Source organism: Helianthus annuus, chromosome 9 (genome assembly GCF_002127325.2).
Source record: "Helianthus annuus cultivar XRQ/B chromosome 9, HanXRQr2.0-SUNRISE, whole genome shotgun sequence".
Lineage (NCBI taxonomy): Eukaryota > Viridiplantae > Streptophyta > Magnoliopsida > Asterales > Asteraceae > Helianthus > Helianthus annuus.
In genome coordinates, this window is record NC_035441.2 from 120,512,906 (window position 1) to 120,657,084 (window position 144,179).

The 144,179-nt window shown below is 38.4% G+C and overlaps 9 protein-coding genes and 3 long non-coding RNA genes across 35 annotated transcripts; 6 read left to right on the forward strand and 6 right to left on the reverse strand.

Moving 5' to 3' along the window:
• Positions 1–22,813: 22,813 nt before the first annotated feature.
• LOC110878409 (TLC domain-containing protein At5g14285) lies at positions 22,814–23,896 on the reverse strand. Its single transcript, XM_022126706.2, has one exon. It carries the CDS (start codon positions 23,701–23,703, stop codon positions 22,948–22,950), a length of 756 nt encoding a protein of 251 aa, XP_021982398.1. The 5' UTR covers positions 23,704–23,896; the 3' UTR covers positions 22,814–22,947.
• Positions 23,897–24,946: 1,050 nt separating this feature from the next.
• LOC110878410 (transcription factor GTE9) lies at positions 24,947–30,965 on the reverse strand. Of its 3 annotated transcripts, none has more exons than XM_022126710.2 (11): positions 29,852–30,965; positions 28,959–29,782; positions 28,815–28,863; positions 28,586–28,702; positions 27,537–27,607; positions 27,290–27,356; positions 27,115–27,198; positions 26,923–27,041; positions 25,684–25,750; positions 25,458–25,588; positions 24,947–25,390 (listed from the first exon to the last, which is right to left on the reverse strand). In XM_022126710.2, exons 1-11 carry the CDS (start codon positions 30,216–30,218, stop codon positions 25,094–25,096), a joined length of 2,193 nt encoding a protein of 730 aa, XP_021982402.1. In that variant the 5' UTR covers positions 30,219–30,965; the 3' UTR covers positions 24,947–25,093. The 3 variants fall into 3 exon arrangements, with proteins under 3 accessions (XP_021982402.1, XP_021982401.1, XP_021982400.1); XM_022126709.2 differs by having other exon boundaries at positions 28,959–30,253; positions 30,588–30,944; XM_022126708.2 differs by having other exon boundaries at positions 24,956–25,390; positions 28,959–30,337; positions 30,588–30,965.
• Positions 30,966–56,862: 25,897 nt separating this feature from the next.
• LOC110878411 (cytochrome c1-2, heme protein, mitochondrial) lies at positions 56,863–61,570 on the reverse strand. 2 transcript variants are annotated; one of them, XM_022126711.2, is made up of 8 exons: positions 61,424–61,570; positions 61,045–61,123; positions 59,423–59,634; positions 59,052–59,331; positions 58,890–58,961; positions 57,499–57,615; positions 57,340–57,405; positions 56,863–57,236 (listed from the first exon to the last, which is right to left on the reverse strand). In XM_022126711.2, exons 2-8 carry the CDS (start codon positions 61,108–61,110, stop codon positions 57,120–57,122), a joined length of 930 nt encoding a protein of 309 aa, XP_021982403.1. In that variant the 5' UTR covers positions 61,111–61,123; positions 61,424–61,570; the 3' UTR covers positions 56,863–57,119. The 2 variants fall into 2 exon arrangements, with proteins under 2 accessions (XP_021982403.1, XP_021982404.1); XM_022126712.2 differs by having other exon boundaries at positions 61,278–61,558.
• Positions 61,571–63,263: 1,693 nt separating this feature from the next.
• Positions 63,264–67,030, forward strand: LOC110878412 (kelch repeat-containing protein At3g27220). Its single transcript, XM_022126713.2, has 6 exons — positions 63,264–63,569; positions 64,747–64,935; positions 65,025–65,428; positions 65,522–65,627; positions 66,428–66,634; positions 66,730–67,030. The coding sequence occupies exons 1-6, from the start codon at positions 63,369–63,371 to the stop codon at positions 66,892–66,894; spliced, it is 1,272 nt and encodes a 423-aa protein (XP_021982405.1). The 5' UTR covers positions 63,264–63,368; the 3' UTR covers positions 66,895–67,030.
• A 1,492-nt stretch (positions 67,031–68,522) lies between these two features.
• On the forward strand, positions 68,523–70,882 carry LOC110878413 (kelch repeat-containing protein At3g27220). The gene is made up of 6 exons (XM_022126714.2): positions 68,523–68,752; positions 69,233–69,421; positions 69,500–69,903; positions 69,986–70,091; positions 70,304–70,510; positions 70,597–70,882. The coding sequence occupies exons 1-6, from the start codon at positions 68,555–68,557 to the stop codon at positions 70,759–70,761; spliced, it is 1,269 nt and encodes a 422-aa protein (XP_021982406.1). The 5' UTR covers positions 68,523–68,554; the 3' UTR covers positions 70,762–70,882.
• Positions 70,883–74,672: 3,790 nt separating this feature from the next.
• On the reverse strand, positions 74,673–79,443 carry LOC110878414. 18 transcript variants are annotated; one of them, XR_002557923.2, is made up of 14 exons: positions 79,284–79,443; positions 79,092–79,201; positions 78,942–78,996; positions 78,424–78,493; positions 77,920–78,060; positions 77,667–77,721; positions 77,508–77,582; positions 76,918–77,431; positions 76,709–76,779; positions 76,543–76,600; positions 76,150–76,432; positions 75,485–75,613; positions 75,345–75,401; positions 74,673–75,138 (listed from the first exon to the last, which is right to left on the reverse strand). It is a non-coding gene; the product is annotated as an uncharacterized LOC110878414 (long non-coding RNA). The 18 variants fall into 18 exon arrangements; XR_002557921.2 differs by having other exon boundaries at positions 76,918–77,025; positions 77,508–77,587; XR_002557918.2 differs by having other exon boundaries at positions 76,918–77,089; positions 77,508–77,587.
• A 540-nt stretch (positions 79,444–79,983) lies between these two features.
• Positions 79,984–81,616, forward strand: LOC110874604. The gene is made up of 3 exons (XR_002556081.2): positions 79,984–80,092; positions 80,402–80,485; positions 80,763–81,616. It is a non-coding gene; the product is annotated as an uncharacterized LOC110874604 (long non-coding RNA).
• A 5,819-nt stretch (positions 81,617–87,435) lies between these two features.
• Positions 87,436–95,057, forward strand: LOC110876221 (tryptophan N-monooxygenase CYP79A68-like). Its single transcript, XM_022124396.1, has 2 exons — positions 87,436–87,616; positions 94,762–95,057. Exons 1-2 carry the CDS (start codon positions 87,436–87,438, stop codon positions 95,055–95,057), a joined length of 477 nt encoding a protein of 158 aa, XP_021980088.1.
• A 257-nt stretch (positions 95,058–95,314) lies between these two features.
• LOC110876223 (phenylalanine N-monooxygenase CYP79D16) lies at positions 95,315–103,114 on the forward strand. Its single transcript, XM_035977017.1, has 3 exons — positions 95,315–95,494; positions 95,862–96,149; positions 102,896–103,114. The coding sequence occupies exons 1-3, from the start codon at positions 95,315–95,317 to the stop codon at positions 103,112–103,114; spliced, it is 687 nt and encodes a 228-aa protein (XP_035832910.1).
• A 1,565-nt stretch (positions 103,115–104,679) lies between these two features.
• Positions 104,680–109,293, reverse strand: LOC110878416 (ribulose-1,5 bisphosphate carboxylase/oxygenase large subunit N-methyltransferase, chloroplastic). The gene is made up of 12 exons (XM_022126716.2): positions 108,730–109,293; positions 108,558–108,633; positions 108,203–108,408; positions 107,971–108,057; positions 107,733–107,825; positions 106,046–106,200; positions 105,875–105,959; positions 105,696–105,782; positions 105,479–105,598; positions 105,284–105,385; positions 104,957–105,187; positions 104,680–104,881 (listed from the first exon to the last, which is right to left on the reverse strand). Exons 1-11 carry the CDS (start codon positions 109,096–109,098, stop codon positions 105,020–105,022), a joined length of 1,548 nt encoding a protein of 515 aa, XP_021982408.1. The 5' UTR covers positions 109,099–109,293; the 3' UTR covers positions 104,680–104,881; positions 104,957–105,019.
• An 898-nt stretch (positions 109,294–110,191) lies between these two features.
• Positions 110,192–114,453, reverse strand: LOC110878417 (sister chromatid cohesion 1 protein 2). 3 transcript variants are annotated; one of them, XM_022126718.2, is made up of 13 exons: positions 114,050–114,448; positions 112,756–113,134; positions 112,637–112,674; positions 112,511–112,554; positions 112,387–112,424; positions 111,953–112,302; positions 111,772–111,883; positions 111,558–111,679; positions 111,183–111,472; positions 110,995–111,049; positions 110,866–110,899; positions 110,647–110,779; positions 110,192–110,545 (listed from the first exon to the last, which is right to left on the reverse strand). In XM_022126718.2, the coding sequence occupies exons 1-13, from the start codon at positions 114,180–114,182 to the stop codon at positions 110,432–110,434; spliced, it is 1,842 nt and encodes a 613-aa protein (XP_021982410.1). In that variant the 5' UTR covers positions 114,183–114,448; the 3' UTR covers positions 110,192–110,431. The 3 variants fall into 3 exon arrangements, with proteins under 3 accessions (XP_021982410.1, XP_021982409.1, XP_021982411.1); XM_022126717.2 differs by having other exon boundaries at positions 111,183–111,481; XM_022126719.2 differs by having other exon boundaries at positions 110,196–110,545; positions 111,013–111,049; positions 111,183–111,481; positions 114,050–114,453.
• A 6,352-nt stretch (positions 114,454–120,805) lies between these two features.
• Positions 120,806–122,487, forward strand: LOC110878418. 2 transcript variants are annotated; one of them, XR_002557928.2, is made up of 2 exons: positions 120,806–121,110; positions 121,876–122,487. It is a non-coding gene; the product is annotated as an uncharacterized LOC110878418 (long non-coding RNA). The 2 variants fall into 2 exon arrangements; XR_004867076.1 differs by having other exon boundaries at positions 120,806–121,001.
• The last annotated feature ends 21,692 nt before the right edge of the window (positions 122,488–144,179 follow it).

Sequence of the window (144,179 nt, forward strand, 5' to 3'; positions counted from 1 at the left end):
TCACAAGTAGGAGACGCGGTAACTTCAGATGTTACCGCACGTAGCGATGCGGCTTGCACCGCATCCTATGTACTCAAGCAAGTGGTACTGACACCACAGTGCAAGTGGCACCAATGACAGTTACCTGTCAGAGCTACGTAAGCAATGGACTGACGTGGCGTAACCTCCATAACCGACGAGCCTGACACACCTGAAAAGGGCAGCACGTCGTCAGTCCATCCATCATCATCCTCCTCCACTCCTCGGCTATAAATACCAACCCCAAACCAGGTTTGAGGTATCTTCTCACAACTCTCTCACTACTACTACTATCTTACTTTGCTTCCCAAGCAAACTACTGATTCTCACGCCGGAGAGTGGTAACAAGGAGCACCCCCCACCCCATCCTCCTTGTTACGAGTCACGGCTTGTTTCCTTGTGCAGGAGATCGACTACCGGTGATCCAGCCAGCGATCCTCGAGAGGAAGGGATTAATCCTTCTTGACGAGACCAGTGAGTTAACCCCGCCCGGTTAACCATTGTTTCATCATTGGCGCCCACCGCTACTCTTAGCATTTTCTAATCCATCCCTTTTTCCTCTCTCACGATCATGACTGATCACCAAAACAACACTGCGGATAACCAAAATCCTCCAATCCCAATCCCGGTAGGGGTCAATGCCTCGACCTCCCAACCCGGACACATTGGCACGTCCACACAAAGGAGCCCCTCCTTTATGTTCGGACATGACTTATCACAGTTCCCATCTGTGATCCCACCAGGCACGACCATTCATGCCTGGTACGAGCAGCAGGCAGCTACGCTGACTGCAGCATACAACCGCGCTTGCACTGAAGCGAATATACGAGCTGGGCTTCCCCCAGCACCGCACACCCCTGTTGAGCGTATTTTACAATACGACGGCAGGATCCATTCACGCCCGGCTTCAAGAAGCCGGCGTGAAGAAAGGGGATCGTCTTACTGTTCGGTCCACACCCTCAACGAGGATGATTCCTCATACGGGTCCCACACCAGAGGACCGGTACACACCCGCCTTGGCCCCCATGGCGAGGACAAGAGGCGATCAACCTCCAGACGCGGCCCCGGCATTCAGAGCCGATTGGGCCCATAACCATACACCGAAGGGTACGGTCATACCGACCCTGACGACCATAGCTACCGCGGTGATTCGCATGACACCAGTAGCAGACCAGGAGGACGCAACTATGTTCCTCCCAATCACCCCCGCAACACATACCTTAGGGCGGCAAAGCGCCCTGCGAACGAACCATACAGGCCAAAGGCAGCGGCCGAAAATTCCAAGTTCGGCACGCGGATTGCCAACGCCCATGTCACCACGACAAAGTTCCCATTCAACGTTGGGAAATACAATGGTTCGACCGACCCGGACGACCACATGAACGTCTTCATGGGCGCGGGCATCAACGGCCAGTGGGATGAACCCACTTGGTGCAATTTTTTCCCCCAGACCCTTACGGGCCTGGCCAGGGCATGGTTCGATTCTTTGCCAGTGGGATCACTGGATTCATTCGAGGACTTGCGTACCAAGTTCCTCGCACATTTTTGCCAACAGCGACGCCACGAGCGAGATTCGTGTGACGTCATGAACATCTGGCGAAGGAACGACGAATCGCTCGAAGCATTCGTCGTCCGTTATAATAAAGAGTGCCTGGAGATAGGTGACGTGGCAGACCAGATGGCACGAAACCACTTCATCCGGGCCGTCAAAGACAGAGAGATGATCATGACCATCTCTGGCAAGGAGGGCTTGCCCAAAAAATGGGAAGATGTCATGACTGCGGTCAAGAAATACGCCCAGACGCAGCGGTCACTCGAACCGCATGTGGCAAAGGCAAAACCCCAAGCCGAAACATCCCAACAAGGGTCCAAGCGTAACAATAAACGCAACCGGGACGCTGGAAATCGCGATATTTCCAAACCATACTTCCCGCAAACCAACACGTTCGACCCAAAGAACTACAACCCCGCCCGAGAAAGTCGGGCGCCCAAGAAAGAATCTCGGGACCGCAACTGGACCGAGATCACCATGTCGCCAAGTGAGGTCCTCCTTGCGGACCCACAGTTCTTGCGACCGGCCCAACCAATGAAGTCCAAGAAAAATCAGGACCTCACACTCTACTGTGAGTACCACAAGGACTCGGGCCACACCACCAACAGCTGCATCAGTCTCCGACTGGAGATTGAGCGCGCCTTAAAGGAGGGGAAACTGCAACATCTTTTGCCAGGTGGGCAAAAACCCACCAAGCGCATTACCCCTCACGGCGAAGGTACCTCCTCCGGGAAGCGAACCATGCACGTGGCTTCCACCCACATGATCCACGGAGGCAAGGGCAGGCCGCGGAAAAGCGGCAAGAAGGCCGGAATGTGACTGGAAGGACGAGCAAGTTGTCTTTCCAAAAGTCCGAGGCGGACCGCGCGATAGGCGCGCCGTCGTCATTTCAGGCCAACTGGCACACTACTGCACCGAGCGTCTATTCATCGACCCGGGCAGTACATCTGATATAATCTACGAACAATGCTTCAACCAGTTCGACCAGGAGGACAAAGATCGGTTGCAAGCAGTAGATTACCCGTTAACCGGGTTCGCAGGGGAAACTGTCTTTCCCCTAGGCCAGATTACTTTTCCTGTGCGTCTTTCCAGCGGAAACCGCACAAGGACAGAAGAGGTAAACTTCATGGTTTTACCTCACACCTCCAGATATGACGTACTCCTCGGAGAGAATCCCAAGGAGATTTCAATATGATTACGTCGGTCCCCCACTCTGCGGTTGGTTTCCCAACCGAATCGGGGGTCGCGATAATCTATGCCCGCAGGGACGTCATGATGTCGGACGAAGCACGTCCGACCAAGGTCGCAAGGCCCACCCCCAATGACCAGCCAGAAAAATGGGTTCTCAACGCGAGATACCCAGAACAAAAGGTCACATTGGGTCACGCCTTGTCCCCGACCACCAAAGCGCAACTGAAGCAGCTCCTCTTCAGGAACCAAGACATCTTCGCGTGGACACCCGCAGACATGACCGGGGTCCCACGTGATATTGCGCAACATCACTTGAATACCATGCCAGGTATCAAGCCAGTGATCCAAGGCCAACGCCACCTTGGGTCAGCTAAAAATCAGGCGATGCAAGAGCAGATCGAAGAACTGCTCTCCGCAGGCATCCTGCGGGAAGTTAAATACCAGACTTGGTTGTCCAACCCAGTCATGGTAGAAAAAACCGTCCGGGGGCTGGCGCATGTGCGTCGATTACAAAGACCTTAACAAAGCCTGCCCCAAGGATTGTTACGCGCTTCCAGAAATCGACGAAAAGGTCGATAATCTCGCACCATTCAGGTGGAAGTGTTTCCTCGATTGCTACAAAGGATACCATCAAGTACAAATGGCAATCGAGGATGAAGACAAAACGGCATTCCGGACTCCCACCGGAAATTACTGCTATACAAAAATGCCGTTTGGGTTGCGCAACGCGGGCTCAACCTACCAAAAGTTGATGAACGACACTTTTCCGCGGCCAAATAAGCAAAAGTGTCGAAATCTACATGGACGACCTGGTCGTCATGAGCATGGAAGAAGATACCATGCTCACAGATATTGAAAGAACATTCCAAACTCTGCGAAGCGTTAACATAAAGCTCAATCCAGGGAAATGCTCGTTTGGAATGGAAGAAGGCAAATTCCTTGGGTTCATCGTGACTAAAGATGGATTCAAGGTAAACCCGGAGAAAGTCCAGGCGATCGAGCGCATGCCATCGCCTTCATCGATGAAGGATATGCAACGGCTAGCCGGCAGGCTAGCGGCACTCAACAGATTCTTAGCCAACCACGCAGCTAAGTCTTATCCGTTCATCAAGACCCTGCGGAGCTGTTCAAAGAAAGAACAATTCCAGTGGACCGCAGAGGCTGAACAGGCCTTCCGGGAAATGAAGGAGTGTTTGATACAACTCCCAACTTTAACCGCACCACGCAAGGATGAGCCACTCATACTATACCTATCCGCCGCGGACAACGCGGTGGGTGCGGTACTAATTGTGGAGCGAAAGGGGGTTCAAACACCCATCTACTACATCAGCAAGATGCTCAACGACCCAGAGACGAGGTACTCAATAATGGAGAAATTGGTGCTAGCATTAGTGCACGCTTCAAGACGGTTGCGACGCTACTTCGTAAACCACGTCATCACAGTGCTAACCAATTACAGGATCGGCCCGATCCTCTCCAAACCCGACATCTCTGGGCGATTAGCGAAATGGGCCATCGAGCTGGGCGCGCACACGATACATTATAAACCGCGCCCCGCGATTAAAGGCCAGATCTTAGCTGATTTCGCCGCCGAAGTACCGGTGAATCGCATCCAAGAATGCGAAGAAGCACAAACTCCTGCACCAACGCCACCCTCCTCAGAGACATGGGCACTCTTCACAGATGGTGCCTCCAACGACGAAGGGGCGGGTGCAGGTCTGCGACTCGTCAGCCCTGACGGCCAAGAACTTACATATGCAATCCGCCTCGAATTCAAAAGCACAAACAACGAGGCAGAATATGAGGCTCTGTTAGCGGGGCTACGTTTAGCAGTCAAAATCGGCGTGCAACATCTGGAAGCCCACGTCGACTCTTTGTTAGTTGCAGGCCAAGTACGCGGCGACTATGCCGCAAAGGGGGATATCATGATCCTCTACCTCGAGCAAGTCCTGCAACTAAAATCCAAATTCGCTTCGTTTAATATTCGCCATATTAATCGAAGCGAAAACAAGTCCGCAGATGCACTATCAAAACTTGCATCTACCAGCTTCCAACACTTGGCAAAGGAGATACGCATCGAAATCCTGCAAAATCCTTCGGTACCCCTGCGCCAAGTCAACGTCATTCAATACGGTTCAACATCATGGATGACACCCATTATCGCATATCTACAATCCGGTGTGACTCCCGAAAGCAAATCAGAAGCACGCAAACTACAATACAAAGCGTGCCATTATCAGATGGGAGACGGTATCTTATACCGCAAATCATACCTCGGGCCACTACTACGATGCGCCAACCCCCAGGATGCCACATACCTCATTCGAGAGATACACGAGGGCATATGTGGCATACACGCTGGACCACGCATGGTAGTGGCCAAAATCATGAATGCCGGGTATTACTGGCCCGGCATGCACCTGGACGCCGTCAAAGAGTTGCGCAAGTGCATCGACTGTCAACGTCATGCTCCAAAAACCTTGCGGCCAAAAAACAACTTAGTCCCCGTCACAACCGCATGGCCCTTTCAGAAATGGGCAATTGACGTTGTGGGACCTTTCCCTGACGCTCCAGGTGCGGTTAAATTTATCATAGTGGCGGTTGATTACTTCACCAAATGGGTAGAAGCAAAACCACTCGCCTCAACCACGGCTATGATAACAAGAAAGTTCATTTGGGAACACATCATCTGCCGTTTCGGATTACCAATGTGCATTGTCACCGATAACGGCACCAACTTCGCTGCCGACGAATTTCAAAAATGGCTAGAAGAACTACATATTGAGCACATATTCTCATCAGTCGCACACCCGCAAGGGAACGGCCAAGTCGAGAGTATCAATAAAAGCCTAGTCGAAGGGATCAAGGCACGGTTGGGAACGGCCAGGCGTGGCTGGGTCGATGAACTCCCAAGTATCTTATGGGCTCACCGTACAAGCCCAAAAACAAGCAATGGGGAAACACCCTTCAGCCTAGTCTACGGTTCAGAAGCAGTCATCCCCGCAGAAGTAGGTCTCACCTCTCCTAGAATGTTGGCTATTGCAAAACTAGACAACAACATGGAACGCAGGATCGATTTGGACCTCTTAGAAGAAAGGCGCGAAAACGCTGCCATCAATGAGGCCAAATATAAATCCAAACTTGAAAAGTACTACAACGCGCGCGTCCGCGTTTGTACTTTCAACCCAGGAGACTACGTCCTACGCGACAATGAGGCATCTAATGCCGAGCGCCCAGGCAAACTCGCCCCCAAGTGGGAAGGACCCTACCTCATCAAAGAGGTCTTAGGGAAAGGCGCGTACAGATTGCAAACACTAGAAGGCGAACCTATCGCACGCACATGGAATGCACAACAGCTTCGACGCTGTTATATGTAAGCCATGTTCTTACATTTCTCTATGTAACCTATCGGGCCGCAGGCCATTTGCAAATAAATAAATAAGCAATTTTATACATTATTGTTTGTTATTACTATTACAAATGCGTGTTCCACTTTGCGGTATCCCAAAAACAGATTGGCAAAATCTTCATTCGAGATACCCATACAAAGTGGTAACCACACACAAATATTGTAATAGGCCAGCAAAAGGCAAAAAGACTTGCATGTTCATCCGGCCGGATAAACAAGTTTTTGTTAAACACTTGACACAATTCCTGAGCCCAAAAAGGCAAACAATGGAATTGACGCGGACTCATACGACAAAGGTATGGAGTACACTCGACCCCATTCACAAATGGGTAGAGTTCCGGATATATAAGCTTTTACAAAGCTTAAGCAATTCTAAAACCCTCACCCGGTAAATAACAGAATTGATGCATACTCATACAACAAAAGTATGGAGTATACTTGACCCCGTTCATAAATGGGTAAAGTTATGCATACATACGTTCAGACATGCAAGAATTAAAAACACTTGTACAAACTGAACAAAGAAACTTTATATCCAAAAAATTCAAGTATCCACATGATGCTTAGTGAATTTACATAAAGTTCCTATTCTATACAAGAGGAATACAAAAAGGAGGCACACTCGCCAACCTAAACCCTATTTTGTACCACTGGTCCCCGCATCTCCCCCGGCACCACCAGCGGGTTCTTCCTCTTCCACATCCGGATAAAGCATCCGCAAGCGGTCAACATAATCCGCAACCTCCAAACAATCGTCCAGCTCCCCTACACAGGCAAGGGGCGTATCATAAAAGGAGGCTACGGCCGCTTTCAGACGACCTTCGGTATCCACATCACGGAACCCGGATGCCTGATCAGTATAACCGCCTGCGGATAAAACATTGATATGCCCAATGCAGCGGTTATAACCAGCCTTGAAGCCAGCATCGCGCGCACGTTCCTTAACCAGGTCCAAACCAGATGCGGTCTCAGGGGCATTCATGATAGCCTCGACAATCTGCAATAAAAGGATCATAAGTCTTGAATACTAATCCAAGCAAATGTAAAGGCAACGGATACTTACACGCGCGATGCCGTGAGTCCGCAACCACTCACGGTCAGCTTCCAGCTGGTTAAAAGAGGACACCAAGGCATCCTTGGCCTCAGCAGCAGCGTCAGCCCGCTTCTCCGCAGCAGACACGCAGGCAGTAAGGTCCGTAACCGCGACCTCCCAGGCCTGAACATCAGCCTGTCAAAAAATAGTAAACAGTTTACACGATAAACATTTACGAAACACGAAAGGAAATATACAACAGAGGTAAAAGAACATACCTGCAGGCTGGCAACAACTTTGTCCAAACGAATGCGCTCCGCATTCGCCTCTTCAAGAGCCTTAGAAGCACGGCTCTCCTTCTCTGCGGCCTCTTCAAGGGCCTTTGAGGCACGAGCCCCGGCTTCTTTGGCCTCTCCAAGCGCCTTCAGGGCGTCGGCCTTCGCCTGCAGTGCTTTAACAGAAATGGCCTCAGCCGCAGCCTTCTCCTGGCTCAAGGTAGCGTTCGCTGCCTTGGCATTTGTCAGCTCCTGCCGAGCATGAAACAGAATGTCATTCTGCTTAGCCCACGATGCATTCCACTTCTTGCGCTCATTGGACATTTTTTCATTCCAACTCTTGCGCTCATCAGCAAGAAGTTTAGCAAGGGTACGCACCTGTTTCAGCTGGGCAGCGGCAGCCCATTCAGAAGTCTGTTTCTGCTGCTCAAAAGCAGCCTTGTCCTTCTCGAGCTGCTCCGCACCCGCACGAGCAGCCTCAACCAACTTCTCCGCCTCGGCCCGCATGCGAGCAGTTTCTTCCTCGCGGCGACCCAGCACCTTATAATCTTCCAAAATGGCATTTGCCACAATGGAAGTCCCTACCAGCATTGATGAAAGCTGGTTAATACGCAGCTCTCGGGGCGCGGCACGGGCACGCTCGACTTCAAAAGGGGTGCCTAGACCACCCAGAATCTCCTTGCATGCCGACGGGTCATTGGAAATATCATCCCCCTGCATAACAGTCTAGGGGGGTCGGTGATACACAGTACTACAACCCTGGGTATAGGTGCGGTAGTAGTACTCCAACTCAGACTCCCCAGGCTGAATTGGAGGCCCATCGTACCCCGCACCACCGGCAGACGAGCTGGTACCCTTATCAACAGGAGACTTCTGCGGCTCAGCATCATGCTGCCGCATTTCAGCGCCAGTTTTCTCCGGTTCGGCATCAGACCGTTGCTTCCCGGTATCAGGAAACCGCACACTCACATTGTCTCCCTCATTGGGAGAAATCAGATTGTTGGACGAGTCAACAGTGTCAAAAATCTGGGTCGCAGCATTCTCTGCGGTACCCTCTGTCCGCACCGTCGACTCCGACACCACCTTGGCAGGGGGTGTCGATGGCACTTCAGTTGCACCCGCATCCGTGGCACGCGGGGGCGACTCCGGAGCATCAAAGATAGAAAAATCTTCATCTTGAGGCTCTGCAAAAAACAACGTCAAATAGCTATCAAAACAAGTTACACATAACAGTTAAGACAAGCTAGCATACACTTACCAATAACAACCGCAGGTTTTTTCTGCGTCGGAGCAGACCTTTTGGTTACCAGTCTCCGACGTTTGGTTTCAACACCACCAGCAGCTTTCGGCTCTGGCTTTCTCTTCTCACCAATCACAGGGGGACCCGCAGCTGTCCCTCCCGCGGCCGTCTCCTCTGCCTGCTTCTTCGCAGCACCAGAACGCGACCCCGCGGCTGTACCCAAACCCTCAAGGGTATCAGATACTATCACATAATCCTTGTGTCGACGAAAAGAGGATTGAGAGATACCTGCCACCTGCGGCACCAGATGAGGCACAGTTGTGACCTCCTTTATCTTCTTTTGGCGAAAGCGCACGCCCTTCACAGTTTGCCTCTTTGGCACACCTTTCGCATCGGGGTCCCCTAAGGCCCCAAGATCACCTGCATAGAATCAATCCAAAGGGTGAATCAATAAACCAACATTATCATCACAAGTGAAAAACCTTCCAAATTATACCTTTGCCTGGCGGCAACTCAACTGCCAGTGCGGCCTCAGTAGGCACCCGGAAGTTACTACGGATGACAGCATTATGATCCTCCTCACCATCCGCACAAACTACGGTCTCAACCGTACCAAGAAAATCCGGGGCAAACATCCTCCATGCGGGAGCATCCTCTGATAACAAACATAAAGTCAGTACCGCAAAAAAGAATAGGGAACTCAAACACATGAAAAGTACGTACCACCGCTTTTCTCCCGCACCACGGGCCTCGAGTTTTTGTTCCTCCTCGTCAACATCATACGCAACAACCACAGTTGCGTGTTGGTCAGCTTCACAGACTCAATAGTCTGAAGCTGCGAAAACCACTGTACTGATTTCAAACTGGGCATCGCAATGGTCTCCCCTATGATCGTCTCGGTCACGTTCCGAAACGTCATGTCTGCAACAATGGCAGCAGCCTTGACATAGAAGAATTTCTTTTTCCACATCGTCATCCCCTTGGGAGGAGTCATCAGCTTGGGGCTACCGTCTCGTTGACGGAAAGAAAAGAAACCCAATGACACAGTCATCTGATAAAACCGTCGGAAATCTCCGACGGTAGGCTCTATACCAAGAGCACGGAAGGTGAACTCAAAATTACGAATCCGAATCATACCAAACGGACTCATTTGAGAAATGTGGACCTTGTACCACTCCAAGACATCCACAACGAACACCGTCAACGGTAACCGGAGATTACAGTCACCAAAAAAGTCGGCCCACATGGTCACATAACCAGCCGGAGCGTCAGCACCAGTATCACCCTCCGATGTATACTGAGCCCCATACTCAGGGGGCATTTGGACGTCAAGCATAAGACGATCAAAGGTTTTTCTGGTCCACTTTAACGCCGGTAATCCACCACCGGCAGCCCCCTCCTCTTCTTCTTCAACCACTACCGGTTGTTCAGGGTTTTCACCCTCCACATTGTGTGGATTAGATGGTTCAGCCATCAAGAATATCAAAGAAACAGAAGATGGTGAACAGAAAAACCAAAACCCTCACTGGAACTTCAAGGAATTTCGTCGGAGAAGACAAAGAACAAGTTTCTCTCACCGGCAAATTTTTGAAAATTTCAAACAAGTGAGGGGAAACCACGAACGGTTTCCCCTTATATACCCATCGCAATTAATGCGGAGGGAGAAAACAAATGATCACGTTCAAAAAGGGCGAATCGTATGACACCACGTGTCGAGCGCCGTTTCCGCTGACGGTTATCACGCGCGCGTGGCCGCCCACGCGCCTGACACAAGAGACGTTTACACTCTTCGCTACAGTGCATTTAATGCCTCGGGCAGTGCAAACGTCCTTTCATTTCAGCACATGCCAGGAAGATCTCACCAACTTCCACCAACTCACACGTGCGTCCAGCCACGTATGCAACAAAAAGCGACTACATTATCCAATTATAAGCGGCATGCGGTTTCTCTGGTATACCGCACCATAACCCATACCGCATGTCGTTTTTTAACATACCCCTAAAAATAGGTAAAAACATATATCTCTACACTATAAGGGGGTATAATACCTATCCGCACTACCCACGAGCACACGTGGAATATGCGGACATGCCACACACGAGCCCGTTCAGGTGTGTCAGATGCTCAGAACCAGCGCTGGCCGTTGGACTGAACCGCATCTCAGACACAGGGGAACCGCATTGCCTTCATTCTCTTCAAGCTTCAAATCCCTCCTGTCCGGTTCTCAACCGCAGAGGGTACATGAACACCTTCTTTAATAAAAGGAAGGAAGGGAATGCACGCGAACGCACATCAGCAACCCTGTCTCCTGAACCTTCAAGAGCTACATCCGAGCCACACCCGCTTTGAGCAAATGTGGTAATGCAAAACCACAGACACTCACGAGGAGCTACGGACATAACCATAACTTCCGCAGAGTGGTTGCTACGGAAGAGCCAAGCTCACTCCACATCACCGAACAATGCTACTGCAAAGCAAACTCGGTATTGGAGCGGGAAGGTAAGTGGCTCCAAAACGAACGCAGAACAGCGCTCTAAATAAACCCTCGTCGAACAACAAGCGTCCGAACCGCGGTAACAAGTCTGCTTATGACTTTGTTAGCCCGACTATGGGCCGCATAGAATAAACAATGGTGGGCATACCCTTGCCTATGACCATGTTTATTTACCCATAGTACGAATATACATTGTTCGACCAAACATGGCCAACAATGACGCAACGAGGTAACCGCAAAGAACGTGCGGTTACTAGAGAGCTATGACGATAAACACGAAAACCCAACAAAAAAGGGATCGTCGTCTCATAACTCGATGCTGAACATAGAGCTTGAGCAAAGCACTTGCAAGCATCAACAACTTTTGATCCCAGTCTCAAAGATTGGTCCAAAAGTTTCTTTTCTTCTTCATGCACCAATTCAACAATTGGTATGAAGAAAAGACCACCTTTAAAGGATGGGAAACCTCCACATACCTTCGAACCACCATCTCAGAGGTTGGTTCGAAGTTTGTGCAGCATTACTAACAAGGTCTCCAAGAGACCTTCGGCACAACAACAGGTAGCAGGCCACCTGGTGACATAAATCGGCTGAGAATCTGGCATCAGACGAGATTCCTTCACCGATACGGAAGAGGCGTCAGATGACCCTTCCGGACCTCCAGCTTCATTTACATACAGAAAAGACCACACATGGTCTAGGATCTTCTCCAGACTCCAAACTACCTTCCAAACACCATAGTCCAGTACTCCTCCCACATACACCTTGTATGTGGCAGCAACACTAGACTGGGGGGACTTGAAGGGGTATGGTCCCAGATCTCGCGTCAGCATGGACCGCGAGTGACCATTACCCTTATCAAAACCCCCACTAACTAACAACCTACTTGTGCCCATGCGGGAACGCGTCGACACAAGGGTTGATCCAATCTATCTAGTAACAAAGAAGGACTTACATGGAACATGAGAACGGTAGAGTGATGCGACATAGCATCACATCTGGTGTATGAAAACGGAAGTATTCACAGCGATGCGGCATCGCACCGCATCCAGTGAACACTTCTATCAATACAGGAAAGCCTTACCTTAGGCATAGAAGAAGATGAACGTAGCGGTACGGCTGACACCGCACCATACGGACATTTTCGTCACGACAAGGGATGCAGGCAAGACGACGATGCGGCTAGCACCGCATCTCGCGTATTCCTTGATCACAAGTAGGAGACGCGGTAACTTCAGATGTTACCGCGCGTAGCGATGCGGCTTGCACCGCATCCTATGTACTCAAGCAAGTGGTACTGACACCACAGTGCAAGTGGCACCAATGGCAGTTACCTGTCAGAGCTACGTAAGCAATGGACTGACGTGGCGTAACCTCCATAACCGACGAGCCTGACACACCTGAAAGGGTGCAGCACGTCGTCAGTCCATCCATCATCATCCTCCTTCACTCCTCGGCTATAAATACCAACCCCAAACCAGGTTTGAGGTATCTTCTCACAACTCTCTCACTACTACTACTATCTTACTTTGCTTCCCAAGCAAACTACTGATTCTCACGCCGGAGAGTGGTAACAAGGAGCACCCCCCACCCCATCCTCCTTGTTACGAGTCACGGCTTGTTTCCTTGTGCAGGAGATCAACCACCGGTGATCCAGCCAGCGATCCTCGAGAGGAAGGGATTAACCCTTCTTGACGAGACCAGTGTGTTAACCCTGCCCGGTTAACCATTGTTTCATCAAAGTGTAAGAAATAATCTTGGAATGACAAGTGTCCCTCCTCTTAATTAATTCAAAAGGGTAGATTAGTAATTGTATTTTTTTGTCATTTAATTGATTTACAATATAACTGAAAAAAAAACTGACTATGAGAATGTTTAGGGATTGATCACAGTTCACGTTCGTCTTCTCCGAACTCCGATTCAGATCATCTTCTCCGATTTGAACAAAATATATTTAGGGAGTCCAGCGATGCAGGTTAATGTGTATCATAGTGTTTTATTCTGGTGTTCTATTAAGTTGTATGGTGTTATATTCATAGAAGGTTGCTGGGGATTCCAGATAAAACACCATGACTTGAATCATGGCGTGGTGTTTTATCTGGTGACATTGTTCATGGCATAGTGTTTTAAACATCTAGAGACAAAACACCACGCCATGAACAATGTCTCCAGATAAAACACCACGGCATGAATAATGTCTCCAGATAAAACACCACACCATGAACAATGTCTCCAGATAAAACACCACGCTATGAACAATGTCTCCAGATAAAACACCACGCCATGAATAATGTCTCCTGATAAAACACCATGACTTGAATCATAGATGTTTAAAACACCACACTATGAACAAGGTCTCCTGATAAAACACCATGACTTGAATCTGGGAATGTTTTGTATTTTATAAAACACTACGCCATGAACAATGTCTCCAGATAAAACACCACGCCATCAACAATGTCTCCAGATAAAACACCATGACTTGAATCTGCGATTACGTTTTAAAAATCTGGGAATGTTTTAAAGTATGAAGAAATTCGCTGATTTTTTTTTTGGAGATTGATGGCGGTTACATATAATTCGCTGATCTTTAGGAGTTTGATGGGTGGTTTTGAAACGGTTACCATATTTGAAATGTTGGAAAAGTCACTATTGCCCTTCAATTTTACAAAAGCCCCTTCTAATTAAAACACAATTTACACTTTAATACCCTATTGATCTCAACCATTAGATCAAAGATCCAATGGCTTAAAACACTTCTTACACTTCTTACACTTTGGACACTTTTTACCATATCCCTACCCTATATATATATATATATATATATATATATATATATATATATATATAGGGTGGAGTTCGGCTACAAAGTCTATTTTTCCTACAAAGTGTACAAAGTCAATAAAACACCACTATTTCAGCCATAAAACACACTCAAAAGCCACAAATAAGAGAGTGAATACCACTAAAACACAATATCCAAACCCTAACAGTCCGTAAAAACTTCAAACACACCATCGTAAAAATATGAATATAAAACACAACATGATAATCAACATAAAACACACTAATGTTAGTCATTCGATAATCAAAGTCTTATCATCCAAAACACAACACAAAACCCACAAATATGGCGTTATAGTGATCTTGACTCTCTTATTTGTGAGTTTTGAGTGTGTTTTATGGTTAAAATTGTGGTGTTTTAAGACTTTGTACACTTTGTAGGAAAAATAGACTTTGACTTTGTACACTTTGTAGGAAAAATAGACTTTGTAGCCAACTCCCACCCTATATATATATATATATATATATATATATATATATAGGGTTAGGATCATGTGAGAAGCACTAGGCTAATTGAGAAACTTGAGAAGCATTCTGGACCACACATTTTCCCAAAGCTTTTCGTAATATACATATATGTATAGTTTAAAACTGACTATATACATATGTGTATAAGTCAATATACATATATGTATATAGTCAAGTTTAAACTATACATATGCGTATATTACGAATAGCTTAGGGAAATGTGTGGTCCAGATTGTTTCTCAAGTTTCTCAAATAGGGTGGACTTCTCTTAGGATCCCTATATATATATATATATATATATATATATATATATATATATATATATATATATATATATATATATATATATATATAGGGTAGGGCTAGATAGAAAACCCTATCTATATAAAAAACCCTAGAAAACCCAACCTCCCGACATTTTTTTTTTTTTTGAAAAAAATAACACATGTAATATACATGTTTTTAAGAGTTTTGGGCCAAAAAAATCAAAAAAGCGCCGAAGGGATAATTTAAAAAAAAAATTTCAGCAACTTTCAGCATTTTTATCTAACACATGTTAGGCACTGAATTTTGTTTATTTTTTTTAAAAAAATCCCTTCGGCGCTTTTTTGTTTTTTTTTTGCCTAAAACACTCTAAAACATGTATATTACATGTGTAATTTTTTTCAAAAAAAAAAATGTCGGGAGGTTGGGTAAAAATGGGGGGAGATTTGGGTTTCCAGAGTTTTCTAAGAATTTTAGGGTTTTTTGTCTAGCATTACCCTATATATATATATATATATATATATATATATATATATAGAAAATAAAACTGGCGACAACACCAGTAAGAATAAGGGTGGGGGGTATGGTTAATCACTCTAGGGTGATTGGGTGATATTCTACCCAATAATATTATGTCATATCAACTCCCCATTCCACTCCCCATTTTGCACTCAATCACTAGGTATGGTTAATCACTCTAGGGTGTTTGAGTTATATATTTTTTTATTTTCTAGAAATTATAAACTATGCATAAATAAATAAAACATATTTTAAACTAAATAAAAGTACTTTTAATTAAAAAAAACGCATTACGTTTAAAACTAAAAAATTAAACCATAATGTTGTGTTTCGGAGACAACCTCTAAATCTTGGTCTTCATCGTAGATAGGAAGTGGCGCTCGACATTCTCTCTTGGTGATTGAATTGGTGGGGTCCTAAATGCAAATGGATCGAACTCGGTTGTGAAGCTTGGGCGTGAAAATATTTGTGGTGGAAAATTAGGTTGGGTGCTAAAAAAAGTTGGTTGTGAAGTTTGGGGGTAAAAAAATTGAGGTTGAGAGGTAGGTGAGTATCTGTAGGAGGTTTGAACCGGTGCACTTGGACCTCTAAAATCACCTTGTCTCGTTTGCGAAACCTTTTTTCTTGAATCCGATCCTCGGCTAGCGGAACCTTTTTTCTTGGGTTCACCTTTGTTTTGTTTATCCATGGTGTTTGTGGGTGTAGAAAGAGAGATGTTTTGAAAGAGTTGTGTGTTTTAAATTGATTGGAAATTGTGGGTTTTATATAAAATATGGAACGGTAAAAAAATAACGGTCAAAAAATAAGAAACGGTCAAAAAAAAAAATTGCAACGGTCAAAAATGGGCACACCTTTCTCATCAATCACATTCGGTGACTACACACCGATTTTGCTCACCGAATACCCACTCACCGAAACCATTCCTCACCCCGGTGTGGTCACCGATCGGTGACACCCACTCACCGATTGACTCCCCGATAATCATACCGCCCACCCTAAAGAAGAGCTCAAATGATCATAAAACATGCATCTCAATATTGGTGACGGCGAGCTCAGCAAATAATGCACTCAACATTTGAATGTGTTTGTAGTCTTGACACATGATAAATGCAAATACAATTTGTGGGTTTATCTTACACAAAATACCTCTAACGAACATTTGAATGTGTTTGTAGTCTTGACTCTATATGTGTGACGCTTTTTGAAACAGGAATGCCAAACCCTCTCCTGTTTCAAATTTTCCATGTTGAACCTAACATGGTTGAAATTTCTACACTATAAACAAAAATATATTGAACATATTATAGTCTTTCACAAGATTACATATTTCTACACTTGTTCAATATAAAACTTACAGCAGATAAAGACTTGAACAACTCCAAATAACTATAAGCAACTAAAATTCTTAGATTTATCATCTTAACATGATTCTATATGCGCTCTCTTTTTTACTTTTGTTTTGATAACGGTGAGTTGTGTATATGTGACAGTACGGAAAGGGAGAGCTAGAGCCATCGATGAATGGCTTCTGGTTACCACAACACGGAATGCAAAATGGTGGTATTCAGCCTTCCACAATGTTATTGTCATGTCATGGTTGGACCTGGTGTGCTCAGAGAGGCGGACCTACCTTGTAACAAGGGGTAACCCCCGCTCCCCCTTGACGCTCCGGCGATAGTGGGAACCTAAACAGTAAACACCATCCATACGTTTTTTAAATATCATACAGTTTTTAAAATTAATATCATGTTTAGGTCTAACCATCAACACATGCAATATCTTTTATATAGTGAGCTCAACAATTGCACAACTTTGGCAACCTAAACAGTAAACACCATCCATACGTTTGTTTCCATAGAAAAAGTAACAGTTTGGTTATGTTTTTGTTTTAAAAACCAATGTTGGGAAAATATTTTCTAAGATACATTTTTAGCCTTTATAAAATAATACGAATGGAATTTGACAAAATTGATTTCTCTCACATGAGGATGTTTGAACCTTATTGTCTATAAATGGGTGCAATGCACCCTTTCCCACGCACCCCGTGATCCTGTGTGTAATGTAGCGTTTGATGACCCACTTTGCACTTTAAACACATCACCGTAGGTGTAATGTAGCGTTTGATGGCTCACATTGCACTTCAAACACATCACCGTGAGCGCCTTTGTGTTTTTGAAGGGCCGTTCAGCGTTGGTACAGACTTAAATCGATGGTTGGCTTATCAGTAGGAACTTGGTTGTTACCGATGGATAATTCGGTGGTCGGCACGAAATTGATTCCTACCAAAGGTACAATTGTTGCTTGCTGACGGAGGCTTGGGTAGACAGGCACAAACATAGCGACTGCTACTGATGGCTGACTCTGTCCTTAGGAACTCAGTTCCTGCTGACGGGTCTAGTTGGTACCAATCGCTCAGGCGACTTGGTTACCGTCAAGTGGTTATAGTTATTTCTGTTGACGGTTAACAAACAAACGGGTCATCGAATTCAGGTTTAAAAACATTGACTGAAAATGACGGTCTCCCGTTGATTCAAAGGTTGACACTATTAGCAGAATTTTCCAATCATCCACTTCTGTCCAGATCCAAGTTTTTCCAACTTCAGTCTGCATTATGATTGCTCAATATATGCTTTTTTACGACAAATTTCTTTTTATTTCTGTCGTCTGTGGGACTTGAACCCAAGACCTCCCATTCCCAAAGTATTTAAAAGTTTTACCCTTGCCAATAGACCACCACCCATTGGTTAAATATATGTTTTTTAATGTTTCATTTTGACACTATCAAAAAATGTATGTTCGTTGAAATTTTTCTCCATATAAAACTTTAAGCAGATGAAGACAGTTGAACAACTCAAAACAATTATGTACAAAGCCACACCCTCACAATCATAGCTTATCCTGTTAGCAACATGACTCCGTATGTGTTTTTCTTTCTAATTTTTTTTGTGTTTGATTTTTGGTTTTAATGATGATGAGTCCTATACATGACAGAACGGAAAGGGCGAGAGACATTGATAATTAGCTTCCAATTACGTCGTCACGGAATGCAAAAGGGTGGTCTTTGGCCTTCCACAATGTTACTGCCATGGTTGGAGCTGGGATTCTTGGCCTTCCTTATGCCATGTCCGAAATTGGTTGGTCAGTCCCTTCGATCTTTCAATCTTAAACTTCTCAATTAAGCAAATGTTAGTAATATCATGGGTTATATCCTTATACACATTATGGCAAATGGTCCAAATGCACGAAATAGTGCCTGGAAAACAATTTGACCAATACCACGAGCTAGGTCAATATGCTTTTGGTGAAAAGCTCGGTCTTTACATAGTGTTCCCACAACAGCTCACTCTTGCAGTCAGGATCAACATCGTGTACTTGGTCATTAGAGGAAAATCTTTACAAAGGATCTACGAAATGGTTTGCAATGATAACTGCAGATTCATAAGACTCACATACTTCATTGTGATCGTTGCTTCAGTCAATTTCGTGCTCTCCCATCTCCCTAGTTTCAATTCCATATCTGTACTCTCTTTGGCTGCAACAGTCGCTTCCATCAGGTACTCCGCAAAATATATATACACGACTAGGGATGAGCTTTAAATCCCAAATACCTGTACCAGTACCATACCTGTACCCGTACCGATTTAGGTATTCGGTACATGTATTGGTACCCAATTTTATTGACTTCAGTATTTGGTATATTCGGTACGGGTAAAAAAGGGTATTGGTACCGAATGTTATATAGAACTTTAAAAGTTTTTCTATATTATGTTTTATTTTGTATTATGATATTTAAGGTGCTCGGATCGATTTTACCTATTTTGGTACCCGTACTTACTGTATTGGTACGCGTACTGATTGTACTTATTTGGTACCCGTACGATACTGGTATCGATTTTACCTATTTTGGTACCCGTACTTACTGTATTGGTACTCGTACCGATTGTACTTATTTGGTACCCATACAAGTGCTAAACAATAAATAAATAAAGTGGTACCAAAACGGGTACCATACTGAAAATCCCTGTATCGTACCAATATATTCAATAAGGTATTTGGTACCTTGTATTGTTCAAATTTTGTACGGGTACTGTACCGATCCCTATCCTGGACAAAACATTAACAAGAAAAGATTATATTATTATTACAATCATATTGTTTTGTAATCATTTAATAACATTTGTTTGGTAAAAGAAAAATAAAAAATTGGACCTGTTCATAGTTGTCAATAGCAATGTAGCGATCGCTATAGTGCGCTACGTAGCGTATAGGTCTAGTGTCGCTATTAGGGTTGTAGCAATGGATAGTGAGAAAGCGACACTTATAATTATTAAATGGCAATTAAATATAGCTATAGCTAGATTTTAGGTTTTTGTTAAATCTACATGTAAAATAATATATATACCAGGGTATTATGATATATTATACATATAAAATATTTTAATTTTTTTTTTCTAGTGTATCGTTATTTATAAAAATGCCACCCGCTATTTATCGCTATTCGCTATGTAGCATATAGGTAGGTACCTTATCGCTATTTGTCGCTATTCGCCATTAACAACCATGGACTAGTTACTCTATTATTGTGTGGTTGTTATCCGTGGCAAGGGGTGTGCAACCAAACGTAGAATACGGGGATATACCAAGTATCACAGCAAACAAAGTGTTTAGTTTCTTTAGTGCATTGGGTGACGTGGCTTTTGCATACGCCGGCAACAATGTTGCGTTGGAAATTCAAGCCACGGTTCCTTGCAACACCTGAGAAGCCCTCAAAGGGTCCCATGTGGAAAGGACTGGTGGTTGCATATATTGTTGTTGCCGTTTGCTATTTCCAGGTTGCCATTATAGGATACTGGATGTTTGCGAACAAGGTTTCTGATAATATTCTCATCAGTTTACATGATGCTACGTGGCTCATTATCATGGCTAATGTGTTTTGTTGTTCTTCATGTTATTGGAGGTCATCAGGTTCAAAAGCCATCTCTATGCTTTACCAACAAACTTAATGTAATAAAAGATAATCTTAAGTTTATATGTTTGTTTTGTAGATGTATGCAATGCCGGTATTTGATATGATCGAAAGTGTACTTGTCAAGAAATTTAATTTCGCCCCTAGTTTTAAGTTGCGGTTTATCACCAGAAATCTCTATGTTGGTATGTGTACTGCTTTGAACAAGTCTAGACTCTAGACACGGGAAAATGAGCGGTATGGGTAACGAATAAAAATGAGTATTGGTCAAAAACTCCAAATGAGTACTTATTCCAGTACGGGTATCAGGGTATGGTTGGGTTGACCCGCAACCATCTTTCGTCTATTTTTTCTTTTAATAGTTCTGTTATAAACATTCATGCTTAAATACAATTGCGAAAGTCAAAAATTAAATCATTAAAACTAAATACAACTTTGTTAGTAGAGGGAAATATGAGATTATATGGATTAAAAAAATATGCTTGGAAGACTGCCACAGTATGAGTATAATAGTGTAGGGGGGAAGGGTGTAAGCGGGTAGCCCCCACCCGCACCCAAACACCTCCGCTGGTGGTGCGGGTAGGGCCCGATGGGTAGGGGTGGGTTTGGGTATAACCCGTATGTTTGTGTGTGTGGGTATGAGAGAGATAGAGAGAGTTGTGTGTATGGAAAGAGAGTGTGGGGTAAAATGGTGGGGTCCATGTTTTAGGGTAGTGGTGCCGGAAAATCGAGTAGGACCGTAGGGGAGTGGATGGTCTAAGTGACATGGCGCGACAGGATTGGTGGAAGTTAGGGTAAAGGGGTTAAGTGCCAATCCCACCTTAACAGAGGACTGGACTGAGAGTCTTTGGTTGTAAATAATGCGTCTTTTAATTTTAGGAGTTAATTTACAAGTATTTTCCAGGTAGCGGAAACATAGTGTACGTGAGGCTAGGACTCCGGGGTTACTTCTTGACGCCTTTATTGCTTTGTTAAATGTTAACTGATATTCGACTGTTTTTCCTTTGGTGACAGCATTAACAATGTTCATTGCCATCTGCTTCCCTTTCTTTGGTGAACTTCTGAATTTCTTTGGTGGATTTACGTTCGCCCCAACGACACATTTCGTAAGAAACATTAATGCTTTCCTAGTTTTCTTTAATGGGGGTCGCTAGATATCATGATATTTATGTTTTTTATTTATTATCTTGTGTTCTTGATGGTTTAGTTACCTTGCATAATGTGGCTTGCAATCTATAAACCAAACAGGTGGAGTTTATCTTGGATTACTAATTGATCTCTCTCTCTCTCTCTATATATATATATATACACACACACACACAGATATAATATATGTGTGTGTATTTCAGGTGTGTATCATACTTGGAGTTTCTTTGATGAACGTAGCACCTATTGGGGGTTCAAGGCAGATCATTGTTGAAGGCAAAATATACAACTTCTTCTACTAAAAAAACTATGTGTTCCGAACTTCTTACACATAAAAAAACTATGTGTTTCAAACACCAGGAGAAACTGTGTGATGGTGTTATAAATAATTTGCACTGGAGAAATCCCTTTAAGCTATCTAAAGTAAATATATATGTTGAAAGATTGTTTAAAAGGAGAACGATTGAGTCAAGAAACTTACTTGCAAAAGTTCCAAACTTCAATTCATTTTCACCGCCAACTTGTCCGCATATCTGTAAAAATAGTATTTAAACATGCATTTCTAGAGTAGATACATGTAGCTGGGATAAAGGAAGAAAAAAGGTAGATACATAATACCTGCATTTTAGTCTTTGTGAGCTGCTGCTCATTATATAAATCATGTGAAACTGCTTGTAATTCTATCGTGGAAAAAATGCAAAAAATGCAAAAAAAGCAAAAATGATAGTGTGCTGTTTTCCACGCCACTGACTTGGTTGAGGCTTTGACTATTTCTAAAGTAAAATAAACATAGTTCTCACACACTCATGTTGAAGCAACGACAAGCATATATCAACATATATGCATATGTTAAGTGCAAGATCTGTGGACATAATTTTGACAACGTACAAGAAAGAGAGCTTTCCTGTAAGTTCTACTTCTACCAGAAACAAAATTTCACAAAGAAAACTGTAACCAAGCAATGCATGAAACATAATAAAACGGGGTGAATCATCATCGAAATCTGAGATATGTAAATAGCTAAGAACAGTTTTGAATACGTACAAACTTGTCAAATTGCAGAAATTAGGTCTGAATATCAAGAAGCAGGTCAAATTGCAAAATTTGAATTACAGTGATGCTTGTCAGATTGTGAAATCTTCAGCATCACTCAAACACACTTCCGCTTTAAGGTTACATCGTTAAATACTTAAATTACAGCATGGGACGACAAATGAAAGAATATTATCTTAGATTATTATTTTCCCTCGATCCTCATTATCATCAACAGCATAAAAGTACAAGCGGTGGCAATTATAGTATTGGCTTTGTTGGCAATATTTACGGAACAAAATACATAAAATAGCTAAAAAGACTAATGTCAATATGTCATGATACATTTAACTCTACAAACAAGATATAAAGCATCACTTGCATGATTTTATTATACTATTTAGAAAGCTAACACAGTTACATGTTTTCGTTTGAGATAAATGGACAATTCATACACAGAACGTAATCCAAATCCCAAGTATTTCCCTAACCCCCCTATATAACCTTCTTCTCCTTGTCAATCACATCTATTCTCTCCCTATACAAATCAACCCACCTGTTCCAAATCCAAACTATACTAACCAAAATCGCCGAAACCACAACGGAAACCCACGAAACCCATACCCACCGAGGAATAACCCCATCCGCCTCCCCACTCAAATAAAAACCAACCATTCTATAAACAAACACAGGCCCCAAAAACCCCCTAACAACAGAATACAAAGCATAAAATGGAGGAGACAATACATCGAACACCTGGGCTGCAACTTTCGACTCCGCCCGCAACGCATTCGAAAGCGTCCAAACGTTCTGAAAAAAGCTCGTGACCTCCGCTAGAACAAGCAGAACCAAAACCCCATAAGCCCCATGACCCACAAGGTACCTACATGTTACAAAAACGAAAAGGGTTGCTAAATGGTGGCCTATGAAGAGGATATCTTTAGGGTTGAAGATGAGATAGTGACAAAGGTCCATTAAGAAGTATGCAATGCTGTATTCTAATACGGTGTTTTGGGAATCTGTGTTGGGTGAGGAGAAAGTGTGGGTGGGGTTGGAGATGAGGGCGTTTGAGGCTAGGAGAACTGCAGGGGTGCCATGTGCGAGTGAGATTAAGCAGCTGGAAGCTTCGGGTCGGAGTTTAGGGGTCCAGGTGCGGAAGATGAGGAAGTGTGCAGTGAAGTAGATTGTGAGGAACATGGAGAAGAAGAGGGGGAGGTGTGGGATTGATGAAATTGAGATGGGGGAATTCATTATAGGAGAATATGGGGTTGGGTGGAACAAACCCTAAATTGGTGGTGTTGATGAATGGAAGGTATAGATACAGATGAGATGTGTGTGTATGTATGTATGTATGTGAGAATTGTTGTTGTTACAGATGGTAACGTGGTTTCCGAGAGGTTGAGAAAAAGGGAAAACAAGTGGCAGCTTCTCGAAATGTCAACCCCCTTCCTCAATTATTGAATTTTTAGTTAGGTATCCTACCGGTCTTGCTAATCTCTTTCGTTAAACTATGAATTTAATAGTTACGGCATTCTCAAATAACCTTCTAATGCATTGGTACCCTCATGACTTTCTGATACGGAGGTATAGGTTCGAGTTGGAGCAAAATTGCTTAGGGTTGAGCGAGTGAGGTCACCAGCATCAAGGCTGTCCTCGAAAATTCTAAAAATAATTTGAACCCTTAACGAGTAGTGGAAATCAGCCCCTTAAATATGAAAAAGCTTAAAATATTTAATAGAAATTTAAGAAGTATATATATAGATCATTTTTAACCCCCCCCCCCCCTCAAAGCTTTGGGCCTCAGACGGTCGCCCAACCCCAAAATCGGTTCTGACCAGCACCGTCTGCATTTGCGGGTGTGAGTGAATTTTTGCCATTGGGTTTACCTAGGTGATCCGCTTTTGTTGATTGTTCAAAAAAAAAGTTATAGCATTGCGTAATATTCGATTTAAAAAAAAAAGTTATAGCATTGCGTAATATTTGGTTTTAAGATGCTTTGAAGAGAGAGTGAATGATGTGGAGAAGAGTGAGCACAATGTGGTGAGGAGAGGACTTGGTGGGCGTTATTGTGAAAAAAAAAACATTCAAGAACACGTTTTGTGAGGGAAAAGGGATAAAGGAGACGTCAGTAGCTTTTAGTTTGTAGAGCCATTTCTATATAGAGGCAAAACGCAAACGCATATATGATGGAAAGGACCACTGGACCTTACATGAAACTCATTTTAAAGCCCTTTATGGATGGTCTTAGTTCTTAAAATTGTAATAGGGTCGTTCTAAGTTCTAACCATTAAACGTTAAAGAAACGTGTTCAATCCATATAAAAATGAACATTAGATTTATAATTTTGCTTACCATTATGTTACATAATTATTATTTAATACAATTTGTAGGACTATGTGAAGATAACAAATAATACTAATTTGACACTTTTAGTTTTACAATCGTTTTGGTCAGTTTCGTGTGAGATGAAAATTCGGTAGGTAAAATGAACACATTTTTAAGATGAAAACAAAGGTTTCTTCATTGCTTCATTTAACTTTTACTTTAGAGAACCTCATCATCATCACAACATCATGTATACAACAAACATCATTCCAAAATTCTCCCTAACCTCCAATAATTTATAAGACCACACCAGCACTCACTTGATTTCACCTTCTTCCACATCATTATTTACCACCTCAGGCCGATTGGCAGGCTCTAACTCGATTTCTTCTTCATCTTCATCTTCATGGTCATCCCTTTTCATGTATAACCCCAGTTGTTCCAATGGATTGCTGGACCCGAAATTGAAACTGCCTAACCCATCTTGAGACTCATGTTCAGGGCTTATCTCATCTAAGCAACTTGGCAACAGTTGTTCCGGGTCAGCAGTCCTTAGCATTTCCAAGTCTTTCAGGAACCGAGATGTCTCGTCAATCTCAACCGTCTTTTCCATCTATATCAACACAAAATCATATTTATTATTCATTCTCATCCTCATAATCAGAAAGAGTTTAAAATACCTTTAACAATGCCTGTCGAGCTGCTTCACGTTCAAGGTCTCTTTTCCGTTTTGCTTCTGCAGCAGCTTCAGCCTCGACTCTCCTTCGAGCATTTTCTGCTGCTTTGGCTTCTGCTTGAATTCTAGCTTTTTCTGATGAATTCATAAAATTCAAATGTAATTAATTCACCCTCACAAACTCCAAAGTCAAAACTGTGTTTTATCAACAATGTCAAACTCTGTCTAACCTTTCCTTTTTTGATTTTCAAGTTGTTCCTTCTCACGACGTAATTTCTCCGGGTCAGCCTTTTCATCCTGAAAATTATACATGTAACAATTCTAGGAACATTAGCTACAATAGCTAATTTGACTTTTAGGAGTCTTTTTTTGTCCTTTTGTGTTCCTCACCCCCTTAATTTTCCGCATTGACACTTCCCCTCAACTGACTAAAACTTGGTAAAATGTCATTTTGACCCCCCTTTGAGTTTCTAAAAACTTATTTTTATGTATGTGTCAGTATAAATTCAAGTTGGTTTACGTTTTGACGTAAATTTTTTTTTTTTTTTTTTTGGAAATGAGTTAGGTCAAATATAACATGTTTTGTGCTTATACGTTTTCATTTGGTTTAAGTTTTGACGTAAACTTTGTTCGGAAATGAGTCAAGTCAAATACAATACATTTTCATTATTAAACGGTATGAATTCGAGTTATTTTACGATTTGACGCCGTTGCAACGCGGGACGGGTAAAATTACTAGTTAAAAATAACACCCGGTAAGAACCCGTTAGGTATATTGCGGGATTATCGTAACTGATTTTTTTGGTGACTGTAAGAACCCGTTAGGGAAAACTCACGGTCCCCACCAATATGTTGTTAACCAGTAAAATTACGTTGGGCCACTGTTATCAAAAGCGATCGCCTAGGCGACCATTACCTTTTCCCACTTCTCCCTCCTAGGTAAAAAAAGCCACAACATTTTTCTTTTGAAATTTTATCTTGTATATATTTTAAAAAAAAAGTTAAGAGATATTATACATGTCTTTTTATTTAACAATTCTGCTATATCTAACGACCTCTTATAGAAAACAATTTTCATACTCTTCTGATTCTGTTTTTTTCCGGCAAAACATATTCTTCTGATTCTGATAAAAGGATTCTGCATTATATCAATTGCTTCATATAAATTTTACTATTTTTTACATTTTAAACTTTAATTGTTTTAAAAAAATGCTATTGGGATATTTTGGTGATTTAAAATGATTGTGGTACTTTATTATAAGGATTATTAAAAAGGATTTACGTATGTTTTGAAGAGTGTTTTTTTAATATATTATTTTTATGTTTTTATTTACTTTCGCTTTTTTTTGCGCTTCTCGCCTAGGCCACAGGCGAGGCTTTTGCGCCTTGAGTGCGCCTAGCGCATTTGATAACTTTGTGCTGGGCATATGGTTTTTCAAGGGATTAAGGCAACTGATTATGTTACCAACCTGGTTGAATGTTTTTTCTCGAGCTTTTAAAATCGTATCAGCAAATCGGTTTTTTAAGAGAGCAGCTCGGTAGAGTTTATCAGGTGAAACCTGACTTTCACTTGGAGGAGCACTATCCCCTGCATTTTGAAGATTAGATGATGTTAACAAAAGACCTACAAACAGGAAAATGCTTTGTGTTGCAATGCTTACCATCATCTTTCTGGATATCTAATTCAATGGAGTTTGGCTTCTGCTGTGAATTTTGCTCAGCATGGTCCAATGCACTAGCCGGCCCTAAATATCATGTGTACAAAGAAACTATAAGAAAACTTGTAAATGATTCAAAAAATTGTTTCTCAATGTTTATTATACAGCTAAAACTCACTATTTTCAACTGGATAGGTCATGCCTGTCTTCTGACCCAAATCTGCTTCAGCCACAGTGGTTTCCTCCTATATATATATATATATATATATATATATATATATATATATATATAGATAGATAGAATGATAGATATTAGGTACACAAGAGAAAGAGTTTACCCAACAAAAGCTACATAATGGTGTCTGGTGTCTCGTAAAGACGTAAATATCATATAGACATAACGAACTTAGAAATTCAGGATATACCTTTGCTCCACTAAACGAACTAGAAGCTTTAACATCTTTTAGTTCATTTTCTGAAGAGCTAGAATCAGAATCTGAAATAAACCATATAAAAAAACTATCATACTAGACAAGCATTAATAATAAACCAAAGTAGCCAATGAACAGCCAAGCAGCCTATTATTTCATATTCGAAAAAACCCTAAGATAAATATAACCATCAGGTTAAACATGAAGGGTTTGAGTTTGACTAGCAATTGCATAGGATCATAAGGCCTTAAATAGGTTATGCCTCAATCAACTACAAGAGATATGGTACTCTTTACATTGTGAAACTTTTAACTATCTAACACATCAACTTGAACATCAATTATATGAACACTAGCTAAAAATCCGTAACTGTTTTTTATCTAAATTTCCTGCCCTTCGGCTTCTGCACACCTTTTTTCTAGCTTACATTTCTCTTATCCTTTTCAATCTCCTTCACTTGTTCTGCTTGATGGTTTATGGAAACACTACTACACTAGTTTACAATAATTAGAAACCGTTTTCTGAGCAGCAGCACAGTTACTACATTGATTATATTCCTGTTAGACTAAAAGTTCAAAGCTATACAAGTTTATGTTTGACTAAAGAACTGTTAATAATTCGTTTGAAGTTTAAATATGATTGACAAACTTCATACACATAGGAGACTATTTGTGAAAACAAGGATAATCCTAAGATACCAGCATTCCCAACTAGTGAAGAAAAGCTAGAATTTCATCAGTTCTCATTCATCATTATACCATATAGGAAAATTCGAGAAAGGTCATCTGAGCCCTTAAGTTCATCAGTTAAAGCTTAACATCAATAGCTGAAAAGCCTTTTTTTTAAATTACCTATTCAGCCATTAAAACACACACACACACAGAGAAAGTACGCAACACTTTTGGGGCTTAAAATGGTATTATTCTCCTATTATAAAGCATGTAGAAGCTCTATTAGTAAATCAAGAACCTATCATAATCAATGGAATTCTAAGATGATAGTTTAATACAAATCATGATAACAGATATATATAACCTAATTACCACGTGCTTCTTTGGTGTTGTTTATGTTTGTTCCTTTATCCGATTCAACTGAAGGATAACTTGAAACGGGAGGCTCATTCCCAGCAACATCTACATCCTCATCCGCAAGATCATTCCCTGTAATACGTTGGAACACATAACAATTGAAGCAAGGAAACTCATTACCAAGTACTAACTCACAGCTATCAAATATAAATTAACAGGGGAGAGCGTGAAAGAACCACTATACCTTTGTACAGCTGCATAGTTGAGTTGCTAAGCCCTGATTCATTCAGAAGCTGCATTCAAGATAGAAATATGATAGTTTCAGGATATCATGAATTCATGACATACGCTATAATCTTCTATTGTGGATGAAGGGTTAAAAAAATACCTCAATAACACAAGGTTCTGCTTTGGCATGATTTTGTTTCTCTCGGATATGGTCATCCAACATCTTACGCAATTCAAAAACAGTTTCATTATTAAGATTGTCAATATCGATCTCGATCTCATCCTCTCCAGCATCATTCTTGTTTGAACCATGTTGCCTCAAAAAGTTGATGATATTATCTGGTAGATCTCCCAGATGAGTTAACAACTCCCTACTTAGTTTAACTTTATCATCATTACTCATCACCGGCTTAGATGGCTCTGCCAATAGGTTTGGAACGTTTGGTTGAACTGAGGTCATTTTTCTCTTCTTTGAAGATGGCATAGGCTTAACTAAATCAATCTCTTCATGAACCGTCGGCTGTTGAGAACCGTTTACTGGTAGTTTTTTCTCAATAGGCTTCCATCTTAGCTCAAAAAATTTACTAAGAACATCCGCCATTATATGCACGTCATTGCCAGGAGGATTGTATGTCATGGCATTGGAGAATGTGAGCCTGACATCAGCAGCAAACTGAGACGGACTTGAATAACTTCCTGAACAAAGTTTCGTTTTTATGGTCCCTAAATCCATGGGTTTCTTAATAACATTAAAGTAATCCGGAATCTTCAGAGCAACAACATCAACAGGCTTGTTAAACACCCAACTATGCTGATGTGTCATCAACTTTTTTAACAAAGTCTCACACTGTTTCCTCAAAAGTAGACTGAAAGTCTCAGGTGCAGCTGGATTAGCTGGCTCATTTACAGATTGAGGCCTTCCAGCAGCACCCCGGTTCACGCTACTTACTTTCTGAGCTTGTGGATCAACTGATTTCCTAACATTTGTTTGGTTCCCTTGTCCATTGCTACTACTTACTTTCTGAGCTTGTGGATCAACTGATTTCCTAACATTTGTTTGGTTCCCTTGTCCATTGCTACAACCAACAACATTGCTGGATGATGACACTGTAACCTGTGCCCTGTCGACGTCAACTCTCTTCTGAAATCCCCTAACCTGATCAAGTTCAGAACGCAAGCGAAGTAACCACTTCTCTTTCTCAGAAGATGCCAGTGCCGGCAAGGGGATGCTTCGTATAGGCACACCAAAACCATCATGTGTAGCAGAACTCAACTTAATCCACTTCTTTCTAGGGCCACTTGTATTTTCATACCCATGTGTTTCATTCCGATCATGTCCCAAACAGCCAGACCCTTCCGACTCTTCATTAACAACATATCCACCAGAATAAGCATCAGGAAACCTATCCTTCTTTGCCATTACTCCCCTAACACTTTACACCCAATCCACCTTCCCTGGAATATTACAGCAAGACATCAATCTCGCCTACGGAATCCATAACTAAAATCCAAAACTCACTTCTCAAGCCTAATATTCCCCTATAAATCTATAATCATCACTAGAAAAACACACATACACTCTCTAACCACAGCATCTACTTATATACTGTTTTCCTATTAAATTAGGGCATTATATTAAAACCTAATTCTCGCACAGATACAAATTGTGCAATTCATCAAGTTTCTAACAAAATTACAGCTATTCTAGGTTAAATTATCTACTTCTTAAGTAAGGTATCATACGATCAAATTAACGAAAGGGCAAAAACTATACGAACACTGATCTTACCGCAAAAACACTCTTCCGGTTGCAAAAATTGAATATATCTACAGAACAACAAACTTCAGGTCACCGGATACCTTACGTCAGCATGATTCAAACTCCGAGCCACACCAATGGCTCCAGAAACAACCGCGTAACCCTAAACCGAACGATCTCCAGAGGAAATGGATCTCGCGAAGTGGAAACATGCAGCGGTTGAAAGGAAGAGTCCGTGACGGAATAGCGACGGAGATGCGGAAACTTTCCGGTGGTTTCGAACGGAGATAATATGATCGTACGGAATGAATGCAAGCGAAGTTGAACTGAGACTCCTCTTTTTAGAGAGAGAAGCAGAGGGTAAGTGACAAGTGACCCTCTCGTTTAATTTTTCTTTTTTGTTTTGGGTTTTTAGAGTGAGAGTGTGTGAGAGATTGAGGCCGTTGATTTACGCCGTCGTGAAATCGACGGTGGTGATGGCGTTTTAGATCTGATTTGGTGTAGATCCACGTGGGTGAACCGTGATATTAAGTGCCGTAAACTTGTTAATTGCAAAAATGTGTTTTGTTGATTTTGGAAATTTTTAGACTAAAGGTAATGTATCTTAGTTTTTGTTTTAGGTAATATTTTGTTGTTTTCTTAATTGCAAAAGTGTACCATCTTTAGATATTGAGTTTGGGTGAGTTAATTAAGTAATCAAACATTTTGATCATGGTTGTAAAATAAGGTTTTCAAGACCGAGTACTTCCGGAGTAGTCGCTACAAGGTAGGCTGCCAAGGCGACTTTATTCAACTCCAACTAACAGAGCCGGCCCTGAAGGAGGGCGGGGAGGACAACCGAACAGGGCCCGTGATTTCATAGGGCACGCAATTTTTAAAAAAAATCCGATATTATATATGTAAAAACAAAAAATTTAATAGGGTATAACCAAAAAGATATTAACATAGGCCCACTTAAAAAAATCATATTGTTTAAACTATTTAGCCCATTAGGTTAATGAGCCCAATACCTAAATATTTTCTAAAAACTAATAAAAAAAATTTTGGGCGGCCCTAAGGGCACGTTTTTTCGAGTTCGAACAGGGTACATGAATTCTCAGGGCCGGCCCTGCCAACTAATTACTCGAATGTATCAAATGCGTTCAACATTGGCCAAAATCGGATCTAGTATGTCAATTCGGGTCGAGTTTGACTTAAAATAAAATAAAACATAATTTCTATGTCTATCATATTAAAGAATGGATATCAATTTCACGTATTTTGTTATAAATATTAGTAAATCTATGTTCTTTGACATATATTTTATTTCCGAAAACTAATTTCTTTATAATTTGGCATCTCGTGTACTCTCCGCCTAGGCCGAGTACTCTCAACTCCCCGGTCAACCGACTAGAGAGCGCCTAACGACTTTTACAACCATGATTTTGATTATGGTGACATTTTAATGATGATGTTGTGAATATACTGGAAATTAAAGGAACTGGTATTAAATCAAGATTTTAAGTGATAAATTGTAAGGTGTTTGATTGATCGAATTAGAATAGGAATTAGAATGTTACAATTTTAAAATGACAAAATTACGTTTTTAAATTCCCACTTTAGTTTCCCATTCTTACTTCTTCTTGAAACTTGCTAGCCCTATGTTAAAGATGGAACAAATCGGCTTCCATCGTTTGCCTTTTGAGTATCAAAATTAACTTCTATCGTTATTCTTATGTGCATTGAATTCAACTTCCATCATTCTTCTTACGTCGTCATCTGCAATTGTTATAGGATATCTGATTCATAGAAATTGAGTGTTAAATTAATGATCCATCATTGTTTTGATAAAGCAAAGTTTTAAAAGGGGACTTAACTTATAGAGTGTAAAAAGTAATTACGCATGAAAAAAAAAAAGAAAAAACATTTCAAAATTATGCATGCATGAAACCAAAATTATGTATCAAAATTACTAACGAAGGAAATAACAAAATGAAAATTACGCCTGAAGGAAATCAAAATTATGCAACCTATAAAAATTTTGTTTACATTTTTTAAGTTAAAAGCCTTTTATATTTAAACATTTTGCGTTTTAAAAAGTACGGGTGTGAGTTGCGACCAATATATGATATAGAATACGTTGTAAGTTTACGTATACACAAAGAGATTGTGGATTCATACACCCTAAAATTAAGCATTTTACTTTTTTTTTAACCAATTAACACAAACTCAACTAACTTTTTAGTATTTGGTCACTAATAAGGCCAGAGGGTGTGGGGGGCGCCACCATCGCCAGCTCACCAACTATGGCGCCGCCGGCGCTATACCCCACACCGAGCACTTCAAGGAGGGGCGCTATAGAGGTGTCCGCCATCATGTTAACGGGAGGAGGGGGGTGTTCGGGTGGGGCCCATTTGTTTTGCACCAATCAATTTTTTTTTTAATTTTGATTAATAGGGGGCTCCATCCCACACCGTGCAAATTAAAGGGGGCGTTATGGCTGACGTGGATCCTACGTGGTGCTTACGTGTCTTGATAAAGCCCCTAGGGGCTCCATCCCACACCCTCCAACCTAAAACATATACTTCTTTTTAACACCATCTTATTTTTAATATTATTTTTTATTAAAATGATTACTTTCTCACGATATTATTATCATTTTCTCACGATATTATAACATAAAAATGGTGTTTGTAGTTTATTTTTAATTATATTTTAACCAACAAATTCTTCTTCTATTTATGTAACTAGTATTATTAAATCCGCGCGTTGCGCGGTGGGTGGGTATCAGTTCGTTTAATTACGGTACTCACACTCGTTATAGCAACTAATAGAGAAAAAAATCATGATATGACTAAAAATATACCAACACAGCGGGAATTTGATCGGTATCAGTTTATTTTGTTACGTCACCTACACTCATTACAGCAACCCATAGAGAAAAAAAATCTTGATATGATCAAAAAATACTGACAGGTGAATTACATCGATAAAAAACAAACGCAAGTTACATAAGACTATGGGGTATGGGGCGGGGTTAGGTACAAACGCCCACGTCATCACCCCGGGTGAGCTTGGGTTTCGGCGTGGCCCCTTAGGCGGGGGTTTCAGCCCGGGCGTTGGGCGGGCTACGAACATGACATGGCGGAACCTCGTTGGCCAAAAGCACTAGCCCTTTGAAATTGGTTTTTTTTTTCCACGCCACCCCAGCCACGCCCCACCATACCCCTTTGAAATTGGCTTTCGGTCTTGGGTGCCACATACTCCACGTGTCGCACCATGCCCCCAACCCACGCCCCACCATACGCCACGGTCTAAGATATATAAAAGAATCACATAACACATATAAAAAACATAACACATGTAAAAAACCACTAAATACCACATATAAAAAAAGCTATTATTAAATCCGCGCGTTGCGCGGTGGGTGGGTATCAGTTCGTTTAATTACGGTACTCACACTCGTTATAGCAACCAATAGAGAAAAAAAATCATGATATGACTAAAAATATACCAACACAGCGGGAATTTGATCGGTATCGGTTTATTTTGTTACGTCACCTATACTCATTACAGCAACCCATAGAGGAAAAAAATCTTGATATGATCAAAAATACCGACACGTAAATTACATAGATAAAAAACAAACGCAAGTTACATAAGACTATGGGGTATGGGGCGGGGGTTAGGTACAAACGCCCACGTCACCACCCCGGGTGAGCTTGGGTTTCGGCGTGGCCCCTTAGGCGGGGGTTTCAGCCCGGGCGTTGGGCGGGGCTACGAACATGACATGGCGGAACCTCGTTGGCCAAGAGCACTAGCCCTTTGAAATTAGTTTTTTTTCCACGCCACCAGCCACGCCCCACCATACCCCTTTGAATTGGCTTTTGGTCTTAGGTGCCACGTACTCCACGTGTCGCACCATGCCCCCAACCCACGCCCCACCATACGTCACGTGTAACATTTGTGCTTGAAATAATTGTGAACAGTTTAGTTATCAATAAAACAATGTTATTTGATCCCAATGTTTGTTTGGTTATGTTTTACTTTTCTCATGTTTTGACTTTTGTTAGATTTTAAACTCTACATCGCTTTCTGGAGAATTATACGCAAACTGGTGCGTAAACGTACTCAGTTTACGCAAACTGGTGCGTAAACGTACTCAGTTTAATGCGACAAATACTCAGAAACACCAACACATGCTTAACATACCTTAAATAACCTTTACATAACTTAGAAATAAGTTTTGAAGGCTTTGGTATGGCAAAAACAAGTTAATTCGCCTACAGGGACTAAATTTGACAAATTGCGAAAGTATGCCAATTTGAACTGTAACAGACATTCCGGAACATGACCATAAGTTAAACATACCCTAAATACCCTTTACATGGCTTAGAAATAGGCTTTGAGGGGTTCGGTATGCTAAAATAAACTTTTGAATCATTCAGAGACTAAAAGTGTCAAAAAGTGCATAAGTTTGCACTTTCGCGCATAACTTACGTTCTGAATACATCCGGACATCCAAAAACTTATGTAAGCACAAAAAATATTTTATTTTAGTGTTTGGCATGAGAAAAATCCATTCGTCACGCAATTTGGATCGTTTTTCGCGCTTATGCGCATTCCGTCGTAATTAAGCGTACATCGTAACCGTACGGCCAAACGAACCGACATCCAAGATATTTTCAAGCATATTTCATGTTCCCTATGTCTTAACAAGATTGTGGGGCTTGAAATTGGGTTTGACAGGTGTTAGAAGTGCCGTTACGCAACGAAACAAGCTACAAGGACCAAAATTGTAAATCTGCCAAAGTTGATGGCTTACGGACCGTAAGCCATCACCCAAGTTGAAGCCATTGCTTCATACCTGAGCTCCTGGATCAAGATTAGCTTTCGGGGACCCTTCGTAAGTGTTCTTTCGTTCTTTATCGCTTTTCGTGTCCTAAAGTCAAGCTATGTTTGACTTTCTGTGTTGACCAGTTTATGATCAACACGAAGTTCGTTTGAACTTCATGACGTGAGCATGATCACGATGGTTATAGTCCCTAGTGATTATACCTACTGATTACCACGTTATCTAGGCTCAGTGACGAGTCGTAGTTTCGACCAAAATGCGCATTCTTGCGTATTTTGTAACCAAACTACTCATAGGTATCAAAACCGTTTGTTTTGATACCAAACCTGTTTTCTAAACTTAGTTAAGCATGTTTTAACATGCTTAGCTTGTCACTTTTAGTTTAGTGCTTATATAGGGTCGTAAGGTAAACGATCTAAACAATCGCTTATACTTTCGAACCCGACCCGTTTGGTCGATCATTAGGATCCGTCCAAACACATTAGGTGACCATAGTTGTATGGGGAATAACCTTCCAAGTTTATACCTTATGGTCACATCGTTTGAGTAGTTGTATGATAGGTAGTATATATGCCTTAGGTAAATTACCAAAATACCCTTTGAACACCAAAATTCATTTTAAGCATATGTGACATAACTTTTGGTATCTAAACTGATTTGGTAACAATATTAGACATGTTAAGGCATATTTTACTTATCATAGGGCTAGTTAGGCGTTCCGAACGCGTTTTACGCGAACGACGCGTTAAAGTAGCATAAGCTGCCTAAACGGGTCGTAATGGGTCGTAAGCACTTAGGTTAGGTTTCATTTTAGTATGTAGGCTTTGTTAAACCATATTACACGAGTCTCCATACTCGTTTGGTTTACGAACCCTCATTCTATCCAATCCTCCGATTTAGGTCCGGTATATTAACATAGTTACCTATATTAGGTGCCGTTTGATATCCGTGATCTCTAGCATTGTTTGGTTGTTATACAAGGACTTCTAAGCAATCTCAGGTGAGTACATAGAACCCCATCTTTTAAATGTTTTCAAGGTGTTTATGTGAGTACATATACCCCTCTTTTACCGTTTTCCAAACTGTTTTGTGGTGAAACACATGTGCCTACTTGCTATTTTCATACTTTTCATGCTTTCATATCATATGCTTGTTATGTTCATTAGTACATTATAGTACATGATTTCATTACATTCTATGCTATGTATGTCCATTGTGTGCATACTTAGTACATTGTTTTACTTTACATTTTTGCTATGTATGTTGACTGATAGCATGCTAGCACATTGATTTACACGACTTTTCTGCTTTGTATGTTAACTTAGCATACTTAGTATATTGTTTTCATATAACATGTTTTACATTTGCTATGATATTTGGTTGGCACAAACGGGACTCATATACATTCATTAACATTAGCTACGCCGCTCGGTAGTAAGTAGTGGTACCATAGGACTTGACAAATCCCATTCCTGACATCCTGGGTTTGTTTGGATGTAAGGAATGACTGAATCCGAAAACATTTCTTTTGATAACCTTGACTTAGGGTTATCCGACTGTCTCAAGGCTTGAATGTATGCGTTAACTTACCACATAAATGTATGTAACAATGTAACATGCTTATACTTTGCAAAACATACTTTTTGATATATTCAAAATACTCGTTTTGTACATTTTTCTACATTTGGTTATGTGACAATACTTTACCTATGATACATAACATTTGTTACACATAACATGACTACATTTGGACTTTTTAACATATGCCAAGGTTTATACAAGGACTTTTGACAATTGGCTTAAACATAGACATTATACATTGTTGGTTGGTTTGAGTGATTCAAGTAACAAGATGTGAGTAGTATAATACAAACATGGTAAATACGCCGCTGGTACTTTTTATATATAAGTGTTTGTATTATATTACATATCATAGCGTAACTTAAATTATTCCTTTTTGACTTATACATTTTACACAAGTAGCCCGTTTTCACAAGGCTTTGGTTTGCAATACAGTTTATTTTATACAACTCATTTTACTTGGTTATTCATTTAACCATACATTATTCTTTTATCTATACATATCATTTGATCTTATCGCTTTTAAATGATTTACAAAACAAAACAATTTACAAGGTTCATGACTGAATGTTATTGAACAGTTCTTAAATCTTAAGTCATGAATCCTATTTTCACAAAACCTATGTATCTCACAGGCATTTTTATGCTGACATATCTCTTTTCACATGTGTTTTCAGGAGCTTTTGCATAGGACGATGATCATGACACTAGGGCGGACCTGTGCCTTAGAGACATAAAATGAAGATAGACTTAGTTTAACTATGTTTTGTACTCTTGGTTTTTATGTTTAAGACAATGTTACTCTATTGTTGATAAATAAAACGTAACTTTGTATGCCATGGTTGTGAAACAATTAATTCTGTTACAACACTTCCCGACGTTTCCGCCACGTTTGATTGTTCCACGTGGTCGGGGTGTGACAAAAGAGTTGGTATCAGAGCCAATGGTTATAGGGAATTAGGTTATTAGTACACATGTAAAAAACCATAACACATGTAAAAAACCATAACACATGTAAAAAACCACTAAATACCACATATAAAAAAGCTTAAAAACAAATCTACTATTCATTCACTTTATCTTTTATTAGTATACAATTCATAGTTTATATTTCATTTTTTATTATACTTTCTTTTTCTATGTTTATATTTAATCAACCCGATATTTTTTTTACAAAACAATACTTCATCTCTTGTTCCTCTACACCTTTAATAATACTTAAGCAGTGGCGGACTCAGGAATTTTTCCATTGGGGTGCGGAACATTTTTAAAAATTTTAGGCCCCTAGGTATATAAGTAAAAAAATTGGTTTGTATCGGTTCGGTTCGGGTCGTGTAACAACTCTCATTAAAATCCATAATTAGGATGATAATTAGTCAATAAGAAAACCCTAATTGAGACACCCAAGTAATTCTGCACTAACCCTAAAATTTTCAGAACAATCGGAATTAGGATCAGGACCCCTAAAACTCAGGGGGGATAAACCATAGTGATAATTATCCACAATTTTCGTTGTACAGATTGAAATTCATTTTAAAAGTGAGTCATGCAAGCTAGTCCCAAACCCAGCTAGCCTATGTAATTAGACTGCACCCCTTACGGACCGTAAAGGGAAATGCCATACGGTCCGTAAGCCTGTCCAAAAATCAGTATAAATAGCAGACATTGGGACTTGCTTTCTGTTGTTAATTCGACGAAGAAATTCGTTGTGTAGAGTACGTTATAAGCAGAAACAGTCCCAAAACACACACTAATATCGAATTTCTGCCGCAAAACAGGGTAATAACTCGATCGCTATTACGATTCATTTTCCGACCGATCAATATATCCAATGGATGTTTAAGTGCCGCCCACATTAGGGTGATACTTTGTCGTTCGTCGTTAAATCGATGGATGTTTAAGTATCGCACTTTGTCGTTCGTTGTGAGAATTTGATCTCGTGAGTTATCGTAAATGCTGTATTGATCACTAACCCGGTTTTGTGTGCATTATTATTTAAATTAGGTTAACAAGGCTAAACCATATTCTGTCCGTGTTAAATCTGCAATGTGAGTCATTCTCTTTTTATCAAATGTTTTACAATACTCCAAATTATTTTCAGAATTATAATTACAGTGATTAAGTTTATGTAATCACCAATTACTGCCGGTATGTGGGGTATTGTACACATTACTACTGTTTTAATCACATTAGGTGGGCGAACTTAAAATTAAGTAATATACGTCATTCATTGGGGCAGCCAATGGTGATATGACCACAGTCACAGATCCGGTCGAGTGACAAATACTGTGGGTAGCTGGTAGATATCAGAAACATATGTAAAAACTCTTAATACTGTAAATTATAATAAACGAGTCATTTTAGTAAACTGAATGATTCACTCAGTATTTTCCGCTAACAAAACCTTTTTTAAACATGTTTCAGGTGATCTATTGTAATCCAGGAAAAGTGATGGGGAGCATTTCAAGCTTAAAGAAAGTGGCTCATTATAAAATAGAGAAATATGTTTTCTAAAAATAAAGATTTATCAGTAAAATCATGTTATTGTAAATTACCGGGATTTTATCCCGAATTGTGAAATAAAATAATCGGGAAAAGTTTTTTACAACGATCCTGATGATAAACTTCCGCTGTTAAACTCAATTAAATAAATATCACGGGATTTCTGTCCCGCGGCTCCTGAAACGGGTCAAACCGGGTCGGGGGCCGTGACAGAAATGAGGTGGTATCAGAGCCACTGAGTTAAGCTAATTAAGTATTTAGAAATACTTAATTTTTCCTGATTACTATTATATGATTATGTGTTTTATTAAACTGACTATTTATTAGTTACAGTATGGGTAAGCAAAAGCTGCAAAATATCTATCTTAAATTAGATAGGTCAGTCTACGAAGAGGGAAGTTCATCCCAAAACAAATCTTCAAAACTCCCTACAATTCCTGAAGAAGGAATATTTGTGCGAAAAGCACAATATGAGAAACCGCTTTCTCCTAGAAAAAGGAGTATGATTATTAAGAAAAGTAAAGAGCAAGTCCGAGAAAAGAGGATTAAAAGGGAAACCCAGGAATTAATCAATAAATCACCTTGGGAAGACAAGCTAGATGGGAAATGGGCAAATTTGTATATGCTAGCCACTGTAGCAGAACATGCAGATCTTTAAAAACCCTAAGTCTAGTAATAGCACTTCCCAGTAAATAAATAAATAAATCCGAGTGTGTTCTTTCCTGTTATTTTGTACAAATAGTGTGCAATAAAACTTCATTGTTTATTTGTTAAACTTTGTTCCAAAGTTTTAACTTAGTATTTTTGTGCATTTTGCATATATGCTACACAGCATGAATGAGATATCTGAAGCCTTTCAGAACCTCGATCTTTACCCGGTGAATGTAGAAGTTTCCAAAGATTTCACTGGATACTTTGCTGATGTGGAACAACCTGTAGAATTCAATGCTCCACCTTTGACAAAGCCAAAACGAAAGAAAAGAAAGAATTATGTATGGGGTAGTCGTATCCGTAGGAAAAAGCCAGCCACAAAACTTCTTAAAATAAACAACCCTTTAGAAAAAGGAAAAGAAATTGTAATAAGGGGGGGGGGGTAGTTGCACGGACCTCCCATCCGCCGGAGTATTACAAAGAACTTGTAATCAAAGAAAATACTAAACAGCAAGAGATGGAAACTGAAGTCAAGAAAGACTCTAGGCAAATGGAAAAACAGTTTGAGGAATATTCTAAAGATATAGAAATGGAAGTAGGACAAGGTTCTAGACCAACTCAGATAGAAATTGGAGAGAGCTCCAACCAAAACCAGGGAATAACTTTTCAGGAGGAAATAGATTTTCTATTGGCAAACTGTGAGACTATTCAACCTGTCAATACGAATGTTTTTACCTATCCTAGTGAAAATCCACTCCCTATGAATTTTGAACCAGCAATCCCGAAACCAATAGTCCACTCTCAACCTGTAGAAATGGACGAATGGTGGACGAATGATTGGCAATTTCAAAATATTGTCAATGACCCTTATTCCTTTCTTCCACAATTCGATCCAGAACCCCTACCTAATCCACCAATGAGTAACGAAAATATGGCGGAACTTCGCCATTATGGTGAAGAATTGATGGATGCAGGAAATAGAATCAGGGAGATAGGGGGACAAATTGCCTGGAAGTATGATGAAAGGGAATTTCGTTTTTAAGACGACAAGTGGCGAAAGATAGGAGGGTGGTAAAACTATAGTTGTGTAATAGTAAAAGAAATAGTGAAATCAGTCTGTAACATAACTACGAATAAAACTTTGTAAAATATTGTGTGTATTGATGCATACTATAACAGATATAAAATGGAATCGAGAAATCGATAGTTTTGACTATACATGTATTATTGTTTGATTGTTTGTGTGTAATTGCTAATTATCAGATACTAATAAAAATTATATATATATTATCAGATGGCAAATATTGGTAATGAACCGGTAACTGAGGTTAATCAGTCGGAGCAACGTCCAGGGGATCAATATATGACTAGACAAGATATTGAAAATATTGTTGCTCAAGGGATAGCCAATGCTATTCCAGCATTCGTTGCTGCTGTAAAAAGTCCAATCGAATCGCAACATATCGTTCCTAGTAAACGTACTTCTGAAGATAACTTCAGTAATAGTATAAACGGGGGCAATAATCATGTTAATCATGATAATGAATCCCAGCACACACCGCTCCCTAAGAAACTGAAAGCTGCAACACCTGGTTGCACTTTCAAAGAATCCCTTGCTTGTAAACCCACTGAATTTGCAGGCAATGAAGGGGCAACTGCATCACTGCGTTGGTTAGAGAAAACCGAAGCAATAATTGCAATAAGTAAGTGTGCCAAAGATGATCAGGTCATGTACGCATCAAATCTATTTAAAGAAGGAGCACTCGAATGGTGGAACACTGTGTTACAAGCTAAAGGAAGAAGTAGGGTTTATGCTATGACTTGGGAAGAATTTAAGAATCTTGTAGAAAGAAAATTCTGTCCTGAGTATGAAAAGGAACAAATGGCAAATAAGTTCCTAAATCATCGGATGATAGGTGTGGATTGTCGTGGTTATACTTCGATATTCTTTGAATATGCTAGAGTGGTACCAACACTGGCTTCGCCAGAACCGGTACTCATTTCTCGCTATATTTGGGGATTAATTAGCGAAATTCACAATATCGTTAAGGCTGCGAGACCTCGCACTATTGACGATGCCGTAGAATTAGCTAACACTCTGACTGATGAATTGATACGCACAAGAGATGAAGACAGAAAGAAGGAACTAGCTCAAAAAATTACCCAAGGATTTAGGGTGGGTAATAGTAGTTTCAAGAAAAGAGGAGCAGGGCAATCTTCAACTTTGCCATTCTGCAAAATTTGCAAAAAGAAACATTTTGGAAAATGTAATAAAATTTGCAATTTTTGCAAAACGATAGGACATCGTGAAGAAAACTGCAGAAAGAAATCCATAATTTGTTACAATTGTGGAGAAGCCGGACATTTCAAAACAGAATGTCCTAAGTTAGTCAAACCAGTAGACAACAAATCCAAGGCGACCGAAAGAGCTACTAAGAAGAATGCCAGAGCATTCCAGCTAACCACTCAAGAAGCAGAGCTCATCCCGGATGTGATAGCCGGTACGTTTTTAGTTCACGACGTTTATGCAAAAGTATTGTTTGACTCTGGTGCAAACCAAAGTTTTATAAATACTTCATTCTGCCAAGCTCTTAAATTACCCTTAACTACCGTTAGGCAAATCTTTACAGTCGAAACCGCAGATGGGATGATAGTCCCATAACGATCCGATTTCAGTTTCAGTTCGGTGAAAAATAATGAGACGGGTGATTTTGAGCCAAGAACAAAGATAAACAAACACTAAAAAGATAGATGAACATATGATTTAACAATAGAAACCTTCATTGATTGTGATAAGAACAAATACAAGATAATGATCCACCCCGGGTGAGCTCCCCCGGGGTGGTGGCTCACAAAATGCACACCCTCCAAGTGAGGTGTAGTAATATATATATATAGCCCCTGAGCCTTGTCCTCCAAGCAAGCCGCCTCTTGCTTGGAAAACCTACTAAACTCGCTAAAATGCACAAGTATACTAACTAGAATCGCTACATCACGCTACATCATACAAATAATAAATATACTAAATAACGTCGGCTCAATTGATAACATCATTCTCCATTTTGACCCAACAATATTCCCCCAAGAATGATGCTATCAATTCTTCAAATGATCTTCAAAAATAAATCTGACGTTGTATTCGAATCTTCACAAATCGGCTAAATACCCAAAATCTTCATTGTCGTTTTCCCCCGCAAATGTAGACCCTCCTATATCTTGTCGATCAAAGCTCCGTATCTTATTAAAGATAAAATTGTAATAGGCATGTGATAGGGTTCAAACTCCAATGATAAAAATTAAATAATTAGCTTCATTGTGAGGATCTTCAATTCTGTCAAATTGCGTTTAGCTCCTGATCCACTACTAATGTCACCCAATACCATAAAAATCAACGACCCAAAATATATTATAATACCCCTGGCCCAGTCTTGTTCGCGACCCAAAAAATGTATAATAAATTCTAGCCCATATAATAGTCTTGTACTCCCGGCCCAAATATCCAAACCAAATTCATATCTATAAATTCACAGCCCAAGTAAAATCCATACCACAAATAAACAATCATGGCCCAATGAAGACGTATCCAAAATTCCAAACCGATTAAGCCTACTGAATATGTGACGTCCAATAAACAATCCCATTAGTCCATAACCAACAATCTGGAACAGTGGGCCAAAGAGGCGTGGCCCAGTCGAAATTTCAGCAGTCGTCACCCACATTCAGGTAGGCCGTACGGAACTTTATTAAATAATCATGGTGACCAAATTAAAAATCATCCATCATGTTGCGACTTTTTAAGTGGGCCAAAAATCATCATTTTGATGCATCCCTCATCGTTGGAGCCCAACTATGAAAATCATTTTGAGAAAAATGATGCACACTTAACCCATTAGTGGAACCAACCCAAAAAAAATTATGTGAAACATTTCTAAACTGATAAGCATATAATAACCCAGTATTCCACATAATTAATAATGCACTTTGGCCAATGTAAAGAAATCAGGCATAATAACCGTCATCTATGCTATCATGGTGGGCCCTAAGTGCAACAAAAGACACACAAACCTGAGAATTATTGCATCGCCCAGAAAACATGAACCAATAAATTTGTGGGGCCCAAGCCCACTCAACATGCATCTTCAAACTTTGCAAAACCCTAGTCGCAAAAAAAAAGGACATCAGCCGCCACCAGTTCACCGGAGACACACGCCTGACCGGAAAAAGGCCATATCTGATATTACCATGCATATTGTACCATCACACACAATGCACCGCCGTGAACCATCATCCCACCAGTCCCTACCATAGACCACTTTCTGCCATCACCCACACCGTCAACCACTCTTGATCGGAAAGTTAACGACCGACCGTTTACCAATACCGGTTAAAAAGGAAACACGACAGACACAACTGTTATCAGCCGGATACAAAGCTTACAACGGATTCGATTCCATAGATTGGATAATCTTCAGCATCAATGCCCCCATATCATTCATAGCGAAAATTATTCAAACCCAGATCTGATTATTGTGATATCACGACTTCAAATTGAAACCAGAAGTACTAATCTTCATTTCTTATGCACACCACTTTCAATGTAACTATGAAAATCGGCTTTCATAGTTTTTAGATCCTTAGCCGCCACCTTCAAATCTTCCATTGAAGCACAAACTAGCCAAAATCTAATAATCACCATTAAACAGTAAGATGAAACAATCAACAGATCCATAAGGCTATAGATGAAAATCGAAGAGGCTGCCATAAATAAAGATGCCATAGAGAGAGAACTCCTAATCCTAGCTGCCACCCTTATAGCCTCTTCCACTCCGAATCAGATAACATCAAAACACACAGATTTTAATCCTTTTACGTCTCCGGCAGTTTTCCGGTGAAGCCCCGACCAAACCGAAAACTGAAACGAGCCACCGAGGCTCTGATACCAAATGATAGTCCCATAACGATCCGATTTCAGTTTCAGTTCGGTGAAAAATAATGAGACGGGTGATTTTGAGCCAAGAACAAAGATAAACAAACACTAAAAAGATAGATGAACATATGATTTAACAATAGAAACCTTCATTGATTGTGATAAGAACAAATACAAGATAATGATCCACCCCGGGTGAGCTCCCCCGGGGTGGTGGCTCACAAAATGCACACCCTCCAAGTGAGGTGTAGTAATATATATATATAGCCCCTGAGCCTTGTCCTCCAAGCAAGCCGCCTCTTGCTTGGAAAACCTACTAAACTCGCTAAAATGCACAAGTATACTAACTAGAATCGCTACATCACGCTACATCATACAAATAATAAATATGCTAAATAACGTCAGCTCAATTGATAACATCATTCTCCATTTTGACCCAACATGGGAATTCAGTAAAAATCAATCAGGTTTTGCAAAAAGTAGAAATAGAACTTTTAGGTCATAAATTTGCTGCAAACCTATTACCTATGAAATTAGCTGAATTTGATGTTGTGTTAGGAATGGATTGGTTAATAACCAACGATGCTCAAATCATTTGTGATAAAAACTCTATAGAAATTCAAGCACCTACTGGAGAAGTAATCATGATTACAGGAGATAAACCTCGAAAGCCATTGAAGTTCATATCAGTAATGAAAGTTGCTAATTATGAACGAAAACAAGGAATAGTATATATGATTTCAGTAATCATTAGTACTAAAGGTAAAGAACTTAAGGAAATTCCTGTAGTCTCAGAATACCCAGATATATTCCTGGAAGATTTACCTGGGTTACCACCAGATAGGGAGGTAGAATTTAGGATTCATCTAATTCCAGGAACTACACCGATAGCCAAAGCACCCTATCGATTAGCTCCTACCGAAATGCTAGAATTAAAGAAGCAATTAGATGAATTACTAAGCAAAGGATTTATACAACCTAGTTCATCCCCTTGGGGTGCACCAGTGTTGTTTGTGAAAAAGAAAGATGGATCAATGAGAATGTGTATCGATTATAGAGAGCTAAATAAGGTTACAATTAAGAATCGATACCCATTACCTAGGATTGATGATCTTTTCGATCAATTACAAGGCGCTAGGTACTTTTCTAAGATAGACTTGCGCTCCGGATATCATCAATTAAAGGTTCAAGAAGAAGACATACCTAAAACTGCTTTTAGAACTAGGTATGGACATTATGAGTTTACAGTCATGCCCTTTGGGTTAACTAATGCACCTGCAGCATTCATGGACATGATGAACAGAATCTGTAAACCATATTTGGATAAATTTGTAATTGTTTTCATAGACGATATACTTATTTATTCAAAAAGTCAGGACGAACATTGTCAGCACTTGCATGCACTCTTAACTTTGTTAAGAAAAGAAAAATTGTACGCCAAATTTTCGAAGTGTGAATTTTGGCTACAAGAAGTGCAATTCTTAGGACACATGGTGAATCATGAAGGAATTCACGTAGATCCTGCTAAGATAGAAGCAATTACCAATTGGAAGGTTCCGCAAACCGCAATGGAAATTAGAAGTTTTATAGGTTTAGCCGGATATTATAGACGGTTTATTAAGGATTTTTCCAAGATAGCTGTACCATTAACTAAGCTAACCTATAAAGCCATTAAGTTTGAATGGGGACCTAAACAAGAAGAAGCCTTTAGAATCTTGAAGCAGAAATTAACCAATGATCCAATCTTAGCCTTACCAGAAGGAACAGAAGACTTTGAAGTATATTGTGATGCTTCAAAATTAGGATTCGGATGTGTGTTAATGCAACGCAAGAAGGTAATTGCGTATGCTTCCAGACAATTGAAGAAGCACGAGGAAAACTATACGACTCATGATTTAGAATTAGGAGCTATAGTTTTTGCCCTTAAGATATGGAGACATTATCTGTATGGAAGTAAGTTTACTGTTTATACAGATCATAAAAGTTTAAGGTATATATTTGGGCAAAAAGAGTTAAATATGAGACAAAGAAGATGGATGGAAATCCTAAGTGATTACGACTGTGATATTCAATATCACGAAGGAAAGGCAAACGTAGTCGCAGATTCCTTAAGTCGTAAGGATCATGAGAAGCAAAGGCGAATCCGTGCTCTTAGAATAAATCTACAAGTAGATTTAATGGAACACTTGAAGAAAATTCAGGAAATGGCAATCAAGGACGATGCCGAAGGAATGAAAGGTTACTTAAAAGAATTGGAACAAGGAAACGATGGAATTTGGAAATTCCACAAAGGCAGAATTTGGGTACCTGAACAGGGAAATTTAAGATCAAAGATTTTATTGGAAGCTCATAAATCTAGGTATACTGTACATCCAAGAAACAATAAGATGTACCAAGATTTAAGAAAGAATTTCTGGTGGATAGGAATGAAGAAGGATATAGCCGAATACGTATCTAAGTGTCTAACCTGTTCACAAGTTAAAGTCGAACACCAGAAACCTTCAGGACTACTACAACAGTTAGAAATGCCTGTATGGAAATGGGAACTCATAACAATGGACTTTGTTACTAAGTTACCCAAAACCAGAAAAGGTAACGATGCGATTTGGGTAATTGTGGACCGATTAACCAAATCTGCTCATTTTCTACCTATGAAAGAAACCTTTAGCATGGAAAGGTTAGCCAAGTTGTATGTGGATGAAGTAGTATCCTTACATGGAGTCCCACTCTCCATTGTATCAGATAGAGATAGTCGTTTCACTTCCCGTTTCTGGACAAGCTTCCAAGAAGCAATGGGAACTCGACTCAATCTAAGCATTGCATATCATCCACAAACAGACGGGCAAAGTGAAAGGACGATCCAAACTCTAGAAGACATGCTCCGAGCATGCGTAATTGACTTTGGTGGTAATTGGGATAACCATTTACCATTAATCGAATTCTCCTATAACAATAGTTATCACTCAAGCATCGAAGCCGCTCCATTCGAAGCACTGTATGGACGCAAGTGCAGAACTCCCGTATGTTGGGCAGAAATAGGAGAAAGTAAATTATCAGGTCCAGAAATCGTACAAGAAACCACAGACAAGATAACACAAATCAAGGAAAGACTAAAGACGGCTCGAGATCGCCAGAAAAGCTATGCAGACAATCGCCGCAAGCCACTAGAATTCCAGATAGGAGACAAAGTACTATTGAAAGTTTTTCCTTGGAAAGGAGTAGTACGATTCGGTAAGAAAGGAAAACTGAGTCCAAGATATGTTGGACCATTCCCAGTGATCCAACGAATAGGACCAGTAGCTTATCGCTTACAACTACCAGAAGAACTAGCTGGAGTACATGATGTATTTCATGTATCTAATCTCAAGAAATGTCTATCAGACGAATCCCTGGTAGTACCTCTTCAAGATGTGGAGGTAAATGAAAAGCTGAAATTCATAGAGAAACCTTTACAAATAGAAGACCGGAAGGTCAAGTTTCTCAAACACAAGCGACTAGTGCTAGTCAAAATCAAATGGAATTCAAAGAGGGGACCAGAATATACTTGGGAACTGGAGTCAGAAATGAAGCGGAAATACCCTCATCTATTTCCATGAATCTCGAGGACGAGATTTTTCTTAAGGTGGGGAGGATGTAACAACTCTCATTAAAATCCATAATTAGGATGATAATTAGTCAATAAGAAAACCCTAATTGAGACACCCAAGTAATTCTGCAATAACCCTAAAATTTTCAGAACAATAAGAATTAGGATCAGGGCCCCTAAAACTCAGGGGGGATAAACCATAGTGATAATTATCCACAATTTTCGTTGTACATATTGAAATTCATTTTAAAAGTGAGTCATGCAAGCTAGTCCCAAACCCAGCTAGCCTATGTAATTAGACTGCACCCCTTACGGACCGTAAAGGGAAATGCCATACGGTCCGTAAGCCTGTCCAAAAATCAGTATAAATAGCAGACATTGGGACTTGCTTTCTGTTGTTAATTCGACGAAGAAATTCGTTGTGTAGAGTACGTTATAAGCAGAAACAGTCCCAAAACACACACTAATATCGAATTTCTGCCGCAAAACAGGGTAATAACTCGATCGCTATTACGATTCATTTTCCGACCGATCAATATATCCAATGGATGTTTAAGTGCCGCCCACATTAGTGTGATACTTTGTCGTTCGTCGTTAAATCGATGGATGTTTAAGTATCGCACTTTGTCGTTCATTGTGAGAATTTGATCTCGTGAGTTATTGTAAATGCTGTATTGATCACTAACCCGGTTTTGTGTGCATTATTATTTAAATTAGGTTAACAAGGCTAAACCATATTCTGTCCGTGTTAAATCTGCAATGTGAGTCATTCTCTTTTTATCAAATGTTTTACAATACTCCAAATTATTTTCAGAATTATAATTACAGTGATTAAGTTTATGTAATCACCAAATTACAACCGGTATACTGTTTTAATCACATTAGGTGGGCGAACCTAAAATTAAGTGATATACGTCATTCATTGGGGCAGCCAATGGTGATATGACCACAGTCACAGATCCGGTCGAGTGACAAATACTGTGGGTAGCTGGTAGATATCAGAAACATATGTAAAAACTCTTAATACTGTAAATTATAATAAACGAGTCATTTTAGTAAACTGAATGATTCACTCAGTATTTTCCGCTAACAAAACCTTTTTCAAACATGTTTTAGGTGATCTATTGTAATCCAGGAAAAGTGCTGGGGAGCATTTCAAGCTTAAAGAAAGTGGCTCATTATAAAATAGAGAAATATGTTTTCTAAAAATAAAGATTTATCAGTAAAATCATGTTATTGTAAATTACCGGGATTTTATCCCGAATTGTGAAATAAAATAATCGGGAAAAGTTTTTAGCTTTACAACGATCCTGATGATAAACTTCCGCTGTTAAACTCAATTAAATAAATATCACGGGATTTCTGTCCCGCGGCTCCTGAAACGGGTCAAACCGGGTCGGGGGCCGTGACAGGTCGTGTCGGGTCGGGTCGGGTCATGTAAAACAAAAGAAATTGCGCCATTACGTCCCTACTCAGGGTTCCTATCACAAACAAATTGTTCATCGCTCCATAACATAATGTTTTAATTTTAATTTTCAACCCTAGAAATCGTGTGCAATCACCCTAAAAATCATCTAAACAACATAATCAACGTCAAAACACATGAAATTTCAAACCTATTTAAGAATTTTGTTACCCTTTGGTGTCGGACGACGGTGGTTCGCAGCTGCTGATGACGTGCTGTTGTGGTTGCTGTTGTGTTCGATGATCGCTGGCAGGAGACGACCCAAGAGAGGGAGGGCGGGAAGAATTCTAAGGGACTATTGGGCTTATTTTAATTATTATAGTTTGAACTTAGGTTGAGTTTGGTTAATGGGCTAGTAGTTAGTGGGCTAATTATGTTTAATGAAATAGTGGGTTAAGGTATTGGGTATTTGGGTTAAGTTGGGTACTACAAGTGTCACACCCCAACCGATGGTGGAATCATCGGGGCGCGGCACTAGGCGAATCAGATTGCTCAAGAGAATCCATAACAACTATATTGCGATAATATTTATTACATCAGTTATCCCATACTAACAAATAATACAATCACATATGTTATCACAGATTTCTTGTCCTCTCGAACAATACAAATCCGACAACCTAGATTTTAGATGAGTTTCTAGACTTCCTAGCTTGATTTGAGATAGCCTGCGATCTAACCTGCAACATACGTTAAAATAATGTCAATACAAAAGTATTGGCGAGTATACAGGTTTGATATGAGATAGCATAATAGAAAAAGTGTTGCGAATTTCCTACATACATAAACGGGATACACGACATATATACTCACAAAACTAATACTACCAGCTAAATCCTCGATGCTCGATTATTTGATGGCATAACTAGACCCCGTCGGGCGCAATAGTACTATACTAGTCGTGGTGGGACATCGCGAGTATAAGTCCTAGTACATATGCAACTAGCACACGTATATCTATGCACAGATGTCATTCGCAAGTGACAAATAGATTTAGCATTTGATGTGATTTTCGATAGAACGTATGTTACACCCAAAAGTGCGATAAGCAAAAAGGGGTCAAGTATACTCACAGTGCGTATTATGGTAGGTTAACACAGTTTGGTTGGATTGGCGGGAGAATGATTGAGAATGTCCTGATTACAGACTGATCACATGAGCGTTTGATAATAACGGTTTGCACAAGAATGAACGAAAATCTGTTCGAAAGATAGCCCATCCGAATAGGCCAGCATTCGAACAGATTTTCAATCAGGACATTCTCAATCATTCTCCCGCCAATCCAACCGAACTGTGTTAACCTACCATAATATGCACTGTGAGTATACTTGACCCCTTTTTTCCTATCGCACTTTTGGGTGTAACATACGTTCTATCGAAAATCACATCAAATGCTAAATCTACTTATCACTTGCGAATGACATGCGCGCATAGATATACGTGATGCTAGTTGCATATGTACTAGGACTTAAACTCGCGATGTCCCACCACGACTAGTATAGTACTATTGCGCCCGACGGGGTCTAGTTATGCCATCGAATAATCGAGCATCGAGGATTTAGCTGGTAGTGTCAGTTTTGTGAGTATATATGTCGTGTATCCCGTTTATGTATGTAGGAAATTCGCAACACTTTTTCTATTATGCTATGTCATATCAAACCTGTATACTCGCCAATACTTTTGTATTGACATTATTTTAACGTATGTTGTAGGTTAGATCGCAGGCTATCTCAAATCAAGCTAGGAAGTCTAGAAACTCATCTAAAATCTAGGTTGTCGGATTTGTATTGTTCGAGAGGACAAGAAATCTGTGATAACATATGTGATTGTATTATTTGTTAGTATGGGATAACTGATGTAATAAATATTATCGCAATATAGTTGTTATGGATTCTCTTGAGCAATCTGATTCGCCTAGTGCCGCGCCCCGATGATTCCGCCATCGGTTGGGGTGTGACAACAAGTTTATATAATTTAGGTAGTTTTTTTAATTAGAGTTTACTAAAAAAATTTAAAATATAAATCGATAACATTTTTTACCTAAGGTATGTGGAGTGTGGACGAAAAATTCCAAGGGGTGCGGATGAAAAAATTTAAGGGGTGCGGACGAAAAAATTCAAGGGGTGCGATCGGGATTTTCAACGGAAAATAGCACGAATTTTTTTTTCCCGGGGGTGTGCCCGCCCACCTTGGGCTAGGGGTAAGTCCGCCCCTGTACTTAAGTTTCAATAGCAGTTTTTAGTAATTTGTAATCGTATAGTGATATGGACCATGGCTATGTAACTTGTTTGCGAATAGTGTGTACACGATGTAGAAGGGACACCACTATCACTCCAACAATGCACTTTGTTTTGAAAACTTTAAACTTGGAAATCACTTTGTGTGTTATATAATCGAAGAGTATTCTTAATTTAGTATTTAAATACCTAAATTAATGCACACACATCAGACGACACAACTAAATTGTGAAAATCATATTTCTCATCACTCAAAGTAGTGAAATCATTGTTTTCAATACGAAACATTAACCATAAACTTTGTATCCCATATGAAGATCCAAGTCTTCAATTCAAAAATGGTGAAGTTCGTGGAACTCAGAATGCCATGTTACACTTTAATTGCACATGTGAGATTCATTAACCTCAAAGGTGTCGGTCATAACCTTCAAACACACATATGAGATCCATAGACTTCCATTGTGAATGTTAAGGCTTTTCTCACACAAGATTACTTGCAAGAAGAGATGAGATTTTTTTACCCGAATACTCTGGTACCGTAGTAATAACATATCGGTACCGTATCATAACGATTCCGACCAAACATAGATGATAAGACAATGGGTTTTGACTTTAGCCACCATGTGGTACGGTACTGGTTCAGGACTATTATCAGTACCATACGATACCGATAACTACCAAACGTATATGGTGCGGTATTCAGTTTTGGTTTTAATAGAACTTCGGTAACGGTACTATGCAGTACAATATCGAATATATTGGTACAACACGGGTATTTCGGTACAGTACCCGCTTTGATACCACTTTGGTTTTTTTTTTTTCTTAAGCACTTGTACGGGTAGCAAAAAGGTAAAACTGGTACGAGTACCATAAATACCATAATACCAAATAAAATAAAACATAATATAATAGAAAACTATTAAAGTTCTATATATAAATCATACCAGTACCAATTTTTACCCGTACCAATACCAAAAGTACAAAATACCAAAATCAATAAAACTTGGTAGCAATACATGTATCGAATAACTAAATCGGTATGGGTATTTCCGTATTTGGGAAAAAAAGCTCACCCCTACTCCTTTCATCCTTCCTGACTTAGTAACCCAATTGTTTAATTGTTTTTACATTCAATAAAACTTGTTTTTACCTCTACAGGTGTATTGAAGCAAAGGTTAATTGTTCAAATTTTTTTTGTCATGTGTTATGTTGTGAGTATTCCTACATTTTATTAACCATTTTATTTATTCTTGATTAATAATAATAATTAATAACTGATGGTTGATTGATTGATTTAATTGATTTTAAATTTTTAGTAAGAAATGTTTTTTCTTCAAAAAATTTAGGTATTTTGTAAACGTGGTCAACATTTAGATTTAATTAATGCATTTACTACAAGTAAATTATAAATCAGTTGTAATTGTCTAAATTCAATTATGCATATCTTTAAATGTGTATCTCAAGGTATTATGATGCATGCAAGTATTGTAGTATCACTCTTAGTTGAAAAATCATTAGTTCATTGCAATCTTGATCACTTAAGTGTGAGATCTTGGGTTCAAGTCTTACGAAAAACAAGATATTCGTTGTTAAAAAACAGCATATGTAGAGTTTTTTTTTTCAAAAGGGTGTAGTGATTTGGTGGGGGATAACCATGGAGTCCCCGGTTAACAAGGAAGAAGATAGGATGGTTAGGAGATTTTTTAGTATTTCTTTATCTTTTTATAAAAGAACCCATTTTGATAAATACTTTTAAAACAAGTCATTTTGGTAAATAATTCTGTCAACTACACCCTTTAAAAAAAACAAAACCTCGTCAAATGTACACCAAAAGTTGTATAGGTAATATTATAGGTATACTTGAGACTAATAAAATAATTAAAAAAATGCAAATGAGGTGCTTGAAAAATATGTGGAGCTATACTTTTATACTTTTTTAAATTTTATTTAATTGTTTTTCAAAGATATACTTTTAGAAACATACTTTATAAGTAAAAGAGTTTTTTTTTTTTTTTTTATATATATATATATATATATGGGGGTTATAAAAGATTGCTTCTTGATGAGTTATCCAGCTATATATTGCATTTTATATAAATAGGCATTTAAATTTTATGATATATTATTATACATTTTATTTTACCATTATTACATGTAACAATATGTAATTTCGGTGATGAGATGTTTGGTAAAAAAAATTGAGCTACAGTGTTTTTAATGTACAACCTCGTGTAATACACGGGTTTCTAACCTAGTAAGTAAATAAATGATAAGATATGAATGGTATAACAGAGATGATGAAATCAATTGATGCTGATTGTAAAATATATGATCACGAGGATTTACAAGATAACTACCACAAGTGGTCCCAGGGCTAAGCCCTTCTCATGCACAAGGCAATGAGCCTAACAACTAATCAATTCTATTCCCCCTTCCCCAAGTCACTAGACCTCTTTATTTATAAAAGATAAAAGTTACATATACCCCCTCCCACAAATGCAAAATACTATTTAAGTGAAAACTAACATACGATTCCTATCAATACTCCCCCCATAACACAAGCCTTGTCCTCAAGGCTTGGTAGAAGACCCCATAGCTGCGCGAGTACCCCCATCCGATTGGACATTATCCAAATGTTCCAACTGAAAATGCAGCCCCTCGAATCCATCCGGTTCATCATCGCCGAGCAACATCACATGAAGTTTACCATTGGGATATGTATGAGTTGGACTATAAGGTTGTCCACACTTGTAGCATTGTCCTTTCTTCCTACATTCCTCCCACTCGGTGCGAGATAAGGAGCGAACACCTCGATCACGAGAACCTGCAGCCCCGAGTCCACTAGCCGATCCAGAATTCCCAACAGTTTTGGACACCCTAGTGCCAAATGAATGATGCCTGAACCCGGAACCTACCAATGGCAGCCCGACAGGTTGAGAATACCGAAAACGAGACAACAAAGAGCTGGAATCCGATGGCCGAAGCATCAACTCGACATCTTTAGCCAAATACATAGCATCCATACAAGTAGTGGGGCGATGTAAACGGACTTGTTGTTTGACATCCTCTTTCAAACCAGCAATGAAATAGCCAAGAGTTTGAGACTCCGGTAAACGAGGGACCAAGGATAACACATACTCAAAATCATCGATGAAGTCATGAATAGAATCACCCTTGTTTAATGGTAGCCAATTGCTCATAAGGATTGTGGATCTCTAATCCACTGAAGCGTAACAATAATTCCCCTTGGAAATCAGGCCAAGTGATCGCCGGACGCAACTGAGTAAGGACGGTGAACCAGGACTGAGCTACCCCCGTCATACTCAATTGAATGAGTTTGAGGCGCAAATTATCCGACGTCTCGTTGATCTCGAAATACAAACAGGCCTTCGTAATCCACCCCTGAGGATCGAACCCATTGAACTCCGGTAATTTAACCTTCTTCACCGCATAAGGAAGGCCATGCGAAGGACCATGAGATCCATCACCGAAATCGAAAATTCCAGAGCCTGATGACCCGTCATCTTTCACCTTCTTCTCCTGTTGTCGTACAAAACCCGCCATCATTTTACGGAACTCGGAATTCTCCAAACAATCCGCCTCTAGAGCCGCACCGATGGAATCCAAACGCGAAGACTGAGCGGTCAAATCGCCCTGAAGTTTCTGAATCAACTGCTCCTGGATGTCCAAACGAGTAGATTGGTTCACCATGGTTGAAACGGAAATTGAAGTAATATTGGAATCGGAAAATAGATCAGAAGTTGAATCCGAAATCTGAATCGGAAATTGAACAGGAACCCGAAAATTGAAACGGATCTGAAACGAATTGGATTTAGAAATCGATGAAGAGTATTCACAGATCCGAAAAAATTGAAGACAAATCTGGGTGAATATGTGAACGAGCAGAATTGAAGTAGAGAATTATAGAGCAGAAATCGCAATTGAAGAATAGTGAAGCTGAATTGAGATGCGAATTTGAGGAATCACCTGAAAGTGAAGATGAATGGAGAGCAGAGTAGGCAGGTCGGACCAATGATAAGATCTGAATGGTATAACAGAGATGATGAAATCAATTGATGCTAATTGTATTCAATTGAAAGATATGATCACGAGGATCTACAAGATAACTACCACAAGTGGTCCCAGGGCTAAGCCCTTCTCATGCACAAGGCAATGAGCCTAACAACTAACCAATTCTATTCCCCCTTCCCCAAGTCACTAGACCTCTTTATTTATAAAAGATAAAAGTTACATATACCCCCTCCCACAAATGCAAAATACTATTTAAGTGAAAACTAACATACGACATATTCAAGTTTTCCAAGTTAAGTGGATTATGAAACAAATAAACTGAACACGATCGTGACCGTTGTTAGTTGAAGCAAAACCTTTACACACCGATGCACAGACTTATCACAGACCCGGAGTTCATGTCACGCATTTAAAATGACGGCACATGACTTTACGCTACATTGTACTCATTTAATAGCCGTGCACAACTTTAGCATACTAGTGCGCATTCTATTTAAATTGCAAATCATTGATTTGATCAGTTCAGCTGAATTAAAACAACACACGTAATAAAAGACTCCATTATTCCTTGGTTTCAAGTTCCAAAAAAAAAAAAAAAAACCAGTACTATTATCACATTACAAAAACACACCTTACATATAGAAGCAGAAGGCCGAAACGCATAGTGTTCTTATACAGTAAAAAAAATAATTATTTCTCATCCAAAGTCTGGTCACAAACCTTTGACCAAGAGGAATCAATAGAATTCTAGTTGACAACATCAAGAACAAGCTTACGGGACTTGAGAACCGACCACCTCAAACGCCTGTAGTATGCAGCTTGAAGCAAGGCCAGTGACAGTACAAATATCCACTTAAATCCCATCTGCATCATCCAACCAAAATCAATACGGTTATACCACACGGATTCAAAATTACAACTTTACCCTTAAGCTGAAATAAGTTGTTTTTTTTTGTGAACAATTTACCAGTTTCCTTTCCTCCATTTCTGGTTCTGCAGCCCAGCTTAAAAATGAAACGATGTCTTTTCCCATCTGCAGTAATTAAATTAAAGAATTTAAATTTCTACCAACTGAAATTAATTAAAAGAAAATTGACGTCGACGATATAAGAAGGGGATAACAAACCTGAGCCTCTGTTGCAGGAGTGCCATCTTCATACTCAACGGCACCGTCATTAAGCATTTTAGGCATTGCAATAGCGCCCCCAGGAAAATAAGGATTATAGTGCAGACCTTCCCTGATCTGCAATATATTTGTAGCTTGACTGTTAGGTGGATTAGATAAGTGGACCAAGTTTGACCAGAATTAAAAAAAAAAAAAGTTTGCAAATTGAGAGTACTTTTAATACAATAATTAGGAGTGTGCGTGGGTCGGTTTTGGCCCAAAATCATAACCATAAGCGCGATGTCGGTTAATTGGATAACCATAACCGATCAGTCATGGTGGTTTGGTTAATCGGTTTTGAAGTAATAGCGGGTCGTTATGGATGGTTAACCGTTAATTTAGGCCAAGCTAAAAAATAGCTCATTTTTTTCTGAACATGAAATAAATTGTTATTACATATTTCTATATAATAGCATATTACATAATATTACATAATATTAACAATACATATAATCTATAATATTAATACCAATTATTACCGAATATTCAAACAAAGTGATATGATATATTCCATAAATTCATATAAACATTCAATCAAAATGATATGAAATAACCCATAACTACAAAAAAAACGTTCAACCATCATCATCATCATCATCATACTCAGTAAATCCCATCAATAGCAAAGCTAAGGTAGGGTCTGAGGAGGGTAAGATGTAGACAGCCTTACCTCTACCCCACAGGAATAGAGAGGCTGCTTCCAGTGAGACCCCCGGCTCGATAGTAGTTTTGCATCAAGCCTTGGACATAAGGCACATAACACTCAACAATCGGGACAAAGACCGATTAGTGCACGTTCCCTTTTGTCTTTCGGCTATCAACGCCACCACATGATGCATGATTAACCGTCCGCCGCTTTTAACGTTATTTTCACGAACTTAGTAAAATAACGTTAAAAAAACATTAACCGGTTTTTTTGGTTCGGTTTTGTCGGTTAATTTGGTTATGGGTCGGTTAATTCGGTTTTTTGCATACCCCTAACAATAATAAGTAATAAACTAATAATTTACAGAAATAGCTATAATCAGTTTATTGATAGTTTGATATGGCAATTTTCTTGGAAAATTTAACTAATCAACAACATGGTCATAACTGTCTTTAAAATAACATAACTATTTTAAAAATCTAAAAATCATATGTTACATGTCAATGAATAACAGTTAAGTGAACATGAAATCAAAATAACACCGTAACACTAAAACATCTTCAAAAGCAACAAGATCTCGTGGTGAACATGTCTATCATAAATAGCAATTTAACACATAACACCACCTACCAAACCGCCCTCCAAAAAGACGTCACATAGCATAAACGATGTATATTAATATGTGGTATGAGATTTTACAACTCACCGAAACACCAGCAGGGGGGTCACGGTAGCCAGTCAGAAGTGCAAATACATAGTTCTGTCCATTGTGACGAGCCTGACGAAACACAAATTGTAAGAATCTATAGTAAATATAGCAATAAATAAAAGCAAGAATGAGGAGTTAGTTAGTTAGTTAGTTAGTTACTTTGGTGATAAGACTGAGGTCTGGAGGATAGGCCCCACCATTAGCAAATCTAGCAGCTTGCTCATTTGCGTACGGTTGAGGAAACCGATCACTGAGCTTGCCAGGGCGGGTAAACATCTCACCCTCATCGTTAGGACCATCAACAACCTCAATTTCCGCAGCCATTGCTTTTGTTTCCTCTTCTGTGTACGCCACACCCACCAAGTCACGATACGAAATCAAACCCATCGAATGGCATGATGCGCATACTTGTGTGTACACTTGGTGACCACGTCGGATCCTGATCAACGAACAAAAAAAAAAAAAGTCAATATGAACTAAGATGTTGTATCACAAAAAGGTAACGAAAATTAGTTGAAAAACAAACTTACGAAGCATGGTCATATGAACTGAGAATGCCTTCGTGGGGCCAAGGATAGCTTGGACACTCTAAGCCATGTTCAGCCTCGTCAGCAGATGCTATTGTTGTGAAACTCAAAAGCCCTGAAACACCTGCTCCGAGAAGTGCTAATGCCCTAAGGGACTTCGTTCCGGAAGCATCTTGATCCTTCTTTGGAGTTAGAGATGACAAAACTGGAAGGGCCTGGTTTTTTTATTGATAACTTGTAAATTATTGTAGCAACTAGTGATTGATATATTAAAACGAAGCTAGACTTGAGATATTAGCAACTTATATATTTCTTATGTCATGTTTGTGATCCCAACTGGGAAATCAATAGACGATACATAACAAGAAACTAGTATAGTGTCTGGCAATGGAAATGCAGAAGAGTATCGTAGTATAGTATGTCAACCAAGTTACGTTTATTCTGGTGATTCTTGGGCCAAGGTCATCAAGAGGCATGCAAAACATTTACTTTGGCAAAATGCATGTTTACGTTTAGAAAATGGTTACATGTCTTCTAGATGAGATCGTTTTACTTCAAATGGGAAAAAAAAACAGTTCATATTCTCAAGTGCATTATATCATGAACTAGCTTTGGGAATTGAGTGTTTGGGTAAATCTCTGGGCTAACTTAATTTCGGCCCACATTAGTTCTGAAACTAATGAGCAGTAATCAGATTATCTCGCATTCGCATCACCAGAGGCCATGTACTTAGATGGAACATTAGCTGACATGACCAAAGTGAGTGCTAAATCCATATAATCACGGTCTGTATAATACCAAAGTGCTAGTAGTATCAACATTAGTACTCTTTCTTTAATCGTACACCGACTACCAAGTAAATGTCACGAACTTACGATTTAGTTTGAACTCAGTACGTCAAATTAGCCCGTGTCCCAGATAATATAATTTAACTACTTGATGCACATGTACATAGTTGTTAATGGCGTATAGCGACAAACAACGATAAGGTACCTATATGCTACATAGCGAATAGCGATAAATAGAAGGCGGCTATTTCATAAATAGCGATACACTGGAATTTTTTTTTTAATTTTATATGTATATTGCATCAAAATACCCTGGTATATATGCTATTTTACATGTATATTTAACAAAAAGCTAAAATCCAGCAATTTTATAGCTATATTTAACTGCTATTTATATTTTTAAAAAACAAAAAAAAATTGTCGCTATTCTCGCTATGTATCACGACAACCCTAATAATAGTGAGCCTAGACTCATACGCTACGTAGCGGGCTATAGCGATTGCTATGCTCACTATTGACAAGTATGCACATGTAGTTAGTTTGGTTATCAGGCTATCTAATAACCCTCTTTCGATTTAATAATTACTAGCTAGAAAAACAGCCAAGCTTAGAAAAAAGATACATAACAAAATCTACTCTTAAATAGCTTTTGCGTAAATAAAAAGGATAGAACAAAATTTTATGGAGACACTCACTCATACACGTAAAAATAACAGAATGTTAACACAGCCAAAACCGTAGCCCAACCGACCAGCAAATACAGCCACAAAAGAACCAACAAGGAAATTACTTCTAACAAAAAAAATTAAAGAAAATGCAAACCACAATAATACTTACAGTGGAATGAGAATGAAGTCTGCTGCTCCTAAGCAAGTGGTAAATTCCCCTACCACCACCAGCCATTTAACCCAATTTCCTGTAAACACACATATCATAACACATAGTCAACTACCATATAAATCCACCCCCAATTTCTATACAAATTATCTCCAAACAACAAACTAAAAAGCTGCTTACCCTAAAATTGTAACTAAATAAATTACAAAAGAGCAAAAAGAACAAATGAAAACCTAAATAAACGGAGACAAGATCTGGGTATTTCAATCAATCAATCGATAGACATGAAAGCATAGGGAGATTGCAACACATTTCGAAGGGCGTAGATTAACAGACTTATATCGATGATTAAGTGTTGATTATGTTTGGGAGCACTTACAGGATGGATGAAGTAATGGTCGCCGGTTGCGGCGTTAAACGTCGAGAGAGATCGAATAAGGAAGGGGGTGTGGAGATTATTCTTCGGCCACTTTTGCATCAAACAAGCACGACGACCGTTCTCAGTCACAAGACCTTTTGGGTGGGCCAAGGCCTGTTTTATCTTATCACATATATTGGGCTTCAAAACTTTAGCCTTATGCTCCCAAACACTCTCGTCTAAAACTCAAACCTTTTGAATTTGGATTCTTGTGGTTTCAGTTTTGTTGTCATTTTCATCTAAAAGAAAAATCTAGTCAGATTTTTCAGTTAACATCCAGTTTTTTTTTTATCTTTTTCCTCTCTTTTAATGGAGGGCAAAATTGTCAGATTTTTTTAATGTCCTATAATAAAACGTTAAAAGACAATTTTGCTCTTTATTAAAAGGAAAGAAAAAGACAAAAAAAGTTGGATGTTGACTGAAAAATCTGACCAAATTTAAAAGGAAAGAAAAAGACAAAAAAAAGTTAAATGTTGACTGAAAAATCTGACCAAATTAAAACCTTATTAAAAAGCAACTCTTTTATGCATATAGTAGATGTACACTTGGCTTTGGGAGTTTTCCAAAAAAAAAATTGAAATTTTCATTTGTAACCCTAAAGTTTCAATCTTTGGCAAATTAAGTTTAAAATTTTAATTTTTGTTTCCTTTTTAACCCTAAAGTTTTAATCTTTGACAATTTGAGTTTAAAGTTTTAATCTTTGGTAATTTAACCCCTTTCATTATTTGATTTTTCACTTATAATTCAAAAGTTTCCATCTTATACAATTTAACCCTAAAGTTTCAATCTTTGGCAAGTTAAGTTTAAAATTTTAATCTTTGTTTCCTTTTTAACCCTAAAGTTTTAATCTTTGACAATTTGAGTTTAAAGTTTTAATCTTTGGTAATTTAACCCCTTTCATTATTTGATTTTTCACTTATAATTCAAAAGTTTCCATCTTATACAATTTAACCCTAAAGTTTCAATCTTTGGCAAGTTAAGTTTAAAATTTTAATCTTTGTTTCCTTTTTAACCCTAAAGTTTTAATCTTTGACAATTTGAGTTTAAAGTTTTAATCTTTGGTAATTTAACCCCTTTCATTATTTGATTTTTCACTTCTAATTCAAAAGTTTCCATCTTATACAATTTAACCCATTTGATTAATTTGATTTTTCATTTCTAATTCAAAAGTTTCCACTTTTGTGATTTAACCACTTTGATTTTTTTTACTTATGTGTTGTAATCTTGGCTTTGTGGGTTTTTCAAAGAAAAAATTGTTATGCATATGATTGTTGCAATCTATCCTCATAACTTTTTTTTTATTTTCAACGTTGGCCCTTTAAAGTTTTCATTTTCTACAATTTTTTCGTTTTATGCTTCGTTCTAAATTTTGTGACTTAACACATCGCAACGTGCGTCTTTTGTTTAACGTTTTTACGTTTCGTTCTAAATTTTGCGAGTTAACACGATGCAACGTGCGTGTGTGGGTGAACGTTTTTATACCGTCTATTTTTTCCCGTTTGACAGGTTCAACATAACGTGCACGTCCTAAATCGACTTAGTTATAACTAAAGAATCCCCGTCGCAATGCGGCGGGTCGTAATTCTAGTTTATCTAAATTTAAAAGATTTAACTTTTGAACTAAAGTTGTGACCAAACCTCAGAAACCATTTTTGTTGTTTACTCCTTATGTTATCTCAATTGTTCACGTTATAACATAATATAAAGTGTCTGTAATATCAATTTTTTCACATAACAAACATTAAAAAAGAAAACACGTTCACACCCCAATAAAGTTCACCGACGAATCATGAAAGTAAACATCGGCTGTCTACCGGTAATCGGAAACCGTTGGCGGCCGCTTTTTCTGCAACGATATATATGGCTTTTATCTACTTTCCGAGATTTTATCACCACATAGAACATCATGAAAAAGAATCACATTTCCAATAAATCAAGAATCCTGTTGTTGTTCACTGGTGTTCTTGTTGCTGCCGCATTCATTTTCAATTACTTATGGGCTTCATCTTCCCATTCTTCTGCTGCATTTACCCCTATCCATTACAACTGGGTTCGTGAGAAAAATGATCTTGTAACCCTACCTAATTTCTTCAATGGCACTGATGAGGTCAGCCAATCATCCACTTTCCGTATTTTAATTTTGTTGTGTTCTTTGATTATGTTCCTGATTTGAACCTTCGAATACTGTATACATGTTCCCCTCTATATTGTTTGCTATTTTCGTCTAATCGATTTAATTTTGACTTTTGAAGTCAACATAAGTTATACCAGATTTGAAATTGATATGGTTTCTTTACAAAGTTAACAATTAAAAACTTGTGCTTAATATATATTACTTGTTGGCAAACACAAATTAATTAATATTTTCTCTTGTGGCTGCCCACATTTGTACAATTTCGACATGGGGTCTAACTGAAATTGACCCACAAAAGTCAAAATTTGCATTTTCTTCATGTGATCAGCTGAACTCAAAATTGAGTTTTGGATGATGGGTTTGTGTTGTTTGTAGTAAATGCTGTTGATTCGAGTGTATTAGTCTATTAAAGTAGTAGGCTTTAGATCCGTGAATACATGGGGTTGTATCGTAGAAACGATATAATTATATAATCGGTAAAAAACTTCATATAACTGACGTATTTTTATTACCATATGATAATTCATATAACTAACTTGAATTTATCTGAAAACCGGTCTATGATTTTAAGTAATGCTTGAATACCGTGATAGCTCGTGTATTACACGGGTTGAATACTGAAAAATACGTAATACATGAATATATATGTATATATACTCTTCATACGACTGAAATTACGTATTACATTACAAATTATAATGTATATAATTTATATTATTTTTATTATTGTGTATCTTTTATATATTACTTTTATTTAAAGTAAATGAAAATAATTTGATTGGTATGTCATAAATTAGATTTGTTATTCTTACTAATAATTGTTATGCGATTTAATTAATTATTAGTTATAAAATTTTGATCTATGTTGATGGTTTATATATATGACGAATAAAATAATATCATAATTAATGTGAATTTATTATGTCACAAATGGGTAAAAAAGAAATTAATAATATCAAAATATGATTAAGTTACTCTTTCCTAATTTATAAAACATCTATTTATTTAGGGGTCATGTAGGGATTGGGCGGGAAAAAAATGGTGAAGTGAAATACGGTGGTGACACGAGTCCAACTTTGTTTTCATTTATTAGGTAGTAGATGGATCTTTGACTTATTTTATTTTTAATTTGTTTGTTGTTGCATTGTAGATTGCAAGTTTTAAAGATGAAAAAGATAAAATCCCTGAGAGGTTACTATCAGGAACCTTTGCTGATTTACCTGCACCCGAAACCGAATGGGAAGAGATGGCACCCGCGCCTGTGCCACGGCTTGATGGCGCTTCGATACAAATCAATGAACTCTTTTATGTGTTTTCTGGATATAGAAACCTTGACCATGTAAGAATCAATCTTTGCTTCATGGGAAATTGCATATATTCTGTACAGAATCTATATATTCAACTGATTTTTTTCAAATTTTATTATAGGTACATTCCCATGTTGACGTTTACAATTTCACAAACAACAAATGGGAAGAAAGCTTTGCCACACCGAAACAAATGGCTAATTCCCATTTAGGAATGGCTACCGACGGGAGATATATATACGTTGTCTCAGGGCAACAGGGACCTCAATGTCGAACTCCTCCTGTAGCCGAAACATTTGTGCTCGATACTCAAACAAGAAAATGGCAATCATTTCCCCCATTGCCAGAACCAAGGTATGCTCCTGCAACTCAAGTTTGGAGGGGAAGACTTCATGTGATGGGTGGCGGCAGGGAGAATCGCCATACGCCCAGTACAGATCATTGGAGTATTGCGGTGAAAAATGGCAAACCGTTGGAGAAAACATGGAGGAAAGAAGTGCCAATTCCTCGTGGAGGTCCGCATAGGTAAAAACTAAAAACTGACTTTAACTAATTATATCCGCGTATGCAATCAATTGGTTTTGTAAAACGTTTAACGTTTATGTTGTGTTTTAATAGAGCATGTGTTGCTGTTGGTGATCGGCTGTATGTTATTGGTGGTCAAGAGGGTGACTTTATGCCTAAACCAGGGTCACCTATTTTCAAGTGTTCACGAAGGCATGAGGTAAGTTGATTTCTAAAACCTACCATTGTTAAAGTTCATTTTGACTCTTGTGGGTCAAACCTGTTGCTTTTATGATTAGGCCTTTAAATGAACCGAACGAACACGAACGGGGCATATTCGTGTTCGTTTGTTTAACTTTAATTGAACAAACGATCAAACATGAACATGTAAACGAACGAGGTTTACTTGTTCATGTTTGTTCGTTAAGAAATGAGTGTGCTCGTTTTCGTTTATGTTCGTATGTTAATAGTATAAACGAATAGTTCATTAACGTAAACGAATGAACATATGAACTTACATAACCGGGTGAACACCAATTAGAAGTAAACGGGAACATCAATGTGTTGGCCTAAAAAATAATAAACTAGACTAAATTGTAAGCGGTGATATTTTAATTTGATAAAGCTAAACCAAATTGTAACGGGCCTGAATATTTCAAATGAATATGTAAATGAACAAACTTAAAGAAACGTAAACTAATGAACTTAAATTGACATAAATGAACGAACGAGACATATGTTAATGTTCGTTCATTCGTTTAACTATATGAACAAAAAATATGTTCCTGTTTGTTTGCTTATTGAATAAACAAACATAAGCGAACTTCCTGCCGAACGGTTTACGAACTATCGGTTCGTTTACAAGCCTATTTATGATCAAACTCGACACCAAGTTTATGAAATTTTGAAGTTCAATTTAGCATATCTGACCTTCAAGATTCAAACAGTTATGCTTGTATATTTCATATAGATATAGCAGCAGATCATAAACTGAACTGTTGTTAATGTTGAAAACTTCAGGTAATTTACGGTGATGTTTACATGCTTGATGACAAAATGAAGTGGCATACATTGCCACCTATGCCTAAACCCGATTCACATATAGAAGCTTCATGGGTAGTTCTCAACAATTCCATTGTGATCGCTGGGGGCACAACCGAGAAAAATCCCGTGACAAAGCGAATGATATTAGTTGGAGAGCTTTTCCAGTTTGATCTCAACTCAAAGGTATATTCATCACTGCATCCTCTTTTTTTTTTTTTTTTAAATTTTGGTTTGCTTTAAACATAGAGCAGACGCACTAATAATACAAATCAACACAGAAATGGCACGTGATTGGAAAACTTCCCTATCGTGTGAAAACTACGCAAGCAGCATACTGGAATGGATGGTTTTATATCACGTCGGGACAGCGAGACAAAGGACCAGACAATCCACAACCGAAGAAAGTTGTGGCAGACTTATGGCGAACCAAATTGAGCTTGTAAAAAGATCGTTCTCATTTCTCAAACGAATTTATTTCTTTTGTCGCGAAATAGTATACAATCAAGAGTAAATTTGTTCCAGTTTTGATAGTTAATGCATTTTGCCACACCATGATAAATATAGCTTCAAATTTTATCAGCGTTTTTGCCACACCATGTTCTTAAACACTGTATGTATGAGTATGAAAAATATGTGATGATTAATGAATTGTTTCTACATCAACATCTGTTTTCTTGTTCGATTAATGTTTGTTTGACTCGTCGACACCCGTCTCTGCGTGATTTGATGAATCTAGAGTGATGTTATGGTGTTTATCGATCCATACGGTTTCTACAAATTTCAGCAATTCCTTTCAGTTAGATGTTTGCTTGTTGTCAGATTTCAATGGAGCTGAGAGTTCAACCATAGTGAACTAAAGCAGTTAGCCTCTTTAAGTAGTCCATGAATCTTGCAAGTTCTCCTCGAGATCAACATGTGGTTCATTGGGTGGCAGCTCCCAGGTGAACCCTTGAGCCTGCCTAGCCAACAACTTTACGACCATGGTCGAGCCCAAAAACACCCCATGGCACCACAACGACCATCCAAGCAATTAACACAAGATAATTTATGGGTAAACAAGTCATCATTTTTATTGAGTTGGGTTGGGTTTATTCAAAGTTAGATAACCGTAGTATCTCGTTGTTTAATGAGGCTTTTTACATATTATTAAAGATAATCTAATCTGATACTAAAACAACATCTGGCTATAATCATGCAACGTGGGGTAATATTTCAAGCCACTTGATTACTTGACTCAGTTACATGAATGCCCCATCCCCTAAGAAAGACCAGAGGACGAACATAACATGAGTTTTTTTACTGGAATGCTGCTGTTTTCAAAATGTTAATCACAAATAATGCTGCTTTCAGATTTATTTCACAAATAAGGCCAGCACCATTGCAAATGGCGAATTATTAAGGGTCCTAGACTTGTGCAAGTGAATGATCAGAACGTGTAAGAGACCAGTGATTCGGTGCAGGTAAAATTGTCGTTAGTAATGGTGAATTATGCCATTTTCTCCATAAAAGCCATTTCAAATGGCGAATTCTGCACATTTTTCACTTGAAATGGCGAAATCTTCCAATTTACTGCACAGCTGCAATTTGAATTGGCGAAAAGTTAACTTTTCTGCAGAATAGCCATTTTAAATGGCAAAAAGTTGAAGAATCCTGCACAATTCTGCCAATTTCCTGCACAACTGCCATTTGAATTGGCGAAAAGTTAACTTTTTTCTGCATATTTTCCATTTAAAATGGCGAAAAGTAGCTAAATAGCCAATATTATTGGCGAAAAGTTAACAAAACCTGAAAAGTACCGCACCAATATCCATTATGAGTGGCAACTTTTTTAACTTTTGTAACATCCTAAATTTTTTTCTAACGTCGGGCGACTTAACTAGTAACAAACTGGAAGTGCGAGCCACAGGATGAAGTGTAGTCTTAGAGGTGTCGGTTTTTTACTCAATAGAGATTGAAGGGGGCATAAGGTAACTATTGGAAGTTGGTTTTTTTAGTAATAATATACTCTATGTATACTTCAAGGGGCAAAGTGCAATATGTGATTATAATACACATATAGTAAACATATTATTAAAACCAAGTGCCTACTTTCTATTAAAAATAATGAAAAAGAATCACATTTCTTATAAATCAAGAATCCTGTTGTTGTTCGCTGGTGTTCTTGTTGGGGGCGCATTGAGTTTCAATTATTTATGGGCTTCCTCTTCCTCTTCTTCCGCTGCATTTACCATCCATTATAACTGGGTTCGCCAGAAGAATGATCTTGTAACCCTACCTAATTTCTTCAATAAGACTGATGAGGTCAGCCGATTATCCACTTTCCCTATTTTAATTTTGTTTTCTGCTTTGATTATGCTCTTAATTTGAACCTTCGACTGTTGTATGCATCCCTCTTGCTTGTTATGTTCGTTTAATAGATTCAATTTTGACTTTTGAGGTCAATGGTAGTTGTACCTGATTCGAAATTATATGATCTTGTTACCAATTAAACTATTAAAAACTTGTGCTTATTATAGATTACGTACTGGCAAACACATATTAATTAATATTTTCCCTTTCGGCTACCTACATTTGTGCAATTTTGACATGGGGTCTAACTGAAATTGACCCACAAAAGTCAAAATTTGCATTTTCTTTATGTGATCAGCTGAACTCAAGGTTGAATTTTGGATGATGGGTTTGCGTTGTTTGTAGCAAATGTGTTGATCTGAGTGTGGTAGAGTATTGAAGTATGGATCTTTGACTTATTTTATTTTTAATTTGTTTAATGCTGCATTTTAGATTGCAAGTTTTAAAGATGCAAAAGATAAAATTCCTGAAAGGTTACTATCAGGAACCTTTGCTGATTTACCTGCACCCGAAACCGAATGGGAAGAGATGGCACCGGCACCTGTGCCACGCCTTGACGGTGCTTCGATACAAATCAATGAACTCTTTTATGTGTTTTCGGGATATAGAAACCTTGACCATGTAAGAATCAATCTTTGTTTCATGGGAAACTGCGTAAATTCTATACATTTGCAATAATCACTGTGAATTTTATTATAGGTACATTCCCATGTTGATGTTTACAATTTCACAACCAATAAATGGGAAGAAAGCTTTGCCACACCGAAACAGATGGCTAATTCTCATTTAGGAATGGCAACCGATGGGAGATATATATACGTTGTTTCAGGGCAACAGGGCCCTCAATGTCGAACTCCTCCTCTAGCCGAAACATTTGTGCTCAATACTCAAACAAGAAAATGGCAATCATTTCCCCCATTGCCAGAACCAAGGTATGCTCCTGCAACTCAAGTTTGGAGAGGAAGACTTCACGTGATGGGGGGCGGCAAGGCGAATCGTTATACGCCCAGTACTGATCATTGGAGTATTGCGGTGAAAAATGGCAAACCGTTAGAGAAAACATGGCGGAAAGAAGTGCCAATTCCTCGTGGAGGCCCACATAGGTAAAAATCAACTACACTAACTAATAATATGTCCGTATGGAATCCATTCGTTTTATATAACATCTGTGTTGTGTTTTGATAGAGCATGTGTTGCTGTCGGTGATCGGCTGTATGTTATTGGCGGTCAAGAGGGTGACTTTGTGCCTAAACCAGGGTCACCTATCTTCAAGTGTTCACGCAGGCATGATGTAAGTTGAATTTTAAAACTTACCTTTGTAAAGAAGTTTATTTTGACTTTTGTGGGTCAAACCTGTTGCTTTTATGATCAAAGTGATACCAAATTCATGAGATTTTGAAGTTCAAATTAGCATATCCGACCTTCGAGATTCAAACACTTATGAATGATTTCGTATAGCAGCAGATTATAAACTGAACTGTTTACAAATGTTGAAAACTTCAGGTAGTTTATAGCGATGTTTACATGCTTGATAACAAGATGAAGTGGCATGCATTGCCACCTATGCCAAAACCCGTTTCACATATAGAAACATCGTGGGTAGTTCTTAACAATTCCATTGTGATCGCGGGGGGCACAACCGAGAAAAATCCTGTGACAAAGCGAATGATATTAGTTGGAGAGTTGTTCCAGTTTGATCTTGACTCACAGGTATAGTCATCACCGCATCTTTTTTGTTGTTCTTCGTGCTTTGCTTTAAACATAGATTAGCGCGTTAATAATTAAAATCTACACAGAAATGGCACGTGATGGGAAAACTTCCTTATCGTGTGAAAACTACGCAAGCGGCATACTGGAATGGATGGTTTTATATCACGTCGGGACAGCGAGACAAAGGACCAGATAATCCACAACCGAGGAAAGTTGTGGCGGACTTATGGCGAACCAAATTGAGCTTGTAAAAAGATTGTTTTCATTTCTCAAACAAACTTTTTTATGCTCATTTCATTCGTCACGAAAGAGTATTCGACGTAGTTAATACATTCAGTCATACCATGATAAATATAGTTTCAAGTTTTATCCGCGTTTTTTGTCTTAAATCACCACTCAACTCAACACATAGTTGGGAATGTCTATAAAACACATATTCTGAGAACAGATTTATATATACATTTATTTTTTGGGCATACCTACTTCAAGTCAGGAAACTCTCAATTCACTAGTCTTTACCCAAAGTTAGTGCAACTTCAGGCATAAGACGTGTTGATTAGGCGCCAATACCACCACCATCTTTTTTCGCTAAAAGATCCTCGGATGCATCATCTGCTACTATGTTTATGCAGATTTAAATCTGCTTCCATATATCTTCCAACACGACATAAGTACAACATACCAATACAAAACGACACGTTAAACTACTAAAACATATACAAAACTCATACAAATGCAATGTTTTTTACCAACACATCATATACAACTAAAGTAATCAACTAAATAAACTTTCAAAATAAAATAAGCCGCGTAAAGAAGCTAAAGAAACATTAAAACTTGGCAGTCTATATATTAAATACAAACAAAAACAAAAAAAGTAAATTACAAAAATCGTCCTTTATGTATGTCAGTTATTGCAAACTATGTCCTTTGTCTTTAATAATTATAGAAAACGTACTCGATGTTTGCAAACTCTTGCAAGTTATGTCCTTTAGCCCTAACTCAGTTAAATTTTTGTGGTTAAATCTGACCAAATGGATCCCACATGAGGGTATTTTGGTCATTTTACTCTCATGTGGGGTCTATTTGGTCATATTTAACCACAAAAATACCCTCATGTGGGGTCTATATGGTCATATTTAACCACAAAAATTAACTGAGTTAGGGCTAAAGAACATAACTTGCAAGGGTTTGCAAACACCGAGTACGTTTTTTGTAATTATTGAAGACAAAAGACACAGTTTACAATAAGTAATATACATAAAGGACGATTTTTGTAATTTACTCAAACAAAAACAAAAACAAAAATAAAAATAAAACTTTAAAGTCAACTCGCTAACGGTCTCAATGTAAAATAAAATAAAAAGAAACATGTCAAAACAATTTGACCCACTTATACATCCATTCTTCTAGGCCTAAAGGGACATCTTGCTCGATTATGTGACATCCTGTATTTTCATATTATTATCCGTATTGTAAACGTGTTATGTTGTAATTGTGTGTTTAGACTTAAATTTCAATAAATAAAGTCAATTTTAAAGTTAGCAAAGCCTTATTATGTAACTAGGAGAGACACCCACGCTACGCAGTGGGGTGTCTGTTAAAAAAGGTGGTGAGCGCTTTTGTTCACCAAACCGAAACTTATATGACATTACGATAAACAAAGAAGCTACAAATTTTGTTTTATTTCTAATAAAAATGCCTTATTTCGAGTACAATTCCGTTTTTTACTAAAAATTTATATCTGAACGCTAAGAAAAAAAACTGACCGTGTATTTTTTTTTTTATAAAAAGATAACGAAAGCAAGTTGTTCGAGAAACATAAAATTACTAAAAAATAAATGGGTTAAATACATAGTTTGTAGTATAAGGGTCGAGATCCATAAAACGAATATCGCTCCCGATAACTCGATAGTAAAAAAAATTATATTATTTCGAATATAATTTTTTCAAAATACTTGTATCGAAACATTGAGAAAAACAAATTGATTACAACCACATATTTAGGTTTTTTTAACTTCACATAAGTTATTAAATAATTACTAAACTTGAATGAGTTATCGACATGTATTATATATGTATTGTTTATGGTGTAAGAAGTGAATTATTTAAACTATTTATTATTTCCAAAGTTTCCATAATATATATTATTTTTGTAATATGAAGTTTTTTTTATTATCAATAATAACTTTAAAATTATTTTTTTTGTAATATGAAGTTTTTTTTTATTATCAATAATAACTTTAAAATTATTTTAAATAAGTACAAGGTTAAAACAGTACTAAATTTATATGTTGTGACTGTGTTGGTATAACTTTGCTTATCTAGTAAATAAAAAGAAAGTCAAAGTTACGTTAGACTAGTGGGTATGGAGAGCCTCATTCCCAAGGGGATGGGTCACCACGTCAGCGCCACGTAGGCTCGACTTGGAGGGGATGGACCTAGGGGGTGGGGGATGAACCCCTTTATATATATATATATACTAGCCATTTACCCGCGCGATGCAGCGGGAGTGGCGATTTACAATAAGATACTCGTTTACCGTTAGTTCATCAGTCGTCTCATGATATATTGTATAGTTTTTAAGTTAGTTTTCTTATTCGTGATATATTAGCAGTTTTTTTAAATATCAAGAAGTCAACACTTGCATAAATCACGGTGTCATCCCTTTTTTCACTTACCAATGACAATTCAGCTAAAAACTTCTACAATGACCATAACCGTTCATTTTGGGAAATATCTGAGTTAAAACAGTTGTGGTTTCTTTGTGTTGGGTCTAAACTAATTGGGTTCAAAACGTAAAGGTTTACGTTGGCTCGCCTGCCTGCCTGTCACGTTTAATAAGCAAGTCATATTCAGGTTTGTTTGTAAATAAACAGGTTAATCCACCTTGTTACAAGCACGATGAAATCGCACATATAACTGTCCTTTTTGTATTATTTTATTAACTCCAAATCTGCAATACCTATGAGTATAATTTCATATCAATTTTCATATAACTATGAGTATATTTTTATATCATTTTCATGTCACAACATATCTGACTCTGTTTCCAAATAATATACCTTAAACCCTAAGTACTCACTGTTTCTCTCTAGATTCCCAATGCACGGGTTGATTGAAATACATTATCTGATCAAGTAATGAACACTTAGTGTGTAACTAAGTCAAAAAGAAAAAACAAGTCGTCGTAGTATAGTGGCAAGTATTCCTGCCTGTGACCCGGGTTCGATCCCCGGCAACGACGTTTAATTTTTTAATACTTAAACCACATTTCATCAGCTCAAAGTTTTTAATAAATCTGCAATATCTATGATCATAAATTCATATTATTATTCATACAGCTATGAGTATAGTTTATTATCATTTTTCTTACCACATCATCAAACAGCATGTCTAACTCATTTTTTAAACAAAAAATCATTCCAAAATAAGAACTTTTTGATCAAAGATTGAATTTACCAAGTTTCGAGTGCTAACATCAGGGAGTAAAACAAGAAATGAAGTGCATTAGCTGATTATTCCTCCGGCGTGACTTGTGAAGAGATAGCCGATGAGCAGCATCAAAACCTCCGCCACATCCGCCGTCACTGGTGGCGACGACAAAAAGACCAACAACCCAGACCAATCATCGAACAGTGACCTCATAAGAAGCGCCAAACTGGTGGCAGAGACGGCGCAGTCTGCCACAAGTAACCAATCAGACAAAATCGGACAAAATCGGCAAACCGAAAGTCGCCGGCGCCGCCACAGACCTCCTTGACGCCCCCATTGTGACCCATTGCTTCAGCCTCTCAGCATGTCCCTTGAAGTGGATCAAGACATGACCACAGTGAATGCCGATGACCCCGGTTAGAATTGCTGAGAGATACAATCAAGAAAGTTATAGTACCCATTTTTCATGCACAACTACAGATCCGTTCGGCTATTTGAACCGGCAATGACCAACCAATTTAAGGAAGGAAACTTTATTGGTTCACCTCACGGCACCCATGGCTCAATTCAGATGCTAGTCATTCATAGAACAGATATATCCTTCTGACCGTAGTAACTTTACATAAAATTAGGACACCTACGATAATCTAGTTTCCGCTTGATATTGTGTGAGCCCCTACATCATCTAGACCACGCTGTAAAACTTCGCTATGTGAAAGCCTATAATAAAGAGCTACAAAACTATAAAAAATAAATCAGCTCACTTGGAATCCAGGTAAGAGTAGTTTAACAATAATGATCCTAAAATGTTGTTTTCCGTGATACACCCTAATAATTCGTTTGTACACGGCTTTAAAACACGATTGAGTATGATCTCGTCTTCAGAAAGACCAGAGATAAAGAATTGGTCCGGGAAACCAATCAGCAAACATAAAATGCATAGCTTTAAGAAAGAATTTAACCAAACTATATGCTGCTTGATCAGGTGTTGCAACCATAGATGTTATCCTGTACCCACTCTCCCAGCTACTTCTGACTTCTCAAGGCATTGCGGATGATCCAAAAGATAGATCAGATGTTGCAACTGTTACAAAAGCTAGTAAAGTGCTCGTTCTGGATCCAAAATCTGGTACACGAGTCCTATCTTCCGGTAATTTCATCAAAGGCAAGGGGCATCTATCGATCAGCCTCCACTGCAAAATAAAGTATTTTTTTAAATGTTGTTACAATACCAAAACAAAACAATACTGACAGAACATAACCGTCCATTACTTCTTTATATCGTTAAACGGAAACATGAATATATGGTGTACAGAACATAACCGTCCATTACTTCTTTATATCATTAAACCGAATCACACAATCCACTCGTATGTTAATAGTTACGAATGTGCCTCACCTACGCCTTAAGCCGTTTTTTAATACAAAAATCACGCCTCGCTTGCGCCTAATCATACTGCAATATATCATAAATTAATTCGTAAAGACATGTATTAAGTGAGGCAAATAGAATATGCAGCTGCGTTTTATATAGCATACTTGTTGAATCTGATGAAAATGATAGCTGAAAATCACCGCAAGAACTAAATGAAGCTGAATAAACATAGCATTTGCTCTTCACCATCAGGCTCTTCCCTGATGTGCTCTTCACCATCACCCGACACGAACCTAACACGAAATTCGCGGGTTTAGGTTTAGTCTAAGCGGGTTCGGGTCAGTTTCAGGTTGGACCCGCAAACCCGTTTACGTTAACGGGTCGGGTTCGGGTCAACCTGATCGGGTTGGCGGGTTGATCCGTTTAACACATTTATACTATATTACATTTTTTTACAATATATTTTATGTTATAAATTAAATGGGTGTGTGTATTTTATGCCATGATTATAACTTAAAAGGAGAAATTAACATAGATTTTATAATTTAAATATGGTATTATTATATACATTTGTGTTTTTAAGTAAATTGTAATTTTAATATATAAATTTCAGAAAAAAAATAAAAAATTCGGGTTAAACGGGTTGTGTTCGGGTCAACCTATGAAATTCCGGGTCGTGTTCCGGTTCATATGTATGATACGATTTTCAGGTTCGGGTCAGGTTGAACCCGCCAACCCGCGAACACGACCCGTTTAGTATAACCGCACACCCAAATTCTTTGCGGTCATAATTAGAGACAAGAAAGCAACTTGTAACTACAATAAATACCTCATTTGTATCTAGACAGATAATCCATGAGAGGTTCAATATAATGGATGCACATACTCGTTGGTGATGAAATAGACGTATGTACTCGCTAGTGACGAAACTGGTGAACTCAGACACTGATGGCTTATGTTAGCTCCTATCCTGCTCTTGGATGTTGGAATTCGAGTGTTCACGGCCGCTTTCATGACTCCCTGGAACACATTGGTTATCAATGTTTTGACTTAAAAGTAAGCAAATGAATTCCAAACATCCAAATAAAACTTGGTCCAAGCATGTACACGACCTGAAAATGAATAAATGCTTGTCAATACAAGTTATAAAGGGACAATTGATTCTTGAACTACAACGACCTATCTCGACAACGAAAGTTTACTATACACAAAAGATTTTCACCTCAAGGTCTCCTTGCTCAATAAGGTTTCCATTGGATAACAACATAGGGTGCAATGACCTGTCATCCACAATACGACAAGTATATTTTGCTATAATATCAAGACGATCCTAAAAAAGTAAACAAAACACATTTAAATTTAGAATTAAAAAAAGAGAGGAACGTCACCTTGATTGCAGACCACTGCTGCAAGTACACCACCACGTGTAACACAGTTTCATTCAGAAAACGAAAAGTACCTAAAAAAAGAGTAAATATCATGAAAAGTACATAAACTAATTCTAATCTGGGCAGAATCAAAGATGTCGCCTTCGACTGAATAGTTGAAAGCTTGACTTTAAGAACAGGGGTCATCACGGCTGTCATCCCAGACGTACCTTTGTTCTCGAAAAATATACATGCGGCCGCTAAATCGGAATCGGGTTGTTGGAACCAACCTTGACCGCCATGTACTGCTAAAGGATCTCGTCTCAGTTGCAACCGATCTGCTCAAGAATCTTACTGTTGAGTCGTTATTTTGTTCAGTCAACTTAACATCCGCACATGGAGCTTCGAAGAAAAAACAAACAACAAATGGAAATTCGAAGAAACAACGAACAACAAAACACCTTCATATAAATCAAATTCAACATTCTGAAAGTATTACACAGATCCGACATGGATTCATCCAAAAAAAAGTAGCGAATCTTTGATTCGGGTCGGGTTGGGTGGCGGGTCGGAATGGGTTCGGGTCGGGTTAGTTTAAAAAAGGTTTTTTTGTTAAAATACCTACAAAGTTTACAAATTCCCATCAGGATTCTCCATTCCAAGATTCGGCCTTTCAATTGAATCAAACTTTACCCCAACTTTTCAATATTTTCAAACAATTCTTTGATTCAGGTATTTTCTTTCCTATATGAAAACAAAACACATTTATTTTCAAGCTCTCTAAAAACAACTATAAAATCTGAGAAAGAGCTTTATTGACCAGATATTCCTTCCTCTAAGCTTCTTCTAGGATTTATCACTTTAGAAGCTTCTTTAGGCACATCGGATGGTGGATCTGATCTACATTGAGAATATAGAGATTGTAATTCAAATTATTAAACATTAAAAATCTATTGCAGCAAAGATAAGTATATATTACCCTCTACTTAAACTCTGTGTGACATACGGACCAACATCTCAATCGCATTAGTCACCTAACATTAAATTCACAATAATCCATAAATAATTTTAGACCTCATTGCTTTTGTGCGCTTCCCGCTTTTTAAACCAAGGTTTTAAAAAGACTAATGCTTAAAACTCTCTAATATAAGGTACTTAAAACATGAAATAAAAAAAGAACATGTGCGCCTAGAAGCTCAGTCACCAAAAAAAGCATTTTTTTTTCTAATTACCTTATATCAAATTCTTTAGTGTTTTGAATGGATTCTTGGGTAGCTTTAACCATCTGACTGGTGATACCAAGATTTGAGCAAAGACACATCTGAGGGAGAGGCTAGAGAGCCACATAATTTGAATATCTTGGGCAGTTCAACCTGAATTAAAAAAACCAAATTGACTGGTCACAATCCAACTCATTTTCTACATCATGGCAAGGGGGATGAGTTTGAATTTGGAATGGGTCAAAAATGGTTGGGGTTGTTTTATACACCTTTGTATTTTTGGTTATAAGTTTATAACTTGACTATCTAAATGCAAACAAAAAAATATTGAAAACCAGTTTAAACGGGTCATGTTCGTGTCAACCTACGGAACCTCATGCCATGTTTGGGTTCGCGTGTCTCACAATTATCCGGTTCATGTCGTGTTCAGGTTAGTGTCGGGTTGGAGCCGTCAACCGACAAACACTAACTATTTAACACACCTTACTGAATGTGCTCATGGTGAAGAAGACAAACCTGGATTTGTGAGGCAGAAAACATCCCAAATGCTCAGGCCCCTACCACCTTCAGACACAACACCTGCCGTCTGTGATAAAGAAAGAACGTGTCAGAAGTGATGAATCAATATTTCAAATAGGATTTTTTTCAGCATTAATAGAACGCAACTGAAATCTCCTTGAGTCTGATTAAAGTTCATCATCACCCATATATTTTAATTATGATTTTTCACTTTTTCTATGTTAGAGGTGCAGTCATTTCTAAACTTTAAGTAAGTAAATGTAGCAAATGAACAATGAAATTTATAATCTAGAACCGTAGCTACTACAGAATTATTCACCAACTCCAAAATATTACAATTTTATCTAATTTGTCACTTGTACTTTGTCTATGTTAAAATTTCACCAGGGTTAACATTGATTTGCATTCTTTGACCCATAGGCCATAACCAAATAAAACATACAACAAATTAACTCAAACTGAGAACTAATAAACAACCAACCAGAACGGTAAAAAAGCTGAAAAGGGTCACTTACCTCCTCCAATGAATGAATTAGGGTTTCAGGTGACAAAAAAACCAAATTAAACAGCCTGAAAACATAAAACATAGACAACATCGATGAATAAAACAAGCTATAGGAAAACAAAACTCGCGTTATCAAAATCAGCAATCTTACAACCGGTACCTTTTTGAGTTGTTTAGCCTTCAAAACAATCCATCATCAATATCATCGGACTATTTCTTGACGTCGGCGCTTCCTGGGATGTGGGAGTATAATTTAGGTCTGGCAAAACCCTAAAAACCGGATTTGATGGGGAAATCAGTGACACCGGATTTGAGAGAGAGAGAGAGAGAGAGAGAGAGAAAAGGAGGTTACCTTCATCGATCTGGTGAAATCCTCACAGATCTGGTGAGAGATCTAGCGAGATCCGAGAGAGAGGCCTGATGAAGTCGCCATCGCATCGCAGAGCAGAGGATGAGAGGATGAGCGGCAGACCAAATGAGAGATGAGAGAAACCCTAGTTTGTTTGTGTGTCCGCGTGTGTTTAGTTTAGGGAAAAGGGTATAACTGGAAAGTGAAGTTTTTTTTGTGCTTAAAAGATTTGTATATCATGCTTTAAGGGTGTGTCAAGGAAATTTTAATGACCTTAAGAAGTCCTTTGGATATGTATATTATATATAGTATAGATATATATATATATATATATATATATATATATATATGTATGTATGTATAGGTGTGTGTGTGTTAGGAGAGAGGAGAGAGGCACGGCTACACCGGCTGTGGGGAGCCGAAGTTGCCCAGCCGGACATGAGGGGGGTGGTGTGGGGGACCGGCGCCGGGCCTCAGCCAGCCCCTATACCCACTAGTCTTAGACGTTCAATTAAGGGAAAATACATTAAAAAAAAGCAAATGGAAAGAGTTAAGGAGAGCCGAATTTTGCCTGCACAATAACCATCATGTTTACTTTTCACAGAACAACCAAACTTATTATTAGCTGTCATCACGCAAATAACCCGACCCGGTAATCCGCAACCCACCCCATAGAAATCACCCGCTTCCTTTCTATATAATCCCCCCAACCATCTTAATTTCTCATACTATATTATTCGATCACCTTTCAAAAAAAAAAGTTTCTTCGATCAATCTCTAATCTTGCCGTTGAGAGGAGACAGAGTTTTTCGGTAAGTTCTCATCTTCTTTTTTAATTTGTTTTCGATCAACATAATACATAATAAAGATCTATTCATTTATTCGATTTGATTAATTCTTCCGATCGATCGTCTGCACTGATTAACCGCTGTTGATTCGATTGTTCGATTGGATCGTGATGAATGTTTTTGATTGCGCGATGATGAATTGTTAGTTAGGGTTTCATTCGCATATGTTTTTTAGGTTAAATATAATTTTAAAACGATTTAGAGAATCCTTCATTATTTTTTTCAATTCAAGCACATACTCATTACCCCTTTTATTGATTTCCAAAACCACAGAAAACTCAATGGCCGGTGATGTCTATATATTTACGGAGCTAACGACAATTATGACGTTTCTCTAAGCTTTAATTATACGCAAAGGTATGCCTATTATGCTTATATTCTTCATAATTTAAGTCAATATTCATGTGCAACCATTTACACGCGTTATAACAAATGCTACTAAAACTTAATCAAAAGAGTTGAACTTTGTATCGGATCGTAGAGCATTTTGCGTTCATTAGATATCAGTTAGTTAATTAATAAAACATTCTATTATCGTTTGGTGTATAGGAACTGTCTTGACCCAGGTTCGTGAAATTATGGTAACTATTATATTTTCAAACTGTCATCTCATTCGTTTTATATCGTGTCATAGCGTGGAAATACAACACATCCCTCTACCCACAAGCCGAATTTGCATATGGGTCCGGACACATTGATCCTATAAAGGCCTTAAATCCAGGACTGGTATATGAGACATCTTTTCAAGAATATTTCAAGACATGGTGCAACCTCACAAATGCTAATTGTACCGTGAAGTTGTCTCCCAAAGAGATTAATTACCCGTCCATGCCAGTTCGAGTAGAAGTGGGAGTTGTGGTTTCAGAGTCATTTCCAAGAACACTAACAAATGTTGGTGTCAGTTCAACTTATGTTGCATCTATAGAGGGAGACACCTCAAAGTTGCGTTTCAAAGTGGGTCCCAACACTTTACGATTCACAAAAAGGAACCAGAAGATGAATTTCGTGGTGACTGTTAAAGGGAGCAAAATGAAACCCTCCACTATAAATAGCGCGTCTCTAGTGTGGACTGATGGTGTTCACAGAGTTCGGAGTCCTATCGTGGTTTACACCAGGTCCGATGGAAAAAGTGCGTCACATTTTTCTAGACCTCACATTGTATTTATGTTAATCCCCTTGATGATTATTCACTTGTTCTTAACCAGAAGATGAATTTCGTGGTGACTGTTAAAGGGAGCAAAATGAAGCCCTCCACTATAAATAGCGCGTCTCTAGTGTGGACTGATGGTGTTCACAGAGTTCGGAGTCCTATCGTGGTTTACACCAGGTCCGATGGAAAAAGTGTGTCACATTTTTCTAGACCTCACATCGTATTTATGTTAATCCCCTTGATGATTATTCACTTGTTCTTTTCTTTTTTAGATTAAAAAAACGATATTGTTGTTCATATATTCCAGATTTCTCAATTTACCTTAGACAGTTTTCTCACTGTGGTGCTTGGATTTGGTGTCATTATGTCATTATTCTTACAACTTTTGGGTAAATGTATAATAGCATAACACGCAGGATGGGGGTGGGGGCAAGACTGACGAAAATAGAAAAACATTTATCGCGGATACATCACTAATCCAGCCCAAGTGTAGAGGCTCAAACGGGTCAATTAGCATTTGTGTGAAAATAGAAATTATACATAAAACTTTAAGCTAACATAGAGCTTTATCGAAGCAGTCTTCTATACAATACGAACCCATGTCCCTCCACACATCGGAAAAAGGACAACCATGAACCCAACGGCTGATCCACCACGTCTCAAACTCATTTGAGTAGATGTGCTACTGTTGCCACCTTATGAGCCAAAGCTGAAGTTTGGCGCAAACATCTAACACATTGCAGATTTGTATTTTAGTTTCTTTGCCTTATTAAACACGTATTTATGTTTTTGCTGTTGAATCAAACAAAAAAAATTGTCCTACAAAGTGTATTTTAGATGCTAAGTGCATTTATCAATGTGGGCTTTATAGACCCAGTGTTTGGAAAATAGATTGTTCTATTATCTTGATAACAAAACCCCTCTATTCAAATGTAGTTAGTTCATCATGTTCATTTCTTTAACAGCCATAACTACTCTAAACTTGTTTGAAGTGTTAGTCTGCTATGGCATGTTTGGACACAGGTCTTCTGTTTATGAGTGATGAACTTTTATTTGAAAAAAAAGGCTTCAAAAATCTACTTCAAAGAGTTCTTTTTAAAAGAGTGGAACCTTTTTGTAGACCAAATACCTACATCATTTCATACATTCAAATTCATTTTATGCATCAATTATTGCTTTTTTAACTTATAGTTACATTATTAACTGGCATAAATCAAATTCCAATTGCTAACCGGCAACAACTTATTTCACTAACATTTAACTAAATAAACAGTCCCAAACACCCCCAAATGCAAAAGGCAGATCAACAGTCTTGATTAGCAATCCCAAACACCCTCTTGATACTTAAATTGTAATTACAAGTGGCAAAATGGGTGGGTCAATGTTTGAATATATCTACATCATAGTAGTTTATGTATTTATGTTTATGCTGTTGGTTTGCTTTTTTCGGCTCAGTTTCAACAATAATAATAACTCGTATTAAGCATTCCACGTTGCGGCGGGGACGTAAAACCGTGATAAATAGCATCAATGTCACACTACAGCCAACGACCACCAACACTGAAGTTGCGGTGTCTTAATGTTGAGAAATTAAACCGACATATAAGAGAATAATAACTAACTCGATTTAGGACTCGCGCATTGTGACAAACTTGTTAAACGGAAAAAAAATAGACGACGTAAATACACTGAACCACACACGTACATTGGGCCATGTTAACTCGCAAAATTTAGAACGAATAGTATAAAAAACGTAAAATCGTTGAACCCCACTCACACACACATTGTGCCGTGTTAGCTCGTAAAATTTAGAACTAAACGTAAAACGAAAAATTTTGCAAAATATGAAAAATATAGGGGATCAAAGTTGAAAGTAAAAAGTTATTAAGTTAAATTGAAAAAACTAAAAACTTTTGGATTAAAACTATAAAATCAAGTAGTTTGGGTTTAAAAAGAAATATCAATTTTTTTTTTGAAAACCCCCCAAAACATGGGGTACAACACATCAAAGCAACAACTTGTTGCTAATTTATATTATGTAAATAAATGGTAAAATAACCATATGTCAAATAATAAAAAAAGATAGGTGGTATAAAAATCCAAGTTTTAGTTTTTATTTTTTTATATGTATTTATCTATTTATAACTAGTCTTAAAACCTTGCTAAGTAGCATCGAACGAAGACCAAAACGGGGTAAAGCGTAAAAAAACACGAATTTCCAACACAAAGTGACTTACGTGACGTAAAACGTAGAAGGAGTCGAATTTATAATGATGCGTATTAGAAAGTGGAGAGGGTAAAAACACTTAGAAGACCAAATGTGACCACCAAATACGAATGAAAAAAAAAAACTGAGGGGCCAAATGTGACCATCAAACACTGTGCTAAATAGCAACGAACGACGAACAAATCTGAGAAAAACGTAAAACAAAATAAAAAACTAAAATTATTTAACCTTTGTGACACAAATTATAAAAACTAAAGTATTGTTACAAAATGAAAAATCATAATGCCAAAAAAAAGAAAAGAAAAAAAAGACAAAAAGACAAAAAATATACTATTCCTCCGTATGTTATTAAAATTAAAATTGAGAGATTTAATAATAATAATAATAAGGATAAGGATAACAAAATATTTTTTATATATAATATTAAAATTGAAATTAAGAGATTTATAGATAATAATAATAATAATAATAATAATAATAATAATAAGGAAAGGATAATAAAATATTTTTAAATAAAAATAAAAATAAAATTGTGAAATTGAAGGAGAAACTGTCAAGTGACAGTAATTCTAGTCTTTTATTAATATTTATAATTTATAATTTATAATTGCAATTTAAGTGAACTTAGTTGTGGACACTTAAATGAGTGAGGACACTTTAATTGAATTAACATTTTAGTTATATAAAAAAATCCTAAAAGCTAGTTAAAAATGTTTTAAAATTTAACTTAACATAATTCATAATGTCAAGTTTAAAGGTTCATTTCTTTTAGGACATATTTTAACAACTGTAAATGTTAACATATAATATTATATTTTATTCAACCAGTGTAATGTGTCAGTTTATTCAATACTCGTGTTTTTTAAAGACCTGACTTTTTTATTACTAAATATATAACATTACATTAATTATTTAACCCGTATAATATACGGGATTCTAACCTAATACATGTGTATATCAAATCTAATCTAGTAATATGAAAATCAACTACTATTTTAAGCTTATGGGATTACTAGGCAAATGGTCAAATCCATCATTCTCCTATCTTGTTGGTGCTTAGACCGTGGGGTATGATCATGGTTGTAAAACAAGGTTTCCAAGGCCGAGTATTCCCCGAGTAGTCGCTACAAGGTAGGCTGCCGAGGCGAGTTTCTTCGACGCCGCCTAATTACTCGGAGTCAGTCAAACGCAGTCAACCTTGGCCAAAATTGGATCTAGTAGGTCAACTCGGGCCTAGTTTGACTTAAATAATAATAAAACATAATTTCTATGCCTATCATATTAAGGAATGAATATCATTTTCACATATTCTGTTATAAATATTAGTAAATTTATGTTATTTAACATATATTTAATCTCTAAAAAGTAACTTCTTTATAATTTATCATGTCCGAGTACTCCCCGAGTACTCTCCACCTAGACCGAGTACTCTCAACTCCCCGGTCGACCGACTAGTGAGCGCCTAACGACTTTTGCAACCATGGGTATGATGGGGCTTGAGTTGGGGCTTAGGTTGGGGCATTGGTTGACACGTGTAATTTCAAAACTCAAGTCTCAAACCCACTTTGAAGGGGGTATGGTGGGCGTGGCTTGGCTGGCGTGGCTAAGCCACATCAGCTTTTTTTTAATATATATATATATATATATAACCAAAAACTACATAAACATACAAAATAATTATTAAAATAAACATACAAAATAATTATCAAAATAAAAAACTATCATTCTTCGTCGGTTTCGAACCCAGGAATCGTTGAAACATGTTCCACCAAATCAGATCGAAAGTTGTGATGTATATCCCTTGACTTTATCATAAATTCATTTGCCGCTTTATCTTCGTCTGTTACATTACCTGGTTGGGGGTCATCGTCATCATAGTAGGTAACGACCGCTGTACCTTCATCCTCCAAAATCATGTTGTGAAGAATGATACATGTGTATTGACAATATTCGCCACCTTTTCTTCAAAACACCGAATGCTCGCTCGACGTCTTTACGTGCAGCCATCTGGACCCTGTTAAACTTTAATCTTTTTGGATCTGTGGTACCGTGTCTTGTGAACGATTTTACGAAAACCCCCTATTCTGGGTAAATCCCATCAACTAGGTAGTACCCGTACACGTACTCAACTCCGTTTACAAAGAAAGTTCATTTGGGTCCTATACCATTTACCCGATCATTGAAAAGGGGCGAGTGGTTTATGATGGTAATATCATTATGTGAACCTGGCATACCGAAGAACGCATGCCATATCCAAAGATCTTGGGACGCAACCGCTTCAAGTATGATGGCTTGCATCCCGTGAAATCCACTAGTGTGAGCGCCTTGCCATTCGGTAGGACAAAGTTCCAAAGGCCATTTCATACAATCTAAACTACCTAGCATCCCGGGTAGCCCATGATAATCTGCGTGATGTTCCAATATTTGTTGCATGTCACTGAAGGAAGTCTTTCTCAAATATCTTTTCCTATAAAGTTCTAGAATACACGAACAAAAGTTGTGAAGAGTTTCTATAGCTACACGTGCAGACATTTTTAAATAGTCATCCATAATGTCTGAACTATTGCCGCACGCTAACTGGCTAAGTGCGGCCGTGACCTTTTGCCACGTACTAAATCCTAATTGCCCGGTTACATCGGGTTTTTGTTGGAAATAAACATACTTCTCCTCGAGATCTCTAGATATCCTTAAAAATAAGTTTCTACTCATACGAAAACGACGCTTAAACATTTTTTCATCATACTTAGGTTCCGTTGAGAAGTAATCGCTTACCAACAAATCGTTAGCGGTGTGCCGTTCACGAGCGATGTACCTTCTCCTCCGTTTAGGTTGTTGAGTCTCTTTCTCATCGTCTTCGTCTTCCACGATAGCTTTCACCACCGCCGCGATCGTTTGTAGAAATATTTCTGCATCATCGTCAGATGATGATGACGATTCACTATAACTTGAAGAACTCATGACAAGATTGTGTTTTATGTGTTTGATATTGTGTGAGAAAAATGTTAAATATGGTAAGGTATTTATAAAGGATTTTTTTTTTTAAAGTAGCCCCCAACGGCTAGCCCAACGGCTAGCCAACGGCTAGTTTGAATGGGCCATTCACAGCCCGCCAAGTCAGATTGCTCCCCCGCCCCACGCCCGGCTTGAAACCCAAGCCCCAAGGGCCACGCCCCAACCCAAGCCCACCTGGGGTGGTGGCTTGGGCTTTTTCCCCCAACCCACGCCCCAGACCCCATAGCCTTATGGAAGGCTTGCAATGACTTCATTAAAACTTACCAATTTGAGTGTGCTCATTAGTGTAATTTTGATTTCCATTCCTTGTAATTTGCTTTGTGGGGGTCTTGATTACTCTTGTAACTCTTGGCTAGGCTTGTAATCTTTTCTTCTTTCTTATAAATCATCGCCTTTTGAAAGAAAAAAAAGTACGTAAAGTGGTTTCATCATCGACTAACACTATACCACTAGGTCATGAGTGTCTCAAAGGTATTGATTTCATACTACTGTCTCTTGTTATCGTATATCCAAGGGTTTTACCTTTCTTATGGGTAAAAATATATGATTTGTAATATTTGGATGGGTATCTCCTGCTATGTTTATATTTAAAATGATGTTATTGAAATACGACTTTGAACCAATATAGACTTGGTAATTACAAATACAAAATGAAAAACACTATTTAAATGATAGAACTATGAACGAGGCAACACAAGTACAATTTTTATTTGTATAAACTTATTCTAATGCTCAACATGGTCATCTTTATTCACTTCCTCATCTTAGTAATTATGTTCATACTGATCAAATGCACCCGTTCCAAATGCCTACTGGCTACTACCTCTCCACCGGGCCCGAAATCGTTGCCCTACGTCGGAAGCTTAATTGTCATGCTTAAGAACAAACCTACAAATATTCCGATGGATTCATAGGATGATGGAAGAAATGAAAACCAAGATGATATGCATTCCTCTCAGAAATGTACATGTTGTAGCGAATGTAGCGGCGAGCGATCCAAAGATTGCTTCTGAGTTTTTAAAGGACAAAGATGAGATTTTTGCATCAAGGAAGTATATGAGAAGAATCATAGCTACCGAGATTGTTTCGGTTGTTGGACGTAAATGGTTGCAAAGCAAACGAGATATAATCTTATGAGGTGTGTATAAAATTAGTGCTAAATTAAGTTTCAAAAGAATGAATAATATTTTTTCCAAATATAGAAAGTTTAGTTTCTAAAAGTTTCATTACATCGTTAACTACTAGAGACTATTTTATTCATAATAAATGTGACCTTAAATGGCTAAAAGATAGAAAATAAGTGAAAGGTAGACACAAACTTAAAACCTCTATGTAGTCTGGACGTTTATGTTTATCAGTTACGTTCGCTCAGTGGTATGTGCAGGAGGTGTGATCCCACAACGCCCATTATCTTGGGGGGCCAATACACTTGAATTTTTAGGGACGGTCCTGTTATCATTAGTGTGTCACCCTTGAAAGTTTGTTTTATTTGTGTTAGATTACTTGCACTAGATATGCAAATTAACATGTATATCTTATTGGTTCAGTTCTGTTTGTTCATGAAGGAAAACGTATGAATCATACCTGTCACAGCAGATAGGGCAGAGGAGAATCCAGTGAGGGAGTTCGACATGCCTGTCATCTTGATCTGGTTCCTCCTTAGGGTGCTGACTGATGATGGGGACTTAGAAACCGAAAAGGGTATCGGTTATGGAGAGGAGGTTTCGTGATGATGTTATGGCTAATGGGGTGTGTGAATTGTGTAACTGAGTAACCTTAAACCTCCACATAACTCTCCTTATATAAGCACCCAGGAGGAAACCTAATTAGTTACTAAGGGTAATATGGTCCATCAACAATTACCAACTAATTAAATAATAGGTTATTATATATTTTGATCTCTATAATGTAAATGATTAAGATGGCTATAGATTAAATATTAAACATAATATATTTAATCTTACATTCTCCCACTTAGCCGAGTAATCATTTACTATGAGTATTAGATAAGCCTGATCAGGAGTTAACACTCATTTTAGCCTTAAACAAGTACTATAGCAGAAAAATACAGCCTTTGAATCATTATGCGACTCAGGACCCCCATTAATCATACTATAGCCTTAATTTAAAACCTAATCATCATGATCAAAATACGCGTAAGCCCTTTGTTTGATTTGTAACCTTTTATTTGTCGATATGCCATTATACCGGTTGAACATATTCTAATAGACATACAAAATCAAACTTGAGGAAATTTCATTAAACATAAAACATAAGCTAGTACAATATGCTCAAATAAGGTCTTTACATAATCCCATATTCCGAACATGTTCTTCGTAAACCTTAGGAGGGAGACCTTTAGTCATTGGATCCGCAAGCATATCCTTAGTACTAATATACTCGATACAAAGATTATTTTCCTCAACACGTTCACGTACAAATAGATATTTCGTATCGAGATATAAACCAGCTCCAGTCGAACTGTTACTGTTCGAGAAACTAACGGCAGCTGAATTATCACATTAAAGCTTCAATTGTCTAGAAATGGAATTAACGATTTTGAGTCCAGTGACCAGATTTCTAATCAACATTCCATGACAGGTTGCGTTATAGACAGCAATGTACTCTGCCATCATTGTGGAAGTTGTAGTCAACTGTTGTTTATGACTCTTCCAAGAGATAGGGCCGCCTGCTAACATAAAGATATAGCCCGAAGTGGATTTCTTGTCATCTTTGCATTTGGCAAAGTCATAATCAGAATAGCCCACCACTTCCAAATGATCACTTCTTCTATAAGTCAGCTTATAGTCTTTCGTCCCTTGCAGATATCGAAGTACCTTCTTAGCTGCTTTCCAGTGATCTAAGCCAGGATTAGTCTGATAACGGCCTAGCATTCCAGCAATATAAGCGATATCTGGACGAGTACAGACTTGAGCATACATCAAGCTCCCGACTACTGATGCATAAGGTATCTGGCTCATTTGCTCCTTCTCAACCTCTGTTGTCGGACACTGAAACGAACCGAAAACATCTCCCTTAACTACTGGAGCGACGGAGGGTTTGCACTGTTGCATGTTGTACCGTGTAAGAACACGATCTATGTAGGCCCTTTGGGACAATCCTAAGATCCCTTTGTTTCTATCTCGGTGAATTTCGATGCCAATAACGTAAGATGCATCTCCGAGATCCTTCATGTCGAAGTTATGCGAGAGTAACCGCTTCGACTCATGCAACATGTCTAAACTATTACTTGCCAATAGAATGTCGTCAACGTAAAGGACAAGTATAGTAAAGTTGCTCCCACTCATCTTGAGGTAGGTGCATTGATCCACTTGATTCTTCATAAAACCTTGCTTCTTCATGACTTCATCAAACTTGAGGTACCACTGACGTAATGCTTGTTTTAACCCGTAAATGGATTTCTTCAGCTTACAGACTAGATGCTCCTGACCTTCAGGCTCAAAGCCTTCAGGTTGCTTCATGTAAACATCTTCGTCCAAATCTCCGTTAAGGAAAGCAGTTTTAACGTCCATCTGATGCAGCTCTAAGTCAAAATGAGCTACTAGGGCCATGACGATCCTTAATGAATCTTTTCGAGAGACAGGTGAAAACGTCTCTTGATAATCAATTCCCTCTTTCTGAGTGTAGCCCTTTGCAACCAATCTCGCTTTGTAGCGTTCAACGTTCCCATTCGGATCCGGTTTTGTTTTGAACACCCATTTGCATCCTACGGGTTTGACTCCATTGGGTAATTCTACCAAATCCCAAACGTCATTTTTCTTCATGGAATCAAGCTCATCAATCATTGCTTTATTCCATTCAGAAGACTGATCACTGCTAATGGCTTCATTGTAAGAGATAGGATCATTTAGCTTTCCGGGATCCATTTCAGTCAGGTAGGTAACATAATCATCCCAGTTAGGAGGCCTTCTTTGCCTGGATGACCTTCTGAGTGGATTATCGGGTTCAGCGTTGTCTTGGTTTTGAGCGTTTGATGTGCCTTCGTCATGAGGTATAATGGGTTCTGATTGTAGAGGTAAATTTGCAGTTGGTGCAGTAGCTTCAGGAACAATAGTTGCATTGGGTACAAGAGGAGTAATCGGAGTAATGGTAAGCGACGAGTCTCTCCCCCCCGCGTCTTGTACTTCTTGCAATTCTTCATGAGGGTTGATACTGCTCCCACTGACCTTGAAATCCTCCAGGAACGCAGCACGCTTGGTTTCAACAATACGGGTGACATGGGAAGGACAATAGAAACGATAACCCTTAGAGTTCTCAGGATACCCGATAAAGAAACAAGTAACTGTCTTAGGGTCAAGTTTCCTTAGGAAAGGATTGTAAAGTTTTGCTTCAGCAATGCAGTCCCATACTTTCATATAGTTAAGACTCGGTTTCCTTCCTGTCCAAAGTTCATAAGGAGTTTTAGGGACAGACTTAGAAGGAACTCTATTGAGTATATGAACAGCTGCTTTTAACGCTTCAGTCCAGAGGAATAATGGTAAGTTAGTGTTGGCTAACATACTGCGCACCATGTTCATAAGGGTACGGTTTCTTCTTTCAGCGACACCGTTCTGCTGAGGTGTACCAGGCATGGTGTATTGGTTCACAATCCCCTGGCCCTTACAAAACTCATAAAATGGACTAGGAGCTTGACCCACATCAGTATGTCTTCCATAATACTCACCGCCTCTATCTGATCTCACAACTTTAATCTGACGATCTAATTGCTTTTCAACTTCAGCCTTATAATCTTTAAAAGTTGTTAGAGATTCAGATTTCTCCTTAATAAGATACAAGTACATGTAACGAGAATAATTATCAATAAAAGTGATAAATGAAGTATGTCCTGTTATGCCAGCGATTTGGTAGGGACCACTAATGTCAGTGTGAATGAGTTCTAATAAATTAGAGCTCCTAGTGGCACCTTTCTTATTCGCTAATGTCATTTTACCTTTAAGACATTTGACACATGTTCCAAAATCAGAGAAATCGAGAGGAGGTAAGACTTCATCCTTTACGAGACGATTAAATCGCTCTTTTGAAATGTGGCCTAAACGCTGATGCCACAACATGGATGAAGTCTCTAAGTCTCGTTTCTCTTCCATCTTTGTGAGTGATTCATTAATGTTATATGACAACAAAGATTTGGAAAAGCCATCATCTAGTTCTAATCTATAGAGACCTCCATCCAGAACACCAGTACCATAAAGAACAGAATCATAATGGATAGAGAGTTTGCGATGACCATGGGAAACAATAAAACCGTCCATGTCTAACTTTGGTCCTGATACAAGGTTCCGAGTTACCTCAGGAACATATAAGGTATCATAAAGTTTAATACATAAACCAGTTTTCATAACTAATTGTAATGTTCCAATGGCCTTCACTTCTAATTCTCGATCATCCCCAACCTTAAGCGTTTTTTGGTTTCTTTCCAGCTTCCGGATTGAAAGGAATCCCTGAGTAGAATTGGTAACATGAACCATAGAACCAGAATCAAACCACCAAGAATTAGCAGGAACACTTAAATTATAGGACTCAAGTATCATAAAATAATCGTTACCTTTCTTAGCCAGCCACTCCTTAAAGTCAGGGCATTCCTTCTGCATGTGTCCTGTCTTTTTACAGAACTTGCAGCGGATACTGCCTAAGGAGTTCTTAGAGCTGGAAGGTGCACTTGTATTAGGGTTAGGATTAGACTTATGGACTTTAGAAGCATCCTTCCTCTGATAATTGTTCTTCCTTTTTCTTAGGATTGGAGGTAGTAAAGTTGGCAACATCAGTAGTGCGATCCATCCTCATGCGCTCCTCCTCCTGTACGCACATAGCGACCAACTCACTCATCGTCCATTTTTCCTTCTGAGTGTTGTAGTTGATCTTGAATGCTTCAAAAGAAGAAGGAAGCGAAGTAATGATGAAATGAACAAGGAAACCATCACTGATTTCCATTTCCAGCCCCTTCAGCTTATTGGCCATGTCATTCATCATCATGATGTGCTCGCGAATGCCGCTCCTCCCATCATACTTAGTTGTCACCAGCTTAAGAATAAGAGTACTAGCATGCGCCTTAGACGTCCCTTTGAACTGCGCCTCCACATGTTCCAAGTAGGTTTTAGCATCTTCAGAATCAGGAATAGCTCCCCTGATTGCATTGCTTATGGATTGCTTCATAAACATGAGAGACATGCGGTTACACCTAGTCCACTTTTCATGAGTTAACTGCTCAGCAGCAGTACTTTGAGTGGTAAGGTCCGCTGGCTTTTTCTCTCTTAGAGCATAATCAAAATCAAGCAATCCGAGAGTAAGCATGAGAGCATCCTTCCATGCAGCAAAGTTATCACCAGTCAAAGGTGGAATCCCGCAGTTGGGTGCTGATAGTGAAAATAAGATGAGCAAGTTATGATACTAAGGAAGAAATTCTAATGTGATCTATGGGCACGTTAAACTAAGGCAGGCAAAATAATGACCATTTTACATAATGAAGCTGTGATAATGTCTATTACTAACATCAAAATAATAGACTTAACTAAAAATTCTACTTAAACGAAGACAAAACAGCTTTGGCCAGAAGTGTAATCATTTAAGCATATGTGCAAAGTGGTTGTAACAAATCAGCTTTGGCCAGAAATTGAAACAATCACTTTAGTTATGCACTTGCTAAGTATGCCATCTATGAAAGAATTAAATCAGCTTTGGCCAGATATTAAAACATTCATGCTTATGATGCACACTTAGCATAGCTTTCGTAATACTTGAATGATAAGTAGATGTATCAAGTCAGCTTTGGCCAGAAATGATATATCAAAAGCTCATTCAAGTTAAGCTATTCTGGTTTTGTAAAACATTACATTATCTGATTCTGATTAATTAACTAAGTAAATTACAAAACCATTTATTTAATAGCAAACTACCCGTTAGCGCGGATCGGGGCGGGGCCCCGAAAAGAAAAAAAAATTTTCTTTAGTTCACATTTAAACAGCTTAAAATAATGAGATTGCGAGTCGCAACCACGATCTCGACTAATGACGTTATGGTTGCGAGTCGCAACTACGGTCTCGACTAATGACGTTATGGTTGCGAGTCGCAACTACGGTCTCGACTAATGACGTTTTGGTTGCGAGTCGCAACTACGGTTTGGACTAATGACGTTATGGTTGCGAGTAGCAACCTCATGGTTGCGAGTGATGACGTTATGGTTGCGAGTGATGACGTTATGGTTGCGAGTAGCAACCTCATGGTTGCGAGTAGCAACCTCGTGGTCTCGAGTAGCAACCTCGCTAACAGCTGTTAATTGTGATATCATAACCGAAAATTCGAAATCTAAGGGATTAAGAGATATTCTTTCCTGTTTTAAGCTGATCCAATTTTGTCAACAGATTTCGAAATTGCAATCTCTTTATCTTTTTAACAGTTTTCTAAAAAATTTAGAGGACAAAATAGATCAAAACCAGGAAAAACACTTAATAATCCAAATCATATTCCAAATCATAACAGAATACTTCGAATTTTCTCAAGAACATGATGAACCCTAAAACATAAAACATAAATTCTGGAACCCGAAACCTGAATTTTAATAGTTTTTTCTAAATAGATTTCGGTTAAAAACATAATCCAGTTAATTTGGTGAACAAACAATTAATCTTTTCCCGAAAAACAGAGATCTCGAGTCGCAACCTGATGAACTCGAAATCGGCTGTTATGTTCATACGGTTTTTAAAGAAAAAATTCCGTTTTCCAAGTTTCAATCCCAGAATTATGGATACGAAAACAGAACTGACTAATCAACATATGCTCTGATACCACATGTTGGTTCAGTTCTGTTTGTTCATGAAGGAAAACGTATGAATCATACCTGTCACAACAGATAGGGCAGAGGAGAATCCAGTGAGGGAGTTCGACATGCCTGTCATCTTGATCTGGTTCCTCCTTAGGGTGTTGACTGATGATGGGGACTTAGAAACCGAAAAGGGTATCGGTTATGGAGAGGAGGTTTCGTGATGATGTTATGGCTAATGGGGTGTGTGAATTGTGTAACTGAGTAACCCTTAAACCTCCACATAACTCTCCTTATATAAGCACCCAGGAGGAAACCTAATTAGTTACTAAGGGTAATATGGTCCATCAACAATTACCAACTAATTAAATAATAGGTTATTATATATTTTGATCTCTATAATGTAAATGATTAAGATGGCTATAGATTAAATATTAAACATAATATATTTAATCTTACATATCTTTTAGGTACATTTACAAATTACAACCGTTGTGAGGCTAATGTTGCGGTCACCGGAGGGGTCGTGAATGTTAGGATTATCACGAAACAATACACTGGCAATATCGCAAGGAAGATCATGTTTGGGAGTAACTATTTCGGAAAAGGGAGTGTAGATGGCGGGCATGGGAATGAAGAGATCGAGCATATTGAATCATTTTTTACTATCCATGCTTATACGTACGCATTCTGTGTGACAGATTACTTCCCAATTTCCCATGGTTGCGATGGATCACTGATTTTGATGGGCATGAGAGAATCATGAGGAATGTTCTTCGTAAGGCAAGAAAGCATCAAGACCATTTGATTGATGAAAGGATTCAACAATGAAAAGACGGTGTTAAGACGAAAAAAGATGATCTGCTTGATGTTTTCATCAACCTTAAAGACCCTCAACTAACTGCTGATCACAAAGAAGCCCAGATCCTTGTAAGATTAACATAGTTTTCTATGTTTGATTAATTAAAAAAGTTATACCTTTACTATATATTATTGATTAATTTGGGTGTATTATAGGATCTCATGATTGCAACCTTTGATAATACATGGAACAGTGTCGAATGGGTGATTGCAGAAATGATAGACGAGCCGAGGATCTTAGAAAAAGCAGCATCCGAGCTAGATTTTCTAGTTGGTAAAGATAGACCCGTGCAAGAATCAGATTTGGTTCACTTAACTTGTATCAAAGCATGCGTGAAGGAGGCTTTGAGGAGTGGCGGAGCTTGACCAAAAGTTCTGAGGGGCCGAGGATAGAGATCTTATTATAGTTGTTACTTAATAGTCTTTTGTAGTTGTGGGAGGGGGTAAGTGTAATTTCTATTTCTATAAATAATGACCAATAGTCATTTTGGGAGGGAAGGAAAGATACTCGATAGATTGTTAGGCTCATTGCAATAGCATGAGAAAGGCATAGCCCTGGACAACTTCGGTGGTTAGTTATCTTTGTATTATCTTCTTCAATCATTCAATATAGTTATCTTTAGATTTTACCTTTTCCATTATCGTAATATCCATTACCTAACAGGCGGAAAGTCATGGGACCCAATTTATATAATTTTAAAATTTTCAGATGAAAAATAGAAAATTTTACACTTCTATGCCCCCCCCCCACTTCACACTAAGCTACGCCCCTGGCTTTGAGGTTACACCATATCGCACCTTCACCCTTCCTCGGGTGGCATCGTGTGACACTACTGTTGCCGGCTATTTTATACCAAAAGGTAGCCAGGTGTTAGTGAGCCGCCTCGGGCTAGGAAGAAACCCTGAGGTATGGGATGACCCACTGACTTTCAATCCAGACCGTCACATGAATGGCAACAAGGAGGTGGTGTTAACTGACAATAGCCTTCACATTTATGTGAGATTAAATATATTATTATTATTATAATATTTAATCTTGTAGCCATTATAATCATTTATATTATATAGATCAAAATATATTAATAACCTATTAATAATTAGTTGGTAATTGTTGATGGACCATATTACCCTTATTAACTAATTGGGTTTCCTCTTGGGTGTATATATAAGGAGATTATTAGAGAGTTTAAGGGTTAGACAAGTTACACAATTACAACCCTCATAACATCTATTCTCGGCTCTCTCTCCCAACCGATTCTTCCCTAGTCTCGATTTCATCACCATCATAACGTTACACCCTAAGGAGGAACCAGATCATCCTGACAAGTATGTCGAACTCAATGGCTGCATCTCTGACTGGATTCTCTGCTGGCCTGTCTGCTGTAACAGGTATTTTTTACATGTTTTCCCTTATGTTTAACAGAACTGATACCACATGTGGTATCAGAGCATATGTTGATAAATCAGTTCTGTTTTCGTATCCATTATTCTGCGATCAAAAATCTGGAAAACGGAAATTTTAAAGCTTTTAAATGTCACGCCTGTTTCGAGTCCTTGTTGCCGAAATCCCTGTTTTCGGAAAAGAATTATTTGATAAATTGACTCGAGACCATAATGGGCAAACCTTAATATCCGAAATCTGTTAATAAAAGTCTTAAAATTTAGATTTCGGAACCCAGAATTATGTTATTATTTTTAGGGTTCATCTTTCGTTCTAAGTAAAACTCGAAAATTCCTTAAGTTTTGGAATATAATTTGGATTAGTGGGTGTTTTTACTGATTTTGATCTGAATTTTATCTACTAAAATTTTCGAAAACTGTTAAAGAAATAATCAGTTATTATTTTCGAAATCTTTGATAAGTTTAGATCAGCATTAAAACAGGAAACATTATCCCACAATCCCAAAAATTTCGAGTTTCCAGTTATTATCACAAAACAGTTGTTAACAGTGGTCTCGAGACCATCAGATTACGACTCGAGATCATCAGTCTCGACTCGAGACCATAAGGTCTCGACTCGAAATCATCAGGTCCTTAAATCTTCACAACTCGAGACCAACATATCTCGACTCGAGACCACAAGGTCTCGACTCGAAATCATAAGGGCTTAAAATCTTTATAACTCGAGACCATAAGGTTGCGACTCGAGACCATAATCTTCACAACTCGAGACCGTGGTTGCGACTCGAGACCTCATTACGACTCGAGATCTCATAAAATGCAGTAGTCGAGACCATGGTTTCGACTCGAGACAAAGGTTACGACTCGAGACCTCATAACTAACTCGAGATCTCAAAACTCAGTCGAGACCTAGCTCGAGACCTCACTCGAGACCTCATTACCTTAGTTCGATCCGCGCTAACAGGTGGTTTGCTATTAAATACTTGGTTTTGTTAACACTTAATTAACTAATCAGAATCAGATTATTTTTTGCAAAACCAAAATAGCTTAACTTAAATGAGCTTCTGATGTATTAATTCTGGCCAAAGTTGATTTAATACATCGATTTATTGTTCAAGTATTATAAAAGCTATGTTGAGTATGCATTTATAAACGTGAAATGTCTTAATTCTGGCCAAAGCTGATTTAATTCATTTATGTTTAGCATGCTTGACAAGTGCATAACTAAAGTGATTGTCTCATTTCTGGCCAAAGCTGATTTGTCATAATTACTTTGTACACATACTTAAATGATTACAATTCTGGCCAAAGCTGATTTGTCTTCGTTTAAGTAGAATTTTACTAAGTCTATTATTTTGATGTTAGTAATAGACATTATCACAGCTTCATAATTAAAATGGTCATTATTTATGCCTGCCTTAGTATAACATGCCCTTAGATCACATTAGGACTTCTTTCTTAGTATCATAACTTGCTCATCTTATTTCCACTATCAGCACCCAATTGCGGGATTCCACCTTTGACTGGTGATAACTTTGCTAAATGGAAGGATGCCCTCATGCTTACACTAGGATTGCTAGACTTCGATTATGCTCTTAGAGAGAATAAGCCAGCGGACCTTACCACTCAAAGTACTGCTGCTGAGCAGATAGTTCATGAAAAATGGACTAGGTGTAACCGCATGTCTCTCATGTTCATGAAGCAGTCCATTCACAATGCTATTAGAGGCGTCATTCCTGATTCTGAAGATGCTAAAACCTATCTGGCTTCTGTGGAGGCTCAATTCAAAGGAACATCAAAAGCACACGCTAGCATTCTTATCCTCAAGCTGGTGACGACTAAGTATGATGGGAGGAGCGGCATTCGCGAACACATCATGATGATGCATGACATGGCCAATAAGCTGAAAGGGCTAGATATGGAAATCAGTGTTGGTTTTCTTGTTCACTTCATCATCACTTCGCTTTCTTCGTCCTATGAAGCATTCAAGATCAATTACAACACTCAGAAGGACAAATGGACGATGAGTGAGCTGGTCGCTATGTGCGTACAGGAGGAAGAGCGTATGAAGATGGATCGCACTACTGATGTTGCTAACTTCACCACCTCCAACTCTAAAAAGAGGAAGCACAATCATCAAAGGAAGGATACTTCTAAAGTTCAAAAGCTAAATCCTAATACAAGTGCACCTTCCAGCTCTAAGAGCTCCTTAGGCAAACCCTATTGCAAGTTCTGTAAGAAAACAGGACATAAGCAAAAGGAATGCCCTGACTTCAAGGAGTGGCTGGCTAAGAAAGGTAACGATTTTTTCATGATACTTGAGTCCTTTAATTTAAATGTTCCTGCTAATTCTTGGTGGTTTGATTCTAGTTCTATGGTTTATGTAACTAACTCTACTCAGGGATTCCTTTCAATCCGGAAGCTGGGAAAAAACCAAAGAACAATTAAAGTTGGGGATGATCGGGAATTAGAAGTGAAGGCCATAGGAACATTACAATTATTTTTGAAAACTGGTTTATGTATTAAACTTTATGATACCTTACATGTTCCTGAGGTAACTCGAAACCTTGTATCAGGACCAAAGTTAGACATGGACGGTTTTGTCGTTTCTCATGGTCATGCAAACTCTCTATTCTCTATGATTCCGTTGTTTATGGTACTGGCATTCTGGATGGTGGTCTCTATAGATTAGAACTAGATGATAATTTTTCTAAATCTTTGTTGTCATATAATATTAATGAATCACTCATAAAGATGAAACAGATTCGAGACTTAGAGACTTCATCCATGTTGTGGCATCAACGTTTAGGCCACATCTCAAGAGAACGATTAAATCGTCTCGTAAAGGATGAAGTCTTACCTCCTCTCGATTTCACTGATTTTGGAACATGTGTCAAATGTCTTAAAGGCAAAATGACATCAGCGAATAAGAAAGGTGCCACTAGGAGCTCTAATTTATTAGAACTCATTCACACTGATATTAGTGGTCCCTACCAAATCGCTGGCATAACAGGACATACTTCATTTATCACTTTCATTGATGATTATTCTCGTTACATGTACTTGTATCTTATTAAGGAAAAGTCTGAATCTCTTACAACTTTTAAAGATTATAAAGCTGAATTTGAAAAGCAATTAGATCGTCAGATTAAAGTTTTGAGATCAGATAGAGGCGGTGAATATTATGGAAGACATACTGATGTGGGTCAAGCTCCTGGTCCATTTTATGAGTTTTGTAAGGGCCAGGGGATTGTGAACCAATACACCATGCCTGGTACACCTCAGCAGAACGGTGTCGCTGAACGAAGAAATCGTACCCTTATGAACATGGTGCGCAGTATGTTAGCCAACACTAATTTACCATTATTCCTCTGGACTGAAGCGTTAAAAGCAGTTGTTCATATACTCAATAAAGTTCCTTCTAAGTTTGTCCCTAAAACTCCTTATGAACTTTGGACAGGGAGGAAACCGAGTCTTAAATATATGAAAGTATGGGACTGCATTGCTGAAGCAAAACTCTATAATCCTTTCCTAAGGAAACTTGACCCTAAAACAGTTACCTGCTTCTTTATCGGGTATCCTGGTCATTCAAAGGGTTATCGTTTCTATTGTCCTTCCCATGTCACTCGTATTGTTGAAACCAAGCGTGTTGCGTTCCTGGAGGATTTCAAGGTTAGTGGGAGCAGTACCAACCCTTACGAAGAATTGCAAGAAGTACAAGACGCGGAGGGGGGGGGGGAGACTCGTCGCTTACCATTACTCCGTTTACTCCTCTTGTACCCCATGCAACTGCACCTGAAGTCACTGCACAAATTCCATCTCCACAATCAGAATCCATTATACCTCATAACGAAGGCACATCAAACGCTCAAAACCAAGACAACGCTGAACCCGATAATCAACTCAGGAGGTCATCTAGGCAAAGACGACCTACTAATTGGGATTATTATGTTACCTACCTGACTGAAATGGATGCTGGAAAGCTCATCAATCATTGCTTTATTCCATTCAGAAGACTGGCCACTGCTAATGGCTTCATTATAAGAGAGATTGCTTTATTCCAGTCAGCTTGAATCCATGAAGAAAAATGACGTTTGGGATTTGGTAGAATTACCCAATGGTGTCAAACCTGTAGGTTGTAAATGCTTGTTCAAAACAAAACTGGATCCGAATAGGAACGTTGAACGCTACAAAGCGAGATTGGTTGCAAAGGGCTACACTCAGAAAGAGGGAATTGACTATCAAGAGACGTTTTCACCTGTCTCTCGTAAAGATTCATTAAGGATCGTTATGGCCCTAGTAGCTCATTTTGATTTAGAGCTGCATCAGATGGACGTCAAAACTACTTTCCTTAACGGAGACTTAAACGAAGATGTTTACATGAAACAACCTGAAGGCTTTAAACCTGAAGGTCAGGAGCATCTAATCTGTAAGTTGAAGAAATCCATTTATGGGTTAAAACAAGCATCACGTCAATGGTACCTCAAGTTTGATGAAGTCATGAAGAGGCAAGGTTTTGTGAAGAATCAAGTGGATCAATGCACCTACCTCAAGATGAGTGGGAGTAACTTTACTGTACTTGTCCTTTACGTAGATGATATTCTATTGGCAAGTAATAGTTTAGACATGTTGCATGAGTCGAAGCGGTTACTCTCGCATAACTTCGACATGAAGGATCTCGGAGATGCTTCTTACGTCATTGGCATCGAAATTCACCGAGATAGACACAAAGGGATATTAGGATTGTCTCAAAAGACTTACATAGATCGTGTCCTTACACGTTACAACATGCAACAGTGCAAACCCTCCGTCGCTCCAGTAGTTAAAGGAGATGTTTTCGGTTCATTCCAGTGTCCGACAACAGAGGTTGGAAAGGAGCAAATGAGCCAGATACCTTACGCGTCAGTAGTCGGGAGCCTGATGTATGCTCAAGTCTGTACTCGCCCAGATATCGCTTATATTGCTGGACTGCTAGGCCGTTATCAGACTAATCCTGGTCTAGATCACTGGAAAGCAGTTAAGAAGGTCCTTAGATATCTGCAAGGGACGAAAGACTATAAACTGACTTATAGAAGAAGTGATCACTTAGAAGTGGTAGGTTATTCTAATTCTGACTTTGCCAAATGCAAAGATGACAAGAAATCCACTTCAGGCTACATCTTTATGTTGGCAGGCGGACCTATCTCATGGAAGAGTCATAAACAACAGTTAACTACAACTTCCACAATGATGGCAGAATACATTGCTGTTTATAACGCAACCTGTCATGGAATGTTGCTTAGAAATCTGATCACTGGATTCAAAATCATTAATTCCATTTCTAGACCATTGAAGCTTTACTGTGATAACTCAGCTGCCGCTAGTTTATCGAACAGTAACAGTTCGACTGGAGCTGGTTTATATCTCGATACAAAATATTTGTTCGGACGTGAACGAGTTGAGGAAAATAATCTTTGTATTGAGTATATTAGTACTAAAGATATGCTGCGGATCCGATGACTAAAGGTCTCCCACCTAAAGTTTTCGAAGAACATGTATCGAATATGGGACTTACTAAAGACCTTATTTAATGGCATATTGTACTAGCTTGTGTTTTAATTAATAAAATTTCCTCAGTTTGATTTTGTATGTCTCTAACATATGTTCTGCCGGTGTAATGACATATAGACAAATATAAATACAAATCAGACGCTAAAGGGCTTATACATATTTTGATCGTAACTATTAGGTTTTAAATTGAGGCTATAGTATGATTAATGGGGGTCCTGAGTCGAATGATGATTCAACGGCTGTATTTCTCTGCTATAGTTCTTGGTTTAAGGCTAAAATGAGTGTTAACTCCTGGCCAGGCTCATCTAACACTCATGATAAATGATTACTCGGCTAAGTGGGAGAATGTGAGATTAAATATATTATTATTATTATAATCTTTAATCTTGTAGCCATTATAATCATTTATATTATATAGATCAAAATATATTAATAACCTATTAATAATTAGTTGGTAATTGTTGATGGACCATATTACCCTTATTAACTAATTGGGTTTCCTCTTGGGTGTATATATAAGGAGATTATTAGAGAGTTTAAGGGTTAGACAAGTTACACAATTACAACCCTCATAACATCTATTCTCGGCTCTCTCTCCCAACTGATTCTTCCCTAGTCTCGATTTCATCACCATCATAACGTTACACCCTAAGGAGGAACCAGATCATCCTGACAAGTATGTCGAACTCAATGGCTGCATCTCTGACTGGATTCTCTGCTGGCCTGTCTGCTGTAACATGTATTTTTTACATCTTTTCCCTTATGTTTAACAGAACTGATACAACAATTTAGTCGTATAGCATTGGTAGGCGAGGGTGCCCCGGAGTGTTGCTGGGCTCGACGAAGGCCGTGATGTTGCTGGCTAGGCTCATACAAGGCTTCACCTGGGAGCTGCCACCCAATGAACCACATGTTGATCTCACGGAGAACCTGCAAAATTTATGGAAGGATAAGCCGTTGTTGGCTCTAGCCAAGCCTCGTTTGCCTCGCCATCTTTATCCCCCTAGTTGAAAGTGTGTGTTTAGATACATTGCATGAATGTTGTTATATCATAAAATTAAGTTTAGTTTACTAAATAATGATCAAAACTGTTATCATTTATTTTTCTGACGGAAAGTCAACAAAGGTTCTGTTCTTGTGGGTCTTTATGATGGTGAAAGGAATGTGAGTGCAATTTCACATTTTCTAAAAGACAATGTTAATGAAATTCAAAGAAACATCCAATAGAAAGGGGCTGCTAAAAATATAGAAGTCTACCTTACTGCTGATTATGTAAACTCATAACACAATAATAGTGAGGCATTCTTATCAAAATATATAACTGGTATTGGCAGAACGATATATAAAACAGATCATATGGTAGAGCATGAAACATTAACAGGAATGGTGCAAGTGGCATAATTAGAAATCCAAACTGTTGCGTCTCATTATGATCATGAACGAGTGTTGTTCGAAACGGAAGCAAGTGTGTACGTGTGGCACAAATGAAAATCCAAACTATTGTTTCTCATTGTGATTGTGAATATGTGTTGTTATTTCTGTATGCTAATTTGGGTCAGTCATATCTCATATGGGTCAAATCAGGCATGGTTTTGTGATTTCTTGGACAATATTGGTTTACATGTGGTTGTTACATACCAAACAAAGAAACTCAACCCAAAAGATTAGTTTGGTGGGTAAGAGAGCCCGTTTCGTATATAAACCTCATATCAATTGCCCATAATGTGAGACAAGTCCATACCTTAGTCCTTAACAGATTTATATAGAATACAGGCAAGATGAATTCGAATTATGTTATTCAAATGAACTTAAGATGAAAGGTTGGAGTGTTTATTAGTTTTGAGTTTTTTTATATTAACTAGATGATTTAATTGCTAATTATAATTATAAGTTTTTTATATTATATTTGGAAATAGTATCAACTTTCTATGCATATTAGGGTGAGCGGAGTGGGGCGGTAAACCCACTCGGTACCGCACCCACATCCACCGCCAACATAGTTTACCGATCAATGTTACCGAAAGGGGGGGGGGGAATTCGGTGAAGGCTTACCGAGTCGGTGAGAGGGAGGGAAGGGGGAGAGAGATGGGTGTGTGGTGGAGTTCATTCTTTCTCAACCAATCACACATTTTCCTTTTTTTTTAAATAGTTTAGCTAAACCCCATTAGGTAAACCACCGCCAACATTTTTAAGCATTAGGTAAACAATTTTAGCTGAGTTGACGTGACATTATCTGATTGAGTGAATGAGGAATTTACCTATTCCAAATAGATAATCACTCCCTTCACCCTTAGACATCAAGACTCTCGGTTGCCACCTTGGGCCACTAACATACACCTTCGGCCTTCACATTTTTTGGATTAACTGCTTTTTGTCAATATCAGTATTAGAGTGGTGGGTATAGAAGGAAGATGAAGCGGGAAGGGAAGGGAAGGGAGCTGCGGCGATGGCATGTTTGAAGTTGGTTGTTTTTTCATCCAGGTTCCAGTAGATTTGCCGCATTCTTTTATCACGAGTAACATTTAGTTCTAGTTTTGAAGGGTGATGCATTGTATGAAGCATGTACATGACTGTAGTTTATCACTTGCTTTGTAATTAGGCTATTTTAGAGAAACAATCAGGTTCAAATATATCAGAAGCATTTTTGGTCCATAAACTGTACAAGACTTGAATGTTTCTGGTTTATACAACAAATAAAATAGGCCTGGGTATCAAGTATCAACAGATGGTTTCAAAAGAACATGATGACCACCAGATTTCATGTTTTTCCATGCTAATCTGAAGACAAGGAGTAACAAAACATCACCTAATGAATGCAACCGAATACAAACATGAACTAACAGCTTAACTGACCTGCATATTTGTCTGGACACTGAAACTCACAAGATTCCCAAAATTTATGAAGATTATCCAATTTCATCTTAATAGAGGGGCATAAGGAGCTGGGCATGGAGATAAAGAGAGGTCTGGTAACTCGTTTATGAGATCAATAGTCGCCTCCAAGCATCTGCTTAATATTTTCTTCTCACACCTCAGAAGCTGTGTAGCAACTCGTTTCTTGGGATCTATATCACATTCTGCCAACTGAACTCCCAAAAAGCACATTAGTTAATGCTAGAATTCACATGTAGGGTAGGTGGCAGGTAACCATCTAAAACTTAAAGAAACAGAAAGTATTACCAATGCGTCATCTTCGCTTAGAGTAGTGAGGTAACCTGCCAGTCTTTCTCTGAAATAAGTAGCTAATTGGTCCAAAACTGCATATTCCATACAAGGGCTTACCTGTAATATCATAACACGAAAAAAAAACAATAAGGATACAGAACTTAAATCTAAAGCTAACAATATGACCCACCAGGCACCAGATGGACTTACCGGACATACCGGACCCAGAGAAGATATAACAGACTCCATCTCTAGAGGATCTGTAACGTAACCTAACCTCATATACGGAAGCATATCTAGAATGGTTTCTCTTTCCTTCCCCACTTTAACCTAAAAAAGGATAAAATGTAGACGATATTTAATTTTATATCTAGCGATCATTCGCAGCGTAAATTAATTAAAAAGTGAAACTAAGAATGATTTATACCTGAAAAGGCTGTATGGTTAGTCTTCCATTTCTTTGAGCAACCAATCTCTTGTCTTGATATTGAGGATCCTCCGTATCCAATGCTGCCTGGAAGCAAGAGAGGTAGAGAAGTACAAGCAGAAATAAAGATTACCGAAATGATAAAAATTGCATGTAAGATATGAGAAATTCAATTTTACCTCAACTACCACGCGGTCATAAGGGTTGTCTTCATCAACAAAACCGTAATTGATGAGTAACTTTGAATTAGGTTGTGGCCCACACCTACAAAACATTTGTATAATAAAGATCAAGAATGCACTTAGAAACAGCCGAATGTGTTGTAACCCAAAAGAAAGCAGATATCATACCAAACTACAATAGATTGTCCAGCTAGGTACGGGCGATCAACAACCAATTGAACACCTCCATCTACAGCTGTCAACATTGCCTTACAGTTGCTCCTATAGGTCAACAGGGGAGGTCCAAGAGGAACCAATGCAAACCTTCGTGCCAAACTCACATTCTGAATTTACAGAAAAAAACTATGTTTAGAATATTCAACTATAGGAGGTTTTTAGGGAAAGATTAGGAGTGGCTAGTATATCGGATAAGATTAAGGAGGGGAGATTGAGATGGTTTGGGCATGTGAAGCGGAGGCAAATGACGGCACCAGTTAGAGTGGTGGAAACTCTTACTGTGGAGGGGAGGAAAGGAAGAGGCAGACCCAAACTGACATGGGAAGAGCAGATTATTCAACTATAGGAGTGGCTAGAATATTCACACGAGGTTGGATCGAATAAGAAATGAGGTTTTTAGGGAAAGATTAGGAGTGGCTAGTATATCGGATAAGATTAAGGAGGGGAGATTGAGATGGTTTGGGCATGTGAAGCGGAGGCAAATGACGGCACCAGTTAGAGTGGTGGAAACTCTTACTGTGGAGGGGAGGAGAGGAAGTGGCAGACCCAAACTGACATGGGAAGAGCAGATTAGGCATGATTTACTAGAGTTGCTTCTTTCCGAGGACATGGTCCAAGATAGGACTTCGTGGAGGCGTAGGCATGGTTTTAAAAAAAACGTTTGAGGCGTGCGCCTCAAGGCACGCCTCGAGGCGAAACGGCCAAAAAACGAGTCTGAGGCGCGCCTCATGGTGTTTTTAATGTATATGCGCCTCAGAGGGGCTGAGGTGCTAAGAAAGCTGTGCCTCAGGTGCGCCTCAAGGGATTTTGATAGTTGTTTTTGATGTTTTTGACTTTGTGTCAATTTCAAGAATTTCATGTCTTTTTTAAGTGTGTTTTTGATGAATCTGATGATGAAATTCGTTAGTATTATTATTTTTATAATATATATAATTTTTATATTTATTTATTAATACCGCCTCGGCCTTACGCCTTGAGGCTTACGCCTCGTGAGGCGAAGGGAAAACGCCTCGAAACTCGTTTCCGTTCTTTTAAACCTTGGGCGTAGGATTAGAGTTAAGGACTTCTAGAGGATATTGCAGTAAGGTCTTAGGGGTATTTTAGGGACGTAGGTTTTTCTTATTCTTTAACTGACTTTACCAGCGATTGACTTCTTGTGTTTATGCCGAAATGAGGTTGTATGCTATTATACATGATTTACATTATACTGTGTCACTCTGATCACTTTCTTGGTATAGGTGACTGCTTTTTTTCTATATTCTATTTGTCTATATTCTTTGACTTGATGTGTTGGTATGTTGTTCGTCTTGGAGCCGAGGGTCTCTTCTGGAAGCGGCCTCTCTATCCCTAGGGATAGAGGCAAGGTCTGTCTACATCCCACCCTCCCCAGACCCTATAAGTAGCTTTGCTATTTGTGGGATTTACTGGGTATGGTTGTTGTTGTTGTTTAGAATATTCAACTAAAGAGAATTAATTCAAAACAGCCTTGCTTCCTATATAGCCATCATTTCACAACCATAAAGGGTCCATGTAAAGTTATAAACCATTCAAAACAAGAAGAATATATATTTGTAAAGGTAAAGAACACATTAGAAGGAAACTAATTGACAAGCAAGTGTTATCAGATGGTAGAACAAACCTGTAAATGCACAACACAAGATTGGACTGCTACAAAGGCTTGTTTGAATATCTCAAATGAAAAGGCCTCTGTAGGGATATCAAACGGATATTGCTGCTCAAGAAACAAACAAGGATAAGGTACAGCAATCAGCCATGTGAAAAAATTGAAATTAACTAAACAAAACCAATTCATTTGTAGGGCAAATAACCCCAATCCATTACAACTAAATATCACCGAATTGACAAAGAAAAAACACCTGAAATAGGGATCCAGCCATAAACCAAACAGTGTCAAGCTCGTTATACTCTTTTCTGATGCCTTCTGCTCTTTCAAGAACTTCATCCTGAAAACATAAATAACATTGCAATGTAGATTAACCAGGTAAAAGTCTTGAACCTCTTGCCCGCTTGTGTGAAACATTCTTTTAGATATAATGAATGTTTGCCTATAGTAAACCTTCAAGTTATAAGTAGAATAAAAACAAATACCTTAATTGGACTGCCTGTCAGATAATCCAGTTCAGATTCAGACCACAAGAGTGGCGATTCGACAGCTAGCTGTCCCCTACCACGCTGACGATCAAGCTCTCTTATATATGGATACCAGACAGACTCTTTCCCTTGTTTTTTCTCATACATTAGATACAATGCAAGACAAGCCAACTCCGACAGTTTGTTAGTCGTCAACAGTTCAGCTGCAACAACAATCAATCAAACAGAAAGACGTTAATCAAACAGAAACATTTTGCTTAAAAATTCCATATATCCACATTTTTCACTGTCCAATCATTTACATTTTCTTCAACTCAATCTACTACTAAACAAAAACAGAACCGCATCTTACCGACAGTCTCATTCCCCAAAACTCTCTCAAGCGTAACCAGCAACGAATTCGGAACACAAAATACAGTATCACCTGCCTACAATTCATTAAAACACATCATCAAACAAAATGAATTCACTTCAACTAATTAAAATTCACCAAAATCAAACAAAAAACAGTAAACCAGATCAACCTGCAAATCCTCACTAGCTGCAACATAATGAATAGGAGGATGCCGTGAATCATACGCAACTCTATCTTTAAGAACTACTTTACACGGAGGCAAACCGTTCTTATGCATCCACGATTTCAAATCTTCTTCTTCTTCCTCTATATTTTTTTTGCTGGCGACAGTTGGAGAAGAAGACTTACCGGAGACGAGTGTGTCGGAGCTAGAAGCCATACACATGTTCCGAACGCCTAACCGTAACGAACGGCGAGCATTATGCTGGTAATGTTTTGAAATTGAAATTGAAACCCTAGAGAGAACAGAGAGAGGATGATGATGAGTTGAATGGAGATTGGATATGCATTTGGTTTGGTGAAGATAGGTGACGTCCATTGTGTTGAAGAAGATTGAGATTGAATCAGATGTGGTTCATTGAATTGGGGAAATGGAAATTAGGGTTAGGGTTTGGGAGGTTATGATTGAAATTGAAGAATCTGTAGGGTGGATTGGGAGTGTGGCTGGCTTGCTGTATGAGATATTTTTGTTGGTGACGTTCAGTTGGGGGATAAGGAGTGATTTCCGATTAGAGGGATTTACATGTCAAATTGCATGATTTTACCTATTTAGTCCTTGCGCATGTATTTATACACGCAGAGACACGTACTCTTTCAACAACCAATCGTCTACTCATGTCCTCTCCCATTTTAACCCGTCGCAACCCAAAATAGGTGGCGTCGGTGGTCTGCACACCTCTGTCGGTCTCTCTCTCTCTCTCCACATACCTCTAATGGCCCCTCTCTCTCCTCTCCTTTCTTTGGTAGTGCAGGTGACATTGGTGTACCTGATCGGGTACCACTACTCGTAAGCCCCTTTTCCGTAAACGCTTCTTAAAAAATCTCATGTCAAACTATTTTGACCTAATAAAACATTATTGTTTTTTTCAATCTTTTTATATTACAATTATAATTATAAGCATAACATATTTTTATATAAAAATATGAAAATCTGTAAAGTTGTTTCTTTACAAATATATCATCATTCATCATAATCATTGTTGTTAGGTTAATGATAGATTATCAACCTCCGGTTTCTATACTTCCACCATCGTACACATCAACAAAGCTTTATTGTTGATTATTTCAACTTTTAAAAGGTTCACGAACTTGTTAAAAGCGCTAATGAATCTTTTATTAGAATCGCACGATGTGATGTGATGTGATGCGAAATAAAAGATCTACTAGAATCAAATAGCACGTGAATACAAGGAATATACATGTTACAACATTAGGTGTCGGTTTTTCCTACTTGGCCTTCAATCGGAATGGGGTCTCCCTAATTTTCAAAACATCAAGCTTCCTAATTTCAATACACACTCAAATTTGAACATAAACAAATGCAAGCAAGCGTATTTAGCCTCGCCCGGTAGCTCGAATCGCAAGAAAAACACCAGATAACAAAACCACAAGGGATCAGAAAGGGCAAAAAATAAGCAAATAAAGGAAAGAACATATCAATTTTGCATTGTCTGAAACTGGAAAAAAACCAGTCACAACTAAAACCGACCTGAGAATCTATGACAGGATACCATCTAAAGCTATAAGTTCATACCATAAGTTAACTAAACTAGACCTAAAAGATTTGAACATCAACAGACTAACTATAGGCTCAACTATTTCAAAGATAACCCTTTGTACAAACAACAAGGTCCGGTTTGGTTGCTGTTGTCTCACTCTCGACTGCCACTTCCAAACGCTTCCTGCAGCTTCGGAGTTTGCTTCACACAGATCTCATCATAAGGCTTTTCTTGCTTCACATCAATGTATCCTCCTGTTTTTAGAACCTGTTTGTTTTTTTAAAACACAAGTAAACAAATTAAATATTAACAGCAACAAACTAATCTCAAGTAAAAACGTATAGATTTTGTTGCGGTTAGAGGCTTACCAGCATCTGATAGAAAAACCTCGCGCTTTCTTTCTTCGTTTTTTTCTTCAAAAGTTGGGATAGGTTAACAACTGCCTCTTCCCCCTTTTCTTGGCTCCGTACAAAGTTATCGTGCAGGTAACTGCCAACGGTTCTGTATAATACAAAGGGTAAATCTTATATAGGTTTGAACAATGATGGATTCTAAGCAAAATAACGTTGAAATATGATCAAACTTACTTTGTGGCAGCCGATAGCTTTTCTGCAACGAGAACTGAAGTCAATATCAAAAAAGGAAAACGTGAGGATCTTTAAAGAAAAGAAGTTATAAAACGTAGCAGGCTTTAAAAGGTGCAACAAGTTAGATACCCAATGTAGATTCATTACCATTTTCTTGGTTGTCTTCTCCCAAAGAACTCGGACCCTGAGTTTGGTTTAGATGCAATAATAATAATAATAATCAGAACGTAGCAGAATACTGAGTTGTGTATGATATGATTAAACTCAATAGTCCTTGTGATTTTTAAAACAGATTTTAAAGAAAATGAATAGATTACCTCGTCCCTATGCATCTCAGCTTCATTGACCCCCGTGATTGGAAACATGGCTCTCTCTACACTTTCACTGGGACTTGTCGGTCTCATTGGATTGACCATGGAGATCTCATGCACCTCATCAAACCTCAACGGAGTTGGATGAGTTGCAGGTGTTTGAGGAGCGATAACTTCATCTTCTATTGCCCCAGATGATTTATGAACATTAAGCGGTGCGGGGCCCACCGTCTCTTGAACTTTTTCTTGCATCACCTGCTCGGCGGAAATTATAGACCTATGTTCTAATGCAATACCTGCATTGACTATGGAGAACAAAACTTATTAAAAGAACTGTTAAGTCTCAAATAACTGAATAACTAAGAAAGAAAGAAATCTTACTGGAAATTTGAGGCTGCGTGAAATAATCAACAGACCGAGGTTCCTTCCGATTAAGAACATCAGAGCAGGTTCGCCGTCTGCGTGCAAGATCGCTTGCATCCGAAACCCAGGTTTTATACACCCTGCCACATTGAAGAGAATACCATTTAGCGTTCATATCAGCTTCAATAAATAAGAAATAAGTCATTTAGGGTATGCTCGTGGATGAACTTACTCGTTAGGAATCACAACGGCATAATCATAAACACATTTACGTTTCTGTGGGGCCCGAACATGTTCTCTGGAAGCTGGGGTACGGACAGCCACAGGTTCTGATTTACGTTTGCCTGCATTGAATTACCATTTCATAAAATTAAAACCCCATTAACATTAGGTTAAATCTTGCTAGATGTTACCTGAAACAACTGGAGCCTTTGACTGAGGTGTTACATCGACTGTAACCGACAGTTGACTTTTGTTTGGACTCGGTTTAAGCATTATCTTATCAACCGACGTCATTTCCGAAACCACGGTCTGCCCTGTTGCTGTACACTCTTCATCCGGATTCGTTTCTAGAGTTTGTACACCCTCGGACATCATCGTAGAATCTGTGTTAGTATTCCATTCTGGTTCATGTTCTTGTTCAGTTGAGGGTACTGAATCAAGAACGAATTCATCATCGCTTTCACCAAGTATTATTGGCTCCAAGCACTCTTCTAAGACGAATCTTTGGCGAAACTTCTCAACACTTGTGTTGGGGTTAATACTGTAATAATATAACAAATAACTTGAGTGTGCGTAAAATGTAAATATATACGGTTGCTATTAGAGTAAAGTATTAATTGCATACCTGGCAATCGCAGATGAAGTAGACGCTGAAGTATCGTCCTAATAAACCAAAATTACAACATTTAACTTCAATGAACTAAGAAAAACTTACCAAATAAATCTTTGAAATATATAATGTGATGTACCTTGCCAAACGTGTGACGTAACGTTCGACGGTTTTCCCATGCATCTATTGTATGAGAAGAATCATATGATTAGGTTAAAAAATCATGTAGATTACACAATAAACACATGTATACTTAAAAGCTTACCAGCAAGCACAAGTTCCAGATGGGGTCTCACATGATCACTGTAATATCAAAGAAACAAACACGGAGTTGTTAATAATAATGATAAAAAATGTAGAACAGATATAACAAGATTGACTCACTCGCTGCTATCATCAGCTTCCACAATTTCCAGATCATATGCATCTAAGTCGAAGTTATCCGGCATGCTGAGTGAAGTGAACTGTGCACGCATAGATTCAAGAAAAGAATAACTGTTCTTTCTTCGAGAAGATTCTGTAGAATTCACGTCAACAACTTTGAGTTGGGATCTTTGAGTTGAAGATTCCGGCAAGCACGTGCCACCGTAGTTAACATCGGTTTTTTTCCTCCCGTCGGAAAAGAACTTTATTTCATTGAGGCTACGATTGCAGTCAACGAGCAGATATTCGACTTTCTTAGAGTGTATTCTCACTAGTCCAACTAGATAATAGGCTAATGTTCTATATGTTACAACCGGAAACTGCTTTACCAAAATTATATCTGCATCAAATACACCACAAAAGTAAGTCCGAACTATTATATAATTACAGATAAAACTATGAACAGATTTAGAAGTGACAAAATACCATGAAAAACATTGAAGTATTATCGTTATTTAACTTTACCGAGCGCACGCCCACAATATAAACGTGTGAAACCCTCTAAAAAGCACACATTTAAACCCGAACTTTAATGGTAGATTCTTTTAGGAAATTCAGTTTAAACAACTTCTAACACAAACAAATGTAGGAACAACAATCCTTGCAAAGTAAATAATGGAACCATAATCACATAAGTTCATCGTCGTCGTCGTCGTAATCATCCTACAATCAATTTGCTAAATTTACCCTACATTTTTACGTATCGGTTCATCGTTTCCTTTTTTTTATGTTCATCAAATTACAAAAACACATTTTCATGGAATAAATGGTCAACAATTATGAACAAATTGTGCAGAGACAACACATAATTACATTTCAATTTGAGAATAATGTTAAAAGAAAACACTCAGAAGCCCACATAATCTATTCTATTACAGAAACCAGAAACAAACCCTAGGTTTCCAATACACCCGAATCAACACCAACAATAAACTTAATTATTAACTTTACATTAAAATTACTCACATTTTTCATAATTTTTTAATAAATTAATTAATAGGTCATAGACTTTCAATCAAAAATAATAAAATACATAAAAACGACAAAATCATGTGTATGAACAACAACATTCACCAACAATAATCACACACAAACCACAAATAAAAACCAACAAAACAAACAAAATCAACTTGAATTCACACAAATTAAACGAATATCAACTTGAAGAACCAGCAAAACAAACAAAATCAACTTGAATTGACACAAATTAAACAAACAAAATTAACTTCAACAGAAAAGAAAACGGAAAACTCACCAACAGACTCACAGATGTTGGTCTTATCAACGAGTTCTTTCTTAACACGCTGCGGGAAGTGTGCAGCAGTCAAAAGACGATCCATTTTGTCTTTTATGGTCTTCGTCGACAACTGTTCCGTAATCGTCCCCATTGTAACTTAAATAAACTTGATTAAACCCTGTGTGTGTGTGTGTGTAATAATAACTATATATGGAAATGTATGAGATGTGACCGTATGAGTGGTTTGAGTATCAGTCTGTGTGTGTGTGTGTGTGTGAAAATGGAAGTGTGTGTTTACGTTCTGCAAGTGAGTGAGGGAGAGGGAAGAAGAAGAAGAAGAAGAAGAAAACGGTCGAGGATGTTTAGAGTCTGAGACAAGTTTCTGAATATTTTAAAGCAAGAAAATCAGTGTTTTATTATGTGAAATGAGTAATAAATACTTATTAAATTAAATAGTCACATTCTTTAGCATCTTATAATTAGTATGTGAATGCTTGTATTTGTGAAATTTGTGAAACTAGAAAATGAAAAATGTATTATTAGACAAGGGAAATGACAAGCATTAAATTTTGGAACGATATGCTTTAGTGATATAACTTGAAAAGGGTGTAAACTTTTATATATAAAATCATTAAATATTTAAATTAATTTGTGATATCATCAAAGAAAGATATTATATACATTTTTTTGGATGCTAATATTCTCAAACCCCTTTTCCCTGTCTTTCTCTGTATATAGAGAGATAGAGTGAAAGGGGTGTGAAAATAAGATTTTAAGTGTGAGAGAATAATGGAAGTTTTTTTAACATGAGAACTCGTTACGAAAAACTTAAAGAGTATGTTGATAGCTTAATGTCTTGTTAATAAATTGTCAAATGGGGCAAGTGGCTTTTAAGGAAGTTAAAAAAAATATATGTTATTTATGTTATAGACATGATTGTAACTTAAGATTAGGCCGACTTAATCTTTTAGGGTTTAGCCGGATTATAGAATTAGAGCTATTTTTGTAAATAAAACACGTGAGACTATGATGACGAACATTTTTTTGTTAATAAAATTACACATATCAGAGTTAGACAATGGATTTTTGTTCAGCTCAAAATCAGATTTTTTTAACGGATTTGGATCTCAAAACTAAGAGCACTTAGGGTTGGCTTATTTTTTTATACTCAAACCCTCCCCGTATTTAAATTTAAAAAATGAATAAAACAACAACATACTATTTTTGTAATAAATAGTTTAACTCATGAATAAATAGTTATAATAATATTTAAATGAAAATTAAAAGAATTTAGAAAATAAAGTTTTCCATGAACAAGGATAAACACCGATGTTTTCGCATTCCGTAGTGAAAATTGCCGTGCGTGAGTTACTAAGGATAATATTTAAATAAATATATTTAACTATTTGTTTAGTGTAGTTTTAGGTATATTTTTTTAAGAGTTAATTACATAGTTAGTCCCTGTGGTTTATAGGAAATAACAAGATCAGGTATTAATAGTTTAAAATCACATTTTGGGGTATCAACTTTTAATTTTTTAACAACTCAGAGTACTAAGACTAACAAATGTTAATTTTCCTGTTAGATTTCTATGAAATGAAAAAAAAACACCCATTATAACTTCAAGGACCATTTGTATAAAATACTCATTTATCTAAAATAATTTTTAACAAATAAATCAGATATTAGAAACATAAACCCAGATCTCTCTCAGAGCTATCTCCCCCCCCCCCACCAACCACCCATTTCTTCCCCCAACCAGTCCTAAACCCACCCTTTTAACCACCACCGACCCCCCGTTAACCGTCGCAGAGGACATATTCATTGTTTACGAGGTGTGCATCAATCATCGGAGTTATTGAACCGGAACTTCTCGAACAATACTCGAGGATTAATTTGCAGCTTCACCGGAGTATCCTGCTGGAACGATCAGGAAAACCGCTTAATTTCACTCACACTTTGTGATTTCGGACTCACCGGAACAATTCCGTCGGAGTTAGAGTTCTGTGCGAGCTTAAAACACCTAGATTTATCAGGTAATCGTCTCATGTGTTCGATTCCTGGTGAAATATGCAGATGGTTGCCGTATTTAGTTAAGCCAGATCTATCGAACAATGAATTCACCGGTGAAGTTGGAGGGCCCTTTGTGATATACCTTGTCTAGTATTTTTGATGGAAGATATTGCTGGCAATTTCTTGCATTTTATTCTTGAAATCCATGCCTTTAATTGCTCCATAGCCGTTGGTGGATCAAAAGATACAGAAAGGAGCTATGCTACTTCATTATAAAAGGAGAAGACTTTTATAGTATAAAGAACCCATCTTCTGTTCGATTATAACTGAGTGTTTTTTTCTACAGAAAGGAGCTGCTACTTCATTGTATAGGTGTTATTAGGGGTAATTTGTGCTAACTACCTCCGGTTTTATATCTTTTGTCTTGCACGCTATTTACAGTGGGTTGTATATCGTCTCTTGTTTTTCTAGTCAATACATAATTCAACAGATTCATGATTAAGTGTTCTTAATCTATTTGATTTAGAAATTTTGACAGATTCCGGTTCAGTTTCGGTGGTTTAAGTAAGAATTGTTGGTGCTGGTGTGTTTGGGGCTGTGGGATCATTATTAGTACGGGATTTATATTTGTTTTTATAAGCTTCACATAATGTTATTGTCTTTTACAAAAACAGTCCCTAACTAGTCATATAGTTACATAATTAGTCATTTAGATGTAAAAGGACTTAAGTGCCCTTGAACCTAACAAAAAAACTAACTTTGTTAGACTTAGTACTCTAAGTTGTTAAAAAATTAAAAGTTGGTACCCCAAAATGTGATTTTAAACTATTAGTACCTGATCTTGTTATTTTCTATAAACCACAGGGACTAACTATGTAATTAACTCTTTTTTTAATTAGTAAGGGAAACATATTAAACTATTGTGGAATTATTTAAAATTACATTTAAATCAACAATATATAATTTAAAAAAGTTTATTATTACATTTAAATCAGAAATATATAAATTAAAAAAAGTTTAAATAAGTATGCAATCATCCATACAAAGTATACAATTATATGATGTTATAATGTTGTATCATATTACATATAAAGTGTAATATTATTAGACAATGAATACGTATAAAGTATAATATTATTACAAGCGATGAAGTGTAATCGTTTTATATCATATTACATATAAAGTGTAATATTATTACATACGATAAATTGTAATAGGGAGGGAGCATTCGACCCCTCGAACTTTTCGCTCAGTAGTAAATGGAAAAAAAAACGAAGAAGAGTGTGTGAATAAGATGATCTAACCGTTTTTGTTGTTAAACTCATAAATAAAAACCACTAAATAGCAAATTATTATTTATACACTAATTATATATTTTAACTTTTATAAAATATTATAACAGTAACTAATAAACTTAGATACGTTTTAAAGCTAAAAAAATAAAAATAATGTTGATAGAAAATAGAAAAACATGATATGACATCTTCGTGAACATAGGCATTTTTGTGCAAAGCATATGTGGGATACGAAATTCAAGGTAAGGGTAAAAATGTCAAGATGAAAAGGGGTATGTAACGCATATATATCCACTCGGGAAGGGTGAACCAACCTCTACTTTTTCATCATGTAGTGTTTCCTCATGTAAATCTTTTGCGGTTAATATATTATGACATTTTATTTAATTTATGCATATCAAATTTGGTTAGAATAAATATTTTAATCTTTTTATTTGATACGTTTATCAAATTTTTAATTATTGAATATGATTATTAAGAAGCCAGTAAATTTGGTTAGAATAAATATTTTAATCTTTTTATTTGATACGTTTAGCAAAATTTTAATTATTGAATATGATTATTAAGAAGCCAGTAAAAAATATTTATAAAAAATAACTTGCAAAACAATTTCACCGATGCCTATAAAACTAGTCCATAATAATAGAAATAATATTTATTTGTTTATTCGTTTATAAGGCTATAGTCATGACCACCATTGCTCTCCACGTCAGTGTCATATAACCCATCTAATTCACCATCCAAAACTACAACCCTAAGGGTATGGTCATGACTAAACCACTAGACCCTTATTTATTTTAATTTATATTTGTCTAAAGAAAAAGGAAATGATTTATTGAAAAATGGAAAGGAGGACCATGGTTGCCATGGTTTAATCCATGCAAACCATGGTGTATCAAGCAAGGGGATGGTGTAGCCTTACATTCATGTTTTTAGGTGACGAATCATATCTTAACCATAACTACCACACCCTTTAGCCTTGTAGTTTATGTTTTATGATAGTTTAATTTATGTATTGTTAAAAATATGTTTTAAATTTGCTTAATGTCTAAATATATTTTTATTAAACTATGTCTTGCTAATTATATAAGGTTATGATCATTCAAATTTCAATCTTAAAACTTTTCCAATTAGATATGTTAGTATATTTATTATAATGTGTTTTTCTTGACGATGTAATATTTAAGCGTAAATTACATATTAACTCTATGATATTATAAGCTGAACTGTTATTGTAACAAATAATTTGATTGTAAAAAAATAAATGTAAAATGTGTTGCCTATATAAAAAACAATAAAAAAGTTTTATAGTTGAACTTATTGGGAATTGCAATAATAAATAATTTAATTATAAAAAAATAAACGTAATTATAACAAATAACTTGATTATAAATGTAAAATGTGATGACTATATAAAAACAATAAAAATGTTTTATAGTTAATGAACTTGTTGGGAATTGTAATAAATAATTTAATTATAAAAAATAGAGTTAAGTCCCGTTTACGTCCTTGTAGTTTGTCTACTTTTGTCATTTCAGGTCAAATTTCAAAATCGTACCGTTATCCTCTCTCACATTCTTGAAATGTGTCATTTCAGTCCAAAAAATTAACCACGGTTAAAAAACTCAGTTACCTTAGAAATAAAATAGTCATTTTACAAAGTTTAAAAAATGAAAAATAAAGAGTATATGTAAAATAACCATTTTACTCCTAAGCTAACTGGGTTTTTTTTTAATTGGGGTTAGATTTTTTAACTGAAAAGACACGTTTCAAGAATGTAAGAGAGGAAAATGATACAATTTTGAAATTTGACCTGAAATTATAGAAGTGGACAAACCACAAGGACGTAAATAACAATTAACTCTAAAAAATAAATTTAAAATGTTATGACTATGTAAAAAACAATAAAAAAGTTTTATAGTTAATGAACTGTCGGTAATGTTTGTGTAACTAACCCGACAAGCACTTTTAGGTGTTTCTACAACAATGCATAGTAGATGGTATTATTATATTGGTGGAGATACAATAGTTTATTTGGCTAGGAGGCTAGGAAGTGATCTTGACAATCCATTAAATCAGGGAAATTGAAAGAAAGAAAAGAGGCGCGTGCGTTTGTTTTTAAAGGGCATTCTAGTCAATCCAAGCCAATAGTTTCTCTCTCCTCCACTTCCCCCCATTTTTTAAACGTTAATAACTCTTTCATACGAAATTATTTTTTTATAAAAATTGCACCAAAAAAACGAGCGTTTTTTTATCTTTAAAACGAGTATACTATTGCTATATTTTAAAAAAAATTAAAACCCAGTTGCGTAAAACGCAATAGAAAAACCACCAGTTACGTAAAACGCAATGAAAAAAAAAACCTAAAAAATGACATTTTTCTAAAACGCAATGCACCAAAAACACAAAGAAATGACTTATTTGTAAAACGCAATGGTCAGAAAACACAAAGAAATGTCTTATTTGTAAAACGCAATGGCCAAAAAACACATAAAAAAGTGTTTTACCTAAAACGCAATGCACAAAAAACACATAAAAAGGTGTTTTACCTAAAACGCAATGCCAGAAAACACAAAGAAATGTTTTATTTGTAAAACGCAATGGCCAGAAAACACTTAAAAATGTCTGTTTTCTAAAACGCAATGACCTAAAAAAACAAAAGAAAGTGTTCTCTGTAAAACGCAATGGACTGAAAACACCTAAAAATGTGTTTTACCTAAAACGCAATGACTAAAGATACTTAAAAATGTGTTTTTTTCTAAAACTCAATAGCCAGAAACCACATATAACTCTCTTATTTCTAAAACGCAGTGGACACATAAAACTGTCTGTCACTGTGAACTGTCTGAATTGTCAACCCCAGCCAGGGGCTCTGCCCCTTGGACCCCGCCAGGGGCTGCCGCCCCCGGACCCCCGCCAAGATCGTAAAACGCAATGACTAAATAAAAACCCACATCGTGAAAATGAAATTAAAGAATTTCTTACATGGATCGAAGCCGGTTTCTTCATCAATTGACGAAATTTGAATGATAGAAACACTTATCAGCGATTGAATCGAACAAATCGAGTGATTATCTTCAAAATCACCAGAAAAAACGAGATTTTAAATGAAATTAAACTGGGTTTTCTTCGAAAAAAGCTGAAGAACATGTTGATCGGGTTTTGAATCATTGATTGGTGATGAAAATCGTACTATAATGTAGTGATTATTGAGATAGAAAGTGAAGAAATGGTTGAAGATGGTGGGTTTTGAAAATTATGAGTTTTGAAGTTACTGGGTTTTGAAAAAGGAAGAAGAAGGAGTTGGATTGACTAAAATACCCTTTTTCTTTATTTTAAATGTTGCCACATGTCATAATTCTATGGCTTCCTATCCTTCCTAGCCAAAATTAACTTCCTATTTGATCTTTTCCCTTATTATATATATCAATTCATAACATATGTTTGCTAGAGTGTTACAGGGTTTTTCGTAATTTCAAAAGTACAATAACTTCAACCACGCTTATCTTATTCGGCTCCTTCCTCCTTTCCCTACATTCCTCCTTTCCCTACATTCAGACCAGATTAACCTAACGTTGCGGCACCGCCTCTCTACTGGCCGTCTTTCGCTTCGTCTCCGCCGTACTGACCATCATCGCTTGAATCGGCCGATTCCGAACCAGGTTACTTTCTTTTGCACGAACCACGTTAGGGTATTCCATAATTGGATTTTTGCCGGCCTCTGTTCAACGATTTTCTCAACTACATGTTTTTTGGTTGTTTCAATATGAGGTATATTATGTTGTTAAGCTTTAATTCGTCCATAGACTTGAAGTTCAAACTATCTTTGATTAACGTTTCAGTAAAATTGTAAACCTAATTTGGTTTTCCTTTTAGGGAATCATGAATTGTGGTTATTGTTAGGTTATCGATCAGTTTCATTGTTCATTAGGGAGTTAGTTTGACCTTCATTGGATTTGTTGCATGAAATTGAGGCTCAATTGCTCTGTTTTTCGATACACCGGTTGTTTGCTAAAAGGCCTGGCCTATTAAGAACAAACAATATGGGGCATTTTTCTTCCGATTAGCTGCCCACAATGCAGGTTCCATCAACTTAGTTGGCATGGTCCATGACCCACTTTAGTGGTGTGGGAAACGGTGGTTTTGTACGATATATGAAAATCGAAGGTTCCACTTAACAGTTTTAATAAAGAATTACATTTGATGATAATAAAAAACCAGTTTTATCATATTTGTTACTATAGATTTTTTTTCAAACAATAGTAAACACAATTTATGAATAGAACATCTAGCAACAGGCTAGAAACAAAGGACAAGAAAGACCCCAATCAAGATTACAATAGAGAATTCAAAAAACTGAGGCTACACCATGATCTCCTCCAATTACTTAGAAACATAGAAACGTATATTGCTGAATATCTTATTGTTTCTAACCGGCATTACTTGGTTGTACGTTATGCTTTAGCTTTTTTATATGCTGGTACCATTGTGACTTGCCTCTTAACACACATGAGCTCTTCCCCGTTTTTTGGTTAGTTTACTGAGGACACCGGTGTATGTCGCACCACATCACTCGATTTTGACCGGATCTGGGCTGGCTCTTGCATCGTGCCAACTGGACTTTAAAATAAAGGTATTCTAAATGGGCTGCTATCAAATGATAACATAGATTTGCTACAGTACCGAGGTTAATTTCGTCATTTATCGTTGTTGCCCCGTTCACTTTTCATCTTCAGCTTCGACACCCTTGGTAAATAGGGTTTACTACAGTTAAATTCAAAGAGAGAACCCAGAGAACACCGGTGTATGTCGCTCCACATCAGTCGATTTTGACCGGATCTGGGCTGGCTCCCGCATCGTGTTACATCAACCTTCCGATTTGAACACAGGAACCCTTCTTGCTCCAGTTTTTCCCCGATTTCTGGTTAGTCATTATCTTGCTCCAGTCCTTGCCCGATTTTTTGTTACTTCGCTGATAAAATTCTTCAGTTAGTGATCTGAATTTCGGAATGCTATTATTGGATATTCATTACTTACTTTCAGTTAGTAATATGAGAATCGAAATGATGGATCTAAATCTGATGTATCTGCTTTTATTTTATGTGAAAGTTTCTTTTAATATGCCCACGATTTCATGGTTTCAGCACTGATTTAGTATTAAAAAATGGTTTCACTACTGATTCATTATTAAAATAGTAGGTTCGGTATTTCAAATAGCTTAAAGTCTAAACACCATCATAATCCCTCTTTAGCTTTAGCCATGGGCGAAGCTTTTAAGGGGCGGGAAGGGGTGGCCGACCTCGTACTTTCGCTTAGTAGTGGAGAGTATGTAGTTTTCGTATAGAAATTTTTGGGTATATACGTTTTCGACCCCCCAGTTTTATAGAAATTTTTAGACCCGGTGACTTCCGCCTCCCGGTCGGAAATCTCAAGCTTCGCCACCCCCTTAGTAGGCTGCAACTTCATTAGTCTGGTTACTACTTTTCTGTTAGCAAGACCACAAATACAAAATTAACACCCCCTCCCATCACTCTTTCAGCCCTTCTCCTTAACATGCTTTATGCAGATCTTTAATTTGTTCTATGTATGTGGTGACGATGGTTTGCTTTACATGATATCCTGCAATAACAATCTTAGATTACAAATACAGTGACAAGATCTGTTTAACCTTTTTACTATTATTTTGGAGGACAGAACTTTCTTTGAAGTTTATATGATGCTATGGTGCTAAAGTAGGATTTTGGATTTATTTTCATCATAAAGTGCTAAAGTAGAGGAATCCTTATTGCTCTCTCTTTGCACGGTTAAACGGTGTCAACCCGTTAACCTTTCTTTTGTCTCGCTTGAGTTAACTAACAAAACAAAATAGCATAAATATATGTATAAGTTATTTTTTTATTAAAGACATAATGTAACCAAACGAATCGTCATCATTATAACGAAGCATACTTCACCCGCCGCAACGCGGCGGATACATCCTAGTTATACCCAAACTATAAATTATATAATCGAAAGAGTTAATTACACAAATGGGTCCTGTGGTTTATAGCTAGTTTCACCTCTAGGTACTAACTTTTTTTTGTAACAGGTTTAGGTTCTATGGTTTCAATTTTGTAACACCTTTGGGTATTAACACCAAAAAATGACTAAAATACCCCTGTATTTTTTTATGTTTATCAATGTAACACATTTGGGTACTAACACCTAATTTTATTTAAGTTTAAATCAATTTTACAAAATCTATTTATTTATTTTTTCATCTTTTTATTATATCTCTTAATTAACATAAAATCTATTTATTTTTTTTATTTTCATATTTTTATTAAATTTCTTATTAACATAAAATCTACTAGTTACACCAGTATTTTTTTAAATAGATTTTTTAAATAAAATCTACTAGCTGTATAGTTTTATGTAAATTAAATTTCTTACCCATTTTAATGCAATGACGTACCAAGGTTTCGTGCGATGATGTCGAATTAGTATTTGTTATGGAATAAGATTTCAATGATATCGAATTATTTCACAATTATGGTTGGGTATGTCGCTACATCGAATTATATATATATATTATTATTTCACAACTACTTTTAACATAAAAAATTAAAATCCATCATACACCGCCACTGCACATACAAAATTCCGTTATTCAGATAAATTAAAAAAAATACCGATAAATTACTATCAAGGCAAGATGCCAAAAAATAATTATAAGGTCTCTTTGACTTTATTTACGAATAAAGTGGTAGTAATATGATAAAGTTTTTTAGAATCAATGGATTCGCCCTAATTGATCCAAAAATAATAATATATATAATTCGATGTAGCAACATACCGAACCATAATTGATCCAAAAATCAAACGTAACTTGGTTCGATACCATATACTAATCAATGCATTGAAGAAAGAGATACCATATAATAAAAACAATTGCATATACTAAAAATCGATACCATAGACTAAAAATCGTTGAATTAAAAAAATCAGAAATGTAAATTTGCATAATAATTGAAATAGAATTCGATATCATTGAAATCTTATTCCATACCAAATACTAATTCGACATCATCGCACGTAACCTTGGTATGTCATTGCATTAAAACGAGTAAGAAATTTAATTTACATAAAACTATATAGCTAGTAGATTCTATTTAAAAAAATCTATTTAAAAAAATACTGGTGTAACTAGTAGATTTTATGTTAAATAAGAAATTTAATAAAAATATGAAAATAAAAAAAATAAATAGATTTTTTGTTAATTAAGAGATATAATAAAAAGATGAAAATAAAAAAAATAAATAGATTTTGTAAAATTGATTTAAACTTAAATAAAATTAGGTGTTAGTACCCAAATGTGTTACATTGATAAACTTAAAAAAATACAGGGGTATTTTAGTCATTTTTTGGTGTTAATACTCAAAGGTGTTACAAAATTGAAACAATAGAACCTAAACCTGTTACAAAAAAAGTTAGTACCTAAAGACGAAAATAACTATAAACCACAGGACCCATTTGTGTAATTAACTCTAATCGAAATGTAAAAAGCAAAAGTTTATTAATTAAATTAAAAGAAGTTATAACTGCGTTGTATAGATAGTCAATGTGGTAGAAAAATTATAGTTAACTTGGTGATAACTCATTGGCCGGTGTGACATCACTATTTTGGTTGGTGGTAGAGGCTTTGTGTCTCCTAGGGAAAGACTATAATTCAATTCCAAGTTGGTGTAATTTAGAAGTAATGTTATGTAATCTTTATTCTTAAAAAAAAAAATAACTCAATGGTGTTGATGAGTTACATAAAGTTTAGAGTAATAGAAGGTAAGTAGTTCAATCTCCATTATGTATAAGTTTAGTTATTAAAATAAATTAGTAGTTCGAGACAAGTTGGTCTATGGGTTAGTCACTTGGTTTCTCTTCTTGAGATCCCAAGTTCAGCTCTCACTAGAATCACTTTGAAGGACATTGGGGATGGTAATGAAGTTTAGAACTAAGCATCTCTAGAGGTCGCCAGTTTGAAACCGAGCCGAACCGGGTTTTACCGCAATGAGGCTTCGGGCGAGTTTTCCTCGGAACTGGTGGCTCGGGTATGCATCCAACTCTAACTGTTATGGAGGAGAAGATGCATTTACTCGATTGAGGGTACCTCATACTATTTATCCGATAATTTAGTTTACTGTTAAAAACATAAATTAGTAATTTTCACATTAAAACAGTTTATTGAACGCGAAGTAAAATAAAAATACAATTATGGGGTCTATATTGTTTTTGTCTTACACCGTAACACGTGTAATATCATCCTCAGGGTATCCATGAAAATGACATGTTCTAGCGGGAGTATCATGGCTGGCCAGCTCAGCGTAAAATTGTGGGCTCACTTACCTAGTACAGTGTTTCCAAGCGGTATTTTAAGACTATGGGGTATGGGGGTTAGGGGAAAACGCCCAAGCCACCATCCTGGGTGGGCTTGGGTTGGGGCGTGGCCCTTGAGACTTGGGTTTCAAGCCGGGCGTGAGGCGGGGGAACAAGCTGACATGGCGGGCTGTGAATGGCCAATTCAAACTAGCCGTTGGGCTAGCCGTTGGGGGCTAGTTTAAAAAAAAAATTCCTTTATAAAAACCTTACCATATTTAACATTTTTCTCACACAATATCAAACACATAAAACACAATCTTGCCATGAGTTCTTCAAGTTATAGTGAATCGTCATCATCATCTCACAATGGGGCGGAAATATTTCTACAAATGAGCGCGGCGGTGGTGAAAGCTATCGTGGAAGACGAAGACGATGAGGAAGAGACTCAACAACCTAAACAGAGGAGAAGGTACATCGCTCGTGAACGGCACATCGCTAACAATTTGTTGGTAAGCGATTACTTCTCAGTCGAACCTAAGTATGATGAAAAAATGTTTAGGCGTCGTTTTCGTATGAGTAGAAACTTATTTTTAAGGATATCTAGAGATCTTGAGGAGAAGTATGTTTATTTCCAACAAAAACCAGATGTAACCGGGCAATTAGGATTTAGTACGTGGCAAAAGGTCACGGCCGCACTTAGACAGTTAGCGTACAGCAATAGTTCGGACATTATGGATGACTATTTAAAAATGTCTGCACGTGTAGCTAGAGAAAGTCTTCACAACTTTTGTTCGTGTATTCTAGAACTTTATAGGAAAAAATATTTGAGAAAGCCCTCCTTCAGTGACATGCAACAAATATTGGAACATCACGCAGATTATCATGGGCTACCCGGGATGCTAGGTAGTTTAGATTGTATGAAATGGCCTTGGGAACTTTGTCCTACCCAATGGCAAGACGCTCACACTAGTGGATTTCACGGGATGCCAGCCATCATGCTTGAAGCGGTTGCGTCCCAAGATCTTTGGATATGGCATGCGTTCTTCGGTATGTCAGGTTCACATAATGATATTACCATCATAAACCACTCGCCCCTTTTCAATGATTGGGTAAATGGTATAGGACCCAAAGGAACTTTCTTTGTAAACGAGGTTGAGTACGTGTATGGGTACTACCTAGTTGATGGGATTTACCCAGAGTGGGGGGTTTTCGTAAAATCGTTCACAAGACATGGTACCACAGATCCAAAGAGATTAAAGTATAACAGGGTCCAGATGGCTGCACGTAAAGACGTCGAGCGAGAATTCGGTGTTTTGATGTAACACCCCGTGTTTCGAAAGTCAAAGTCAAGATTGAAGTCAAAGGAAGAAAAGATTGCTAATTGCAATCTGTCTCTCCTGGCTCAGTTCCTGTTTTGACTTCTTTGACTATAGTTAGTCTATTTTATGTTTTAGGTTAGTTGTATTATGTGGAGTAATTAATTTTAATCGCAGTAATCGAGGTACATCTATCGTTACGAATCGCTTTACACTGTGAATAATAGGAAGTAACAATGCGATAAAGCCAACAAAACGCTAATCAATCTAATATAATCAACATCTCGCTCGCAACTCGAATTACGCATTTTGGTGATTAATATACGTGTGTGTGTGCCTTATGTGTTACTTGTGCATGTTTATTTATGTTATGTTTGGTAATCAATCGAAACGCAATCGAACTCATCGCAATCGAATCGCAATCGCAAACCGAATACGAACTAAGGATGATTGTATGTAGATATAATATGATAATTGGTGGCGAAAAGACAGTGTCTGATATGAGTAGTTGGGATTGAAAGTAATTTGACTAGGAAACTCTATCGCATCGCAACGCTCGCAATCGAAATCGAAACAGCAAAACTCGTCGCACCGAACACTCGAACCAGGCGACCGATCGATCAGGCAACCAGCTGATCGACCAGCCGACCGTTCGGACTGCCGTCCGATCGGACAGGCTGTCCGATCGAGCTGCCTGGCCGATCGGCCAGCCATTTCCTCTTTTGGAACTCTATAAATACCCCTGTCACTTTCACACTTTCTATTTTTGGAAACTCTCTGACCGACCAGCTCGTGCTCCTCACCTTTTCTCAGATTTCTCTCGATTCTGGTAAGATCTCTTCCTAAATCTTGTACTTTCTTGATCTACACGCACTCCTATACCTTTCTATCTTTTGAATCTAAACTTTTAACCGTGAAATCACCAAGATTCAAGGTGTTCTAGGATGATGTCATCATGTGTTCTTGAAGAACTTCATGTTTTGGCCTCAATCCACCAAGAACAACTTAGATCTAACCGAATTCCACATAAACAACAAAAATCTTTCATAGATCTAAACATATTCACGGTGAAAAGGATTGAGAGAATGTTTTCCAACCTTCTTTCAACTCTTTTACACTCAACGCACTCAAAACCGATAGAACCAGGACTTGTGCCGACTTACTACTCATTCTTGTGGTTGTGTTGGTTGAAGATCTGGGTTCTACCTACGAGGCTATCGATTTCGGGTTAAACATGGAACCCCGTCTCAAACCATTAACTGATCGACTTGGGTGATTCCTGTCCGATCAGGGGTACTAAGTGGTGACAAGGTTTCTATTGCTTAACACGTTATCAAAATGCCTCGATAAAACGACAAACAATCAAGACAACCAAGTGTGAGACGAATAGGACGACCAGGACGAGGTGTCTTCCGATCGGACTACTGGCCGAACGGATAGTCACCCGATCGACCGGCCAGCCGAACGACTTGCACTTTGGGACCCACACTTAACCATTTTGTCAATTTAAGAAGTCTGAGTGTTGAACGAGTTACTGTCCGATCGGACTACCATCCGATCGAATTGCCAACCGTACCATGAAACACTTAAGCTTCCACACTTAAACAATTTTCAACATGTTCAATGCACTAGGAATGCCACCCGATCGAACTGTTGTCCGATCGAGCTGTGAACTTGTTCTCGCTGAGGTGCCCAGTCGAACGGGACTTCTACAAAATAACATGCCCACGCTGGGGCCAAACAACAAACAAACCCACGCAGGGGCAGAATACAAAAAGACAAGCCCACGCAGGGGCTGAGTACAGAAACAAAAAGTCCACGCAGGGACTTGATTACAACTAAATAAAATAAATAAACAAAGGTCTTTTAATGACCCCTTCTTTTAGACTTCCTCTTGAGTAGGTCTGTCAAACCCTTGAAGAAGCCTCGGTTGCTATCGCGCTCCCTTTGAATGTCCCGCTCACATTTGCCCAATCTATCAGGGACCTCTAATTGGTGTTCCGGCGGGATCAGCTGCGGCTGCGGCGGCTGCTGATGGAGAGGTTGAGGAGGTGGCGGGTGCTGGTACACATAAGGTGGGTACCCAGTGGTCCAAGAACCACCATAGGGCCCTTCAGGGTGACGAGTATTGTAGTCCCACGCCTCCTGGTATGGGTCCACATTGGCATAGTTGTAGCTGTTGTGGCCCGGTAGCTCGAACGGGTTATATGCCGCTGAACCGACATACGCAGGGATTGGGTTATCAAAACCCAATGGTGGCACCACAGGCGCAAAGTTTACCTCCGAGATGGGGTTTGATGGTCCCCCCATCTGCGGGTCTTCTTCTTCTTGGAGTGGCGGATAGTGGCTGCCACTCGACGGCTGAGGAGTGCTGATGCGGACTCCTCCTCGCATGGACATCCGCGCGTTTAATCTTCTTCGCCTCGGTGGTTCCGAAGGCGCTTGCTGTACTGGTGGTGGTGGTGGCGGAGTGACTGCCACAAATCGAGAATCCACTGAAAGATCCTGATGTTGTTGCTGCTGCCTGGTACGGAGACGAGTGCTCAGAGGGTGTAAAATACCACTCAATCTGGTTGAACCTTGCCTTGTAGCTATCCGGACCGCGGTAAGGCGATCCATGAAACGAGGACCCATCCGAGATCTCGATGGGATGGTTTGGGGTCCCTGTTGCAGGCTCCACGGGATCCGTATCCTCATCCATGTCGTTGCCACCCGAAAAGTGATCTTCAGGTTCTAGTGGGTTGAAACTCACGGGTTCTTGAATGTAATTAGCCGGGTTGAACCGGCTCTGAAAGGCGGGAGTGGGGTCGCCGAAAGAGTGGTGCGAGTTTGATCGCTGGAGGGGTATGAAAGATGCTTGGGGGTTGTTGGGCTCGTTTTCGGACTGAGGCCCAAAGGAATGCAAGTAGGATGGTGAGGAGCTTAGGGAGACGGATCGCCTCCCGGGTTCAACATAAGTCCTCCATGGCTCTTGAGGACTTGTGCTCATAGTGATTGAGGGTGTACGCCGGTGAGAAGGTCCGGCTTCGTGGTCATGGCCCGTCATTGGGGCCTTGCCTCTGCCTCTTCTAAATCGTGGCGGCATTGTCAACCTGTAAATAAAAACAAAGATAACAACAAGAGCATATATAAAATAAAGAGAAAAATAAAACAAAACAGAATTTGTCCTATGTTCTTTGTCTAGACTCGAGGATCGAGGAATGTGCAAATTGTGTAACTGAGATTAAACACAAAAGGCTAGTGTTTAATTCACTCAGTGTTGGCTCTAATACCAACATGTCACACCCCTATTTTACCACGTGTCACCAGTGGGCCCGGTGGGGAGTATCGTGACGTAGTTGATATCATCATAGTCAAACAACACAAATAATAAATGCACAACGGAAGCAAAAGAGATAGATTTATTTCAACTGAATAAATTGTAATGTTAAGTATCACAAAACAGTCGAAACAGATCCACAGGCGGATCGAATAAAAAGGTAAATTGTTTAACAGATTTAATTGCATCCAAGCTTGCGAGACTCTAAATGATGCTAAGGAGAGGCCAGCCTATTACGCGTAGTACCTGCACTTAACCTTTTTGGAAAAATACGTCAGTTTACACTGGTAAATACAATTTAACTGACTCATTTTGAAAAGGTTTAAAATTGATTTGAATGCACATGGCACAAAAGTTTTTTATAACTTGGGATAATTATTTGAATATAAACTTGTAAAAGATTTACATGTTTCTTATGCGTTCAGTAGCCCAGGTCTACACCGGGTTAAAGATCAATAGACACACTACATGATATAATCCCGCAGCGGTTTAACCCAAAACCGGCGGTTATACCTTAATATTTATTTATGCACAACGGGTGTACGCCTACACCCGCATGCTTAGGTCGTGGCCATTTCGTAAAATGATGCCAAGGATATTCGGGACATGGTCATTAACCCCCCAAAGGCTTTAAGCAAACAAAACAATTTTAACAGGTCATTTCAATGATTTAATCTCCATTTGATTAAAGATTCAATGCCCGACCAAGCGGTATTTTATATACTGTACCCCAAGCCCGTATAGGGGAAATAAGTTAAAAGTATTTACCTGAGCAAGTATAGTCACAATAAGCAAGTGCAAATAGCTTTTACCGGTCTCCTATTCTGGAACGAAGGTTTATAATAACCTATTAGAATCCTATCGGGTCTTTAATTTAGCCTAAGCTTAGACCGGTTAGTTTTAGAGGAAGATACGGTTCAAACGCAAAAATAAGCGAAGACCGGTTTAGAATGTGGTTTTGACCCGACAAGCTTGTATGCTTGTTTAATATGGGTAACTTAAACACATTCTGGATTTTGAGACAAAAATGATATGGTTTGACCCGTTTCGGCTAATATGTATAAACTAGTTACATAAGCCGATCCGAACGCAAAAAGTGCGTAACGAGTAACCATAAGAGTCATATACAAGTTTCCTAAATTAATATGCCTTAAATATGTTGTGACATCAGTAAGATATCTTCTATTATGCCCAAAATGATTTTAAACTCAAATTATGCCTCATAAGGGCATTTTGGTCATTTTAAAGGGTATAAAAGAGTTTAATTAGTAACCTGAGTTACAGGTCTGATTAAATCAGTAAATATACTCATCTTAATAGGTTATAACAGTAGGGTATCATTTATGTGTGAAATTTGTTAATTTTAACCATTCTATGCACCGCAGGGGTATTTTGGTAATTTCACATAAGCCTAAAAAGTCAAAACTGGAAATCTGAATTTTAGACTTTTGCCTACTGTTATGATATTAAATTTTTACTGAAAATATCAGTTGGCATCAACCTTTATATATATAAACTAGTCTTGATACATATTATGCGTTAAAAATGCTTAAAAAGGCGATTTGGAGCCATTTCCAGGTTTTTGTATAGAAAGCTGATATTTTTAATATTCCAGAAGGCTCAAAATACTTTATTTAACATATTAGATCAATAGAAAAAGGTTTGAGGTCAAAAGGATTTATAAAACTCATGTTATAGCTCAAAAAGGGCAAAACCGGCATTAACCGAAATAAGCTAAGAATTCTAAGTTATGCTCAGCCTAAAAAATAAAAATTTCTAGAAAATCCCAAAATATTATTTTATATCAGTAGGTATAAAGTTTGGTATCAAAAATTGGGTTTAGATATGTTATATGCTAACTATGCCATTAAATTACTAAAAAATTTCTTATTTACGCTAATGAGCATAACTTCTATTCTAGACCTCAAACTGATATCAAATTTTGGGTACAAGTTTATAAATCAGTAGCAAATGTTCCTACTCTTTATTTTTTCAAAAATCACATTTTAAGGTGGAAAGGGCATATTAGTCAACATTTAGGCAATTAACGGAAACTTGCATAAAAATTAGACAACTAATGAACCAAGCCGTATAATCACAGAGGGTTATACTAACATGTAATTAGGTCCAAAAGAAGCTCTAAGGCAATCCTAAACTAGGCTTAAACGAGTCAGAACTGAAAGTCAAAGTACAAGTCAAACTATGCGACTTTCGATCCCAAACCGAGCCTAAACTGATAATTGTCGGGTTGAACATGTTTAGACATGTTCTTACATTAATTACCAAGTTATATTACTGATAAAACAGGTTGCATGGATCCTACATTGCTAATTATGCATTAATTTGAATTTAAACTTTCTGTTGACTTTTTAAGATCAAGTTTGACCCGACAATTGACCTAATTAGAGTGGGAATCAAAGGATACCCTTTTAAGGGTTTGTTACCCACATAATTACCTACTTAAAGGTATCTTTAATTCGAGATTTGACTGGATAATTATTGATTAATCTCGAAGTCAAACCTTAATTACGACGGTTTAACTTTTAGCTAATTAACTAAGCTAAACTGAATTAGAAAGGATTAAGGACACTTACAAGAGTCTTAAGTTTGCTTAAGGATCCTAAGAAGGCTTGTTGCTGATCAGAGAAACTCCAGAGAAGTCTTGAATAATTTTCCAAATGAGCAAGTGAGAATGTCACAACCTGTTCTTCTTATATAGTGAACCCAATTCCTTAGGATGATGCCAAACAACTCTACCATTGTCATGAGATCCTCCCAGGTGTCCCTATTATGCTAAAAACCAGTTACAAGACCCCTGATTTTCGAAAACCACACATATAAGGCGGTGGAACAGGCTGAACAGGCAGCTGTCAATTTCTGCTGCCAGCGACAGCCTTACGGACCCGTAAGCGATTTCCTTGCGGTACGTAAGCTTCTTACGGACCGTAAGCCTTAGCTCTTACGGTCCGTAACCGATGACCAGAGACAAAATTTTTGCAAACTCTTAGGCTTTGTCCTTATATTTCTTACAAGTCCGAATCTTGTGCTTCTTTTCAGTAAAGGGGACCAAGTTTTCAGCCCTTGCATGCCTTGCATGTACTTACACAACTTTGGCTCTTTGTGGAAGGTTTTAAATGTCGGAATTACCGAGAATTCACATTGGATCCTTATGGAGGTTTGGTCATGCATTTTAATTTGAGTTCAATTCTTTTAAATCAAGAATTTTAATTCTTGAATGTTGTAGTAACATTTTAAAGAACCAATCTTCCTTATAAAAATGGAATTTATTTATTTAGGAACAACCGGCTAAATATATCAGATGTTTATCATAACGATCTAAGGTCTTGGGATTTATACCTTGGGTCGTTCAGAGGTATTTTAATAACATGACGCCCTTTTTAAATCCTACCATACATCCTTTATTTGATCCGGGTTCCTGACACGTTTGTCTTACATGACACGTGTCTTTATTTCATTGGGTATGATTTTTACGAGTTGTTACAACTCAGCACCCGTTCACTCGGGGGTTGTTAAGGACAATTATTTGCATGGATTACGGTGGTGATCATGTATTACGAACTGCCTTGGGCAGTCAACCCGCAATCACTGGTATCGATAGATTCATGTCGATAACTAACATGCTTCGTTTTCCTCTGTGTACGTGCTGGTTATGCGTAAAGTATTTCGAACTTTATGTGCTATTATCAAACTTGTATGCTCACCTTTACACTATGTGTATTGACTTTTATTTTAACGTATGTGACAGGTCCTTAGGATGCTTATCTGCTAGGAAATCGTGGCTAGAATAAAGCTCTAGAGGTCAACAAATAGTTGTCTGTACAAATGAAATCAAGGGTCTCTAGTAGCAGATAAACAATTGGGCTATTTGAAAAATCTGAGTTGTCGGAATAGAACTATTTGCCTAGATTTTGTCTGTAATAATTTGTTTACCTTTTGAGACATGGTATGGGACATGTTACTTTAAATTGATTGGTAATGATAATTGTTATGGAAACTTCTGGACAATCTGTTTCGCTCAGTGCCATGCCCCGATGTTTCCGCCATCGGTTGGGGTGTGACAGATTGGTATCAGAGCCATAACTATAGGGAATTAGGCAAGACTCGACCTAATCTGGGTCGATGTCTTAGAAACCTAGTCTATAGTTAGCACCCAATAGACCGACTCGTGCATGTCCAGTAGGGACTATGTATGAGCTTACTGCTATTCTTCGCCATTCTCGCCTACGCTACACTATCACTGCACTCGAATTTTCAATAATGAATAAGCGATTAAGTCGAGATTAGGTGTGAAAACTGCAAACTCTCGATTAAGTTGCTTGTTTGATCTGTATTTATCTATAGAACGCGGGAATTCGCGTTAAACTAGGAGTGAAATCCATACTTTAACGCAAATTTTCTTCTCCATTTTACTAAAAGCTCAGGAACAAAAGTTGTTAAGACAGGGGTGAGACCCGAACCTTGACAACTATTCCCAACTTATTCTGTTTTTACAAACTCTCACCAAAGTCTCGACGGACTCCAAAGACCTGAAGTCACAATATGACTAGAGGGATGTGCGCTGGATGCCCAAGAATCGAAGCAGAGGCCCAATCCTGAAAGTCAAAATGGGTACGACAAGTCCTTGAGAATAGTCGAATCACTTTGGGTAGTCAAAGTCTAATAGCCGCAGACAATCTATTTTTCGATTTTTATATGTTTCGATTATGAGCCCGCAACTGCTGACTCTGATGACTCATTGATTTTACGTACTGTATGTGTATTTACCTGCTTATGTGTTTAAATATTGGAGATTTATTCGATGTTTGTTTTCACTTCGATCGACACGCACGCCTCGCACTACATTTCTACCTCAAAACGCCGACAAATCGCTAAATTATGGACGACATTATGCTATGACCTACACTTATACTATACTACTCGCTATACTACTCGCTACGCTAAACGAGATCGCTATATTCGAACGCTCGCAGACTTTGAATGATAGGTTTCTGTATTCTGACTGCTCCTATGTGCTTCTAGGTGGACTATGTGCTCCTGTGTTTCTGTGCCCTACGTGCCTATGTGCTTATGTGCTTATGTGAGTTTGTGATTATGTGCTTACGTGATACGTGTTACATTGCGTTACTGAGCCTTAGTAAGTATTAGACGTGTGAAGTGAGATCCGATTATGATGTGTATGAGACCTATGACGATGTCTGTTGCAGACAATGTCAACTGGACCGTCATCAAGATCCCGTCACCCACCACTTTCTCGCCAAGAAAAGAGAGACAGACGTCTTACTGTTATCATCACTAAACAAGTAGCAAAAGCTGTGAGCGATTTCTACGAGAACGTCAGCAAATCATCTGAGGAGTCGAGAACCGAAGCTCCTAAAGCTACCCCTAAAGTTGCCTTCAGTTTCAAGCAGTTCAAGGCTTGTGGGCCAAAAGAGTTCACTGGCGAGGAAGGCCCTACAGCGTTGTTCCAATGGTTTGATTCCATTGAGGTCACTCTACGACAGAGCGGTTGCCCTGACGATCTCTGCACTCTAAATGCTACCGGCGTCTTCTATTCCCGCGCACTAGACTGGTGGACGGCCGAGAGAAACAAACGAGGGAACGATGTAGCCTACGGTCTGTCGTGGGACGAACTCAAGGAGGTCATGCTGGAAGAATTCTGCCCTCTTCATGAACGCCAGAAGTTAGAAGATGAATTCTGGCACATAAAGCAGAAAGATGGCGAAAACACTGCTCTAACTGCTCGATTCAAGCAGCTCAGTATCATTTGCACTGATCAAGTGAAGACTTCTGACATGGCAATCAAGAAGTATATCCAAGCCCTACCTGACTGTGTTGCAGATTTCGTGCAAGCGGCTAAGACTAAGACAATCGAAGATACCTACTTACTGGCCGCGGAAATCAACGACAAGCGGGTCAAGGCTGGTGTCTGGGATAAAACTTCGAAGCACCTGCATCAAGCTACCACCGCCGCTCCAACTGCCGAAACCGCCACCGCTCAGCCGTCAAAGTCCTCACGCCGAAAGAAGAAGAAGAAGAACAACAACAACAGCTCCAGCAACAAGAACTGTGCAGTCACTACCACTGCGGCTCCTCTCCAGGCCGTACCAGCCCAGCAACAGCATCATCACCGTCCAGCACCAACTACTTATGCACCACCAGCAAAGCGTGCATACACAGGCCCCCACCCGGTTTGCCCAACATGCTCTTATCATCATCCGGTGGGTCTCGCCTGTCGCTTCTGCGCCCACTGCAACATGTGCAACCACTTTACTGTCAACTGCCGTACTGGTCCACGTCAAGCCCCAGCTCAAGCCACCGCTCATCAAGCTCTGCTCCCGGCTCCGCAAGGCCAACAAGCAGCTCAGGCACCCGCGGTCAACACCCGAGTTTGCTTCACATGTGGTGATCCCAACCACTTTGCGAACATGTGCCCAAACAGGGTCGTGAAGCAGGAGCCCCAGCAACAACCACAGCAACAGCAGCAAGCAGCACGCGCCAGAACCTTCAATATCAATGTGCGCCAGGCCCAGGCTGACAACAACGTGGTCAATGGTACGTTCCTTGTGAATGGTATTTATGCATCATGTTTATTTGACAATGGAGCCGATAATTGCTTTGTATCGTTTGAATTCGAAAAGCTCCTTAGTCGTAAACGCTCCCATCTCCCCTCGACGTTCGATGTTTAAGTCGCCACTAGAAGAACTGTCGCCGTAAATTCTGTTCTTCGTGATTGTACTCTTGAGCTCAACAATCACATCTTCCCAATCGACCTTATTCCGATGCAACTCACAAGTTTCGACGTCATAGTAGGCATGGATTTTCTCCGCGAAAACCATGCTGAAGTTGTATGCTTCGATAAGATGATTCGATTCTCGCTCGCGAATGGTGATTTATTATGTGTTTATGGCGAAACTACTTCGAAAGGTCTCAAACTCATGTCATGCGTCCAAGCTAGCAAGTATCTCCGCAAGGAATACAGAGCTTTCTTGGCTAACATCGTAGTAGCGGAGAAGGAAAAGAAAGGGAGTCCGGGAATAAGCAATGTTCCCGTCGTATGTGAGTTTCTGAATGTATTTCCCGAAGATCTTCCAGGCTTACCGCCAAGTCGTGATATCGACTTCCGTATCGATCTTATTCCTGGAGCCAACCCTGTTGCCAAAGCTCCTTCGCCCGAGCACCTCTCCTTGGGGCGCACCAGTCCTTTTAGTCAAAAAGAAGGATGGGTTGTTCAGGATGTGCATCGACTATCGGGAATTGAATAAGCAAACCATCAAGAACCGCTATCCCCTACCTCGCATTGACGATTTGTTTGATCAGCTACAAGGTGCTACGTGTTTCTCGAAGATCGATCTACGCTCAGGCTATCACCAGCTACGCATTCAAGAGGAGGATATACCCAAACCGCTTTTCGCACACGCTACGGCCACTATGAGTTCGTTGTTATGCCTTTTGGTTTAACCAACGCACCCGCGGTTTTTATGGATCTGATGAATCTCGTGTGTAAACATATCTCGACCGTTTTGTTATCGTGTTCATCGACGATGTCTTGATCTATTCCAAGTCAAGGGCCGAACACGCGCAACATCTACGTTTGGTTCTCGAACTACTCCAGGGGAATCGACTCTATGCCAAGTTCTCTAAGTGTGAATTCTGGTTGGAGGAGGTTCAGTTTCTGGGTCACATCATAAATAGTCAAGGTATTCATGTCGATCTCGCGAAGATTGAAGCAGTTAAGAGTTGGATTACACCTAAGAACCCGTCTGAAATTAATTCTTTTCTCGGATTAGCGGGCTATTATCGACGATTTATCGAAGGATTCTCGAAGATTGATGTGCCGCTTACCGCTCTCACGCATAAAGACAAGCCTTTTGTTTGGGGAACTGAACAAGAGTCTGTTTTCCAAACCCTCAAGCATATGCTCTGCAATGCTCCTGTTCTCACATTGCCCGATGGAAACGACGGTTTCATTGTCTATTGTGATGCTTCCAACCTTGGTCTTGGTTGTGTCCTCATGCAACGGGACAAGGTTATAGCTTACGCGTCTTGACAACTCAAAATCTACGAGAAGAACTATACAACCAATGATCTCGAGCTAGGCGCGGTTGTTATTGCGTTAAAGATTTGGCGACACTACCTGTATGGTACCAAGTGTACGATCTTCACCGATCATAGGAGCCTACAACATATCTTTGATCAGAAAGAACTTAATATGCGTTAACGCCGATGGGTAGAACTTCTCAACGACTACGACTGTGAGATTCGTTATCACCCAGGCAAAGCAAATGTCGTTGCCGACGCACTCAGCAGACGGAGTTATTTGCTCAACATTCACGATACCCAAGCCCAATATGATCTCGAAACCCTCATTCGCGAAGCCCAGCATGCCTGTTTTAATGAACGCACTCTGAAGAAGGAACGAATCTATCACGACGAAGCTCAACTGGTGAATAAATCAAATGGGATATTGCATTTTCTAGACCAAATTTGGATCCCTAAGCGGACTAATTTGCGACAGATTTTGATGGACGAAGCCCACAAATCCCAGTATTCTATTCATCCCGGTGCCGATAAAATGTACCAGGATCTCCGTTACAAGTACTGGTGGCCGGGTATGAAAAGGAATATTGCTCTCTACGTTGTGAAGTGCCTGACTTGTGCTAGGGTCAAGGCTGAACATCAAAGGCCCTCTGGCTTACTCGAACAACCCCCAATTCCCATGTGGAAGTGAGAGAGTATAGCTATGGACTTCATAACAAAGCTTCCGCACACGTCATCAGGTCACGATAGCATATGGGTTGTTGTTGATCGCTTGACCAAATCAGCCCACTTTTTGCCAATACGAGAAGACTGCAAGGTGGAACGATTAGCTCGAATCTACACCGACGAGATCATTTGTAATCATGGGACTCCTCGTGACATCATCTCTGACCGTGACGCTCGGTTTACCTCGCGACTGTGGGAAACGTTTCAAGCTGCTCTTGGTACTACGCTTAATCTGAGTACCGCATTCCACCCTCAAACCGACGGTCAGACTGAGAGAACGATCCGTACTCTTGAAGACATGCTCCGTTCGTGTGTCATAGATTTCGGTGGTAATTGGAATAAATACCTGCCGTTAGTCGAATTCTCATATAACAACAATTATCATACCAGCATCCAAATGGCACCATTTGAGGCTTTATATGGAAGAAGATGTCGATCGCTTATTGTGTGGCACGAGATCGGTCACTCGCAACTAACCGGTCCCGAGTTATTGCAAGAAACGACTGATAAAGTCCTCCAAATTCGAGACAACTTGTTGAAAGCTCGAAGTCGACAGAAAAGTTACGCCGATAGACGACGCAAGCCCCTTGAATTTGACGTTGGCGACTACGTACTCCTAAAGGTATCACCTTGGAAGGGTGTGGTCAGATTCGGCAAGAAAGGGAAACTAGCGCCTCGATATGTTGGACCTTTTAAGATTCTTGAAAGGATCGGAAAAGTCGCCTCCAGACTCGAACTACCGGAGGAACTTAGTAATGTCCACCCGACTTTCCATGTGTCAAACCTCCGAAAGTGCCTGGCTGAGCATGATTTAATTGTACCTCTCGATGACCTCCAAATAAACGAAGCACTACACTTCGTGGAGAAACCTGTCGAAATCATGGATCGCCAAACCAAGCAGCTCAGATGCTCGCGCATTCCTATTGTGAAAATCTGATGGAAGGCAAACGACGCGCAGAGTTCACTTGGGAACTCGAAAGCGACATGAAGACAAAGTATCCGCAGTTGTTTGTTACGGCTCCGGCCTAATTTCGGGACGAAATTCCCTCAACTATGGGAGGCTGTAACACCCCGTGTTTCGAAAGTCAAAGTCAAAGTCAAGATTGAAGTCAAAGGAAGAAAAGATTGCTAATTGCAATCTGTCTCTCCTGGCTCAATTCCTGTTTTGACTTCTTTGACTACAGTTAGTCTATTTTATCTTTTACGTTAGTTGTATTATGTGGAGTAATTAATTATAATCGCAGTAATCGAGGTACATCTATCGTTACGAATCACTTTACGAATAAGAATAATAGGAAGTAACAATGCGATAAAGTAAACTAAACGCTAATCAATTTAATATAATCAACATTGCGCTCGCAACTCGAATTACGCATTTTGGTGATTAATATACATGTGTGTGTGTGCCTTATGTGTTACTTGTGCATGTTTATTTATGTTATGTGTGGTAATCAATCGAAACGCAATCGAACTCATCGCAATCGCAAACCAAATACGAACTAAGGATGATTGTATGTAGATATAGTATGATAATTGGTGGCGAAAAGACAGTGCGTGATATGAGTAGTTGGGATTAAAAGTAATTTGACTAGGAAACTCTATCGCATCGCAACGCTCGCAATCGAAATCGAAACAGCAAAACTCGTCGCACCGAACACTCGAACCAGGTGACCGATCGATCAGGCAACCAGCTGATCGACCAACCGATCGGCCAGCCCTTTCCTCTTTTGGAACTCTATAAATACCCCTGTCACTTTCACACTTTCTATTTTTGGAAACTCTCTGACCGACCAGCTCGTGCTCCTCACCTTTTCTCAGATTTCTCTCGATTCCGGTAAGATCTCTTCCTAAATCTTGTACTTTCTTGATCTACACGTACTCCTACACCTTTTAATCTTTTGAATCTAAACTTTTAACCGTGAAATCACCAAGATTCAAGGTGTTCTAGGATGATGTCATCATGTGTTCTTGAAGAACTTCATGTTTTGGCCTCAATCCACCAAGAACAACTTAGATCTAACCGATTTCCACATAAACAACAAAGATCTTTCATAGATCTAAACATACTCACGGTGAAAAGGATTGAGAGAATGTTTTCCAACCTTCTTTCAACTCTTTTACACTTAACGCACTCAAAACCGATAGAATCAGGACTTGTGCCGACTTACTACTCATTCTTGTGGTTGTGTTGGTTCAAGATCTGGGTTCTACCTATGAGGCTATCGATTTCGGGTTAAACATGGAACCCCGTCTCAAACCATTAACTGATCAGCTTGGGTGATTCCTGTCCGATCAGGGGTACCACGTGGTGACAAGGTTTCTATTGCTTAACACGTTATCAAAATGCCTCGATAAAACGACAAACAATCAAGACAACCAAGTGTGACACGAAAAGGACGACTAGGACGAGGTGCCGTCTGATCGGACTGCTGTCCAAACGGACAGTCACCCGATCGACCGGCCAGCCGAACGACTTGCGCTTTGGGACTCACACTTAACCATTTTGTCAATTTAAGAAGTCTGAGTGTTGAACGAGTTGCTGTCCGATCGGACTACCATCCGATCGAACTTCCAACCGTACCATGAAACACTTAAGCTTCCACACTTAAACAATTTTCAACATGTTCAATGCACTAGGAATTCCACCCGATCGAACTGCTGTTCGATCGAGTGACAACCTGCTGTGAACTTCTCGCTGAGGTGCCCAGCCGAACGGGTTGACGGCCGATCGAACGACCGTCCGATCGACTGACCTGGAAGGAAGAGACACTTCAATGTTTTCAAATGCTACAACAAAAACTTCAAAAGTCAAACCATCATACACAAACACATCTTTCCTAAAGGAAGAAACAATCCACTCGAACGACCATCCGAACGGATAGCCATCCAAACGGACAGTCACCTGCACGTCAGCTGACCGATTGGACTACCAACCGATCGACCAGCTGATCGACCCAACAACACTTGATTACGTTTTACGCGTCACTTATCGTTATGCTATCAATCTATTCAGGCTAACTCTACTCTCTAGCGCTCCCTTCAATCCATCAATCGCTGTGAGTATACTCGACCCCTTTTTGCTTTATGCACTTTTGGGTGTTACATACGTTACTTATACGAAATCACATCAAACACATTACGCAATACTTTTAACGCTATCCGTTACCGCATGTATTACGTGACTTAATGAATGCTTGTTTGTTATGTTTACACATGGAATGCTGCTACCTGCCTTAGCAACGGTAGTACTATTAGTTTGGACTCAGCACCTGTTCACTCGGGGGTTGTTAAGGACAATTATTTGCATGGATTACGGTGGTGATCATGTATTACGAACTGCCTTGGGCAGTCAACCCGCAGTCACTGGTATCGATAGATTCATGTCGATAACTAACATGCTTCGTTTTCCTCTGTGTACGTGTTGGTTATGCGTAAACTATTTCGAACTCTATGTGCTATTATCAAACTTGTATGCTCACCTTTACACTATGTGTATTGATGATGTGTGTAAAATGCAACATATAAAACACATCAATTAAGGCATAAAACTAACCCTTTTTAAGTACTAATGTTGGAAAAAGAGTGTTTTTGTCTTCCTTTTGTATTTTCAGGATGAAATGAGCTCAAAATCACAAAAGAAGCAAAAAGACCACTAATTCTACCATAAATACAAGAAAAGGAACAAAAGTAGACTGCCCGGACCCTCAACGGCACCTCCCAAAGCAAAAAGGAAGAAACAGAGTCTGAACACGCCCCGTGTCCAGCGAACACGGGGGCGTGCCCAGGAAGCAGCAGAAAAGACAAACCAGTAGAAGCTTCCATTGCCCACCACGGGGCCGTGTCCAGCGAGCACGGGGGCGTGGTGAAAGTACAGCAGGCGCATTAATTGTAATTCGCAATTACAATTAATGAGGAGAGAGAGTGTCAGGCGGGCACGGGGCCGTGTCCAGCGGACACGGGGCCGTGTCCAGCCTTCTGTTCAGCCTATAAATAGAGGAGCTTGGCTTCATTCTCTCTCATCCCTTGGCACACCACCTCTCTCACACCTCATCCACCACCCACCACCACCATAACACCATCATCCACCACCATCATCCATTGTCCATCGTAGAGTGTGTGAGTCGTCTCGGGATCCAAGATTGATCGTAAGAGTTCTTGACAATCAAGGCCATGTTTGCCTAAGTCTCTTACATCACTTGGTGAAGACAAGTGTTTAGTATAATACTTTTTATTTTTAATCTTTTGCACTTTTTATTTGGTTTTGTATTAATGACTTTAATAACTAGTTACTTATGTTGAAGGTGATCTTTCCTTATCGTTTGTCCGTGGTGTCTTGGCGTTATTTTACTGTCTATATAAAATAAAAGATTTTCACCATTCATATCTCCACGGTCTATATGGAGGTATGTTGGCTACCTGGTCGGGGGTTAAGGGAACGGTTTGGTAAGGGTCTTGCCCTTGTTCAGCGTTTAGAGGTCCTGCTTGGGACCTGGGTCAAATTTAGTAGGATCTCCTTCAATGCCCATAGGTATTGGATGGCGGGGATCCAAATTCTTTGACCCCCTCATAAGTTAACTACTATTAATACTATAACCCGGTTATTTAGGACTGTATCCCTGCTGACTCAGACTACTTAGCCGAGAGTAACGTCACCGCCAGAAGCGGGGCCTACCACAATTTGCATTAATAACTTAATTCATTATCTTTCAATAATCCGACCCTTTAGGATTGTATCCTTGCTGACTCAAACTACTGGGTTGAGGGTAACGTCGCCTTCAAAAGAGGGGCCTACTACAATAACTAAGATAATCTCTTAAACAAGTGCAAAAGTGCGAAAATAATCAAAGGTTATACTAATACACGTGTCGGATCCAAGTGATTCATCTTGTCTATCTGTTTTTATTTTATTTTTATTTTCAGCATTTAGTTAGTTTTTATTTTTCTTAGTTTAAAACATTTTTCTAACTTTTTGATTTGATTAGACGTTGAGGATAAACCGGTATTAAAAGCTCTTGTGTCCTTGGACGACCTCGGTATCTTACCAACACTATACTACGTCCACGATGGGT

What these genes read in the sequence shown, in the direction of transcription:
- LOC110878409 (XM_022126706.2), bottom strand. Translation starts at nt 23,703, where the DNA reads ATGAATTCCCCCATCTCAATTTCATCAATCCCACACCTCCCCCTCTTC.
- LOC110878410 (XM_022126709.2), bottom strand. Translation starts at nt 30,218, where the DNA reads ATGGCAAAGAAGGATAGGTTTCCTGATGCTTATTCTGGTGGATATGTT. An exon ending in CAACACCAAAGAAGCACGTG is followed by an intron (nt 27,608 to 28,585) that starts GTAATTAGGTTA and finishes GGTTTATTTCAG; the next exon opens with ATTCTGATTCTAGCTCTTCA. An exon ending in TGAAAATCAAAAAAGGAAAG is followed by an intron (nt 25,589 to 25,683) that starts GTTAGACAGAGT and finishes TGAATTCATCAG; the next exon opens with AAAAAGCTAGAATTCAAGCA.
- LOC110878411 (XM_022126711.2), bottom strand. Translation starts at nt 61,110, where the DNA reads ATGGCTGGTGGTGGTAGGGGAATTTACCACTTGCTTAGGAGCAGCAGA. An exon ending in AGTTCATATGACCATGCTTC is followed by an intron (nt 59,332 to 59,422) that starts GTAAGTTTGTTT and finishes TTCGTTGATCAG; the next exon opens with GATCCGACGTGGTCACCAAG. An exon ending in AAATGGAGGAAAGGAAACTG is followed by an intron (nt 57,237 to 57,339) that starts GTAAATTGTTCA and finishes TGGATGATGCAG; the next exon opens with ATGGGATTTAAGTGGATATT.
- LOC110878412 (XM_022126713.2), top strand. Translation starts at nt 63,369, where the DNA reads ATGAAAAAGAATCACATTTCCAATAAATCAAGAATCCTGTTGTTGTTC. An exon ending in TCTTCAATGGCACTGATGAG is followed by an intron (nt 63,570 to 64,746) that starts GTCAGCCAATCA and finishes GTTGCATTGTAG; the next exon opens with ATTGCAAGTTTTAAAGATGA. An exon ending in AGTGTTCACGAAGGCATGAG is followed by an intron (nt 65,628 to 66,427) that starts GTAAGTTGATTT and finishes TGAAAACTTCAG; the next exon opens with GTAATTTACGGTGATGTTTA.
- LOC110878413 (XM_022126714.2), top strand. Translation starts at nt 68,555, where the DNA reads ATGAAAAAGAATCACATTTCTTATAAATCAAGAATCCTGTTGTTGTTC. An exon ending in GATATAGAAACCTTGACCAT is followed by an intron (nt 69,422 to 69,499) that starts GTAAGAATCAAT and finishes ATTTTATTATAG; the next exon opens with GTACATTCCCATGTTGATGT. An exon ending in AGTTTGATCTTGACTCACAG is followed by an intron (nt 70,511 to 70,596) that starts GTATAGTCATCA and finishes AAATCTACACAG; the next exon opens with AAATGGCACGTGATGGGAAA.
- LOC110876221 (XM_022124396.1), top strand. Translation starts at nt 87,436, where the DNA reads ATGGAAGAAATGAAAACCAAGATGATATGCATTCCTCTCAGAAATGTA. An exon ending in GATTGTTTCGGTTGTTGGAC is followed by an intron (nt 87,617 to 94,761) that starts GTAAATGGTTGC and finishes CATATCTTTTAG; the next exon opens with GTACATTTACAAATTACAAC.
- LOC110876223 (XM_035977017.1), top strand. Translation starts at nt 95,315, where the DNA reads ATGATTGCAACCTTTGATAATACATGGAACAGTGTCGAATGGGTGATT. An exon ending in TCAAAGCATGCGTGAAGGAG is followed by an intron (nt 95,495 to 95,861) that starts GCTTTGAGGAGT and finishes TAAAATTTTCAG; the next exon opens with ATGAAAAATAGAAAATTTTA. An exon ending in ACAATAGCCTTCACATTTAT is followed by an intron (nt 96,150 to 102,895) that starts GTGAGATTAAAT and finishes ACAACAATTTAG; the next exon opens with TCGTATAGCATTGGTAGGCG.
- LOC110878416 (XM_022126716.2), bottom strand. Translation starts at nt 109,098, where the DNA reads ATGGACGTCACCTATCTTCACCAAACCAAATGCATATCCAATCTCCAT. An exon ending in CTTGTGTTGTGCATTTACAG is followed by an intron (nt 106,201 to 107,732) that starts GTTTGTTCTACC and finishes CTGTAAATTCAG; the next exon opens with AATGTGAGTTTGGCACGAAG. An exon ending in ATGACCGCGTGGTAGTTGAG is followed by an intron (nt 105,783 to 105,874) that starts GTAAAATTGAAT and finishes TCTTGCTTCCAG; the next exon opens with GCAGCATTGGATACGGAGGA.
- LOC110878417 (XM_022126717.2), bottom strand. Translation starts at nt 114,182, where the DNA reads ATGGGGACGATTACGGAACAGTTGTCGACGAAGACCATAAAAGACAAA. An exon ending in ACTTCATCTGCGATTGCCAG is followed by an intron (nt 112,303 to 112,386) that starts GTATGCAATTAA and finishes ATATTATTACAG; the next exon opens with TATTAACCCCAACACAAGTG. An exon ending in GCCGTTGTGATTCCTAACGA is followed by an intron (nt 111,680 to 111,771) that starts GTAAGTTCATCC and finishes TCAATGTGGCAG; the next exon opens with GGTGTATAAAACCTGGGTTT.